Genomic DNA, 144,179 nt, shown 5'->3' with positions numbered 1-144,179 from the left:
TCTAATTGGAATCTAAAACCTCCTTTGAAGTTTAGTAATTGCAATCACCTCCAAAGTACCTACGCAATTACTATTGAGTAGTATTTAGAAAATTGGATCAGATTGACCGGTTGGAAGAACAGTAACCCAATCATATTTTTAAAAAATTGGCCAGTTTTTTTAATCTTTTTTAACACGTAAATGCAAATTTATAAAGGCCATAACTTTGCATTCAGATGTCCAATTGGGGTGATTTTTTTTCTATTTTGGGTAACTTTTTGATATCTACGTGTTCTCAATGTGCAAACGGTGCCTTGCCGCACTATGTTTGTAAAAAAATGCCTTTTTGTTTCAGATCTTAATATTAACATAAAAAAAAATTGAACTAAAATAGAAAAAAAATATATATTATAGAAGAATATAATTATATATTTTGAATATATAATTATAATATGCGATTTATAATGTATTATACATTATATATATAAATTATACAGACACACATACACAAATATATTTTCCCTAACGCAGCTCCTAATTCTTTAAACACTTTAACCCGCCACACCCGGTACCTCTCAGTCACCTCCACCCTTACGAAACTAGCTGACTACCTACTAATAAGGACAAACCTCCCATTAAAACGATACTGCTTTAAGCCAGGACATGAACCACCTCCAACTCGGAACCCAGTAAGAAAAGGAAACGGCCTCCCAATAACTCTCTAATTAACCTCTGGATGAGTGCTACACTGCCATGCATTCTTCACCTAACAAGAAACCTCCTTAACCTTAACTTGGGGTCCGGCCATCTCTCCAACCACACACCGATTAAGAAAAACCAACCAATACTCCTCAACCCCCTGTCCCACGACAATGACCGTCATGGAACCATTTTTCACCTGAACTCTCGCCTCACCATTCTCTTGGACACCTAAAGCCGTTGCCAAAACTATTTTCCATCAATAAGTAGTACCTGTTAAAAAGACCAAGTAGACATCTCTACTTCGCTCATAGGGTTAATCAAGCATAGAAACAAATATGGATAGCTATTAAAACATGGAACAAAACAACCAACATTGTTCATAATAACAATGAATATAGTGCATGTATGCAAGTAAAAGCTTATATTAGCTACAAAGAATGCTTTATATGGCAAGGTATCAACCAGCTGGTTGGTAAGGTATATATAAGGAATATTTAGGGGGTATTCTTTTTTCGGATTTTGAGAGGGAGGAAAGTTGGTAAATAAGATTTTGGTTTCCATTGACAAAGAATCTCATGTTCATTTTTCAGATTTATGTGGGACCAGGGAAAGTTTATTTTCTTGGGCATCACTTACCTATCCATCTCCTAGGTGGATAAATAACTTTTCCACTTAGGGGAAAAGTTGCTAACACTTAAATGGGACAAAAATGCCCCTTTTAATAATGGATTTTTATGACTAAAATGATTATTACCTTATTTACTTAGGAAATAAAAGAAAATGGATAAATGAACTTACTTGGGTAAGTGTTTCCCATGAAAAAGTTACCCACGTAATTACATTTACCTGTATAAGTAACTTACTGAAAAGCAAACATGGCCTTAATTATAACACTTCCTCTACCACATGATAAAACAAATCTCCTTTCCAGAAAAATAAAAAACTTCAACCGCTGAAACATGAGAAAGTTGGATAGTGAATACACAAAAAAAAAAAAAAAAGCTATGAATTCTACTGAATGTGTTTGTGTTTGAGAGAGAGATGGAAATATATATCACCTTAGACAAAGAGCGGATTGACAAATTAACTCTAATTCTTAGTTGATTGACAAATGCTTGTTATATGAAATATAATATAATATATCATTATACTCATGCATATTTCTCTTAAATTTTCTTTCAGGGCTTTGTGAACTATGGGATTTACAAAGATTGTATCTTTCTGATAATCAAATTACAAGCAACATTGCTCCTTGGATTTTCAACAACCTAACTTCATTAGAGTTGCCTTATCTTTCAAATAACCAGTTTTCTGGAGAGCTCTCCTTCTCTATCTTTGCTAATCTCTCCCAATTAACCAAAATTGATCTTTCCAACAATTATAACTTGGATGTTGATACTGAGTCACCATCTTGGATTCCATCTTTTCAACTAAATTATTTAAATCTAGACAATTGCAACCTCAATAGGAAGAGTCATAATGTCTTTCCAAATTTCCTCTCCACTCAATACAAGTTAACAGCAGTGTCTAACAACTCCCTAACAGGAGAAGTATCCAATGGATTATCCCAAAACAAAACCTTCTTATCACAATTAATCTTATCAAACAATAAGTTGTGTGGTATGCCAATATTTTCCAAAATGGATAGATTAGTTGATTTACATCTTGGAGGAAATTGCTTCACAAAACCCATCATAATCAATGCATTAAGTGCCCTATCTCTTTGCATACTGATCTAAGTGGAAACAATCTACTTGACTATCTTCCAAATTTTCTTCCACATTTGGGTCTAGTATTAAGAGGAAACCATTTTTTTGGCCAAGTACCAAAGTCATTATGCCAAATGACAAAGTTGCATAACTTAGATTTTTCAAATAACTAATTGTCTGGGAGCATTCCTTCTTGTCTCAACAACATTACATCATGGAAAGAAAAATCTGCAGTTCAAAATTTTCCTTTTTATTTTGATCAAGGCTCCCACATCATGAGTGATGTCAAAATTAATTTTTTCACAAAGGGTAACATGCTCACTTACGAAGGTGGATCCTCTAAGATACATGACCAGAATTGATTTGTCAAAGAACCAATTAACAGGTCATATTCCAATTGAAATAGGAGACCTGAGAGAACTCCCCTCATTAAACCTTTCCAATAATTTTCTGATAGGCCATATCCCTGAATCCTTTCAAAATCTAGTACAGTTGGGAAGTTTAGACCTTTTTCATAATAAACTAGAAGGAAGGATCCCACATAGATTAGCCCAACTTAATTTTCTTTCTACTTTTAGAGTGGCCTTCAATAACCTCTCAGGTAGGATTCCATATGAACATCAATTCCGCACTTTTGATGAGAATAGTTATATTGGTAATGAACTCTGTGGACTGCCATTGCAAATCAATCGTTCAGCATTAGAGAACCAATCATCAGGACTGATGTCAACAGCGATGCAGGCAGGAAGAATTGGCGTCTGAAGTACTATGGAGTCATTGATGTGTACACTGACAGGTGTAGGGAATGGTTATTGGGATTTTAGTTTTATGCATAGAATTGTTTTTAATTTCCAATATAGACTGTGTGCTTTTAAATTTATATTTTTGAACATGATAGATATATGGTGGTTCTCATTTATTGTTGTCCATATTTTATTTGATAACTAGTAGAACTGTCAATTAGACGGTTTTGGGTAGGATTCAAACCGATTCAAATCTTATTAAATCGGTTTTGGACAATCCATTATATTTATTGGCTTGGACCAACTCAAAATAAAACCGTCCGTATTATTATTCGTTTGAGTCAGTCTAAAACCAAAACCCAACAGTTGAATCACCATCTCACCAAACCCTATAGATTTGATTCAAAGCGAAACCGTTAGTGGTATTTGAATATACTTTCGAGCTGTGCTTATCTTTGGAGTTCTGCAGCTTTACCGGGACTGGAAGCCCTAACGAAATTGCTGAGTAAGGATGACGAAGATGGGAGAACAGATTTGACTTAATGGAAAGGCTAAGGGGAAAGGAGAGAGAGAGAGAGAGAGAAAGAAACATGATTCAAGGTTAGGCCTAACGTTGAAACTACATCACAGCAAAGCAAAAGATGTGTGCTTTGGACCCACTGTATGACCCATAAAGGCAATAAGTAAATAAATAAAAACACTTTAAGAAATCGAATGAGCTGATAAACTGGAATTAAAGCAGAAGCAGCTCAGATTCATCCTTTGACTGATTCAACCGGGTTTGATTGTGGCATCAGCTTGGTTGATTCCATGGATAGAATGGTATACATAAATAAAGTTAATTTGAAAACTTCACCATTCAATAATGGTAATGGTACGTTTTGACTGAAGACAATAACCAAGCAATTCATATTTGTGAAGCAAAAAGGTCTCGGTCCAGTTGAACTGGTTAAACCAGAAAACCGAGTTCACTTTTCACTTTTCAAAACATTGGGTTGGATATGATTCCTATTATGGTCTGGAGTTCAATCCCTCCGAGATTAATTGGCCCTAACCAACAAGCATCAGAGGGTTTCGCAGAGAAAAGTGGGGAAGTCAGAATTGGAGCCTGAAATGGAAACTATTTCTCAAATTTAACAAGATCATAAACCCAAAGAGACCAAGTGAATACAAACAGTTTGGCTGGTTCTTCAGTTATTGGAAGAGTTCAGCTTTCTTATTGCTTGAAATGCTTCAAGTTTGATTTGTAGTATCATGTCGATTAGCTTGATTTTATGAACCGCAGTCCAGACTACAAAACCAGATTGTTTGGTGGGTTCCATTCCCATGGGCCCAAATTATTGTTGGTAGACATAGGCCCACAAGTGAAGTTTCATGGATGGTGATAGGACTGCAACTTGGGTTGGGTTAGTCTGAACCCGATCTGAAAAGGTCGATATGAGTTAGGGTTGAGGGCTTGAGCAACCTGATTTCATTTTTATATGTATAAATATTATGTAAACATTTTTTTTATATATGTAAGTACTTATCTATATATGTATATATGCATGTGGCATATATGCATATGTGAAACTATGCTTTTATTAATATATTTATTTATTTATATACGCATGTATGTATATATATATATCAATGAAAAGGTAAAATTCTCAAAAGCATAAATAACTATGTCTTTATACATATGATAATGCTAAAACTGAATTAACCTTCAATAAATGTAGAAAATAAGAACATTAGACAAAATGAAATAGAAAAATTAGACTAACATGAACCCAATCCTAAGGTTGGGTTAGAGTTGAGCTCAACCAGACCGAGTCCAGCCAACTTACACCCCTACACGTGGCGTTCATGTCTTTGGAATGATCAAAGTCATGGACTTGATATAGCTTACGAATACAAGGTGTTTCCAAAACATTTCAAAATTTCATCTACAGTAGATTCTTGGCCACAATGTTGAAAGTGATGTCGCCTGACATATTTAGCAATGGGTACCACACTAACTACCAAACAGGGCCCTTACAATCAATCAACAGTAGAAAAAGGTTCATAACAAAAGAAACAAATACATAATTGAGTGAAGAGGTGGCTGGTTAGTTTTATTAGCTTTATTAATCCGTGAATTATTTACATAAAACAAAGGACGTAACCTTCTAGATATGCAGATCTGAAGTTGAAGGATTCTTATCCTCAAGTTAATTGGTTTGCAGGCCCATTTACCTGTCCCTTGCAAACAATTCATGAGTGGAATGGGCCTTTACGTCAGTTCCAATTTCTGGGCCTAGTGCACCTCTTACATCCTTGTGCCAACTCTGTCCTGTGTCTTACCCAGCTTTTCAAATTAACACACCCTAGCTAAAAGCCAAGCAGTAAGAGTGCAAATCAGGCACTGGATCTAAATAATTTCCACTGCATCAAGCTATGCCCCTCCCAAAATTTAACAAATATTCAACCGGGGCATACAAGTCCAATTAAACCAAAATAAATCAAACAAGACTCAAACTGAACTTCCATTAAAAATTTTGATTCTATTATATAATCCATACATCCAAAATTGAAATCCCACCCTCTAATTGCAATGTTAACCACATATACCCTTGTTAATTTTTAAGTAGAGGTAAGTAAATTGGTGACTCTTACAAAAAAGAATAAACCCACATTTATTTTCTAGAATTAGTGGGTCTCATGGAAAAGAACGATTACCAGATGACTCATTTACTTGACGAAATAACACTTTCCTCAAACTTGGATAAATTATTTATTTATGACGTCGAAAATCGCTAATATGTGATGGAACAATATTACACCTACAGTAATGTTATTTTTTTTTGGATAAATCAATTATTATACACTTTTATCCGGAGAAAAAAGAACACATAAATGTTCTTATCCAATAAATATTTTCCGGAAAATACTTGCCCAAATAAATGAATTTATCCAAATAAGTACACAAATGAGGTCATAATATTTTTTTTTTCTCAATGGTTTGAGACCTCTCACCCACAACCCATTGACTATAATATAGGTCCAGTTCCAAGAAAAATTGAAATGCAAAATAACCATTATAAATTAGATCATTCATTGTCTCCCAAAAAACAAAAAAAACCATTCTCAGGAAATGAAACTAGAAGTGAACACAACTAGCGGGTGCAAACATGATTGTCATATTTTTGAGGTCATAAATGACCTGCATGTTCTGGTGGAAGAGGTTTCCGAACACCGATAATCCATTTATCGGAGATGGCACAAACGCTATACATTTTGTTCCTCCTTCTTCCGTGACGTAGTTTTGCTCCGGCACTGTAAAGTCCACTCCTCCTAAAAAGTGAAGCGTCAGGCTGGGTGGGTTGTCGCTCCACCGGGACCGGAGCTGTTTATCGGCACAGAATCCTTTACTTCCTAAGAACACATTTCGATCCCGTGGCAGTATTTTCATGTCTTCTGCGATGTATGTCCACACAATATCCAAAACCTTCCCGTCTAACATATTGAGCCTGTTGGTGCAAAACAAAATAAATGAGTTTTCGCCTTAATGCAACCAATTTTAGTTTTATTGAAAAATTGCAGTTAAAGTAAGAACCCGGATTTCGTCGTCACAAATTTGGTCCTAGGGGTGCAAATGATATCCGATTATCCGATTTCGAATTCAATATTCAACGTAATTGGATCGAATTCAAATGGTTCGATAAATTTAGGGGTGTTCTGTAGTATAGATGATAAATTGGTGAATATGGACCAATCCACATCACATCACACCCTGTGACAAGGGACTAATTTATACCACACCACAGTTCACAGTTGTTCTAAACTGTGGACAAACTGTGTGGATTAGACCAGTGCACATTCACAATGACATTCTGTAGGCATGGTGTGAAACAGTCCACACCACACTTTTTGATTCCATATATTTCATATACATTTTATGAATGACCTTATACAATTAATCATAAATATTTAATTTTTGCATTTAATATGATAAATATATTGAAAAATGCATCAATGAATTAATATTAACCAATAAATGTTAATTTTTTATAAAAACAATAGTAAAATAATTAAAAATTAATTTTTTTAAATATTAATTTATTGATAAAAACATTAAAATTTTATAAAAATTAAAAAAATAAGTAAAATAATTAATATTTTATTAATAAAATAATTAATATCAATAGATGGACAGGTGGTGGAGAGTTGCAATGGTGGAGAGCTTCAGCGAGCAGGCGGCAAAGACCTCTAATGGTAAAATGTGAAATAAACAATATAAGATTTCAGCCTTTCAAAGAATAAAAAAGGAGATAAAAAATAGACTATGAACAGGCCATATCCACAAGTTTTTCCCATTAACACTAAATTGGGGTGTATCCACAACCAGCCGAACGGGTATTCATCCCGTAGACGGTCGCATCCATGGGATGAACACGGTGTTTAACATGGTGGAATTCCATTTATATATCATACCCATTAATTTATTGAATTCGAATTTATATTCATACAATTTGAATAAAATTCAAAATTGATTATTATATAAATTTAATATATTTTAATAATAAATATGATATAATATATATTAATTTAAATTTAATAGTGGTCAGATGCCCATCATAAAGTGACATTTCAGCCAAAAAAGGCTGCAATGATGTCACCTACTCGAGTACTCCTCAATAACCCCCTTCTCTCTCTCTTTCCCCTCCCTCTTCCTTCAATTTCATTTCTCTTGCTCCTTCCCTCTTCCTCTCTCCCTTCGTCTTTTCTATTCTCAAGTTAGGGCACCAAGCAACCACTGTTCAATATCTTCTATTTCAGGCCTTTATTCAATATCTTCTATTTTAATGTCTTTTCTATTCTCAAGTTCCAAGCACCAAACATCAAGTAACAACAAATGATCCATCTTAGTGACTTTGTTAAACTTTAGTTTAGGTTTTTTAGTTTACTTGGTTTCTTTTTTTTTTTTTAATTCATGTCTTGGTGCTGAAGTTTATCTTGTTCTATGTCTTGTTGTAGATGTTGCATATCTCTTTTTAGTTTTATTTTTACAAGACACAGGGCATGAAGCCATGAACAAAATTAATGCTGGAGGGATCTTCTTCCTCTTCTCTCAATGCATCTGACTATGTTAAGGTTTCCAAAGAAAATGAAAGTAATTGGTCGAATTCGAATCAAATCAAATATTCGATATTCTAATCGATTTCGAATTCAGTTGTTGGTTTTGAATATCCAACGGATATTTAATTGAATTCGAAACACCTTCTTTATATTTGAATTGAATTCGAATATAAGCTAATTCAATTCGAACTTGCTCCATTTATAGGCCTATTTGGTCTTAACACCATCCCCATAACCTTTACTGTCGTGTATTAGAAATATCTTTGCATGAAGATAAATATACAAGTGTAGAGATGTTCCTAATGTAAGACTACAAGTGTTGTAAAGACAATGTGAACATTAATTTTGTGAGGACAAAATCCAATCTCTAGCACAAAGATCTGGTCTAGTAGGCACAATATGGTAAGCACGTTCAAAGAGCACTTGATAAATATTATGACAACTATTAAAAGTGGCTTTTAGTTGGAGGTATTTTTAAGGGACATGTGTCAAAATAATTTTTAAGTACTCATTGAACGTGTTTACAATGTTGTGCCTACCTGATCAAGACTATAATTAGACATCTCTTTATAGGGTGTAACTTGTCAAGTCACTTGGGTTGATCCAACCCAAATTGCATTCCTAGTTCTTACTACCTTGGATTGGTTTCCACTTTCCACCCATATAAAAAATTCCTAATTATGTGTCAACAAAAGTTATTTGTACATGAGAGTTAAGAGGGAATGTTATAAATGGTATTAAACCATAGGGAAAATTCCTGATTAGTATCTTGTACTTTGGGCGTAGTGCCATTTTGGTCCCCAAACTTTAAAACATGATAATTCAGTACTCAAACTTTCAAAATGTACCAATCCAATATCTATCGTTAACTAGCCCATTAACCAACCGTTAAATAGCATTTAAAAAGACAAATGTCATTTGAGTGTCATCTAATTCTCTTTATCAACCATTCAAATGTTGATAAAAAATTAACAGTCCCAAATCCTTTATATTCAAGAAAATTGGGGTCATTGGAATGTCCACTAAGACGTGACCCAACTTTCTTAAATAAAAGAGGCAAGGATTTGGAACTCTTCATTTTTTTTGTCAATATTTGAATGTTTGATAAAGAGAATCACTCAAAGTACATTTATGTCTTTTCAAATACCACTTAATAGCAGGTAATTAATGAATTAATTAATAACAGATAGAAAGGTACGAGCGTGGATTCAGTGGACCCTTAGGTTAACAGGGCGCGTGAACCCTCCAATAGGAGGCGTGCACGTCGACTCCTTTGAACCGATCTAACATAACAGACGCCATCGGTTATCTTTTATCCATTCGGTTGAACCGGACACTAAAAGACAAAAAAAGTAAAACTCATTCTAAAATTTAGAATTTCATTCGAACTTCCCTCCCATCAGCTCTCGCCTTTTGCCTTTCGCCTTTTGCTGGAAAACCTTCGGTATGGTTTCCAGCGGACTGGTGCACTCCATCGGTAGCCGGAAAATCTCTCATCCAAGGACCGGCGCACTCCATCGGTAGCCGGAAAATCTCTCATCCAAGGACTGGCGCAGTCCATCGGTCTCTGCAGAACCAGGTTAGTCTCCTTCCACCGCAAATTTACCACCTAATGAGGGCAGATTTGGCCCTCCAAGGACATTATGACACCTGGCACCTCATGACAACTAGGTGCAGCCTCCTGACAACCAGGCAACTCGGCACTGCATAGGCAACTCGCCACTAGGCAGCTCGCCACCAGGAAGCTTGCCACAGGCAGCTCACCACTTACGGGCAGCTCGCCTCCTAGTCAGACCGACCACCACATGACAACCCCAAGGAGCTCACTACCGTACCCTGCATTTCATGGGATTGTGAATTGTAATGACTATATTAGCTCACCCACTCCCCGATTTCGGCGGAAATGGGCAACCTTACCAGTTGGTGGCTTTATGCCCACCTAACACGAAAGCGGGTCCTATCACAGCGGGAATCCAGGAACTGCTCCACCAAACCCACGAGGACTCTAGTATACAAAGGCCTCACCCCCCAGGGGCGAGGAGGAGATGGTAACCCCTGCTCTCTAGCTCTCTCATTCTGTAATATCATTCTCAGCTCACGACTAAGTGCTGACTTAGCCATCGGAGTGACCTCGCCTGGTAAACACCCCCGGGTTCTCTGATTCAGTTCTTGCAGGAACCTCAGTTCTCGTCGTTGCTGGCAGCCAGATCGTCTCCAGCAGGGAGCAGTCGGATTACGTTACATCAACCTTGACCCAAGAGGACAAAGCCTTAGAAAGAAGATATTGTCGATACTCTGCTTCGGATGCAAAAGGATAAAACAAGCACAAATGACCTCACTCTAGACACTATCAAGGAAATTCTCATGGATATTTTGATGGCTGGAGCAGACACTACTACAGCAACCTTGGTCTGGGTGATGACACTACTTGCTAAGAATCCTATAGTGATGAAGAAAGCACAGAACGAAGTAAGAAGCCTCATAGGAAAGAAAGGAAAGATAACAGAGGACGATCTTCACCAATTCCATTACCTCAAGTGTGTCATAAAAGAGACGCTAAGATTACAACCTCCAGTTCCATTATTGGTTCCACGAGAAACTATGCAACACTATACAGTTGATGGGTACAACATTTTTTTCAAATACAGTAGTTGATGAGGGCGGATTTGGCCCTCCAATGACATTATGACACCTGGCACCTCATGACAATTAGGTGCAGCCTCTTGACAACCAGGCAGCTCGCCACAGGCAGATCGCCATATGTAGCTCACCACTTACAGGCAGCTCGCCACTTACAAGCAGTTCGTGAGATGAGAATGATATTAGAGAATAAGAGAGCTAGAGAGCAGGGGTTACCATCCCCTCCTCGCCCCTGGGGGGTGAGGCCTTTATATACTAGAGTCCTCGTGGGTTTGGTGGAGCAGTTCCTGGATTCCCGCTGTGATGGGACCTGCTTTCGTGTTAGGTGGGCATAAAGCCACCAACCGGTAAGGTTGCCCATTTCCGCCTAAATTGGGGAGTGGGTGAGCTAATATAGCCGTTACAAGTCACAATCCCATGAAATGCGGGGTACGGTGGTGAGCTCCTTGGGGTTGTCATGCGGTGGTCGGTCTGACTAGGAGGCGAGCTGCCCATAAGTGGCGAGCTTTCTGTGCAGTGCCGAGTTGTCTAAGTTGCCAGGCTACTTGATGGTGAGTTGCCTGTGGCGAGTTGCCCGTGGCGAGCTGCCTATGGCGAGCTGCCTGTAAGTGGCGAGCTGCCTGGTTGTCAAGAGGCTGCACCTATTTGTCATGAGGTGTCAGGTGTCATAATGTCATTGGAGGGCCAAATCCGCCCTCATCATTTGCCCCCTACTCCCGAGCTGAAAGTAACTCGACAACGGGAGTAGATTTCTCCTTTTGGCCCATAATTCGACGAGCTCGTAAGCACTGGTTCAGTTTCTTTGGCTCTAGGAGCTGCTTGGAAGCGAGTTGACCGTAAGGTGTTGAGGTCTCTACTAGTTCGGTATTGTAGCCCTTAGGCTCTGGGGTCAACTTATAGTCCACCTTTGTTGATTTTGTCCATGCCGAAGAGGCGATTGTGTCTCAAGTGCCCATGCCAAGGAAGCGACTAGGACTAGGTCGCCCATGCCGAAGAGGCGACTGGGTCTTAATTGTCCATGCCAAGGAGGCGACTGGGACTTGCTCGCCCATGCCGAAGAGGCGACTAGGTCTTAAGTGTCCATGCCAAGGAGGCGACTGGGACTTGCTTGCCCATGCCGAAGAGGCGACTGGGACTTGCTTGCCCATGCTGAAGAGGCGATTGGATCTTAAGTGCCCATGCCGAGGAGGCGACTGGGACTAGCTCACCCATGCCGAAGAGGCGACTGGATCTTAAGTGCCCATGCCAAGGAGGCGACTGGGACTAGCTCGCCCATGCCGAAGAGGCGACTGGGTCTTACGTGAAGAGGAAGTCTTTTATCAGTTCGTCAGTTCGCGCCTAGGCCAGGCCGCCAGATCAGTGCCCGTGCCAGGTCGCGCTAGGTCGGAAAATGTTCCAGGCTGCTAGGCCACCAGGTCGCGCGTAGGCCGCCGAGTGGGTGCCTTAGAGCAATGATTGCACTGCATTCGCCTCGTAATGCGAGAGCTTCAGTTTCTTTGAGTTCATAAAAAATGGAAACTATAAAGCGAGAGCTTCAGTTTCTAAAAAGTGAGGGATTAGCTTTCTAGGAGAAGAGGACTTAGCTTTTTGTAGGATGAGAACTTTGCTTTTTGTAGCGTATTCCCACAGACGACGCCAATTGATGTAACGTAATCCGGCTGCTCCCTGCTGAAGACGATCTGACTGCCAGCAACGACGAGAACTGAGGTTCCTACAAGAACCGAATCAGAGAACCCGGGGGTGTTTACCCGGCGATGTCACTTCGATGGCTAAGTTAACACTTAGTCGTGAGCTGAGAATGATATTAGAGAATGAGAGAGCTAGAGAGCAGGGGTTACCATCTCCTCCTCGCCCCTAGGGGGTGAGGCCTTTATATACTGGAGTCCTCGTGGGTTTGGTGGAGCAGTTCCTGGATTCCCGCTATGATGGGACCTACTTTCGTGTTAGGTGGGCATAAAGCCACCAACTGGTAAGGTTGCCCATTTCCACCTAAATCGGGGAGTGGGTGAGCTAATATAGTCGTTACAAGTCACAATCCCATGAAATGCAGGGTACGGTGGTGAGCTCCTCCGGGTTGTCATGCGGTGGTCGATCTGACTAGGAGGCGAGCTGCCCGTAAGTGGCGAGCTGCCTGGTGGCGAGCTCCCTAGTGGCGAGCTCCTTGTGCAATGCCGAATTGTCTAAGTTGCCAGGCTACATGATGGTGAGCTGCCTGTGGCAAACTGTCTGTAAGTGGCGAGCTGCCTGGTTATCAGGAGGCTGCACCTATTTGTCATGAGGTGCCAGGTGTCATAATGTCATTGGAGGGCCAAATCCGCCCTCATCACCACCCTTGCCCTTCTTCCTTCCCACCAGCAGGAGTCTAAGCGATGCGTTTCTATGACCAAACATCATAAATCCACCTCAACTGTCGCCACTGCTTCCGTCGCCTTCATCTACGGCGACATGAGCATTGCTTCTTAGCTCCGTGCCGACGGACGTTGATGAAACAGTAGTGAGAAGAGAATTGGAGGTGTTTGGTGAGGTGTCTGGCCATTCCACTGCCCGCTCCTCCAACGCCTTTTCGATCCTTCCCACATCACAATTTGTGGAGACCCAACTGGATCAACACCCATGGAGTAGTTCCCAATTCACGGATCGTCGGCGCTTTTCCATGAAACGAAGAGAAGAGTATTGCCGGTTCTGAGATTCAAGCTGGCTATCCGTTGGATCATCGAAACTCTGCCACAAGGTATTTCCAGTGTCGCCGGCGTCATTGCCAATACTCAGAATAAGATTTCCAGAATCCGTGAGATAGCAGTGGAATTACCCGATACAGCTGAAACATTCGTGGACTAGAGAGAATTTCCATTTCCATCTAAAACCAACAGATTGCCGCTGTCTCCAATAGTAAAAACTCAGTTGGTATCTAGAACAGGATTATCTCTGTTTGCGACCCATACGACTGTTTGTACAGAAACCTTGTAATACCATATGCCGACATAACGATTCGTCGAGTTTACCGGACTGAAGAACCCCAACTGAAAGTTGTTTCCCGGAGAGATAATGGTTCCTCATTCGTTGTTTATTTTATTTTCACCAAAATCTATCGTGGCGTAATTTTATGGTTTTCGATTGATTTCTTGATTTTTATTCCGAGTTAGTTGATTCTATTTGCTCCTCTCCTCTTTCCCTCATCTATTACTGTTGGAATAGACTTAGTTGAATATTTACGCTTGGGGCAATCACGCATTTAAAGAGGTGGTCTTCTCACTATCGTTTGCAGGAAAATCGCCGGTGGTCTTCTCGCTGGCAGGGTTAGGCTCGGATATGGGAGAATGAGAGGGAGAGTTCGAATCGTTCAAAATGAGGTTCACGCATTGACCACCTGTTCAAAACGATAGTGAGAAGAAGACAGACAGTAAACCAGCAATGCGAGACAGATTAATTCAGTGCACCGGCGACAACGGGGGTCAACCAGGCGGCACCAGCGGCAAGGACAGCAGAAGGAGTTGGTGCCGCTCCCCAGAGGCAGGAGTGATATTGTTTGCGCAGAAAAATTGCCGGTGGTCGGAGAATGGGAGGGAAGAGTTTTTCATTTTTTGTCTTTTAGCGTCCGGTTCAACCGGATGGATATAAATTAATGTTAAACGGCCGTTATGTAAAGGTTGATTTAAAAGAGTCAATGTGCACACCTCCTATTGGAGGGTTCACGGGGTCCATTGAATCCGACTTCAGAGGTACTGGATTGGCACATTTTCAAATACCACTTATAGCATTGTCAAAAGTACACTACAGGGTACTACTAATCGCTAATTTTCCCTAAACTAAACAAAGCGCTTAGGAGAAGTAAAAGAATGGTACTTACTGGCTTCCCATATCAAAAATAACCCCTGCAGTCCGATTCGGCAATATTTGGAAAGCATCGGGAGGGAGAATCACTCGCCTGTTGCCAATGCTGAACCCTTCCAAGGCTACATAATAGTGTTGGGGGTCCGACGGGTTATCCACAATCGGGATTCTCACCGCCATGTTCCTTAATTTTGGTTTGAGCAGGGCGGCGTCCCCTAAAATAAGCGGTGTGACCCTTTCTTCATCCTTGCTGGTGGTCAAGCACACCGAGAATCTGCTGGCGCCAACTTGTCTGATCAAAGACGTATTCCCACGGCCCATCCCCAGCACGCCCTGGACGCTTCTCCAGTAGCGCTTCGACTTGGTGGTGTAGCCAAACACCAGATTGTATGAAGTATCCCCCATATGAAAGATGTCGGAAGCCATTTTACCACTCACACTTGTTCCATCTTCGTATCGTTGGCTGAACGTAGATGTGTTCCGGCACCCAAACTTGAGCTTATAGAAGCTCTTGCACAGAGAATGATTGCAAGGAAGCTTGTTGAGGGTAGACGACTCTCGTGGGTTGAAGGGGAACAAGTTGCGAGCTTGGAGCCATATGACACTGCTGCTGCTGCTCAAGAGAGCAGAGATGCGCTGTGGAGGAGTGCCGACGTATATATCCACAACGTGCCCCTTTGGGCCATACCGAACTACTGGTGTTACTGAACCAGAGTTGGTATCCAGCCACCGAAGTACGCCGAACCCAACTATGTTGTCCACTCTAGTCACGCTGAATGCTATGATTATTAGAAATGCCATCAAAAGCGTGCACCGACTTTGGGTTGCCATGCTGATTGACGATTCTACAACACCATCAACGGTTATATTTACAAGAATTAATTAACTGGTTGAGACAGAAGAGTTTAAAGATATAGACAAAAAGGAACATGATGGGTAGAAATAGTAGAAATGATTTAAGTATTAACAATTTAGCGGTGGATATGAGTTTTAATAGAAAGGAATGGTGAGATGGGATTCATGTAACCGACCTTATGTAATTGGGAGGAGGGATGATAGAAATATATATTACCTAATTCTTATCTAATGAAAGAGAAGGCAAATTGTCATGGGTTGGTTAATCATACGTATATTTCAGGTAGATAGGCATACCTGACAATCTGTAATCCCAATTAAATTAATAGACTCCATTTAGGAAACGAAATCAGTGTGGATGGGATATTATCAACTACCTAGATGAACATAGATATCAATTATTTTTAACTAATTCTAGTGTTTGTTATTGATGGTTATCATTCCATGTGTGGAATTTATGAATGCACAAGAACTGGAGAAAATGTCGGTCGTTTAAATTTGAAAGCACATAAGGGGCTTTCTCAATTTCTCCATATCACATTTAGTTCATGCAGACTTCTTATATAATAGTATTCATTGGTGCTGGATGCATTGCGGTTTGCGGGGAAGCCTAGTGGACGGCCTAGCTTTTGGCTGATGGCCTAAGGCTGTTGAATGTGGATAGCAATTATTATTCTTTTTAATTGGAGTCTAGGCCATGCCACCTGGATTGCTGTCCTAATTACTTTCCTTTAACACCTCTTTCCTTTTTATTTTCTATCCTTTGTTTATGCGGGCGAGTTGGGATTAACTGCATGCATTAGATGGCTGTGTTAGGCCGAGGATCTCTTTAACCCAAACCAAAGGAATTTTCCATTCAAAAGCAACACTATATTCATAAACTCTTACTGTAGGCAGCCTATTCAAATGGATCAGAAAACCAAGCAAATTCAAACTGTAGATATATTATGGCTGCTTCGGGTTAGAAGCTAAAAAAACAATCAAATATGATAGCAAAGTTGCAATGGGAGATCTTACCGAAGAAAACCCATTACAGTCCTTCTTACATTCTGCAAAACTTGCTGTCAAAGAAGACATCTTAAGGTCGTTCTGAGTCGTCCTATTTTCTCCCAACCCAAGTACACCCCTTTGAAGAAGGCAGACCCTGTTGAACCGCTGTTGTGTTTGAACAGCGAAAACCCCATTTAATATAATATAGTTATTCTTTTTTTGGTCAAAATATACCGATTCACATGATACGATCGAAGTCTCCACTCACCACCACTAATTCTCTTCTTTGCTTTAAAAGTTTTCTGATTTTAGGATGGAAGAGAACTGGCAAGAATTGCATATTGAGATGGTTGAATTATATGAAACCATATGTCAAACGAGAAAACCTTACTCCTGAAAAATAGCTTTGATTCTTGAACCTCATTCGTCAAGATATGGGGTATCAAGTGGTCATTCAATCATGGTGAAGTTTTATGTTCTATTCCGATATTCTGTTTGGGAGTACGACTATGAAACCATTCGAACCGCCACCCAGTTAGGATTTTGAGTCTGATTTTGTCAAGACCTGTCAAACTGTCAAAAATTGTTGACTTGGTCAAAAATCGTTTGATTCGGCCGGTTCAACCGCTGATCCATTCAATTGGGTCACAGGTTGTACACTCAATGTATGCAAATTTTCAGAGGTCATAACTTTGCACTCTGATGTCTGATTGGGGTGATTTTTTTATTTTATTTTGTGTAGTTTTTTCAAGTTCTATGCGTTAGGCTCTTTGTCCTACTATTTTCACAAAAAAAAAAACATTTTTTTGTCCTAAAATTGCAATTTTTAATATTTTTATAAATAAAAAGAATTAAAAACTGAATTAAAAAAATATAAATTAAATATAAAAAATATATATAACATACCTAAAATATATTTATATATTATTTTTTGATAAAATATATATTTTTGCACATATACATACATACACACATGCGCGCACACACACATACATAATACATATATATGATGACATGGCACGGTCTGAACCGTTCGACTGGCTGGTCGAACCAATGACCCGCGATCAAAGGCAAAAGCAGTTCGGCCTCCGGGTCAATTTTTAACATGGTTTTCAAAACCGGAGCGGACCAGAAAAATCGGTAACCGTTCAGCCCCCGAGTTCAATCCGGTTTTGATAAAATCCCTTTTTTTTGTATTTTCTGCAAACATATGACTGAATACATATCACTAAAACATTCTACTTTCTTATTTTTATGTTCTTCTGTATTTTTTTAGTATTTTTCTGTATTTGTTTGCAATTTTCTGTGTTTTTTTTTATTTTTTCACAAATTTCGGTGTTTTTCTGTAGTTTTTTGGATTTGTTTGTATTTCCTGCACATGTACGAGTATGACTCAACACATTCTAATTTATGTTTATTTTCTGTATTTTTTATTTTTTGTATTTTCTATGTTTTATGTACTTTATTACTTTTTTATTTAGATAGTTTTATTTTTCTGTTTTTTTGTGTTTTTCTTGTACTATTTTTGTATTTTCTATGTGTTCTGTATTTTATTATTTTTGTATTAAGATAGTTTTATTTTCTGTATTTCTCTGTATTTTATTTAATTTTATATTGTTTTATAAATATTTTTTTAATTGATTTATGACATCATGGGTTGAACCGTTCGACCCGGCAAAACCAGAAAAAGATCCCCTGACTGGTTCTGTTTATGGATCGTTTTTAAAAACCTTGATTTTTAAAATATTGTATTCGACCCATTCAACCTAAACTAACTAGGTGGTCTGATTCAGTTTGTCGACAAACTGGCTTACTTAATGTCGTGCATAAGGAATTACTAAATATTCAGTTAATTAAGTACTAAAATATTTTCTGCTAAGAAATTAAGGAACTTCTGTTGTTTTATTATTAAGGAATTTTATTAATTGATAACTACTTTTTGCTTTTATTCCTGTGCATCGGATGGGCTATCGGAACCCATGTGATGCACAGGCTTTTTATTATGTGAAAGTAATTTTAAATTTCTGGGTAAAGCAAAAGTGTCTTGCTATTTTAGTTATGAACCCATGAAATAGCAATGGATCCCCCACCAATAAACATAAACGATAAGCTTTCCTCTTTGCTTCAATTTTCTTTTCAAGGACCTAGAATTAAAGAAACAAAGACGGAGGAGGGAAAGCCAATGAATGAAGAAACATCCATTTTATATGACTAATATTTTATTTATTTTAATATTTTTAAGTAATACTAATTTTATTTATTTAATTTTTTTAAATGCAATTATTAATAAACTTTTAATTTGTACTAATTTTTACTAACTTTTAAATGCAATGTTATCCATTTATCTCAAACTCGTATGTTGTTGTATGGCGTTTTCAGTACCAGGTCCAGACAACCCACTATCTCATATTTCCAATTGCCTAAAACCTCCCCCAAAACTAGGGGTGTAACCGTGCAACTTGGGCAGGTTGGGCTGGGTTTAAGGTCAACCAGCCCAGGCCCAACCCCAATTATTTGGCTTAAGGCCTTGGCCTAGGCTTAGCCCGACGTCAAGATCTATCTTTCCAACCCAAGCCCAGACCAAATTGAAAATTGACATTCTTGGGTTGGGCCTAAGCCAGGATTGGGTTGGTTAAGTAGTCTCAGGTGGGCTTATTAGGCTCAGTGTACAAAGATGTTGCATGAACGTTTTTAGCATCATTAATTTAATTTAAACGTTTAAATAAGAATTTTGTAAACTTTCTATATAAGTATGCATAAATTTATGTATATATACTTATGTATGTATATATGTATGCATTTGAGTAATTGAATTGGGTTATGCTTGAGATACTTAGGAGCTAGGTCCAGGGTTTTGGGCCCAAACATAGCCCGAGGATTGAAAGTTCAAACCCTTGGTCGTCGATCCAGGCTTTGGTTTTACTAATTTAAGTTGCACCCTTTACCTAAAACATCTCAACTTCCTAAAGCCTCTCTCAAACTATCTGGCATTTTCAATCAGCTAAAACTTTTTCCTAAAACATCATCCTCTCTTTATCTAGTCATGTATCAATCCACCTTCCAAACACATGCATTTAGCTGTCCATCAACTTAAATCAAATAGGGGACCCATTTAAATTCCACCTACAAAGATTCAGCTTACAGCACATATAGTTGGGACAAGGACTGCAAGATGATGATGTTAATTATAATCTCTTTATCAAAATCACTGTTTTCAAAACCGGATTGGACCAGACGGTCGGACCGGAAAAACCAGGAACCGGTCATCTGATCGGTTCCGTTTTCCTCCAAAACCACTTTTTCCCCCCAAAATCATTGATTTGGTCAGCAAACTGCTGAACCGGTCGGTTAATCGTTCGAACGGTTTTGACCATTTTCCAAATTTTTTAATTTTTTTGAAGTTTTTTTATTTTTTTGTCAAAACAGGCCAGTCATTTGGGTCAAACAGTTGGGCCATTCGAACCAGTAACTGGACCCCTGACCGGTTCGGTCATTGGTTCAATTTTAAAAACCATGATAAAAATAATAAAACAATTATAAACTATTGGTTTCATAGTTATTTTTATTGATCTAATATCAATGTAAAAATAGTTAAAGTTAATAAAATTGAACAAAAATAATATGTAATTTTACTAATAAACATAATAAGATTGATCAGCTTCAAAATTATTTTCTATCAATTCAAAAAATTGATAAAATGTAATGCTTGGGTTTAAAATCTTTTTCAATAAAGATTTATTAGTTTTAAATCTACTAATAAACACAATAAGATTTATTAGTTTAAATTCTATTTCACCTCCATTTAAAATTAAAACAAAATATGGCCACTCTCACTAGGGGTGCAACTTGGATTGCAAGACTAGCTAGATATAACCCAAAATGTAATGATTTGGTTGGACTTGGACCAGCTCAGCTCAATTGAGAATGTCATAGGGTTCCTTCCTCAATTTCACTTAACAATGCCTATAGATGTTCATGGGTTAGTTCGGTTTGATTTCAAAGAGTTTGGACAATTAAACCGACCTAGTTGGGTTGGGGCACTGGTCACTTGAAACCAACTAACTAAATCAGTCAACTCAAGTTGCATTGATCTGAGTTTATTAGTTTGGTCTATTGCTTCAAAATATCTAAATTTATAAAATTAAAATTAAACTTAAAAAATTATAGTAGTATTATTAAAAAAATCATAATTTAAAATATTAGGAAATATGAAAATTTTTCCATTTTCCCATATTAAAAATTAAATTTAATATATATATATATATATATATATATATATATATATATATGGTCAGGTTGGTTTTGTTCGATTTACACATGGCCAAACCAAAACCAACCTGACTACCTAGGTTAGCTTAATAACTGAATCAAAGTCAACCGAAATACTAGAAAATCAACCACCTCGGATCAAGTTGGGTTAAGTTGGTTGGTTTCATTGGTTTGACGTAACAAAGTCCATGCATTACACAAGTCCCAACTATTAATAAATATAAAAATATCCATTTATCAATAGGAATGTCAATGGACCAATTTTGGTTTGCCCCATCCAAATTGGATGGATTGGATAAACTAATAAGACATAGTAAATTTGATCAGTCCAGACTTAATACATCCAAAGTATTTATTGGATTGGATTGGACCTGGTCCATCCATAATGGATTTATATTGGATTGGGTAAGATGGAATCAATATTTGGTCCATTGATAAAAGATAAGAATACAGGTGTCAATGGACCAGGTTTGGGTTGGAACCAATCTAAATTAAAACCAATTTGAACATATTGAACCATCCAAACATTGAATTGGACTGATCCAAAATGGTCTAAAGTATTCATCAGATTGGATTGTACCTGGTCCATTTATAATGGACTCATATTGGACCGGATCGAATTGGACCAAATCTGATCCAATTGGCACCCCTATTTATCACAATGTTTGAATATTCTATGCTTTATGAAACTTAATAAATGGGCGCCCCACAGGCACATTCTAATTATACAGCCTATTTTCTTTAAGAACACAATCCTAACATCATTAAAAAGAATGAATTATTACAGCTTCATGATTAATAATTAATATAAGAAATTAGAATGGGTACAATATAAAAGAGGTGAATAGTGTTAACAGGGTCAATCTTAAACCCAGGGGCTCAACCATATGCGATTGAACTAGGGGTACAAGTTAGAAACGGGATCTGCTCCTCTGCACATCCCACCATGCATCGGAAACATCTCCCATACTTATACATTATTATTCACAGGAGATGTTCTCAATGCATGGTGAGATATGTTTGTAAGGTCGGTGTGAGGCACCCTATGTGAGGAGTAGATCCCAAATCTACAAATTGGATCTGGTTAGGTCGGGTTGAGATCAACCCTAGCCCAAGAGGTTCTGAACCCCTAAACCCTAGCTCTACATGAATAACCCAACCTAGATTCCTTAACCCTAACCCAATCAAAGTTGATTTCGAATTGGCCTAAACCAACCTTTCCATCCTCTTTAAATTTTAGAAATTCATTTAATTTTTTACTAAGAGACCTAAATTGAATTTTTATGATCACAATTTTTTATCTGCATTTACTTGTTTGGTTTTTTAATACAAAAGTGAAAAAGAAATGTTTCTAGTCTATAATGAATTATGATGGATCTCTTATTGAAAATATAAGATAATGATAAAAGATAAAACTGTAGAATCAAAATCACTATTGACAACATTTTTTGGGCAAATTTTTTGCACTGTCGACTAACTCTACCTTTACTATCTATATATTGTCTTAGTACCCTTTAAGTTTTTTTGACAATTATCTCACTGTTAACAAAAGGACCAAAAAGACTATTTTACTCCTTATTCTCCTTCAAATTAGTGGTGGGGATGGGGGAGAGAGAGGTCGAGAGAAAGAGTCTACCAGCGACGCAATCACCACTGATGGACGGTGGAACAGGGGAGGAAGGAGGTCGGCCATCCATTTTCTACTGCTTAAAGCTCTACACAGGAAAAAACTAAAGGAGAAAGAAGAAGAAAAGGCATCTACTCAAATTCCTACATTAGAATCTTTGCAATGGATATGCAGCACTCGCGATGGCACTGGGTTTACTTTCTTATTGGCACGCACGATGTGCAAGATGGCACCAGGTTTCCTACGGAGCCCTTCTTGTTTGGATCCACCATGTTCAAATGTTTGATGGAGAAAACGAGTGCATAGAGCATGGTGTATCGTCAAAATGCAAGAGAGAGAGAGGGCGCCATAACGAAATCAAGCTGTATTTGGATAAAACCCCATAACAAAATCTCTCCATCACCGTCCTTCCACCATTACCATCCCAGACGGAGGAGCTCCACATGAATACTGATATTCAAAGAAAGACGATTTCTAGAAGTGGGATGAGGTTACTTTTCAACCGATTGAATCTATCTTGAATGATCCCCTTCTTGTAATCTTATAGCTATTCGGATGAGATTCATTGCCATCTCTTCCTCCTGTATTTTTTTACTGAGAAAGTACAAACAACAATCAAGACACTATATCTTATGGCTTTAATCGGTTGTGGAAATACCTCTTCCACTTTGAATTGGCAAAAGAGAAGAAGCAAACTTGTGAATCTGCACAAACAAATCCGATACCCTTACTAGGGTATATTTTGGCACCGCTGAAGCGGCAAAGTTCAATCTTCACAACCATGACTATTGCTGCTGTAGCCACTCTACCTTCCACTCGTCTCAGCAACCCTTACCAAGATAGTATATCAAGACAGAGCCAATAAGTTACGAAAAAACATAAACCAGAGCTTTATAAATTCAAATCCATCTTTTTTCCATGTGAATCTGCAGCACCCCTGTTCTCGGTTAAGCCGTTCATCAACACCTCCAATCAAGCTGGAGCTGAATCGCCATCTTCCCTTCTTCCAACACAACTCCCTCAACCGCAGTATGCAGTTGCACACACTAACCAACTCAACTATGAAGGGTAATATTGGTTTTTCAAAAAAATTATAGATTAAGTAGTGTCACATGCCCACAAATTGTAGGGAACATTAATAAATGCTAATAATAGAGATAGAGCTACTTAAGAGTATTCTAAGAAAATATATAAACAGTAAAATTAGTGTTAGTTAATTAACTAAAGCATAAGAATAATTTAAGAAATTTGCCTTTTATGGTGATTAAGGTGGGGGTTACAACTTAAGAGTTAAGAGAAATTAATATGGTGGTATGTAGTGAGACTACACATATATAATAGCAATAGTGGAGTCGGGTTCGATTGGATCGGATTGCCCAAGAGGTCAATCCTAACCTAACCAAAAGTAAAATTGAATTGGCAAAAAGTCAACCCTAATCCTAACCCAATCTTAATCCAACCCAAGCCAGAAAGTTGCAGCCCTAGGTTTTATCAAAAGTGAACTATAGAGATTGCAATATCGAATCATTGAATCCATCAACATGTTAAGTCCTACCAAATGTCTAGCTTTCAGTTCTGCTTGGACAAGGCATTGATTCTTGATGGCAAAGGTAAAGGTAAAATCTGGGCCAAGGCCCAAAAGAAAGTTGCAACTAAAAGAATGTTAAAAGGCTTTTTCTTTCTTAACCACATTTCAACAAAAAAAAAAAAGTATTAAGATAAAATTGAGAACGATATAATGTTATGATATGTTTTTGTAAGTAGTGTGGTTTGTGTCGTGTTCTTTTAATACAAGAATCATTTTATAACACAAAAAGATAATTATATTAATAGAAGAACAATTTTTGGTACCAACAATGCAAACCACATTTTGAGCTGTAAATGTGGCACATTTTGCTGTAATGTTGCAACATCGATATTCAAAGAAATTAATAATATTATTCCGACATTTACAGATCTAGATGTGCTTTTAGTACCTCTATCCTAAAACAGGTTTCTTAATGTAAAGAAAGTAATGTTTTTTTTCTTTTTTTTTTAAAAAAAAAAAGATAAGAGGAATATAGCATCAAGGATATTGTCTTTATGGAGTATGTTGGATCTCAAATCCACCATTTGTTATTAATAATTCATAATTTAGAGTTTAATTTAGAATTCAGATTTGCTCCCCATAGAGAGAAAATTAATATTAAATATTAAATATTAAAATGCCAAAGATGATAAACTAAATAAAGAACTACAAAAATATGAAGAAAATTATAGAAATTTTGAAAATCAAAAGAAATAGCGAAACAATTTAGGAATAGGCTAATGATGTGAAAATGATGAAAAAGTAAACCTTAGGAGGCACAAACCTAAAACAATATCAAGATGAATATTTATTTTTTTATTTTTTTTTTTGGAATTTTGGTAATACACCAGAATCCCCCATAGGGGCCGTTTGAATAGCCCAATAGTGTATTAAACCCCTTCCCCAAAATTGGTGGTTGTAGGAATCGAATCCCATCTCTACTAGGACAAACCAGTTAATGTATCCAAGATTCAAAGTATCAATACGTATTGTGCCGGTGGCTTCCTAATATGCCCCTATAGGGGGTGTATCGGGGTTCTGACCAGTTCAAAGAGTGGAGGAGCCCTAAATCGGCCCCCCAAACTGATTTTGAATAAAAATAAGAAAAGCATAAAATGAACTATCTACCGATATACCAAGTGTATCGATATTTTGAACTTTAAATGTACCAACCGAGCCTCAGCTAGTAAATCAAGATGAATAACGAAAAAAAAAAGAGCTTATATAGAAAGTAAAAGCCAAGATCGAGACGAATAGAGAGTGCTTTTTAATTTAAACAATTATTTTTTTTTTGAAAAGTGCTACTTAAAAAACGTTTTCTAGTGTTTGGACGGATGCCGTTTGCTTTAGCTTTTTGTTTCAAAATATAACTTTCTATAATAGAAAAAGTGAAACCTTTTTGTTATGTTTTCCTGTCAGGATTTTAAATACAGAAAGCCCATTTTAAACTTTTCCACCAAGTGGATTTTGTTTTTTGGACCGGCTGTTGGCTTCTCTAATATAAAAAGCTACCTACATAAACCTGTTGTCAAAACCCCAGCCGGTTGGCAGTTACCGCTCTAATTGCATCTAATATTGATAAATTGATTAAAAAATATTCTTGCTTTTGTCGTTTCTCAGGTGCATTCACCAAACTCTGAACTGCAGCTGAGGAGTCAATCTACGCGAGTTTCCTCGTCAGTCGTCATTCCGCTTTTGCAAATTGCAATTGGCCCCCCTCTGCAGTTTCACTTTCACCAAACAAATTGCACTAATTATTAAATTCAGGAATGTTAGCACGCAGCTCAACTGCCCTTTCAATCGCTAGCTAGAGCTTGGCCGGGTTTAAGTTCAACCTGGACCCAAGTCCCGCCCAAGCCTGAGATTTAACCGTCAATTGTTCAAGCAAGGTATGGAAATTTCCTTGTTCATATAGAGTCCAATTGCGACTCAGATGCATCATAGAAATATTATTGACAGCCCTACCTTTTCTCTATGCAATCTAGAACCAGAGGGCAGAGGATATAAATCATCTGTACCAATTGCTCGGCTACAAATACCGTTTGGACATTATTTCCTTTGACTCTTCCAGAACTATAGAACTTCAACAATTTAGAAATTTTAATAAAATCTCTTAACAAGAGAACGCTTTCGATGTTTTTTTTCCTAGAAAAATGAAACACTAAAAACATCAAGGATACGGGATCATCCCCTATTACAAGAGTTCAAAAAATAAAAGAGAACTTGGGGTGATTAGGAAAAATATATGAATGAGAGAGCCTAGACTTACGAACAATGTTCTGCCATGCATTATGGGTCATGTTAAGCCGGCGGTCTAAAGGTTTAACCGGTTTAAACTTTTTTCTTGTAGTGCTACCACCCCAAAGTCTTTGTGGGCATCCACTATTAATTATACAAATTTGTTCTTGTGAAATAATGTTAGGTACTAGAGCTGTGTTAAATGGCTTCCTCCACTAGCACATAGTTTCAAGCTTAACACAGATGGAGCTGTTAAGGTTGGCTCAGGTCCCGTCAACAATGCAAATATTGCAACAATGTCCAAAATCCAAATGTTACCTTGGTCCATTGTGTCCGAAAAGCAAACTGTGTAAATTGATCAATTAACCTTGCTTTCTTGCAGTCTTTTTGTTGTAGATATATTTTAGGCCTGTTGGGATGCACATGTGAGTAGGTGTAGAGAATGAGGAATAAAAGAGAGTCTCACATTGGAAAAGTACAAGAAGTGTAAGGGATTTAAATACAAGAGTGGCCCATAACTCAATAGCTTAGGCTTTTGGGTTGTAAGTGGTGTCCATTTCTTGTGTGCAAGTCTAACACATGTATATGTGTGCAAGCCCCCTATCTTGGCGACTCGTCATGATCCGTGACCCCCCCTCGAGGTCCAACACTCCCCATGGAGGTAGCAAACTTGGCAAATTCAATTCATTCATTGAGTGTCAATGTGAGAATATATACATGAGTATGTACAACTGTACTTAGAAGATAAATACAAGAGAGAGAAGTTGTTGCTTCTTAGAGGACCAAGAGATGAGATTGTCCCCTAGGTAGATGCAAAATCCACTATGAGACTTCCTATCATTTGGGCAATCAGCCCAGTACGACGATATAGTTCTCCATCAAAGAACAGTTCCCCCCATGATTTTTGGAAAGACTAGTGCCGACTTGAGCCGGGGTGGAAACCGATTTGATGCCATCGAGCTATGTTTTGGTAAGAAGATGGTAATGCATTTTCTCAGCGAAAGAAATAAACCAGAGGATGTACAGATAGCAAAATGATGACTCACATCATGGATGTGAGAGGAAGAGGAGCCGATAATTATATAACGAAGATAGTATACACAGTCGTGCACTTAATGAAGAGAGAAGTGTTAGATCAAGAACCAATTAATGAACCCAATGGAGAGAAGATACGAGCTCAGCTTAGAAAACCATGAGTGGGGGGCCTGGCGCAAACCATATAGAGATTTTTTGATGAGACAAACATAATCAGGATGTGTAGAGTCAACGAAGCCAGAGGGTTGTTGGATGTAAACAAGTTCATCCAAGTCTCCATGTGAGAAAGCGTTCTAAACGTCAAGCTGGTGCAATGGCCAATTTTGAGCAACAACAATAGCAAGAATGGTGCAAATTGTGGTTGGTTTTACAACAGGACTGAAGGTTCCAATGAAATCTTCTCCAGGAAGTTGATCATATATTTATATCCTTTAGCAAATAGGCAGGCTTGGAACCGATCAATGGTGCTGTCAAGCTTGCGTTTGATGTGAAACACCCACTTACACCCAATAACACATTTGTCGGGTGGACGGGGAGTGAGAACCCAAGTGCCATTACACATTAATGCATTGATTTCATAAAAAATGGCAAAATGCCAATGAGGATCAGCATTGGCTTGAGTGAAGGAGGAGAGTTCATATGGAAAAACTGAGAGTGAATGCTGGGAGCTAGCACGTGCATAGTGACTATCGAGTCGCTTCTAACTAGGCTTGGAGATGCTAGAATTTGATCGAGTGATCATGGGATGGTGGGAAACCGGTATCGACGGTACATCAAAGACAGTAGTAACCAATGATGCCAGTGCAAGTGGAGGAGAAGGTGGCGTAGCGACAATGGGAGAATGAGAGCACAATGGTGGTTGTGAAGTGATCAGAATAATCGGTGGCACGTGGTGTGGTAGATGTAGCAACAAACGGAAAGACAACTTCGTTGAAGAGACCATCACAAGAGATATAGGCACGTATAGAGGTGAGATCAAGGCAGCGATATCCCTTATGGGTGGAACAGTAGCCAAGAAATACACATGGTGTAGATCAATAATAGAGCTTGTGCTTTGCATATGGACAAAGGTGAGGGAAGCATTTGCAGCCAAAGACTTTGAGCATGGTGTAATATGGGTGCTTAGCATAGAGAACTTCAAGAGGACAACGCTAGTTGAGAGCTTTAGTGGGAGTTCTGTTAGTAAGAAACACCACTGTAGTGAAGGCTTCCTACCAATAAGGCTTCCTACCAATAGCAAGGCCGTGTTTGACTATATGACAATGGCGGCACTCAATAAGGCCATTTTGGGTTTGCGTGTGAGAGCAGCTAAACTATTGACGAATGCCAATTTGTTTGAGATAAGGAGAAAAACATTTCAGTTCAGCAACATAGTCCGATTGTAATGTGACAATTCTAGAGTTAAGTTGGCGTTCAACACATTTTTGAAATTCAATGAAAATGGACAAAGCATCAAACTTGTGATGAAGGGGAAAGATCCATAAATATCAACTAAAAAATCAATTAAAGAAATAAAATAATGAAAACCATGAATAGAAGCTACAGGGGAAGGTTCCCAAATATCCACAGCAATTAATTCTAACAACGGAGAGCAAGTAGGAAAATGAGAAATAAATGGAAGGCGATGACTCTTCCCAAGGGGGTAAGATGAACAAAACCTTGGGGATTTATTGGTGCTAATGGGGAGGTGATAGGATGAAATGGTGCGCTGAACTATAGAGTAAGAGGGATTCTCGAGCCTTTGATGCCATGTGTCTAGACTAGCACAAATGCCGAGGAATGCCGTAGAACAAGATAAGGATGGTGAGAACTTGTAGAGGCCATTGCTATTCTCCCCTTGCAGTAGAATTGTTCCCATCTGTTGATCCTTCACAAGAAAGTGAGAGGGGTGAAACTCAATAACAACATCATTATCTCTGATATATCGAGACAAAAGACTCAACTTAATCTCTGGAACATGCAAAGCATTGTTCAAAGAAAGAGTTTTCGAAGAGGTACGAATAGTGGAGGAACCAATATGATGAATTCCCAAACCTTGATCATTATCGACTTTGATCTAGTCATTATCGGTGTAGTTTGAGTGAATATGAAGATTGCAAAGATCATTAGTTAGGTGATCAGTTGCTCCAGAGTCAAGGAACAAAGAATCTAAGGAGTGATCAGCCGAACTAGATGCAACATAAGTTGAGGGAGACCTCTTTTGAGTGCATAGATATTCGATGGCAGACTGGAGTTTATGGCAATACTTGACGGAATGGTTTTTACCACTGCAGGAGTTGCATGGATTTTTGCTATATTTAGATGGCTTCTTATCAGTGGATGATGATCAATGTGAGTTAGATCGATCTGAACCGCGATTGGTGACGTTGGCAGTAAGAGACAAATCAACCGAAGGTTTGGTTTTGGACAATTGAAGTTCATGTGTAAACAACATACCTCGAAGATCATTGAAGGAGATGTCATCCGACCTGGCCATAACTGTTGTTGCAAGAGAATCATAGTCATTGTTATGACCATTCAATGTATAGGAGATCAACTAAGAGCTCGAAGGGGGTTCTCCAATAGCTGTTAGTTCATTAGCAAGTGTCTTGATTTGTTGGAGATAGAGAGACATGGTGTTGTTGTTTTTCGGAGAGATCCGAGTTGATTGAACAATGGCTCGAGCTTGACTATGAGGAGCGTATAACTTCTCTAGTGTAACCCAGGCTTGACAGGTTGTCTTACTTTCGACATGTGCTAATGCTGATGGAGCTAAGGAGGAGAGTAACCAGCTGAGAAGAAGTTGATCTTGTTTCTCCCATGAGATGCATGCTGGGTTTACGACATGTCTGGTTGTTGGAGATGAAGGGGTCGTTGGGGAGATCGACTCCAAGAAACGAGAAGGACAAGGAGAAGATCCATCGATGTAGCCCAGTAGATCATGGGCATCAAGGGATGTTTCTATTTGGTATCTCCAAATGATGTAATTAGTGTCATCCAACTTCACAGAGATCAAGTTTGAGAAGTTGTTGGACCCCCCCCCCCCCCCAAAAAAAAAAAGAAGAGCATATATGCTCTCAAAAGAGTTTGAAGTTTCAATAGATGAGGTAGACATGATGACAAACTGAATAGTGGCAATAGAGAGGTTTTAGAAAGGCTCTAATACCATATCAAACTTGGCAAATTCAATTCATTCATTGGGTGTCAAAGTGAGAATATATACATGAGTATGTACAGTCATAGTTAGGAGATAAATACAAGAGAGAGAAGTTAGGATAAGAAGAGAAGTGGCGTGCATGGGCACGTCACATCATCAGCTAACAAGAGGTTTTGTAAGTATGCCGTTTAGTTTAATACTATCTTATTGAAAAAAATCTATACATATAAAAGTGTGAATGCAATGTGAAACTTCTTTCGGACTAAAATTACCCTCTACTTCTTTGTTTGAGAAAGGGTATAAAATCCATTTTATTATAGCTTTAATGCCAACTTTAATGGCTACTAAAATGCCCATAATTGTGTATTTAGTCCATCTCTAATGGAAATGGTTAAATGTGTAACTTCAATTATTACTTCCCACTTCATATAATCCCCTCTCATTAAGTGTTATACTTAAATTATTAATTTCCATTTTCTCTTATTAATTAGATCTGTGTCAATATTTTTAACAATATAAACCTATATATTTTAAAATTAATTCAAAAACAAAACCATTTTTAATCCAAGTGGTGGCTAAGCAATTCAACCATCCAAATCAAATTGATCAACCTACGAAGCCATAGTTAGGTAATAAAATTTTTAAAATAAAAATAAATATAGAAACTTACAAAAAATGTAGAAAAAATTAGACACATTTATGATTTGTATTAATCAAATTAAAAAGATAATTGAAATAAACAAGAATTATTTTTATTGGTAATGAAAATAAAATACATAATTTAGAACTAACCAAAAATGAAATTATTTTACTATTTGGAAAAGATCAATAGTTCAAATTTTGGTCAAACATGTTAACATTTAATGTCATAAATAAATAATAAAAGTTAATAAAATATAAAAATACAAAAATAAATAAATTTTGCAAAAAAAAAACATTTAGGCACATGTATAATCATATATTTATCATATTAAACAAAAAGTAAGTTTAACATTAGAATTATTTTTACTCACAAAAATACAAAAAAAAAAGTTATAGAATTGTGAAACTACTATTAAAAATATAAATAAGATTGTAAAACTTTCTTTTAACTAAAATACTCAATTTTGAATTTAGTCACTATTTAATTATGAGGTTTAGATTGTAAATTGAACTACTACTTCTCACCCCATTCAATTCTCTCTATTTAAATCTTACATTTTTTTAATAAATGAACAAAAAAAAGATGCACAAAAAAGATTAAATATTATAAAAAGAAGAATCTAGCTAAGCAAATAGGCCTATTAATAATACTTGAAACTTCACAACTCAATCCAATTATCACATATTTGGATAAGATGTTTATGTAGTCATATTTGGATTTGCAATATGCATCTGATTAATAATAAAAAAAAAACAAAAAATATAAAATACATAAAGTTTATAGAAAATTTTGGATATATTATTATTATTATTATTGATGAGGGCAGATTTGGCCCTCCAGTGAAATTGCGACACGTGGCACCTCGTGACAACTAGGCAAGCACCTAGGCAACAACTTACCAAGTTGGTGTCCCCCCCGGGCACCGGTCTGGCTGGCCTGGCACGGCCCGCGCGGCCTGCTCGTGACCTGCGCGCGGCCTGGCGCGACCTGCGCGCGGCCTGGCGCGACCTACGCACGGCCTGCGCGACTTGGCCGGATCAGCCTGCCACAGGCGCCGACCTGGCAACCTGGCCCGGACACAGGCGCCAACCTGGCAATCTGGCCCGGACACAGGCGCCAACCTGGCAATCTGGCCCGGACACAGGCGCCGACCTGACAACCTGACCCGGACACAGGCGCCGACCCGGCAACCTGGCTTGGACACAAGCGCCGACCTGGCAACCTGGCGCGGACACCGACCCGCCGACTAACACAGGCGCCGACCTGACAACCTGGCCCGGACATAGGCGCCGACCTGGCAACCTGGCCCAGACACTGACCCCCGACAGACACAGGCGCCGGCTTGGCAACCTGGCCCAGACACCGTCCCGCCGACTGACATAGGCACCGACCTGACAACCTGGCCCAGGCGCCGACCTGGCCACCTAGCACAAGCGCCAGCCTGACAACCTCGAGGAGTTCATCACCGTACCCCGGTTCTGACGGGATATGACATCTTACCATTTGAAGGCTTTTCACCCACCTAACCTGCGAGGGCACCACTATATAAGGACTCCGACCCCCAAAGCCAGGGGAGAGAAAAAAGGATGGTAACCCCCGCTCTCTAGCTCTCTCATTTTCTCTCCAAGCCCTCTGTAATCAGAATGCTAACTTAGGCATCGGAGAGTCCCCGCCGGGAAAATACCCTCGGGTCCTCTGATTCAGTTCTCGCAGGTCCCTCAGCTCCCGCCGTCTACAAAGGAGAGAAAATCACCTCACGCGGAGGGTAGTCGGGTTGCGCTGCACCAGGGAGCTCCACCATCCTCTGAGTTGCAGACCACCTAGGAGCAAGTCAAGTGACGAGTTCGCCATCAGGCAGTTCGCCATCAGGCAATTCGCCACTAGGCAGTTCGCCACCAGACAGTTCGCCACCAGGGAGAACTACCAGGCAGTTCGCCACCAGGCAGCTCGCCACCGGGCAGTTCGCCACCAGGGAGTTCACCACTAGGCAGTTCACCACCAGGCAGTTCACCCTCAGGCAGTTCGCCCCCAGGCAGTTCGCCACCAGGGAGCACCACCAGGCAGTTCGTCACCAAGTAGTTCTCCCCTAGGGAGTTCGCCACCAAGTAGCTCATCACCAAGGCACGTCACCATCGGGTCAAACAACGAGGTACTTAGCCAAAAAATTTATACATCACAAAAAATGGTACGTGACCAAAAATGGTTACATCAATTGGCGCCATCTGTGGGATACGCTACGAAAAGCTAAGTTCTCATCCTACAAAAGCTAAGTCCTCACTTTTTTGAAGCTATCACTTTATAGTTTACATTTTTTATGAACTCAAAAACTATGCAGGGGGCTAACAGACTAAGTAGCTCTACCAACCTTACTTTCAATTCAGATAATGCCTCATCAGTCCTCTCCGCAAGGTCCCCCTACAAAGATGAGCTCTTCGTGGCTTCCGCGGGAGTTGACGGCCAACAGACTACATAGGCGCCCTTACCGGTCGAGCCTTCCAAGGCTCCCGTGTGAGCTGGCAACCTAAAGTTAGTAGTGCTGCCCCCGAAGGTCGAGCTCCTAGTAGCTTCTTGTAGGAGTGGGTGACCGGCATTACGAAGCTGATGCAGCACAATCATAGCTCGACACTTCACAGGCAAAGCCTACGGGCCACATTACTGCTTAAGACCCGGTCGCCTCTCCAGCACGGGCAAAGTCAAAAAAGAGTAGACTACGAGTCACTCCCAAAAGCCTACGGGCCACATTACTGCTTAAGACCCGGTCGCCTCTCCGGCACGGGCAAAAGTCAAAAAAGAGTAGACTACAAGTCACTCCCAAAAGCCCACGGGCCACATTATTGCTTAAGACCCGGTCGCCTCTCCGACACGGGCAAAAGTCAGAAAAGAGTAGACTACGAGTCACTCCCAAAAAGCCTATGGGCCACATTACTGCTTAAGACCCGGTCGCCTCTCCGGCACAGAAAAGTCAAAAAAGAGTAGACTACGAGTTACTCCCAAAGCCTACGGGCCACATTACTGCTTAAGGCCCGGTCACCTCTCCGGCACGAGCAAAAGTCAAAACAGAGTAGACTACGAGTCACTCCCAAAGCCTGCGGGCCACACTATTGCTAAATATCCAGTCGCTTTCTCAACAGGAACAAAATCAGCAAAAGTGAACTATAAGTTGCCCCAGAGCCTAAGGGCTACACTACTGAACTAGCGGAGACCCCCTCGTCTTACAGGCAGCTCGCCACATACAGGCAGCTCCCAAAGCCTAAGGAATTGGATCAAAACTTACTAGCTCGCCGACTTACGGGCCAAAAGAAATCTACTCCCTTTGCTGAGTTACTCTCAGCTCGGGAGTGGGGGGCAATTGATGAGGGCAGATTTGACCCTCCAGTGAAATTGTGACACGTGGCACCTCGTGACAACTAGGCAAGCACCCAGGCAACAACTTACCAAGTTGGTGTTCCCCCGGGCACTGGTCTGGCTGGCCTGGCGCAACCTGCACGCGGCCCATGGGCGGCCTGCATGCGGCCTGGCGCGGCCCGCGCGGCCTGCGCGCGACCTGGCGTGGACACTGACCCGCCGACTGACACAGGCACCGACCTGACAACCTGGCCCGGACACAGGCGCCGACTTGGCAACCTGGCCCGGACACCGACCCGCCGACAGACACAGGCGCCGGCCTGATAACCTGGCCCGGACACTGACCCGCCGACCTGACAACCTGGCCCAGGCGCCGACCTGGCCGCCTGGCACAAGCGCCAGCCTGACAACCTCGAGGAGTTCATCACCGTACCCCGGTTCTGACGGGATATGACGTCTTACCATTTGAAGGCTTTTCACCCACCTAACCCGCGAGGGCACCACTATATAAGGACTCCGACCCCCAAAGCCAGGGGAGAGAAAAAAGGATGGTAACCCCCGCTCTCTAGCTCTCTCATTTTCTCTCCAAGCCCTCTGTAATCAGAATGCTAACTTAGGCATCGGAGAGTCCCCGCCGGGAAAATACCCCCGGGTCCTCTGATTCAGTTCTCGCAGGTCCCTCAGCTCCCGTCGTCTACAATGGAGAGAAAATCACCTCACGCGGAGGGTAGTCGGGTTACGCTGCACCAGGGAGCTCCACCATCCTCTGAGTTGCAGACCGCCTAGGAGCAAGTCAAGTGACGAGTTCGCCATCAGGCAGTTCGCCACCAAGCAGTTCTCCATCAGGCAGTTCGCCACTAGGGAGAACTACCAGGCAGTTCACCACCAGGCAGTTCGCCACCAGGCAGCTCGCCACCTGGCAGTTCGCCACCAGGCAGCTCGCCACCTGGCAGTTCGCCATCAAGCAGTTCGCCACCAGGCAGTTCACCACTAGGCAGTTCGCCCCCAGGCAGTTCGCCCCCAGGCAGTTTGCCACCAAGGAGCACCACCAGGCAGTTCGTCACCAAGTAGTTCTCCCCTAGGGAGTTCGCCACCAAGTAGCTCATCACCATGGCATGTCACCACCGGGTCAAACAACGAGGTACTTAGCCAAAAAATTTATACATCACAAAAAATGGTACGTGACCAAAAACGGTTACATCAATTATCATTATCATCATCATTATCATCTAAAATTATCATGTGCAAACTTACTAGTATGTATATATGTGTGTATACAGACTAATATGTGTCCATATGCAATGTACATAATTGATCTCAAGTTGGGTTTGGACCACCTAAGATCTAGGCACAGGTCGAGACCGAAAAATAAAAAGCTCAAATTTTTTGGCCCAAGCCTAGCCTGTGTAAAATTGCAAGCTAGTGTTTGGGCTTGGGTTGGGTCCACCCAAGTTGCACCCTACCCCTAACCATAGGGCCCCTACAAAGTTGTCTACTAGTGTGTCTCAAAATGTGTGTATGTGGCAAGGGTGAAAATTGAAATGACTTAGCTATGTTAAACTATGAATTTGTTTGTTTGCACTAAAGTCTAACATCTAAATGCTTCTAAAACTATTATAATTATTTTTAGAGGTGTATTGGAGTTGTGGAGTTGGTGAACTATTCTTAGTCCTCAAGTCTAAATGTAAAGAATATTGGTCTAAAATTTGAATGTTGAGTTTTGAAAACTGACAATTGGCCATTTTAACCTTGAAATGAGATGGTTTGTTTAACTACTCTAAATATAAAATTATTAATAAATAGTGCGATTAATAAAAAATATAAATTATTAAATATTTTTAAGAAAATGAACATTAATTAAATGTATATAAAATAAATATTTACATAATTATTAGTTAAGTATTAATTTAATTATTATTATTATTAATCAATAATTAAAATAATATTTAATTTTTATAAATAGTTAACTTAAAGTACCTCTAAGTTTTAGTAAGTTAAATTGACTTACTCTACCCCTACTATTTAAAAATGACCATAAATTACCCCCAAGTTTTCTAACTATTGACAAAAGGGGTACTTTAAGGAAATTTCTAATAGTAGGTGTAGAGTAAATCAATTTCCTAAAACTTAGAGGTACTTTAATAGATTTGCCCAAAATTAAAATCATAATTAATAATAATAATAATAATAAAGATTATTATTATTGTTGTTGTTGTTGTTGTTGTTATTGTTGTTGCATAGAGTCATCAACTCATTATAGCATATGTGAAAGGAGTGACAAAAGTGAGCATTACATGATGTAATGTACATAAAATGGGAATGAAACGCATTTAATGCCTCTTAAAAGTATTAAGGCCCCGTTCGCTTTTTGATAAGTTACTTACCCGGGTAATTGCATTTACTCATGTTCTTTTATTTTTCAGGTAAGTAAAATAATGACCATTTTAGCTATAAAAATTTCATTATCAAAAGGGGTATTTTTGTCCCATCTAAGTGTTGGCAACTTAGGGGGCATTCTTTTTTTTTAGATTTTGAGGGGGGGGGGGGGGGGGAAGTTGCTCAATGGGATTTTAGTTCCTATTGACCAAGAATCCCATGTTTTTTTTTCAGAATAACATGTGAACTGGGGAAAGTTTATTATCCATCTCCTAGGTGGGTAAATAACTTTCCCATCAAGGGGAAAGTTTTCAACACTTGAATGAGACAAAAATACCCCTTTTAATAATGATTTTTTATGGTTAAAATGATCATTTCCTTTTTTACTTGAGAAATAAAAGAACATGGGTAAATACACTTATTTATATAAGTGTTTTCCAAGAAAAACTTACCTAGATAATTACATTTATCTGGGTAAGTAACTTACCGAAAAGCGAACATGGCTTTAAAGTTGATTTACCCACCTAAAAGATGGGTACCACTTACACCAAAAAATCTAAACTTTCCTTGATTCAGAAAAAAGAAATGGGTTTCTTGGTTAATGGAATCATAATCCGATTGACCAACTTTCCCCCTCTCAAATCCTAAAAACTAACAACCCCTAAAAGATAAGAGATAAGAGTCATTAAGAACAAACTAATAGAGCCTACCTACTCCTATTTTGCTCTTTTGCCAATTGCGTAGATCAGTTAGCTTTAGCCCTGAGATAATTGCATCAAAGAACCCAAATTTTCTACCCACGCTCTATACAGCTGCACATCTCACAATACAAGATGATGATGTGCGGCTACAATTCGAGACAAGTAAAGTGTGGGTAGAGCGTTGTGGGGAGAAATCCACAATGCACGTCAACACTCAACACCCACAGACGTTACAACCTTTTGTGCGTTGCGAGTCTTTGCAATGCATATCTGCATATGTCCACCACCAGTAGAGACTCGGGCCAGATATGAAGTGCGGACCGGACTGCGTCCTTCTCCAGGAGTAGAGAGTCCAGAGACTTATTGGGGAAGTCGACAGTGACGACAATACATATTTTTGTTTTTGTTCACCTACTCATTGAAAAAAAAAACAACAGATGAGGATAAAGAATGTTTTCTTTCTTTGATGTTATGTCCCGAAGACATCTTTTTCCATTGCAAAAAGCCAAAGATGACTTGAAATCTTAGAAACTCTACTAAAAAATCGTTTGATTAGAATCTTTTACCTTGATTATGCATCACTCAGAGTTTTTGATCTACATGTTGTATCAATCCCATAAAAAACAAAAAGAATTAAACCATATGGTGCAAGTGCAACTAGGTTCGCGTTCAACCTGTTTTAGTCTATATAAATTATAGTTAAATTATTTTGCTTTATACCTACCAAGAAAGAAAAAAAAAAAAAAAGGTAATTTGCTTTGCAAATTTGAATCTGTTACTTCACAAAGAAGTTTTGCAATTCGAAGTCTAGGGACTCCATTACAAAAAAAAAGAAAAAAAGGAAAAGAAGTGTAGGGACTACCTAAAATAATAATCAAGGTATAATCGGTACCAAAAAGAGAAAAGTGTTTGAGCATATATTGCATTTTGCTTTATTTAAATGCTAATAATAATAGTCAAAGGATTCGACCGATTCCATTTGTCAAAGATATGGCACTAAAAATTTCGAGGCCAGATCTCGTATGAGAGTCGAACTATACATTGTACACTGGCTTTATCCAAACCGCAATTTTGGATGGGTTGAGAGTTATGACCATGGTTCAATGTATCATTCTGAGGGTCATCAAAAACACGGAGAGTTAGTGCGCCTTTTAATAGGTTTAAATTAAACATTAGTGCATAAATAAGTGATTACAAGTGTTTGGTGAAAAAATACTTCTTTCAAATGGAGTAATATATAGGTATTTTGAAAATTATGGGCCAAGACAAGCTGGAAATGCAATAAATACTTTATTTTAAAAATTAAAAAAAGGCAAAGTTTTGATTTTATTCAAAACAGGATTATTTCATAAAAAAAAAAAAAACACTTATTGGGATTTACATGTAAGTTTTTATTGGTGTGGTTCCGATCTAAAATAAGCAATTTTTCCGATAATTGCTTAAATATAAGCACTCTCAAACGGGGGCTAACAGCCATCCTGTGAATTTGTCAAACTCAATAAAAAAAATATCAATTGTTAAATAGAAAGAGTATGGATGCTTCGAACCAGAACAGTTGGACTTCCAAGTCCAACCGGGGGACATATGATGTAGTGAACCGGGTTCATCAAAACTGGACTGCTATGGTTCACATTTGAACGAATTGATCCACCTGCATGCCTGCAACTTGCTAAAAGACACGGAGGGTGTGATTCGTGTGAACAATCGTGCTACGATTCCTTAATTTCTGTGCGAACCCCGCTTGCATTTAATAACGAAAGGGGATCTTTATCTTTACAAAAAACCATAATAATAACGAAAGGAGAAGGAAATTAAATATGACAAATGAAATTAACATAGATGCTTAAAGCTGTTAAACACCACCATGTCTGTAGCGCGTTGTCTCTAAAGAAATTGCTTTCTAGAATCGGGACGTTTTTTGCCTTGAACGAGTTTGGTATTTTTACGTCATTTTTACTCAACGGCATATTCGTAGTTTTGGTGACAAAAACGAGATTCTGGGGCCAAATGGTGAAAAAACTGAAAATCCAGACACAAGCAGTCAAGCACACTGGTTTGGCGGTTTTTTCTTTCTGGTAAGAAGTCTAGAATAGAAGAGAGTTTGGGTTTGATTGGGACTTCGTTTTGGCAACGTCAGTCGCTCTTCTACTTGCAGGCCTTCGCTGCCTTTCCCGCTTTTCGTTTCTTCTTCTGCTTCTGCAATCTGCATCTGCTCTTGATTTTATTTCTCCCCATGCAATCCTTTCTGTTTGGGTGTTTAAGAAATGGGATTTCTTAGTAGTTTATTGGGTATTCTCGGTTTCGGAATCGGGATTCCGGTTGGGCTTTTGGTGGGTTACTTTCTGTTCATCTACTTCGAGCCCAGAGATGTGAAGGTGATTTCTGTTCATACTCAAAAATGTCTTGATCACCTGTTGCAATATTTGATGAGACATTGTAAAGTGGTCTGGATGAATGATTGCATTGGGTTTCCCATTAAGGTTTAGAGCACATCTCAGGATTTCAAGCACTGGGCTCCTTTCCATTCATTCTTAACAATCTGAAATAAAGATGTCCACTTGTCATCCGAACACAACATCAATGAACAAGTGCTTTCTTTACTGTATTGTTTATATGCAACGGTTGAATTTTCAGTTTGCTTCTATTGGTTTGTCTATAATAGTTTCGGGAGTACTTCATTTTTCTTTTTCTGCTTGGTTTTCTGTTTCTGTTTTTTCTTTTTCTATGTAGATTGCAGGGAATTTCGTTTATTATATTTTGAGTCCCCTGATATTTGCAACTTGTCACCTTATTATGTTATTGTTCAAGAAGGATTATATCTGAAATTTCGTGATCTTTCATTAACTTTTGAGTTGTAAGCCTTCTTTTGGTGCTCACTTTTGCAGGATCCAATTATTAGGACACTTAGTGAATTAGATTCAAATGCTTTGGATGATGTGCTATCCGAGATTCCACTATGGGTGAAGAGTCCTGACTATGATCGAGTGAGTATAACAGAACAAGTTAAGTTGGTTTCAAGCTAGATTTTCCCCCTCTTTCCTGTAAGGAGGGCCTCCTTCTTCCTCATCTTTTGGTGAGATAGTATTCTTCTTTGGAATTTTCAGGTCGATTGGATGAACAGGTTCATTTTTTATATGTGGCCCTACCTGAATAAGGTGATTCTAATTTCTAAGTTTGTCAGAATCTCATGTTGAAAAAATACTATTACCCATCTGAGTGCCTTATCAGAGTCTTTTGATTGTCTCTACATTTCTGTCAATTCTGTTGTCCTGCTCAGGCAATATGTAGAACAATAAGATGCATGGCAGCGCCAATATTTGCAGAGTACATTGGGAAATTTCAGATACAATCAATTGAATTTGAAACTCTAACTCTGGGAACTCTTCCTCCTATTATTCATGGTAAGGTCCAAGCTTCACCTAATCACAAAAATTGAGTAGGTCTCCTTTGTTCACTTCCGTGAACACTTCTATTTAAAACCAAACTTCTGGCCATGTTCTATCCAGACTATCCTCTGTTTTTGGGTTATACCTTATTGTCTCTTAAGATGCATCATGCAACTGATTATGCAGGCAGGTACACAGATTGGTAAAAATGCCATCACCAAAGTTGGCTAAAGTTTACGCCATAGGGAGGCTATCAGTTTATTTAAAGCCTGCATTTCTTACATTTATTTTTTGTTAACTTTCCTTAAGCCCTTGATCAAGCCTTTTGTGATGAACACATAATCATCATAGCCTTGTCCTAACTATATGGGCTCAGCTACATGAATCTTGTTTCACCATTCGGTTCTGTTTAGTGCCATGTCCATTGTTAAATTGTGAGCCCTTCATTTCTTACTATTCAACCTATTTCCTTTTTGGTCTAGCCCTAGCTCTTCTAGCCTCTTTAATTTGTAACAGATTTTCTCTTCTTACAGGTGATGTTTTGAAATTAACACATTTTTAAATAATACTCCTATTGAGTTAAATTTCATCTAGGGACAAGAGAAAATTTTGAGCACATAATCTACAAGGATAATATAAATTACAATTTAACTACACAAGATGATCTCATTAACTACCTGTGAACTGTAGGTTTCCAACAATGGAGTTGTATGTTAGAAAATTCATGTCTGTGGAACCTTCTATTCATGGTTCCTAGTCCTAGGTGCATATATACAAAGAGTTTGAGCCTTTAAGAGTAAATAGTAATAGGGAGTACCCATATGCACACACATTCTGCATTGCATTCCACATGCATCACATTGGTTAGCTGCTTTTATGTGTTAATTTCATTTTTTGTTAATAACAAGATTATATTAAATTGAATATTAATTTTTTATCTTGCAGGGATTAAAGTATATGAAACCAATGAGAATGCACTTGTCATTGAACCTGCAGTTAGATGGGCTGGCAATTGCAACATAACTCTGGTGCTAAAATTGTTGTCTTTACAAATCACTGTGCAGGTTAGAAAAGCTGGCAATTGTGTGTTTTCAGTTTCAGTACAAGGATGATTTACCTAAAATATTGGTTAAGCTTGTTGTTACTTGTCAGTTGGTGGATATACAAATATTTGCTACACCACGCATAACTTTGAAGCCTCTCGTGCCAACCTTTCCATGCTTTTCAAGCATAATTTTGTCTTTGATGGAGAAGGTAAGTGATGAACAATAACCATAAATTCGAAAAGTAGACTCAGCACTTGCTCTTTTGATCTACTTTGAAGTTCTATCACAAGCGTGCTAATAACCTTCCCAACTCTTCAGAGTAGATACTCACTGCACCCCTCACCCAACAATCCATCTAATATATTTTTTATCCTTTTCTGACTTACATCGAATTGCAATTTTTATTTTCAAAGGCAGATAAACTTATGATGATCTTCTCTTATATAACTGCAGCCCCATGTGGACTTCGGAATGAAAGTGCTAGGAGGTGATATCATGGCCATCCCTGGCTTTTATCATTTTGTTCAGGTAATGCAGAAATGTTTTGTTAGGTTTAGGTTGGGATTGTAACCAGTCTTGACATATTTGGCTGGTGACTGAAAACAATTCTAGATGTTCGGTTGAAGGAACTTTTTTTGAAAAGCAGCAGCACTACTTAACAAGTAATGCAATAAAAATTGTAAAAGTTTTAATGCTAATAATATTAATTTACGTGTCCAGAGACCTTTAACTAAATACTATAATCATATGTTGAAAATTCTTAATTGCGTATCTGTAGATTCTGTACAAGATCATTTTTCTTCAAAACCATTCCATTAGGATTTTGAAATCTATGTAATTCATAATTTATTTTGGTGATAAATATCAAATATATCTATACCATATAAAGCGGATACTTGCTTTGGTTTTGGTGCAGGTCATAAAAGTTAAATTCAAATACAATGTATTGTATATAATTAATGTTAACTAGCAAACGTGCTCTTACACTAGTCAAATATAAACTCGTCTCCCTGTCTGTGTTTTATAGATGAACTAATTATGTTCAAGCATTTATTGTTTCTTGCAGGAAATTATTAAAAAACAAATTGCAATCCTCTATCTGTGGCCCCAAATCCTTGAAATCTCCATTCTTGATGGTTCAATGTAAGCTTTGAGTATTCAGTTGATATAGTCTGGGTGATTCATATGTTGAATAAGTTGATATTAAAAGTATACAACAACTTCGTTGATTGAGCTTTTTTCATTCATGAAGAAATGGAATTCCAAACTAAATTCATCTAATCAATGCTTTAGAAAGAATGTAAGGCTTAAGAGTAAATTGCGCATGCATTGGACCACTCATCTCTGACTTTTAGGGATGAGCCTCAAGAGCATGTATTTCATACATTGGTTTAAGTAGGATTCTCTGCACAAGAACTACCTAAAATCCAATTGTTTATATGATGATTAATTCTTATATACATTCTTCTTATATAAAGATATAATCCTTTTTGCATAGTTCTAGGCTTCTCATTTTAGTTCACATATTTTTGAAATAATGAGATCTCATGAAGCTTAACCCTTGCACCTTCAGGCTTGTGCCTCTCACATCAGAAGATCCTAGTGCTTTACCTCATGCATCCATGTTTTAGAAACATTACTTATGATCATATAGAAAGGTTGAGAATTTTGTATTAAGACCAAATTTTTAAACTCAGGAAAATAAAACCATTTTTGTGAGCCAAATCGATAATTTTGAACATCATCTAGAGAAGAGTTATGTACTGTCAATCTGGATCTGAAGCTATGTGATGGCACTGGTTCCACTGATTTTTATCTCTATGAGAAACTAATGATAAAACCTTTTGTTTTAGAACTTCCTTTCTTATTATTAAGATTATTCTTTTTTTGATAGAGGGGCAGCAAATAAGCCTGTTGGCATATTACATGTGAGGGTTGTACGGGCTCTCAAGCTCATGAAGATGGATTTCTTGGGAACATCTGATCCATATGTTAAACTCAGATTGAGTGGTGAAAGGCTTCCAGCAAAGAAAACCACAGTCAAGATGAGGAACTTAAATCCTGAGTGGAACGAGGCTTTTAAACTTATTGTGAAAGATCCTGAGTCTCAAGTCCTTCAATTACATGTCTATGACTGGGACAAGGTTATCACATCTGTTTCCTGAACTTCTATGTTGTTTTGCTTCTTTATTATAATGATGTTAGAAAAAAACAAAACGCTTGTTGATTAACTTAATTCAAAAGCTATCTTCAGTTTTCACCTTAAAATTGCTGAAGGTGATCCTGCTTTGTGAAGGAACTTAAAGTCTAGATTTGGATCAGGACCCAAACAGACAGGATTCAATCAGCTAATTTTGGAGAGGATTGAATTTCATATTCTGGTTCAACAGGTTGGGACACATGACAAATTAGGGATGCAAGTAGTTCCCCTGAGATCATTGGTTCCACATGAGGCAAAAGAATTTACTCTTGATCTTCTCAAGAACACAAATCCAAATGATCCTCAAAACAAGAAGCAAAGAGGGAAAATTATGGTTGTGCTGACGTTCAATCCTTTCAAAGAAGACAATAACAGATTTAGTGGGCATCTGGATATATATAGCAGGAAGGAAAGTGATACCAGTATGTTATATGAAGACGTTCACTTCAGTGAGGCAGGGTTGCTTTTAGTTATAGTCCATGGTGCCAACGATGTTGAGGGAAAGCATCACAATAACCCTTATGCTATGGTCCTTTATAAAGGAGAGAAGAAGAAAACTAAGGTGAAATTTCATGCTCAAACTTGGACTTGGTTTTATGAGTCTTGTTTGCAGTTCAATAGTTAATCATGGCTAAGTCATTGATAATATTTGTTGACTTGAGGATTGTTAGCTTAGTTTATCAAATGATTCAACCATTGTATAACAGTAATTTCAGCCAATCTAGTCAACTAAGCATTGTTGCAATGCAACTTTGGAGGAATTTGGCTTTTGTGTGTGAAGATTTCAGCCAGTTGGTTCTTGGCATTTCAAATGTTATTTAGGTGTATCAAAGCCAATGTTGATTTTTAATTCCATGTTCCATGCACATATTTACATTGCATGTATGCATGCATTTAGCTCTACCTCTTTCTTCTTGCAATTATTTATAGATTTTTTTTTCTTATTAAGTATTTATACAGTTTTCAAGTGATCTTTTCTTCTGTCATTTCTTAACAACCTCTATTTATCATGTTTTCTCCAGCTGAAGAAGAAAACTCGAGACCCATATTGGAATGAAGAATTCCAGTTCATGCTAGATGAGGCTCCATTAAATGAAAAGATTTATATTGAAGTTATTAGTAAGCAGACAGGCATTGGCTTCAGAAGAAAGGTAAGATCACCATCTATTTACATTTAGGCTGTGATTTGAATCAGAGAGCATAGAATAGGCATCAATTCTGTTTCTTCCCCAATTTTTAGGAATTCAAATAATTGAAGTACCCCCCCCCCCAAAAAAAAAAAAAAAAAAAGAAAAAAACACAACGAACTAAAGATTTTAAATCAGCTATTCTCCAAAATCTTCTCTGCTGCAGAATTGGACTGGTATAGTGAATCTGGAAACTCAAGGGAGAGAGAGAGAGAGAGAGAGATTTCTATGTTTGTTTGTGCACAAAGTAAAGAACAGCTACAATGTTCTAGCTTACCTCCATATGTTACCATCTTCTGGGATTAAATAATCTTTGCTATTATTGGGAGAGTTAAAATCCTCTAGTTTTGAAATTCTGCTCTACTGCAGAATTGAATCCAAGTAGTAGAATCCAGAAACTTGCAGATACCACCCTACGCCCACCCCACCCCTAAAGCAGCAACAATTTCTTTTTTTTTTTTTTTTACTTGATAAATTTCAATGCAGCAACAACTCAAACTGAACTTTGATGGAAGTTGTGTGGGAAATCCGTGGCCTTCAGGTATTGGTGATGATGTTGTAATTTGGAAGAGCAGTGGGTTGATCTTAGCACATTACTCACCAACGACTGGAAATGGGGAAGTTACTGAATCTTAGTGACATGTTAGTGGAAGGTGGCTGCCGTGTTGTTCTGGGATGGCTAAGAAGTATATGTAGGGTCCACGGCAGTTTAGACATATTTTAAGAGAGCCCAAGATATATAAGTTCATAGATCTGCCAAAAGCTTGGCAGATGCCTTAGCCAAGCAAGGGATAACTAGAATGTATAACTTGAAAAGTAATACAGGGTAAGCCAGCAAGGCAGCTTAAAGGATTGTTTGGGATTTATGGTTTTTTATCATTAATTAATAAAATATGACAAGCTACCAATAAAAAAAATATCCATTCTTCTCTTTGCACTGATCCACAAGAAGAGTGCTTTAGTTTCTCTCCATCCTTCACAATATTTTAGGCTTAAAATATTTTTATGTGTAATGCAGGAATCTTTGGGACATGTGCACATCAATCTTACTGATGTTGTGAACAATGGACGCACCAATGAGAAATACCATCTAATCAATTCAAAGAATGGAGTGATACACATAGAGATGCGTTGGAATAAAATCTGAAGTTGGTTCAAAGCTGCACTGTAAATTCCTCATTTTTTAGTGGTTTGTCTATAGACATTTTCAAATTATTTCTATTATAAATGGGCTAATTTTTTCAGGTTTTCTTAATGGTATGTACGGTCTAAATCAGTGAGAAAATATTCAAGTTCAAAAGGTGGGTGAGAAAAAAGAAAATGGGAAACCAAGTTGATTTGCCAAGGTGAGGCTTTGGGACGGGTAGTTTGCTCCATACATATAGACAAGGTTCAAAGTATCAGTATCACAAAGAATATCAGAAAGGTAATTCTAAGATAGGAGTAGGACAAATTACTTAAATATACCCCTGTGGTTTCACTAAACCACTTTAGTGAGACAAGGAAGAAGATTCAAATAGATAATCAAAATTCAGAATTCCATACATCTGCAGTCAACCTCTGCAACAAGGAAGCCTCTGCTCTAGCATTTACAAACCATTACTGCAAGTGGCAGTTATATAGAAGCCTCAACAGATGTGCATCAACAATCTGGTTCTCCCGCATCATCCATTTCCAAACATCAACAGAAAAACTAAGCATTTAGGTTATGTTTGGTTTGAAAGAAAAGGTAGGGAAAGGAAGCGAAAGGCAGGGAAACCTATACAAGATTTGTTAAGGTTTCCCTGCCTTTCCCTACCTTCTCTTTCAAACCAAATACAACCTAATTAGTGGACTGCTGCTGCATTCCTTATTAGTGGACTGGGCATATTCCCCTAGACGGAGAAGTTGAAGTTGTCGTATGCTTACTAGGAAATGCAGGTCTAATGACCCCCAAAGAGGTGATGACAACATCTCACTGCCAGTAGTGGTTATGGACTTATGGTCCGCGGAGGTGTTATGGGGACTATCACTTCATGCCTCTTGTTAGAGGATTTTAAGAGAAGGGGTCTACTTGCAACTGCATCAAAAAGTTTAGGAAATTTCAGGAGAGGTTTTAGTAATGGTTAGAAACTTTAGGGGAGGTTTCAGCAATTTACCCTATATATAAAGCAAAGCAATCACCAAGGGTTTCAGCAATTTACCAAACATCAGCATCTCTTTTTTCCAAAGGCGCTCTCTTGCTTTCTTCCTAACTTTTTCTCCTTTCCCCTTTCCACCCCTCTCATTAAGTCAAATTATCAAGGGTTTAGCCTATCTTATTACCTCATGTCATCCTTCCTCTCAACAATTTAAATCAAATCTTAAAAATATTCCTAAAATCTCTCTCTCTCTCTCTCTCTCTCTCTCTCTCTCTCTTTATATATATATCCACCTTCCAATACATATATTTTATTTTTCATCAATGTATTAAAACATTATTGTTTAAGTTAAAACTTTTTTTGAAAATAATATAAGTTATAACTTAAATATTGAAGCAAGATGAGTAAAAAAATATCTAAAATACTAATAAGAGAAAAAAAATAGATAATATAACAAGGCAAATAATAAAAGTAAAGTAATGAAATTTAATAATTAATTAAAAATATCATTATAATTATAAATAATATTTTAATATTGTCATTATAAAATCTATCTATCTCCATGGGACGTTTTTGGCTCCATATATCACTATTTTGTGTTGATGCTGAAATTTGGCAAATACTATAGAAAGAAAGGTCAAGAAAATATAAATTTTCAGTTACCAATTTGAAAAGAGTTTTGATTGATGAATGGCAACAGGGCGGGTTTGGGGTGGGACACCCCCTTCCCATCCCGCCCCATCCCTAATGGCAGGCTGAGTTCGGAGTGGGGCACCAGTGGGGAATTCTAAATTTTCCTCACCCCAAGGCAACCACCTAAAAATACATCAAAATTTAGGGGTATTTTAGTAATGGGATCATGGGAAATTTGGGGTATTTTAATATGAAATTATGGGAATTTAGGGGTCTTTTAGAAATGAGATTATGGAATCCTAAGCTTTTGGGAATTTGTGGTAAGCTTGGGGACATTTTAGAAATTAATAATAAACCTAGGGGTATTTAATAATTTACCACTAGATTCAAATGGGCTTGAAGAGTTATATGCCAACACCATCCCCAATTCAGGGCAAAAATGTCTTCCCATACCTGCCTTGTCCTTGTTTAAGATCAAGGAAATCTAGGGATGACAACTTTCCCCATAAAACTAGGGCCTTACCCCGCCCCACTCCACCCCAAATTGGGCGAGTTTCCCTAATCTTAATAGGGACGAGGAAAATTTCTTTACCTCAAATCAAGAACAATGTGGGACAAGCTTTACATATAATTCCTCAAATCCGATGGTAAATTATTAAAATATCCTTAATTTTAATATTAATTTCTAAATTACCCTTGAATTCCCTGAAATTTCCAAAAACCAAGGATCCAATAATCTCATTTCTAAAGTATCCCCAAATTTCTATAAACTCGTTTTTAAAATACTCCCAAAATTTGATGCATTTTTATGTGGTTGCCTCCGGTTAAGAAAAATTCGAGGATTCCCTATCCCCAATGGGAAGGGGTGCCCCACCTTTAACCCGTCTTGCCACTAGGGGTAGGGTGGGATGGTGGTGGGGATGAGGTAGGGGATTTTAGCTACTAGACAAGGACGAGGATGGGGTGCCCCACCCTAAACCTATTCTATTGCCATTCCTAGGGAAAATCTATCCCATTTGGGGCAAGGGCGAGAACCTGGTTCAATGGGAATAAATTGTCATCTTTATGATTGGGTTTGGTCTGCCAAATCTGCTATATAAATTTTTAGAAAATATGTCTTGAAAATTAATATTAGAAACACTATTAATTAGCATGCTTTGTTAAAATATTAATTTCACTATTAATTATAGTTTTAATAAAATATTTTTCTACTATATATTTAAAAAAGATCTGTTAAAAATTCACTTTGTATATAAATTATGTGAAAATCTAACTACTATTTTTCTAAAATTATTTTTTGTGAACGTGAATTGTTTCCTATGTCTTATAACTTTGTTGTGGCAAACTTAAGTTTTAGAAGAGTTGAGTGGTAAATCAAATGGATTAGGTTGTTTTGCAAACTTTTCTTGTAATTTTCCAAGGGAAAAGGAAAGCAAAAGAACAAATGAACCAAGGGCCCAAAAATAGCTATGCATCAAGCAAACAAAGTTCAAGGGTTGGGTTATTTGAATACCTAAAAATCATTCGACCTGCTAGCTTCAATTACCCACTCATACTAAGCTGGACGAATTTGGTTTGATCCGTTCAACTAGAGGGCCCAAAAATCGCTATGCATCAAGTAGACAAAATTCATGGGTTTGGTTATTTCAATACCTAGAAATTGTTGAACCCGCTAGCTTCAATTACCAATTCATATTAAGCTAGATGGATTTGGTTTGATCCATTCAATTAGTTATGCAATTTTGAAAATAAAAAGAGTAAATAAGAGAATTTTCACTAAAAATAATGTATTAATTAGAAAATATAAAAAATAAAAAAAGTAAAGAAAGATAACAAAAAAATATCAACAATTTTGTTAATTAATAGGAAAAATCGATAAAATAAGGGAATTTTTTCTAAAATATTAAAAATAAAAAAGTAACAAAAAATATAAATAAGGGAGATTAAAAATCAACTTATTTTACATGGATAACTTATTAATTAAAATAAATTAAATAACTTAGTTTTACTATCTTACTCTAAAGATTAGTAAAATTAATTTTAGTGTTAAGTACTCAAAGTACCCCTATGGTTTAGAAAATGGACAAAAGCCTACCTTATTGTTTGAAAAATGACTTAAAAACCCTCAAATTTTCTGACAACGGACAAAATCCTCTCCTATCGTTAGTGTGCCATTACAATCCATTCACATGTAATATTCTTAATTCCAAAATTATTCTTTTGTGGTCAATTTTGCTCTTCATTGTTCTTTAAATTTTTAAAATAAAACCTAACTTACTAATAAAAGAACTCCAAAAAATTAGATTTTTTCTTTTCTTTCTACTATTGTTGGTTGATTTCAGGTGAGAACACAACAGGTGAAAAGAGTCTTAGAAACACAAAAAATTGTGATGACTTCAGATTTGGGGGATCTAAAGTAGAAGTAGCAGATTTGGGCGGAGATATAGAGTTCTGATCTTTGAAGACCCTGTAAGAATTATAACAAACGGGATGGCCTTGTCGCAAGCATGGATGTAAGCCACCACGCCTTCAAGCTCCTTAGACATCAAATCCTTGTCACAAATGTTCTACTCTTATCCCTAGGCTAAACATTTCTCCAACATGATGAGGGCGTCCAAGACCCTGAAATCCCTGGCTCGGAGAAACTTTAACAGAATCAAATCAGCCTTCTCGTCACAGATTTGTGATTCATCTTTTCTTTCCTTTTTATATACTTTTAACGTGGCCATGCAAGAAGTTGTCTTTTTTCCTCCCGTGAGATTGAAAACTGTATGAAAATCTAATGAGTTTCAGTCTTTCAGAGAATATTATGCCGCTTGTATATCTATTTTATGTAGTTTCAAATTGTATTTTCAGACTACCTAAAACAATTATTTATAGGATGAAATCAATATACCCCCATTCGTAATGCTTTGTGTCAACTGGGTCTTCACAGGATCTTACTCATGCTTTGTCCTTTTAAAATCCCGACTGCAACAGCGTTTTCATCAGAATTACTGCTCGGGTTTTATTCATTACATTAGTTGACTATTGAATTTTCTCTCTGTGTCCTGTTATATATAATTAACAGCTTTTCTTTGTATTGCTGACAATACGGTAATAACAACATTTTTACAGCGTTGTATAGAGGTACAAGCAAGTATTAATAAGAAATAGCCCTTCTGGACACAAAGCACTCTGGGAAGGTGTGTTATTGCCTTGTAATTGCCATTTTCTTCCCTTTTTTTTGTTAGTCCTTTCAAGAGACAAAACAGGGGGTCGGAGTGGAGGGGAGAAACCTTCAAAGATGGCGTGTTGGCCAATACAGGTTGAGTGGAGGGGAGAAACCTACAAGAGATCTCCTTTTTCATAACGTCCTAAGCCGGTGTGTTCCACCTAAAAGGCATTTGGTCAGTTTTCTCCACAATGTTACATTTTGAAAATTTGAAGAAAAATCAAAGGTAAAGTAATCTTTTCAATCTTTTTTTTACTGGTTATCCATTGTCAGAAATTATAGGGGTAGGGAAAGGAAGGGAAATATAGAAAAACTTTTACAAATAAAGGAAGGGAAATATAGGAAAACCTTGTATAGGTTTCTCTATGTTTCCCTTCCTTTCCCTACCTTTTCCTACAAACCAAACATAACCTAAGTGATTATGCAAATAGTAAGGTAAGTTCTTGTCTATTTACTAAACCATATGGGTAATTTAAATATTTAATACTTAATTTTATAAAAAAATTAAAATTCAAAAATTCAAAATTTTAACATAACTAAAAACAATAAAAAGTGTTAACATACTTGGCAGAAGGTATTTTATTAGTTAAAATTGATACAAATTAATAAAAATATAATTTAATTAAATCAATATTTTTTAATTTAACTTAATAAAGAAGCAACTCTCCTTCTCACTACTCCCTTCTAGATTTTTGTTTTTTTTTTAATTTATTAGATAATAGATAACCCGTCCAAGAATAATGCTAAGATGGATAGGGTTTAGCTTGGCCCAATTAGAAATGTCCTAACACTCTTGTCTAAATGTCATTTAACAAAGCCTTTGCATCGCATTTAAGAGTAAAGTTAGTTGTATGAGGGTCCTCTCACCACATAGCCCACACATGCCTCTTCATCATCTCCTTTCTCATACATGTGCACGTTTATTTTTAAATCAAATCATTAGAAACTTCATGGATTTTTATTGTCTCTCATAAAATTCATATTTACTTTCTAAGACCATTCTTAAATTAATCTCTCTCTCTCTCCATTAAATCTTTATTTGAGTTGGGTTAGGTTAGGGGTCAACCTAAATATGAACCTTAGTTTTGGACCCAAATTAATGTCAAAAAACCCAAATTTGTTCACTAGTACATGGGGTGAACCAGTCTAGCTAAACAAATCATTGCTCATTTCCTTGGGATATTAGGTTTTTTTCTTCTATTTTGCTCATTTCCTTGTGTTCAAGTTTTCCCTCTATTTTTATTAATTTAATTTAATGTAGGTGTAGATTTGTTTCATGGATTGTTCGTTCAAAAATAAAATGTAATAAGAAAGAAAGAACTTAATGCGAGTCTTTGACTTTATAGGGCTACACAATAGGAGGTACCCCATCACCTCAACTTAGGTCTCTGCTACAACTAGCTAGGTAAGGTATCAACTAAGCCAACTTAGGTATCAACAATAGGAGGTACCCCACCACCTCAACTTAGGTCTCTTGCTACAACTAGCTAGATAAGGTATCAACTAAGCCACCATCAGTTGGTTTATGTTCTTCTCATAATATATAAGCTATATAAAAAGGCAGTTTTGAAGCTCAACAACAAAAAAAGATAAAAGAAAGTTATTTTTTTACTATTCTAGATGTAAAAAAGTAGAAACATATAAAATACTTTGGTGAATCTCTATTACTTGATTTGTCTCCCTTAAAAAGTATATTTTTTAAACAGCATCTCGTGGATCACATGGGTCACCGCTAGTAGACCAATAAAGTGGAATGACACCAAATTTGTGGTATCCGGATCCCATCCACGGTTCAAATTATTGTCACGCACGGAATGATGTTTTGAAGGGGCAATGCTCATGGATGCAAATTTTTCCATGTGTCATGCTCTTTTTTTTTACTACACATATCGGGGGTAGTACATCTCCGGAAGACCTCCATCGAACAGGTGTCATGCTATGAATCTGAACATATCTAATATGGGTATTAATGATCAAATATAGTCGCATGCCCTAAATCCCAGAAATTAGCATTTTTGGGGCATTTTTTTTGGATTTTGAGACGGGGGAAAATTGGTCAATGGGATTTTGATTCCCATTGACTAAGAAATTCATGTTCTTTTTTTTTTTAGATTTATGTGGGGATCAGGGAAAGTTTATTATCTTGGGTAGTAAGTCGTACCCATCTCCTAAGTGGATAAATAACTTTCCCACCTGGGGGGAAGTTGCCAACACTTGAATGGAACAAAATGCCTCTTTTAATAATGGATTTTATGGCTAAAATGGTCATTGCCTTATTTACCTAGGAAATAAAAGAACATGGATAAATGCACTCTCGGATAAATAACTTACCGAAAAGTAAACGGGGCCTTTGGTGACCTGACAATATTAAACGTAGAGGATTAATTGTCCGTTATTGGATGGTTGTATTGATTTGTGGACGATGATCACAACAGATCTGCAAATGCTATCTCTATGATAAGGTTTTTTTGTTGAAACTATTTGATAAATATTTTTTATTGAAACTTGTGACAAAAGGTCTGTAGCAGGTTTTCTAGTTGAGCCATTGTTTGAAGAAATAAAACAACAAAGGAACCATCAAATCATATAGCAAGATGGTTGGGCCGAAAGCGCCTCACTTGTTCATCTATTCACAAGGTAAGCTTCAGCGCAAGAAAACTTATTAAATGTTCCAAAGTAAGCATGCTTTTGTTGTAATTTTGAACTAAAAGTAAATCTTTTAGAGGGTGTTTGGTATGGGCTCGGATCTGCTGCCCACAAGTTATTCTCACATCACTACCCATGTGACTAAGGGGGCATTCTTTTATTATATTTTGAGAGGGGGGAAAGTTGATTGACCAAGAAACCCATGTTATTTTTTCAGATTTATGTAGGGACCAGGGAAAGTTTATTTTTCCGGGTATCACTTACCATGCCCATCTCCTGGGTGGGTAAATAACTTTCCCACTTGGGGGGAAAGTTGACAACACTTAAATGGGACAAAAATATCCCTTTTAATATTGAATTTTTATGGCTAAAATGGTCATTGCCTTATTTACATGGGAAATAAAAGAACATGGGTAAATGCATGTAATTCTTTCATGGGAAACACTTACTTGGGTGAGTGCATTTACCTAGACAAGTAACTTATCAAAAAGAGAGCCTAAAAGTAAACCTTTTCATTCATAGGGAGATATTCCCAATGCACAACAATGGTGTTCCGTAGATATAGATGTGGGAACATTTTGTGGGTAGCAGATCTGGAGTGATTTGGTATCATGCATGCAGTGTTCAAAGTGTAATTTGGTCGAATCTGTGACACTGTTGTTAATGGATCCATTCTATTTTATAGTAGACAGGGCGGGTTGGGTCGGTTTGAGTCATATTTTTCAATCGAAACGACCTAATTGGTTTATTTATTGGCTAAACTGAAACCGATTGACCCTGAAGCAAAATGACCCAAACATGAAGGGTCAGTTTATCGGTTTAGTCGGTTATTATAATATTTTAAACTAAAATATCTATATCTAAATATCTATTTATATTTAAGTTTATTTCCTTTTAGTTTTTATGCAAAACCAAAATATATATTTAAATCAATTAGTTTTTTATGCAATACTGATTTTTTTTGTCAATATATATTTAAATTTATACAAAAATGAATTAAATATTGTACCATTGTATTATATTTGTATTGGTTTTACGCTTTTAGCTTTTATCATAAATAACCAATTTTTTTCAAAATTCAAACAAAACACAAATAAAATATATCAACATTTAACATATAGGGTAGGGACTAGTTAATAATTACTTAAAAATATAGGATCGGTTCGGTTTGATTTGACTTCGGTAAAACCAAAACTGAACCGAGTTATCGGTTTATCATTCATACAAACTGAAACCAACCAACTCGGGTTGGGTTGGGCTGGTTTGGTTGGTTTAGTCGGTTTGACATTTAATATGAATGATATTTTGTGGGTTTAAACTATTTATATATATGGTTTTGAACTACAACAAGCATTCAAATAAACATCTATTTGGTGTCGTATGTTTCAGAACCTGATAATCTACACAATTTCCATACAACAAATTAAAATACCCCCTTAAGTTGCATTTAGTTTGATAGAAAATAAGAGAGAAACAGAAAGTTGAGATAAAAATTTCAATAAATTTTACAAAATTCCATATGTTTTCCTATTATTTTTTATAAAACCAAACACTGCCTTAATACACAATATTATACCGAAAAATGCTAATGAAAATGAGCTATACGGTTGACCATGATGTGAGATAACTGGGTATACAAAAATTTACAATCTTTTGTATCACATGCACATTTACTAATAATAGTAACATAATATGTGTCACATATATGTATATATGTACAAGATAATTTTAAAATCTAAATTATGAAACAGTATGATTTTTAAACTATGGTGAGATCCATGTGGATCTCCATTTTCATTTTAAATTGGATTAATTTAGTCCTTTTCTATAGTAAGAAACTATATACAAATAAATATATAGATAGACAGATCTTATATATATATATATATATATATATATATATATATATATATATATTATAATCGGTAATGGCAGTAACTAAATTACTCCCATTTGGCGAAAGGGGAGACCACACCTTTCGTGTGTATGTGTGTATACAAATATATATATATATACTGTTATCTATTTATTTTAACCCGGTTTTAATAATTACTGATTATTACAGTAATTTAATAAATATAATTAGTGATTATAATTAATAATTACAATTATTATAAGCATTGTTAATAAATAGATTTTTACTTTAATTTTACTTTCAATTAAAATTATAAATACTGTTATTAAAAAATACTGTTAATAAATTTAGTAAGTATTGTGATTTTAAAAATAATTAAAAGTATTGTTACTGATTATTTAATAAAATATTATAACTAATGACTATCACTGATAAATACTTAATTTAATTTAATTTTGGTAATTATTAATTTAATGGATAATATTAATAAATCCTATTCATAAATTTAATAATTACTGTTATACTAAAAATAACTAAATAATATTATTAAAACTATCATTACTGATTATTTAATAAAATATTATAATTACTTACTATTATTGATAAATATTGTTAATAATTAAATATTTAATAAATAATGTTAACAAAAATCAGCAAAAATAATGTTTGTCTTTTTGCTTATTGAATTTCTTTGGTTTAAATTTTTGGGTTTTGTGCTTTTAAGATTGCTACATAATGTTACTTAAAAATACTATTTGCATTTAGTTTAATGAATTGCTTCAAGGATCTAAATAACAACATGAGTCGATATGCCCTATGTTGGTGCTTCTTTTTATGTTTTACTTTTTTTTTGAAATCGGTTTAGAGGGACCGATTTAAGGCCTGTCTATCCTCTGTACCAGTGGCTGACCTGATACAATCCCTGTAGGGGCGTATCGGGAAGCCCCGACATGATACATATCTGCCTATACGGGCCGGTATGTGTCAATACTTTGAACCTTGAATTGCTTTGGTTTACATTTATAGATTTTGTGCTTTGAAGATTGTTACATATTGTAAGTTAAAAATATTACTATTTGACTTTGTTTTTGAAATTTAATAACTGTTATACCTAAAATTGTCAAATAATGTAACAATAGCAATTGTCAAATAATTATAAAAATTATCAAATATAAATTAAAAGAAATTACCATTATTATACATAAATTACAATGTTTATAAAAAAAATTACTAAAAATAAATCAAAAGAAATTATCACAAATTAGTAGACTTTAGGATGATAATTACTTGAAATTATCAAATAATATAATCATAAATACATTAAAATAATTTGACAAAAATTATCATAAATTAGTAGAAATGTCCAAAAATAGCCACTATATTCCATAAAATCGATAAATTACTATAATTTACCAATAAACTATCATATAATAAATATAATACATTAGTACATATTTAGCAAGCAATTAGTATATAATATAAATTACCAGAAATTAGTAGAAATTATATAATATAACTAATTTCCACTAATTGACTAACAAACTATCATATAATAAGTATAAAAAATAAGTATATATTGACCAAGAATTCTCATAAATTAGTATAATAGAAATTACCAGAAATTAGAAGAACTTAGCCAAAAATAATCACTAATTTCCATAAAATATTATATTTACCAAGAATTATCATAAATTATTATATAATAGAAATGACCATAAATTAGTATAACTTAGGGATAAATAACCATTAATTTCCATAAAATATGATAAAATAGATGAAATTAGTATTACTTTATAAAAATAACCATTAAATTCCAAAAATTAGTAGAACTTAGGATGATAATTACTTCAAATTATCAAATAATATGAACCTAAATAAATTACAATAATTTGTCAAAAATTGTATTTCATTTTCCCGACATCGTATGGGTCCCTGCTAGTTGCTTATTAAATGGGTATTTTGATTTCAATTTTTAGGCATTTATTTTCAAAATGAGCAATATATTTATTTCACATGAAAACTATTTTGATCATGTACCTTTGATGTCTTATTTTTAGGCTAAGTTAGGGAGCGCTTAAAATTAAGTGCTTATTTGAGTAAACATGCTTATTTTGGGCAGGGACTACACTAATAATCACTTATTTGCGCTTGGGAAATAAACCCGAAATAAATGCTTATTCTAAAAATAAATACTTATTTGAGAAGCACAAATTTTGGGTTTATTTTTAAGTTCTTATTTCCTTCTAGCCTATCTTGGCCCACCAAGTCATTTTTAAGGTGCATGTGAATCACCCGCCATTTTAAAAATACCAATACTACCTCTGTTTAAAACAAGTGCTTTTCACTAAACACTCATAAGTGCTTATTAGAATAAGCACTTATTTTTATGCACTTACTTTTCAAATAATCATCCCAAACTTGGCCCATGCGATGCATTGGCTGGTGTTAAAAGATAACCATATAAATATTTTATAGGGGAGTAATTATAGGTTTTATAATAAAAGGGAAACTGAAACAGTTGTAAGTAGCCCATATTTTATTTTTTATTTTTTAAATAAAAACACAAAATTCTAAGGGGGTTAGTAGAGCTGTAAAGTGGGCTGTGCAAGGTACGGCCTGGTCACTATAGCAACCAAGCCATGTCAGGCTTCGGTTTTGAGGCTAGCATAGCACAACACGAAAAAGTGGGTCGTGCTATGCTGGGCCACAACGCATACATAATTTTTTAATTTATTTTATTATTTCATATATAAATAATTGTATATATCAAAATTCAAGGGAAGCAATTGTAATTACCAAATTTCAAGAGAAGTTTCAACGACAACAGTCAAAAACTTCAGGAAGGTGATTACAATTACTAAACTTTAGGGAAGGTTTTAACAACAGTCACAAACTTTAGTGAAAGTTTTAGCAATTTATCCTATCTTTTAATTGAGAAAATTAAGACAAAAGAATTTTTGTGAGGAAACATGTTTGTAGGGCAGCATTTGATCCCAAGTAGCTACTACAACCAGCTGGCTGGAGACCTTACCAGCCAACTGGCTGGCATCTTGCAATGTTACATCACGTTTTAATCTAAAACATTGTAGGTCCATGAACAATTGCTATTAATGTAGCAAAATACATTCTTTGATCATTTCTTAGTATTAAAACTCTTTTGGCTAAGTTCAGGAAGAGTATAAATATAAATATGTATACTGCAAAATCTTGTATATTCTATTTCTAAACTTTGTACAAAAATTTGTATTGTACATATTTGTAGCAAAATACATTCTTTGATCATTTCTTAGTATTAAAACTCTATTGACTAAGTTCAGAAAGAGTATAAATACAAATATGTATAATACAAAATCTTGTATTTTTTATTTCTAAACCTTGTTACTGTACATATTTGTATTTGTATCTTTCCAAACTAAGCCTTTAATTCAGAATTAAGTGGGATTTGGGATTTATATAAGCCTTTTTTATTATGGCATTTATTTCTCGTTTTATATTTAATTCTATAAATTTATGCTAAGATTTTTATTGATATTACTATGAAATTGGTATATCTGAATATGTAAACAAATGAATTCGAATCAAATTAACAAAAAAAAAAATCCAAATGTATATAGTACATATCCATTGGATATCAAGGCCATGTTTGGGAGTGCTTAAGTTAAAAATAAGTGCTTAAAAACAAGTGCTTATTTGAATAAGCATTTATTTGCATTTGCCCCACAACTTTTTCAAGTGCTTATTTTTTAAAATAGGTACTTATTTTATATTAGGCGTTTGTAGTTCTTTTCTCTAGTAAACACTTAAATAAACATTTGTAACAATTTAGTCCTTCATTTTCTTTCAAGTTTTCAAAATATACCATTTGAAAGCACTTTTATTAAACTAATTTTATAAAAATACTTTTATAAAACACTTTTATGAAAGTATTTTTATGAAAGTACTTTTATAAAAGCACTTTTATGAATGTACTTTTATGAAAATAGTAACTTTCACAAAAATACTTTTATAAAAATACTTTCATAAAAGTACTTATATAAAAATGCTTTCATAAAAGTACTTTTATAAAATTCAACTAGGGATAATTTTATAAGTGGTAATTTAAAATTCAACTAGAGATAGTTTTGAAAGAAAAAAATTAAATAAGTGCTTATACATAAAAAGATGGAAATTTGGGCTTAAAAAATAAGCCCTTAATTTTAAAATAAAAATTCATTTTAGACTTATTTCCCAGCTTAATGACTCAAATATACACTTCTTTTGAATAAACATATATTTTTAAGCACTCCCAAACATGGCCTAAATTGAATTCCGATCTTTCCGATTTTCATCGGCTTTGCTTTGAAGGTTACCCGTAACCAAATTTAACCCGACCCGTTTGTGCCACTAGCCACAAGCATCATGTAACAAACAGACATGAGACAACTAGCTGAAAAAATCGCATTTCCATACCAATGGATTATTTACTTTTTGGTAATTATATAAAAATTCCTAAAAAATAAATTATTTTTTCTGATAATATTTGCTTGATCGGGTAGTAACGTGTGCCGTGTGCGGAGCAGCTACAACTACCGTATAATTACGGTCCGGAGAGTGGAGACAAATGACAACGACCTTCCTCCGTCTCAGTCTTCTCCGCGAATTCTTTGCCGACTACCTCAGTAAAAGAGTGCCTAAACCGCAATGCCACGCGGCAAACGAGACTACCTGTAACAAATGTTCGGACAGGATTCTTCCATTCCCCTATTACCGCTGGGCCCCACAATCGCAACAGAAAACAGTTCTAATCTTTTACCACGAGTGCTCTCACTAGTCACTACTCGCGTGAGTACACCAACGCCATCGTACACACACACATACATCCCTCTCTCGCTATTTCCCACCTTTTCCATTTTTTGCTCCCGCGCCATCTCTCTCTCTTCCTCCTCCTTTCTTTCTCTTTTCTATCTCACTCCTGAGACCCGCCCGGAGCAGCCTCGCCTCACACTGGAAGGTCAACAGACAATGACGTTAAACAAGGATGAGTACACTTCTCACTCTCTCTCTCGGACTCTGCTCTCTCATCTATCAGATTCTTATTATTCGATTTTCCTTCTCTTGGTTTCTTGTCTGGACTTGCAGGCAAAGGTGCTCGAGCGGCTAGGTTTCAAGATCGAACGTGACTTTCTGACCAAAGTGAGTTTTGTGGAGAATTACTTTGATTGTTTCTGGAAACAAAAGTTATCTCAGGCTTCGATTTTTTCTTTCTTTTTCTCTTTTTAATTTTCTGTCCCGTCGTCCCGGCTTCTTATCTTGGTCGGATTTCGTAGAGTTTATGCTAGTATTCGACAAGTAATTTGTTGATGATTGATGGTGAATTTTCGCATTCCATAATGTGGAATGCTAGTATTCGACAAGCCGCTTTTAGCTTTTGTTTTGATCGAGCTATCTCATTCAGTCCGATCGTCTATCGGAGTTTTTAGCTTGTTCTCCATTTTCGTTTCATCGCAAGTGATCGATTTGCATTCGGCTTAAGTTCAACTAAGTTTTCTACTTTAACTGTATACATATTTGACTCTTCATCTTTCTGTTGATCATCAAGGAGTAAAGAAGATTGGTGAAGCTCTAGATCTCTGCAATGTCCGGCACCGAGTCAGGCCCTCAGGGGCTGACAAGGAAGTCGTCGCGAAGCGCGACAACGACGACCGTCACCATGGAGGTCTTTGACAATGAGGTTGTTCCTCCGAACCTTGCATCCATTGCTCCGATACTCCGTGTCGCGACCGAGATAGAAGCTGAGAGACCGAGAGTTGCATATCTCTGTAAGTTCATTTAACTTGTGACAGAAACTCTTGAAATTTGGAAAGAGAAAGACAGTTGCAATCCTTTCCATTTAAGCTGCGTTTGGTTGCACGTAAGAAGAAAAAACCATACGATCTTATTTCTTGGAAATCTTTCTATTTGAGAAGCATACGAATGCTGCAAGATAAGACATGTATATGAATAGGAGGACAAGCCTCTTATATCTTATGAGAAGGAATGCCATTTTCCTACCATTAGTGCTCATTTTTGGAACGTGTTCAGTTTTCAAAGCACCATAAATAGCAATTTTCAACAATTAATTTATCTTAGGTGCAACCAAACGGAACTTTCAGGTAAGAAATGAATCATTGAATCTGAAATCTTGAGCTAAAATGGCAAGCTTTTCGCTCGATCTCTTAACTTAAAGCAGGTGGCAGTATTGGACCAATCACATTATTGGTTCAACCTAATGGAATATTTAGGCCAAATTTTGATTTGATTTGATTTGGTGATTGATCTGAATGTTCAGCTGCATCATTTAGACGGTGATGTGAATTGTTTTTCGCCGTTATGAGTTATATCATTTGATTTGAAAATAAATTTGTTATTAAAACAAAAGCACATAAAACATTTTTTTTTCATTGTATATGTGTTTTTTTTTCAAAACTGAAAAAACAAATGAATTTCTGGGGTGAAAAACACGTTTTCATATGATGATACTCCAAAAATCAACTTTATTTTTACTTTTGTAATTATCAAAACAAAATAACAGTCACAAAACGTGTTTCAATTGATTTTTTTCTTGTATGTTAAATTGTTTTTTATAAGGCTACAAGCAAGCATTTAAACAGGGCCCAATTTATTGTTCCGCCATGCTCCTCTACTATCGTGTCTATGCAGAGTTGATTCGAGCTAAAAATCTGACATTTTAGCTCGGGTTTTTGATAGCATTACTCCTTAGAAACAGAGATCTCTTAATCTGGCGTGCTTTTGATTACTTTTTTTTAAGAATCGGATATTGGATTAATGTTGCATGCTTTTGAATGTGCATAGTATGTTATGCAGTCTTCTTTACATTTCTGCCTTTATTTAATTTTTCTTTATTTAATTTTTTTTCTGGAAAGGTCGATTTTACGCATTTGATAAAGCTCATAGATTGGATCCAAGCTCGAGCGGTCGTGGTGTTCGACAGTTCAAGACAGCTCTTCTGCAACGATTAGAGCGGGTGAGGTTTTTCAGTTCCTTCGCTTGAACGTCTCAGCTTGCGTGCTTTTAATTTCGCCTGGAACGGGGGTGGAAATTATTTAACAAATTACTAGTGGGGACTGGGGACCCGTGGAAAATAATTAATATTAAATTAATAATTAAAATTTATTGTTAATTAACTAAAAGTATTTAATATTTAAAATTTTAATAATTGTATTTTTATTTAATATTGATTTACAGAAAATAATTACTGTTAATTTAATATGAATAAATATTTTTAATAAATTTAATGTTATTAATAATTTATAATAATTGTTGTTATTTTTACTATTTTTAAATAAAATTTTGATTAACTTTAAATAAATAAAAATAATTACAAAATCTAACATTTTTATTAGTTTCACTAATAATTAACAACTATATAGGAATCACAACATGGTGGGTTCAGGGTGGGGCACCCCATCATTGTCCTTGCCCCATAGTCAAGACACTATCCCATCCACGCCTCGTCCCCAATGTCAAGCGGGTTCCAAGCAAGGCAACCACTCTTCAATGTCGGGCGAGTTCAGGGGCAAGGCACCTCCACTCCTCATCAAAAATGGGGAATCCTCGAATTTCCCTGTCTCGTCCCCAATATTGGGTGGGTTTCAAGTAGAAGTGTAAATCGGGTTTGGGTTGGCACGACACGACTCGCATGCAGCCCACACAAAGTGTGGGTCATGTCGTGCAGGCCCATGGGGTGTCCTGGGTCGTGCCTCCTTGCGGGATAATTTGGGGGGCCGGTTAAGCACGACCCACAGCTCAATCTTGCACGTGCCCGTGCAGTGTCTCGTGGGTCAGGCTGGTCCATGGCCTTGGGGCAGGCCAAACTATGAGAAGTCCATTTAAAAAAAATGAAAAAGATGTTTAAATTTTTATTTCATATCATTTTTTATGTAAACAGTCGTTTATATATACAATTAGACTTATTCATGGGCCGGGTAGCCCAATGGCCCTGCCCTGCCTGACCTATTATTTTTCAGGCTTAGACAAAATTTCATGCCCGTGGTCTCGAGCTCGGGCTTTCTCAAATAAGCCCAATCCAATACTATTACATATATAAAAAAAGTACTTTTGTTATATATATAATAAATATCTATATATATATATATATTTATATATATGCTTCTTAAATTATTAATAAATATCAATTTACTATTAAGAAATATAAATCAGCTTATTAATTTATTAAATTATTACGAAATTAATATAATATTAGTTTATAAAAGTATATTGAAATTGAGACATTTTGTGTACAGATTAGGCTTCAGGCTTGGGCTCGAGCTTCGGGATTTATGTAAGGGCTGGGCTCGGGCTTGGGTTTGCACATTTTATGTTGATAAAGAGGCCCATGTTAGTTATAAAACTATGATTTTTAGAAATTAAAAATTTTATTTAATTATAGTCTAGTATAAAAAATATATAACATTTCTATATATATATATTAATATAAAATTTGTTATTTAAATTTTATATAATAATATTTACCATATATGCATATAACTTCCAAGTTGAGCTTATTAGGGGTTGTTTAGCTTGAGCCATATCCGCTAAAGCCATCATTGGACTCCAAAAGTTTGATACACAATTAGACTTCGAATCTAATTATCCCTGATAATGTGTGGGCATGGTGCATATCTCAGCTAGACCTAACTCAAAAGAAAAAAAGTTTGAGCCTGTAAATTTATAGATCTAATTGGGTTAGGTTAAGTTATAAACAATTTGCTACTTTTTATTATTAATTATTAAAATATAGTAATTTCTAGAAATCATCTTATTTTTAGAAATATTGCTAATTCTAGTAATTAAATATAACTTTTTGGTAATTAAATATAATTTTCTACTATTTATAGCTTAATTTATAATTACTGTTAATTATGGTTTGAAAATAATTATTTTTAATTATATTACTATTAATAATTAAAATACATTATTTTTTATTATTATTCAGTCTTTTTTGCAATAAAATACAATTAATTTAATTTTTTAATTACTTTTAGTATTTCAATTAAGATTTAGGTTTTTCAAAATTTTTGGATTTTTAATTAATTTTTGGTGTTTTTTATTATTATTCCATAATTTTTGCATGAGTATTTTTCAATAATTTTCAGTATTTTCAGCATTTATTTTTGCATATTAATTACTACAAAATTAATTTGCATTTGCTTTCAGTAAAAATAAATTAAATAACTAAATAAATACAATAGTTAATAAAAAATACAGCTAATTTTCAATACTTTTCAATAATTTTTGGCTTGGGTATTTTTTAATAATAAAATACTATTAACTGTACATTTTAATTATTTTCAACAAATACCCTTATTAATATAAAATATCGTTAATTTTAATATTTTTAATTATTTCTAATTAATTATTTGTATCTTTTCATTATTATTCAGTAATTTTTGCAATAAAATACTGTTAATAAAATAGGTTCTACATTTGAAAATTTCATTAATTTTTATCATTTTTAATGAGTTCATTATGCACAATAAAGGTCTAAACTCATAAAAATTATTAATTAATTAAAAATGCATTCATACAAAATTATCTAATAATATTATTAAAATTATCAGTTAATATTTATTATATTTAATTAATTTTTGGTAGTTTTTCATTATTATTCAGTAATTTTTGCAATAAAATATTGTTAGTAAAATGGGTTCTACATTTTAAATTTTTATTAATTTTTTTCATTTTTAATGAGTTCATTGTGCACAATAAAGGTCTTAACTTATAAAGTTATCTAACAATATTATTAAAACTATCAATTAATATTTTTATATTTAAATTTCTTATTTTTATTGTCATTTATTAAGTTTGACTTTTAAGTGGAATTGAAACACATTTTTAATATTTATTAAGTTTTGTTAATATTTATGTTTAGTGAAAGTTTAGTGGATTTTTAAATTAATATTTTTTATTATTTAACCTCAACCTATTTATATTATTTGATTTATATTATTATTATTCTCTCTCTATCTTTTTTAAATGTAATAATAACATGCATTAAAATAAGTGGCCTTGAAAAACCCAGCAATCTCTCTCTTATATGTTTTTTCATATGTAATAATAACATTCATTAAAATAAGAGGCATTAGAAAACTCAAAGGTTTCTCTCTAAGGTGTAAAACTTTACTAATTTAATCAAGATAAGCAATGATTATTTATATTTTTAAAACAAAAAAACAGAAAAAAATAGATAAATAACTTCTTTCAAAAGAGACATGTTAATATGCAAGACCAATTTTAATATATAGATAGATAGATAGATAATGATAAGTTTTTAAGTTTTTACATACTTTCGTAGCCCTGTATTTGGAACATCTTTGTACTTGTATATTTTCATTCATGATGAGACATTCTCAATGCACGGCTGCTAGAGTTGTGCTGACGGTTTGAGTTCGAAATTAGTGAGCACCAAATCCGGATTCCTCCTATTGTACCGGATTACCGGATTAACGTAATCACCCATAAAAAAAGTACAACTGTCAACTGCCACATGCAAATCAATTTCGGAGCACGTGGTCGATACAATCCGGTGATGAACGAGTTATGCCCTGGTTTCACCAATTATGGCGACTCGGTTGCTAGGATGCCCCTGCCGCCAGAATTTCTGGGGGGTTGGGGGGTATGGCACTATGGCCCGTATGATGATGGGCTACCGCCGTTGTGTAGTGACTGTAGTCCCATGGAAAATGAAAAAAATAAAAAAATTCTCAGTCCCGATAAAAGATTTTCCTGTTTCTTGGTAAAATTTCGGTGTAATCCGAACATTTGCAAAGCAGAAATATTTCCTTTCCACACTCTGCGATAAGTGACGAGAAGAAGGTTTAAGAATTATTTCATTCAGTTTCTTGCCTTACTATAATTCCGTGTATTCTAAGATTCCGAGCACTTTCTTCATTTCAAGCTTTGACCTGGTTTCACTATCTTGGATAGTTAATTATTGTTCTGAATCATCGGTTATCACTTGGAATCATATTTGACTTCTGCTGACTTTTAGGATCATTTCCCATTTTGTATGCTGCTGCAGCATAAACTGATTTCAAATTTTGTAATAGGACAATGCATCAAGTCTTGCCTCCAGAGTTAAAAAGAGTGATGCACGTGAAATTGAGAGTTTTTATCAGCAATACTATGAACACTACGTCAGGGCCCTGGATAAAGGGGAGCAGGCAGATAGGTAATTATACAATGATCTTTCTCCCTGTGCTTATGCTCTTGCCTGCATGTTGCGATGGATGGCCGCCCTTTTATTTTGAAATGGATAACTTATGGATTACCGATTTCTTGATAGAGCCCAACTCGGGAAAGCCTACCAGACAGCTGGAGTGCTTTTTGAAGTGCTATGTGCCGTTAATAAGACTGAAAAAGTTGAAGAAGTTGCTCCTGAGGTTTGTCAGATTCTTTCTCCAATGCTTGTTAATTGTTTCAGGTTTTGTTGGCTTGTTTTTTCATTCTTAAGCTGCATTGAGATATATCTAGCGCTTGAGTGTATCTGAATTTTGTACTCTGAACAGATTATTGCAGCAGCAAAAGATGTCCAAGAAAAAACAGAAATATATACCCCCTATAATATTCTTCCACTTGACGCTGCCGGAGCTTCACAATCTATCATGCAGCTTGAGGAGGTATTAGATTTTTTGGATGTTTTTTCATCATTTTCCTTTATGCCACCATGTTTCTCTGAGGTTGCTCATAAAAAAGGTTTATTGCGTCCTGTTCATTCCAGGTTAAGGCAGCTGTGGCTGCTCTGTCAAACAGTCGTGGTTTGAACTGGCCAACTACATATGAGCAGCACAGACAGAAAACTGGAGACTTGGACCTTCTTGATTGGCTAAGGGCTATGTTTGGATTTCAGGTTCTTTAAAATCAACCAAATGATCAAGATCCTAATTTGTTTTAGTTTCTAAAAGCCCTTCAAGAGATTAATGCCCTTTAAACCGTTTGATACTTTATATATACAGAGAGACAATGTGAGAAACCAGAGGGAGCATTTGATTTTATTGCTTGCCAATGTTCATATAAGGCTTGTACCTAAGCCTGAGCCTCTCAATAAGGTATATACTGTTCTCTTATTTAAATTGTACTGATACATTCAACCAGTGAGGGCTAGTCCATTTTAATTTAATGCTCCAAACGATCTTGAAGTGTAAGATAACTGGACAATCCTCCACAGGTAATAAAGTATATACTACTCTCTCTCTCTTTCTCTCCCCCCCCCCTCTCGGAAGGTCATGATGTTGTAGAGCATCTCTTATGTAAAATGTACTATTGTACTGTCACTCAAATATGTCTTTGATCTATTTATTACTTTATATGACTTTATTTATTTATCCTTTTCAAGTTAAAATTCTATCCAACAGATTCTGAGCCACTTAACTTTGAGAATGGATTCCTTTTGTGTCATTGGTTAAAACTGATTCTCCTATGCAGCTTGATGAGCGAGCGGTTGATGCAGTTATGAACAAGGTTTTCAAGAACTATAAAACATGGTGTAAATTTTTGGGACGAAAACACAGTTTACGGTGAGTTGTAGAACATTGCACTTTTTGTTTGTGACCCTTGAAACATGCCTCTGTTGTAGCATAAATACCAGATTTTGGCTTCTTATTCTTAATTTGGTGGCTGCTGTGATAAAATATGTCTCTTACTTGTAGCCTTCCTCAAGGGCAACCTGAAGTCCAGCAGCGGAAGATACTCTACATGGGTCTATATCTTCTTATCTGGGGTGAAGCAGCTAATGTTCGTTTTATGCCAGAATGTATATGCTACATTTTTCATAATGTAAGTATCATTCATTCATCTGTAAATGTTCAATTTTTGGTCTGTTTCAGTTTGTTTACTCTCTTCAACCAAGTTTACATGTTCTGTTTCAAACCAGTAATACCATGTTCTCAATATGCTTTTAGATGGCATATGAACTCCATGGTCTATTAGCTGGAAATGTCAGCATTGTGACTGGTGAAAACATCAGACCTTCTTATGGTGGAGATGATGAGGCATTTCTCAGAAAGGTCATAACACCAATATATCGTGTGATAGAGATGGTATGTTTCAAAAAAAAAAACACTGAGCTAATTCAAAATTCCACTGTTCCCATTCTGGACATAAGGACATGGTAATGATGATTTCCAGGAAGCAAAAAAGAGCAAAAATGGAAAAGCCCCTCATTCAGCTTGGTGTAACTATGACGATCTAAATGAATATTTCTGGTTTGTAATGAGCTTGAATATGATATACCTAAAAATCAGAATCTCATTAGTTTCTTGAGTCTCTGCAGTTTTATTAACAGTTGCATATGCTGCATATCCTTCAGGTCAGCTGGCTGCTTCTCTCTGGGATGGCCTATGCGTGATGATGGTGATTTCTTTAAGTCAACGCGCAACACAACACAGGTGATCTTATCACAATTTTGATAGACCCTAGCACCTTATTCATAAATGTATTATCTAAAATAATTGCCTATTTCTTAACATATACACCATGACAGGGAAACCAAACATCTCATACAAAATCTGAAAGAACAGGCAAGTCAAATTTTATTGAGACCAGAACATTTTGGCACATCTTTCGAAGTTTTGATCGTATGTGGACCTTCTACATACTGGCTCTGCAGGTATTTGTTACAAGAGGGTAGACATGCTAAATCAGCAATATATTTTGCCATTTAAGTCATTTGATAATTATAAATTTCAAATGTTCTGTTTCAGGCAATGTTGATCGTTGCATGGCGTGGTCGTTCACCAATGGATATATTATTCCAAAGGAAGATCTTACATTCTGTTTCTAGTATTTTTATTACAGCAGCCTTTCTACGTTTCCTTCAGAGTATGAATATTCTAACTTATGATCAATTTTTGAATGATAATCATTATAGTTAGTCTTGTTTCCTTTGAACCTTATGTAGCTTAAAAATGAGAATGCCATAAACAATTGCTACTAGGGATATCAAATATGTAGATACTGGGTATTGTGATGATTCATCAAATTTTACTTAATTTTTTATTGAACTATATTTTCCATTTGTATTTTGGGTTCATTTTTGCCCCAAACTGGTCTATTGTTGGTTTTATTTTCAGTTTTATATTTTTACCCTTGTATATTCTTTTGTCCTGATATTATCTGGGTTTGTCAAAATACATGATCCATTTAGTCGTGCATAAGATAACATCAATGACTTCTAATAGATAATTGAAACTTATAATGGTCTAATTTCTACTTGTTTAACTCCTAGACAAAGTTTGCTATGCTCTGGATTTCTGCTCTGATTTCTCATCATATTCATGGTAGGTATTTTGGACCTTGTTTTGAACTTCCCTGGGTACCATAGGTGGAAATTTACTGATGTGATGAGAAACATTCTCAAGGTCGTAGTTAGTCTTGCATGGCTTATTATCCTTCCACTATGTTACTTACAATCCTTCAAAGTCACTCCTCAGCAAATTAAGAGCATGTTGACATGGGCACATCATGTAAAGGGAATACCACCTTTATATATCATTGCTGTGGTTATATACCTTCTTCCCAACTTACTAGCAGGGGCTTTATTTATTTTCCCTATGCTTCGACGGTGGATTGAAAACTCGGACTGGCATATCATAAGGTTTCTTTTATGGTGGTCACAGGTATCAATGCCTGTCTGCTTTATTTTCCTTATTTTCTTTGCACATTCCATTTATTTTCTCTTAATCTGAATTAATTTAATAATCCTATCATTAAAGAGAACTGATTCATGTGCATGAACTCTGAAGCAATTTTACCATTGCTGACATTGTTTATTGAATTTTGTGTTAGTGACTAGAATTATTCTTAGCTTCAATAAAAAAGTACACACTAATTTCCTTTTACATAACTATGGATAGTCAAAGAATTTTAATTAATGATTAAAATCTTCCCAAGTACTATAATAATTATGTTTATTCCTTGTAACAAAAATCTAGCTATGAATCTCTTTTATTTATGTTTGATATAGATGCAACAGCAAATCAATAGGATAATGGGCTTTTTAGATGTACTTTTTTGGGAGAATATAACTATCTATTCATATAATCATAAAGAAAATTAATTGTACATGAGAATATGTACAAAAGGATCAGAAATAACACCGATACCCATCCCTTGACAAGAAAAGGTTTACACTGTCACCATACAAAAACCTTCCAACTCCACCTCCAGCAAGTCCATCAGCAACCAAATTAAGCTCCCTTAGAAAGAACACCAAGCCCTCTTCCCTCTTGCTATAGTTTCTACTCAATCTAATAGCATTGGCTAAATCTCCCTCAATAGCTGAGGATGAAGTCCTCAATCCATGGCTCCCAAGCTCTGATGAGAAGGGAAAGACCTCAGCCTTATCAGAGGTGCATGTCCAATGGGACCACTATGGACCCATAAGCGGCTTCCATCAAGTTTAAATAGAATTATGACAGATCGCAGCCAGTCTCAGGTTTCTGGATGTGCTGCCATCAAATTACAGATTACAGTTTAATATCTTCCTCAACTTGGGAATGGGGGAATGGAGCTTCTCAAGGTGGTTGGACCCCTGGGAAGGATATGAGAATATCCACGAGGTTTCTATGCATGTCATTGTGAGAAACTTCTCTAAATTTCTTGATTCATTCATAATAGTCATCTTTCACTCTTAGAACCACTACTTGGTCATAGACTAAATTATTTTCAATCCTTTGTTATTCCTAATATGTGAAATATCTTTATGTATATTGAATATTTTTTTTGCTTATTTGCAGCCAAGGATTTATGTTGGAAGGGGAATGCATGAAAGTCAGTTTCAACTTATCAGGTGAGTTAGATGCAGAAGACAAGTTTTTACTACACTTTTGGTAATCATGGTTTTGCAATACCCGCAATATTTGGCAAAATTTCTCTGAATTTCCCAATTTTTCTAGGGGATGATAGTTGATACGAAATTATCCAAGAAAAATTTCCTAATATCTCCAATATATTGTCAATATGTTGGCAATATTTTAGATTTCATTGATAGGAAATGCATTTAAGGTTTAAAGTTTCATAATATTATTAGAAACCTCATGATATTTCATTAAATGATAATAGATTTTAAAATTTCTTTTTCTAAAACAAATGGGGATTTAGTGGTTGAATGATTGGTTCACTATTTTGATATAATTCACTAAGTATAATTCAAAAGATAAGAAGTAACACAACTACAAAAGGGAATTCTCAATCTAATAAAAATGTATAGTGACAAAAAAGACAAAAGTTGAAGCAGAAAGTAAATGGCATATCTAATAAAGAGAAGATAAATAACAGACTAAAAGAGAGATAGAGAGAAAGATGCCTATTGAATTCTCTTAATCTTCTTTGTTTGATTCATATGGTTGTTTGCTATGGTTTTTTTTTAGTCTTAAATATGCATTTATACTTCTTATAACGCTTCCTTTAAGATTTTATTAACAACTTTCATGTTTTTTTTTGAAAAACTTCTTGACTTTTTCTATTTTCTAAATATTTTAGTGAAATTAACAAAATATCCTCAAAATTTTCCCATCTCAAAATGGAAAAAATTTCCATTGATATCAAAATTGTGAACCATGCTGGTAATGTCATGATAGGACTTTACTAGGTAGATCCAAAATTTCCTTTCTAGTTAAGATTCATAAGAACCTTGTTCTTTTTTAGGTATACTCTATTTTGGGTGCTGCTTCTGTGTTGCAAATTATCATTCAGCTACTATGTCCAGGTAATTGTACTTTTACAGTTACTTTTGTTATCCTTATATAAATCAGATGCTGAGATATAATTGATTTCTCTTTTTGTTGTTTTTGTCTATCTGTTCTTCCTCAGATAAAACCTTTAGTGAAGCCAACAAGAGATATAATGAATGTTCATCATGTTAGATATGCTTGGCATGAATTTTTTCCTAATGGTATTCATCTACATTTTCTTACCTTGTTGTCCTTCATTTCGCCATTTTATTGTGCTGTCTTAAACTTTTTACTCTTGATGTAGCTCCATACAACTTTGGTGCTGTTGTCTCCCTCTGGGCTCCCGTAATTTTGGTATATCTTACTATTCTATTTTCATATTTAACTTGAATATGAAAATATTTATTGATGTGCGTGATGAGAATTTCATGCATTTTTTCTGGGTAAATATTTCATACAAGTTTGCAAGTTTTATGCAGGTTTATTTTATGGATACTCAAATCTGGTATGCTGTTTTCTCAACCTTGTATGGTGGCTTTACTGGAGCTTTTGATCGTCTTGGAGAGGTAGAAACTTCTTATATATATATATATATAATTTTAAATAGAACTTGTGTTTTTTCCCATGTCATGCATTTCTATAGTCTCTTTCAGAATGACATGTTTCAGTGCCTAAGTCATGTCTCTTCAGTCATATTTGTTCATTTTCTTATAAGACACATGAAACCTGCAGAGTGAAACTAAATTTAGTGAACTTTCTTGCCTCAATTTGCATATTTGCTGCTACCCTTCTTCTGAGAGATGCAAATAACCCTCAGATGCCACAAATAAGGACAATTGTCATAGAACTGATGGCAATTATTCAACATTCTAGTAACTTCCTCCTCTAAGGGAATGAGAAGATGATAGGTAGCTATACTGTTTTCAGCTTACACAGTAGACTTTTCTCCATACTCTGTATACCCCTCTTACAATCTTTGTGATATTGATGAAACCCCTTAAAAACTAACCAGTAAGTATCTCTATCACCACTGTAGATTCTGTTGTAGTTCTCAACATCATACAAAGTATGACACAACTTGCTACTCAATTATGAGTCTCAAGTGTTTCAGTATGAATCTATCTAGATTCATTATCATCATCATCCATGCCTTATCCCAACTATTTGGGGTTGGCTACATGAATCCTGTTTCACCAATCTGTTCTATTTAAAGCCATATCCACTATTAAATTATCAGTGCTTGAATCATTTCTTAATACTTCTACCCATGTCCTTTTTCGTCTATCCCTAGCTCTTCTAGCCCCTTCCACTTGTAACAAATCACTTCTTCTAACTGGAGCTGTTGGTTGTCTTCTATGCACGTGACCAAACCATCTTAGTCTACTCTCTCTCATTTTATCACTTATTGGAGCTACTCTTAGGTTTCTATGGATGGCTTCATTCCTGATCCTATCCTTTATAGTTTTTCCACTCATCCATCTTAGCATTTGCATTTCTGCTACACTCATTTTCTAAATAATATATCTGGATTCATTTGAATCCAGATAAAATATTTCTACTCTCTCTCATTTGAATCTATCTGGATTTATTTCTTAAAATGATTTATAATTACTGTTTTAATTCAACTCAGCATTTATCCCTACAATTTGCGGTCAGCATTCATCCCACCACCACTGTGATCTATGGAGAACCATGCTTATATGATTTATGTGATATGGATCATTTCAATTGAAATTTAGTTATCTACTTTGTCATTCCATTGTTTCTTTTAATTTTTTAAGGGAATTTGTTTTAAAATCCTTACTAGAATAAGATTTATTTGAGCTATTTAATACCTATTAAGAAGCCTTATCGAATTTATTTTCCTTCTAGTTCATTAATAAATATATATGGTAGATAAATCACTTCTTAATATGTTTTTAATTTTTTGATGAAATTCTAAAAGGCAAAAATAAATATTGGATGCTGCACCTTAATTATTCCCAAAATCAAACTGACCTTTTATATGAGCTATTTGCTAACACATAGAGAATTTTCCACATAAAGTGTTTGCGAACATCTGACTGACCTTTTTGGATGAATGTTCGATTTGCCGACATGTCACGTAAGCTTTGTGCATATCCCTGACTCTCTGTTTGCATTCTTCTGCATTGGAGATAGATCTCTTCTCACCTTGTTTCTTTTGAATCTTGTTAGATAGACCATTCAAATCCTGCTGTCTTTGTTTTTCATTAGCATGTATTAGTAGACTCCATGTTTATCAGATGCCTTAATACTTTTAAATGCTTAATGTAACTGTAAATGGCATATATTGCTAGAGATGTTAGATACTGAATTGGAACTTGTAAAATTCATTTTTCTTGTTTCCCACCATATAATTGGCTATTATTTGATCCCAAAAATTTCCATATATGGTTGCAAAAAATCATATAAATTATATTTTTTAAATTGTAAAGAGATCTTATTTAAATAGTTGAAATATTATAAGTTGCATTAAATTAGCTTGACACAGAAAAAAAATGGCCAAGAAAGCAAAAAAAAATCAGCATAATGGATTGGATCTTGGATTTATATCCATGTCTTGGATTTTGAGACATGAGAAATTATACTTCCGGAATCCGGATCAGTCTAATGTGCTTTCCCTTTAGGCATCTTTAATCTCCATTTACTACTATCCCTTCTAGTTTTGGTGACTAGAGGGTAGAGGTGTCCTACCATATCAGGGAGTTTGTTGTAGCTTTAGTAAGTGGGATTAAGAACTTGTAACATTTCCCAGACATTAAGACTAAGAGTTGCAACTGTGATGCAGGCTCATTGGCTAATACAATGCACATTAGATCTCTGCATGTAGGATTGCTCTCCCTTAGTCCTTTAGGTTCTCTTATAGAGCAATGCAGCTTTTCTTCTTTTGTTGTATAGTATACTATGCACACCTCACCTTGTTTATATGCATGTACTTGTGTTTTTTCAAGCATAAAATCTATGCATCAAAGACAAAGACCCTAAGGCTATGTTTGGTTTGAAGGAAAAGGTATGGAAAGGAAGGGAAAGGCAAGGAAACCTATACAAGGTTTGTAAAGGTTTCCCAACCTTTCCCTTCCTTTCCCTACTTTTTCCTTCAAACCAAAAACAACCTAAAAACTTCAAAATGTTGGCAAGTCCCAAGTTTATTTCATATATTACAAATTACTCAAATTATTTTGTTCATGCAAGTCTACAACACAAAAGGTATGAACAATATTGGCATTCAATAAGCTGATAAAAAATATATATTGACATTGGATAATTTAATAAGTTTAATTTTAAATTAAAATTAAAACAATGAACTTGTAGTTTGGGGAAAATGGAAGCAATTAAGATTTGGGGATAGGAAGGTTAGCATATTGACTGGTGAATCTAGTGTTTAGTGCAAGTGATAATTGAGAACAGAATGAGTTTAATAAATTGGTATCAGATAGCAACAATCAAGGTTCTTAGAATAGAAATAAAATAATATTCAAGAAATGATAAAAGTAAGTGTCAGAGTCAGATCTGAATCTGTAGAATAGAGAGAGAGAGAGCAGATTTCTGGGTGTGCCAAAAGTGTCACTCAACACCCAGGAAAATGGTGTTTATATTAAAAAGGTAAAAGGACCAATCTGTCCTTAATATACAAAAAGCAGTGTACAAAAGAATCTAATGTACAACAAAGAACAAAATTACAAAAATAGCCCTTGACTAACTCTCTTAATCTCTACACTCCCCCTCAAACCGATGCCTATGAATAAGCATGTTTGTCCATGAGAAATAGATGTTGTGCCCGAGTCATTGCCTTTGTCAATAGATCAGCAAGTCGGAGGCTAGAGGACTCATGGGGAAGAGAAATAGTGCCAGCACGAAGGAGATTGCAAATGAAGTGGTAATCAACTTCGATGTGCTTTGTGTGCTCATGGAAGACAGGATTGGATGTAATTTTGATTGCACTAACATTGTCTGCAAAGAGAGGAACAGAGGGTGGTGGCTCATGTAGTATGTCATGTACAAGAGATCGGAGCCATATAATTTCACTATGCACCAAGAACATAGCTTTGTATTCAGCTTTAGTGGAAGATTTTGATATTGTAGATTGTTTCTTGCACTTCTAGGAAATAAGAGAGTTACCCAGAAGAACACAGTAGCCCGTAGTGGATCGTCGAGTGTCTGTGCAACTAACCCAATTAACATCTGCACAGGTGATGAGGCTAATGAGATGAGGAGGAGAAGAATAGGTTGCAAGATAAAGTTCTCCACAGATACCTAATAATATGATGGACTACAAACAAATGTGATTGTTGCGGAGATGACACAAACTGGCTCACAACTTGGACTACATAATATATATCTGTTCGAGTCATAATGAGATAGATTAGACTGCCCACCAACTAGCAATAGAGAGTAAGATCTTCAAGAGGGGAACTGTCATCCTTACTAAGTTTCAGATTAATCTCCAAGGGAGTATCAATAGTCTTGGAATCACTGAGGTTAGCCATTCTGACAAGATCCACCGCATATTTATGTTGATTGACAAAATAACCATGAGAATTATGGCTGACCTCTAGTCCCAAAAAATAAGTCAAGGGACCCAAGTCCTTCACCTTAAAGGATTCACTAAGGAGTCATTTCAAGTCAGCAACTTCTTCTACATCATTCCTTGTAATGATTATATCATCAACATAGAGAAGAAGAATGGTCACGCCCTGATCCCGATGTAAAGTAAAAAGGGAGAGAGACTCACTGACATTCCTAAGTATACACAAAATCCAAGAAAGGAAAGAACGGTAGTAGGGTGATAAGGCATTGTAGGAGAGATGGTGTGAAATGCAATGGGCTGTACACTTTCTCTTTCCTTTGCAGAGTGCAATGGGAAGATCAAGATCACGCCATTTTTCTTCATGATAAATAACGAGAGGAAATGATTTACATGTTTCAAGAGTCAATTAGGAACTGAAGACTAAGGGTTTGTTCGTTTCCTCTTAACTCTTACCTCTTAAGAGGAATCTTGCAACTTTAAGAGGAAAATGGCTGTTTGTTTCCTCTTATCTCTTATCTCTTATCTCTTAAGGCTATGTTTGGTTTGAAGGAAAATGTAGGGAAAGGAAGGGAAAGGTAGGGAAACCTTTACAAACCGTGTATTGGTTTCCCTGTCTTTCCCATCCTTTCCCTACCTTTTCCTTTAAACCAAACATAGCCTAAACTGGAATCTTATGGTTTTTTTGTTTTCTAATGATACCCCCAAAGCACAAGGACCTCATATGCAATAATAATAATTAATAATTAATAATTATGATAATAATTATTATAATTTCAAGTTAATTAATAACTAATTAATAATTAATCAATACTTATTATTATAATCATTATTCACTATTCATTATACATTAATAATTAATAATTATTCATTTGTAATTTTTAATTTTTAACTAATTATTATAATAATTAATATTAATAGTAAATTAATTATTATTATTAAAGTAATTATTATTAACTATTAATTAATAACACTTAATATTTAATATTTAAATAATAATTTTTCATTAATTATTATAATAATTAGTATTAGTTATCAATAATTTTTTAATTAAATAATAATTAGTAATTATTAGTTGTTAGTAATTATTAACTATTAATTAGTATTAATTAATTTCAATTAATTATTATAATAATTAATTTGTAGTAAACAATAATTATTAATTATAATAATTGGTATTAGTAATAAATTAATTATTAATTAAATAATAATCGTTATTATTGTTATAATAATTATTACTAATTATTAATATTTAATTAGTAATAAATATTAATTATTAAATAACAATAATGATTATAATTAATTATTAATTAACACAAATTATTTATTAATAACTATTAATTTTTATTAATTATTAATCATTATAATATTTTTTAATATTATTTTTATTGAATTACATATAAAAACAAAAAATCTCATATATGAGGTTAAAATGGACATTTGACAATTTTCAGAATTCAGAACAGAAGAGAAACAACCTTTTGAAAAGAAGGGACTGTTTAAATGTTGTAGAAAATCAAAAAGAAAGTAGCAGAAATCAGGTTTCAAGAAGAGAGAAGAGGAAGAAGAAGGTGGCAGCAACTAGGGTTCAGAGAGAAATTTTTGAACATAACCTTCTCTATTACACCCTTAATTCCATTTCATTAAGTTAAACTTTAGTAATTTACAGAGAGGCCCCTAGTTGGGCAGAAAATTAAAAAACATAATATAAAAAAGAATAAAAGCCCAGATTAAGGCCCATTACAGCAAAGAACATAAAAGATAAAAAAGATAAACAGCCTATTGGCCATTTGGCCCATCTTCTCTACACTCCCCCTCAAGCTGAGCATAGATGTCAATCATGTCAAGCTTGCCAGTATCATGCTGAAGTTTAGCCTTGGGAATGCCCTTGGTGAGGAAATCAGCTAACTATCCTTCAGAAGTGATGAAAGGTAGACATACCTCTCCAGAAGCCACTCTTTCTCGAATGAAGTGTCTGTCAACTTCAATATGTTTTGTTTTGTCATGTTGCACTGGATTGTGAGCAATGTTGATGACAGCCTGATTGTCACAGTATAACATCATTGGCTTATCATGCTCAATACTCAGTTCCTCCATCAAGGATCTAAGCCACAGTAGTTCAGAAACTCCATGAGCCATGGCTTTGTATTCAGCTTCGGTTGAAGATCGGGCAACAACGGATTGTTTCTAGCTTCTCCAAGAGACAATATTACCTGCCACCAAGCTACAATACCCAGATGTAGATCTTCTGTCATCAATGTTTCCGGCTCAATCAACATCTGTGTAGGCTTCAAGTTTCATATGGCCATGCTTATCAAATAGAATTCCCTTTCCAGGGGAGCCCTTCAAATAACACAAAATCCGCTCTGTTTCTGCCATGTGAGTATCCCTGGGAGAATGTATGAACTGACTAATGCAACTGACAACATATGCAATGTCCGACCGAGTTATGCATAGATAGAGAAGTTTTCCAAGTAGCCTCTGGAAGACTCCCTTATCTTTCAACAATATTCCATCTGAAGCAGAGATTTATGACTCATATCAATAGGAGTAGCAACTGGTCTAGCACCTATCTTCCCTGTTTCAGAGAACAAGTCAAGTACATACTTTCTCTAAGAGATAAGGATCCCATCTTTGGATCTAACAACTTCTATGCCAAGAAAGTATCTCAATTCCCCCAGATCTTTGATCTCAAACTCTGTATGAAGGAAAGATTTGAGATCATTAATCCCTGATACATCATTACTAGTCACAACAATATCATCAACATACACAATCGGGTAAACTGCCAAGGATCCTCTCCTCTTCACAAAGAGGGTATGATCAGACTGAGTTTGTACATAGTCAAAGCTAACAAGGGCAGCCCTAAACTTTTCAAACCATGCCCTAGGGGACTGTTTAAGTCCATAAAGAGATTTCTTCAGCCTGCAGACCTTCTCTTTTATATCTGTTTCATACATCCCTGGAGGAAGAGACATATAGACCCCCTCATGTAACTCTCCATTCAGAAATGCATTCTTTACATCTAGCTAATAAAGTGGCCAGTTTGAGTGTGTAACCAAAGATGGCAGAGCTTTCACAGAAGTCATCTTGGCAACAGGAGAAAAGTTCTCCAGATAATCAATTCCATATGTTTGTGTATAACCTTTTGCAACCAGCCTAGCCTTGTACCTTTCAATGGTGCCATCAACATGATATTTGATGGTAAAAACCCACTTACAGCCTATTGGATCCTTCCCTTCAGGTAAATCAACCACCTCCCAAGTGTCATTCTTATGTAGGGCATCAATTTCTGTTCTCATAGCATCCCTCCATTCTGGAATAGTAAGAGCTTCTAACACAAACCTGGGAATTGAGTTAGAAGCAACAGAAGAAAGGTAGCCCAAATATGAAGGAGAGAACAAACTATAAGAAAGTTGTTTGGAAATGCAATGTGCAGTACACTTCCTTTTTCCTTTCCTAATAGCAATAGGATATCAAGGTTTGGAAAGGATGACTCCAAGGGGGTTGTATGAATACCTGTTGTCTCTTCTATGATTGGAAGTGTAAGAGGCTCATGTGGTGTAGGGGAAACAATCTGCTCACTTTTAGTTCTCTTCCGTTGGTACAACTTGGGATTAAAAAGAGGAGGTAAAGGAGGAGGGATAGGAACACTGGAATGAGAATGAAATGACTGATCCTCCCTTGACTCATTTGAAGGAGGAAGAGTCTCAATAGAAGACTCAACTAGGACAAGAAGGGGGAGAGCAAACAACTGTGATAAATTCTCCCCCTTTAGACAATGCCTCTCCTGAGAAGAATCATAAAAGGAAGAGAGCTCATCAAAGGTGACATCCATTGAGACATACCGAGTGCCAGTTTTCAGATCAAAACAACAATAACCCTTTTGTGTGGGGAATAACCAAGGAATATACACTTGTGGGCTTTTGGTTCAAATTTATGTTTCTGGACACTTGGGATATGTACATAACAAGTGCAGCCAAAGACACGGAGAGAAATAGGAAAAAGATCCTTGCTCAGATGAAGAATACTGAAGGGAGACTTAAACCCCAAAACCCTGGATGGAATACGGTTGATTAGGTAGGTTGCAGTGAGAACAACATCACCCCAAAATTTTGTAGGGACATGTGAGGCAAATAGGATACTTCTTGCAACTTCAACAATATGCTGATTTTTTCTTTCAGCAACTCCATTTTGTTCTGGGGTCCTGACATAGGAGCTTTGGTGAATAACCCCCAAATCAGTGAGATATCAAGATAGGTTTTTCTCAAAATATTCTTTTGCACTGTCGGATCTGAAAATTTGAATTCTGGTATCAAACTGGGTTAAAACAAATTCATGGAATTACCTTACAAGTCTGGGAACTTCATCACGGGACTTCATAAAAAATATCCAAGTGAACCGAGAAAAGTCATCAATGAACAAAATAAAATATTTGTAGCCACCCATAGAAGGTAAGTGGTAAGGCCCCCACACATCAGAGTGCACAATGTAGAATGGAGAAGATCTTTTATTACTCAAAGGATAACTGCTTCTACAATGTTTTGACAACTCACATGACTCACAATGAAGACTGAACAGACTAATTCCCTTAAATAGTTCTGGGAATAAATGACTTAAAGCAGAAAAAGAAAGATGACCCAAACGAAAATGACATAACATGACTCGACTGATGGACTCTGTAGATGTAGACCCAAAAGCAGTTTTTCCAGGGTTGTCCATGGCTCTGTCTAGGAGTGTCCAATAGATATATTCCATTCACCTCATGGCCACTCCCAATCACTTTCTAAGACTCCAGATTCTAAAAAACATAGTAGGAAGGAAAGAAGGTTTCATAGCAGTTCAATGACTTAGGCTGCTTACAGATAACAAATTTGTATTTAGTTTGGGTACATGAAGAGCAAAAGGAAGTACCAAAGAATCTGTAACCTTGATGGTTCCCTTGCCGGAGATAGGGGCAAGAGAGCCATCGGCTAGGGTGATTTTGTTACGGCCAAGAAGTAAATCATAAGAAACAAACAAAGTGGAAAGGCTAGTCATATGATCAAAAGCACCAAAATCAATAATCCAAGGGATCCTACGATTACCTGAAATAGTTGCATGATTGGCATTAGCCCGTATACCTGAATGAGAAAATGCAGAAGATGTTGAATTTTCTGGAGGGTTGGAAGAAGAGGCCACACCCTCTAGGTGACTGATCATCCTTCCAAACTTTTCATACTCTGCCTTCATAGCTGTTAACTGCTCATTAGCAGTCATCTCTTCAGTTAGGCATCTGTCACTATCTGAATCAGTAGCAATATTGGCTAGGGGTGAGCAAAAAAAACCGAAAAATCGGTTAACCGAACCGTTCGGTTTGGTTTCAGTTCGATATTCTTAAAAAACCAATAGTTTTGGTTCGGTTTCGGTTAACCATTTAAAAAAACTGGCAGTTAACCGAACCAACTGATATATATTTATATTATATATTATATATTATATATTCTCTTTTGAAAATCGAATAAGAGAATTCGGTAGAGACTTTGAAATTTTAACCTCTCAATTAAAAGTTCGGCAGTCTGCCAGCTGCCCAGTCCAGTCTCCAATCTCCATCATTTACTCTTTTGTCTTTTCCCCTGCCATAGTGTTAGTACTCAGCCTCACTCTTTTAACTATTTTCTTTTTTTTCTCTCTCAATGTTTCACTTTTCTCTCTCTCATCAGCAAGTAAGCACCAACGGTCCAATGCCATCTGATCTCTTCTCTCTCATCGGCCATTAAGCACAAACGGTCCAACGCCATTTGATCTCTTCTCTCTCTCTCTGTCATCTCTCCTCTTTGCATCTCTGCCCAGCGCAACCTCTCAATCTCTCACTTTAGGCGACAATGACACTGAGCAGTCTGGCACCGACAGCAACCACCAGCACCAACCAGTTCGACACTGACAGTTTTATTTTATTTTTATTTTAATTGCATAAAAAACCAAAAAACCGAACTGCAGTTAATCAGTTCATCGGTTCACCGATTAACCGGTTGCATCGGTTTGGTTTTGGTTTGGATATTTAAAAAACCGATCAGATCGGTTCGGTTTGAAAAAATATCCCATAGTTCGGTTTGGATATTTAACCGAACCGTGAGCACCCCTAATATTGGCACTCCCTGTCTTCATATTATCAGACTTCTTTTGAAACCGAAGAGGAAGAAGCTCAGGGTGCAATTTCCAACACTTGTCTTTAGTGTGTTTTGGCTTCTTACAGTACTCACAAATAATTTCTTTCTTCCCTGAGCTACTTGGAGTCCCTATAACTCCCTTGGGTTTCACTCCCATATTAGCAAAGTGATCATTTAGACCAGCCCCTTGAACCTGGACAAGTCTCCTGCTTTCTTCACTACTTACCAAGGCATAGGCTTGAGACAGTGAAACACTATCCTTGGATAAGATATTTTGCTTTGTGATGTCATACTCTGGATTCAGCCCTATCAAAAACTCAAACACCCTATTTCTCTCAACAAATTTCCTGTAGGTCTCAGCATCATTAGTGGTGTCCCAAGCTTCAGTTTCTATCAAATCAATTTCTTGCCATAGAGACTTCAGTATTGAGAAATAAACAGCTAAAGGTTTCTCCCCCTATCTCAAATTCTTCACATCACTCCTCAGCTTGTAAGCCCTGGCCACATTTAATTTCTGGGAATAGGTCAGCAACACTATCCCAAATTTCCTTTGCTGAATTCATCCACAAATAGTGTTGACTAATTTGCAGTTGCATTGAGTTCACAAGCCATCCAATAACAGTATAATTTTCTTGCATCCATTTTCATATGATCATCTTTTGAGGGAGCCTTTTTGCTCCCGAAGATAAAATTCTATTTGCCTCTACCGCAGATATGAATTTTTTCTGATTGTGACCAAGCCAGATAGTTAGTTCCATCTAGCTTGACTGTGGTCACAGCCAGTAGAGGTCTACAGAGGCTCCCAGAACTTGTCCGGATTCAGCAACATGCTCGTTTTCAACTTCTAAAGGGTTCATCTTCTTAAAATACTTCGAAAATAACTTCTAACAACTTCGAATAACAAAAAATGAAGACAGAAGAAAAACTGTATTGTGAGTCAACCTCTATGCGTCGTAGCTACTACCTGCGTCATACCCGAAACCCGAGAGAAACAAAGAACTCTCAGCCGTTCCTTGTAGACTTCACAGAACATCAATCCACTTGAATAGATCTTCAAGACAAAGGATGAGAAGACTTTTAGTCACTGAGCGCCTAGGTCAAGCTCCCTGTGGGGCCCACAATTAGATTTCTCTAGAAAATTAGGGTTTCGGGCAACGCACTTGAATCTGTCAGGAGGACGACAAAACCAGTCCCCTTCTCTCCAAAAACCACTAACAATTGGGCTGAAATAGGTTTCTTTAACTATTCATATGATTCAGTTCTCCATACACACTGTGTGTGGGAAAAAAGAGGTGAAAAAAGGAAAAAGTCGAGCCTACTCTGATACCAAGAAGAAAAACAGCCTTTTGAAAAGAAAGAACTGTTTAAATGTTGCAGAAAATCAAAAAGAAAGTAGCAGAAATCAGGTTTCAAGAAGAGAGAAGAGGAAGAAGAAGGTGGCGACAACTAGGGTTCAAAGAGAGAGATTTTCGAACATAACCTCCTCTCTTACACCCTAATTCCATTTCATTAAGTAAAACTTTAGTAATTTACAGAGAGGCCCCTAGTTGGGCAGAAAATTAAAAAACAAATATAAGAAAGAATAAAAGCCCAGATTAAGGCCCATTACAGCAAAGAACGTAAAAGATAAAAAAGATAAACAGCCTATGGGCCATTCGGCCCATCTTCTCTACAAGAACAATGCTTTGATTCAGAGTTAAGAGGAAAGAAAAGTTCACTAATACCAATATACCTCTTAATGTAATTATTGCACTTTTAGATGTCAGATATCAGAGCAAATGAACAGGCCCTAAAAATTGTTATTTTATGCTTGGACCAGTGAAGTTCCATTAACCTTACACTTTTTCTAAATAATGATTTCTTATTGAGTCTTTCACTTGTTTCTCATAGATACGAACTCTGGGCATGCTACGGTCAAGGTTCCAATCTTTACCTGGAGCTTTCAATGCATGTTTGGTGCCTTCTGATAAGGTCGAGAAAAGGGGATTTTCTTTATCAAGGCGTTTCGCTAAGGTTGTAACTTGTGTTGGAAAAAACAGACAATGTTCATCTAGAATGCTAACTTCATTAGGTTTACTTGAATGTATAATGTTTGAATTTTACTGCCTTCATAGGTTTCAGCAAGCAAGAGAACTGAAGCTGCAAAGTTTGCTCAACTATGGAATGAAGTGATATGTAGTTTTCGTGAGGAAGACCTTATAAATTATAGGAAAGGCCTCTGAATTCAGTTGTATTAGCTTTGTCTATTTTACTTTTAGGATTTATCACACATTTGGACATAAACTGGGTTTCTTTTTTTATCCAGGGAGATGGATCTGTTGCTAGTCCCTTATTCATCAGATCCTAGTTTGAAATTAATACAATGGCCACCCTTTTTACTTGCTAGCAAGGTCAGTATATTGTTCTTTTAGATCATTCCTTATCTTATTATATCTGAGGGAGGCCACTTTGTGCAAAAAGTGCCAAAGGTTAGGACGGCATCCAGTTTACCCCTTCCAAGACCCCAAATAGCAGGGACCAACATTGCATAATAGCTTTCTTATCATTTCTTATTGTCTACTTGAATTTATTTTTTGATTGTTCATGCATGTATGCAGATCCCAATAGCTTTGGATATGGCAGCTCAATTTCGATTCCGTGACTCTGACCTTTGGAAGCGTATATGTGCTGATGAATATATGAAATGTGCTGTTATTGAATGCTATGAATCTTTCAAGCATATCCTTGATGTTTTGGTTGTTGGGGAGAATGAGAAAAGGTGATTCTATTTTGAGTCTAACATGTTTAAAGAATGCAGGCTTCAGATGAACAACTTTTTTATCTGCATTTTAAAATTTAGATTTATACTATGCATGGCCATTTCTAGGAAGCCCTTCTTTGTATTGAGTTTTATTTTCCTGGATACAGTTGACAGTAGGAGGAACCTATGTTAAAATATCAAGAATCACGTATATGGAAAGGAAACATTTTTTATTACTGAAGAAGCATTAGAAAACTTCAATCTAATGATGCTACCTTTTATTTCAAATATTTGTCATATTCATGTCCAAACTTATCTGCAACCTTATCCATTTCTAACTCTAATTTTTCTATGTAACAGGATAATTGGTATTATCATAAAAGAGATTGAAGGTAACATTTCAAAGGGCACATTTCTTACTAATTTCAGAATGAGTTCTCTACCTACTCTTTGCAAGAAATTTGTGGAGCTTGTGGGGATCTTGGTAAGCAATCCATTTATCAGTACTGGCTGCTTCCTAGAGTAGTAGTTGTTGTATATGCTTAAGTTTCTTCTTTGTAATATGGTTTATGAGACTCATATTTTACCTTTTTCCTTGCTACAGAAAGATGGAGATCCATCTAAGCGAGATACAGTAGTATTATTGCTGCAGGACATGTTAGAAGTATTTACTCGTGATATGATGGTGAAAGAGATTCAGTGGGTGAACAGTGGATTTAACATTATTAAAGTAGCCTTAAATATACATTGTTTAACGTACAATGCTTTCTTTCTATAACATTGCCAAAATATTATTTTTCAGTGAGTTGGTAGAACTTGGTCATAGTAACAAGGATGCAGTCCCCAGAAGACAACTGTTTGCTGGCACTGATCCAAAACCTGCCATAATGTTCCCTCCTGTAGTTACTGCACAATGGGAAGAACAGGTACCTTATTAAAGGGTGATTTCTTTTGAACCATAATTCCATCTTAAACAATAGTATATAAATCTACTTGTATTGTGTAGATAAAACGTCTGTATCTCCTTCTGACGGTAAAAGAGTCAGCCATGGATGTCCCATCCAACCTTGAAGCACGCAGAAGGATTGCCTTTTTTTCAAATTCTTTATTCATGGATATGCCACGTGCACCACGTGTCCGTAAGATGCTCTCATTCAGGTATGTTTCTGTTTTTCTTTTAATTGGGTATAAGATGTGCATTCACTAAAAAGTATAGTCGATTGTCTTCTGCTATCATAACAGAAATCAAATCCCTTTTAAATCCAAAGATTTATATTATTTATAGCTTTTGCAAGTTTTAGGATCCAATTAGTTTATTAAAATAGGGTTCTTGGAAGCAGGGTATTGCTTGCTTCATTGTCATACATTACATAGAATCCCCAGCTGATTCGCTGGCAAAGGTCTCAAACTTTCAATAACTTCTACACATATAGAACTCCATGTCCTAATCTATCTTTTCCATTTATAATTCTTAACAATATCATTTTTTTTTAAATAATGCAGATGGGTAACAAGAAACTGGTTATTGCTTCCTATTATTTGAAAGAAATCTATATGAGGTGACACTATAATATATATTACAGAACATCTAATAATGTGTTCTGATCATGTTGCCTTTTCTCATGTGCCTTCCTCTCGAGCTACTTCTCCCTTTTCCAGAGCTATAGATATTTGGGATAGATTTTTACCCTTTGAGAAATTTTAACCTCTAAAGTAATCATTTTTCTCTTAGTAATAGAATCTCTATTGTCATGCATAAATTAATTTTTTTTCAAACTTTCCAAATTTACCTTTCTTGTACGAAAATGGCCTCTTCTACTGATGTAAATGTAATGTTGGAACTTAGAACCCATTAAATGGGGGGACCATTTTTTTCAGTCTATGTACCATTTTTATGATATTGTATGATTAAGAGAACAACAGAATAGACGGAGATAATTCTTGTAACTAGGACTTTTCTTCTGTCCTTGCTTTGTGAACAACTGAATCCATGTTATTCTACTTGCTCAATTCTATCTGATGCCATATATTCACGACCTACTCTCAAACTGTTTATGAATTGATAGGTAAAACTTCCTGAATATTGGTCTATTCTGTGACATGTTCTCTGTTTCTTCCAAGAATATATTCCTTACATCACATATCAGGACACACATGTTTTTCACGCATGAAGTTGCATATAAACTATAATATTCAATTTATTTTGGATACTTAAAACTGCTTTTTGTAAACAAAATAGTATTTTGTTGGATAAACATGTCTAGCTGTTGACAAGTGACAACCTGTCAGGAAAGAGAGTCGGTACCTTCCCTTTTCGCTGCCAAACATCATTAGCATCATTTCTCCAATGGATTGAAATGAAAGAGATGGATTAGCTTACATAAATATGCACACTAATATGAGAGAGAGAGAGAGAGAGAGTGAGAGAGAGACTGAGGAAATAAAAGAAATATATTGGACATATCTCCTTCAATTGCAGATGAGTCCTGAAAGAATTTCTAAGCACTTGACCTTGTGAACTTTGCATCATTTGAATCCTTCTCACCTGGATTATATGCAATCATTCTGGACCTGGAGTATATTTGATTTTCCATGGAAATTTGCATAAGATCTAACACTAGTACTTATTAAGTTCTTCAAATATGGAAGTAGTAAAGGGCAGCTGGAAGGCATATAAATAAAAATACGGAGCTTTGAAATTTTACATGAAGATTCAATTTAAGGTTATAATGAACATGAAAGCAGGCAAGTCTCTATATAACCATTTGGGATAGATTATAATGAACATGGAGAAGCCTCAGGTTTATTTTCTCCTAGATGACTCTTTGCATACAAATAAAAATGCTGTATCATTTCTGACTTCATCTATTGTATCAAATTCTAGTATCACTGCGTCATGTGTAAGAAGGATAGTACAGATTCTCATCATGAGTAATAATTCCACATAGCCAGAATAGTTTGGGTTCTATATTGTTTGGCTATTTGATATTTGATTGGATAAGAACAAGTGAGATGAAGACACCTCTATCTTGTTCAAGGGGATCTTTTCTGTGTTAACAGAGTATCCCTTTGGACGTTCTTATACTGCATGTTGAAGCATTTGCAAGGAACATAAAAGATATTTTCCAGACAGAGATCTACCTTGTTGAATTAAAGCTTCCTTTTTTTGTGCATTAGTGAAATATCCCCATAAACATGACTATACTGTATTTTCAAGCATTTGAAAATAACATAATAATAATATATTTCCAAGACAGAGAGTTGTATCTCTGTGGATGTCAGCTGTCTTTTTCTTTGGTGGTCAATTATTCTTTAAGAATTTGAAGATCTCTAATGGAGGATTTCAAACAAAAATTGTCAGGTTTGATTTTTAGGTTATTATCCATGTCATATTCATAGTGCTTCCTTTCTCTTTATTTTATTTTATTTGTTTATTCTGGGAAAGGATGTTGGTGGATACCACTTAGATTAAAAGGAAAATTCTATAAAAAAAAAATTGTCAGGCCAGCTATGTTGTATGAATCAGAGTTTCGGGTAGTCAAGAAACATTCCCAGAAAATGAGTGTGGCAGAAATATGCTAAGATGAATGAATGAAAAAACTAGAAAGGATAGGATTAGGAATGAAGTCATCCATAGGAACCTAGAAGTATCTCTAAAAGGTGATAAAATGAAAGAAAGTAGAATAAGATGGTGGTCATGTGCATAGAAGACCACCGACAGCTCTAGTTAAAAGAAGTAATTTATTACAAGTTGAAGGGGTAGACCAAAAAGGACATGGGTAGAAGTAGTAAGAAATGATTTAGGCACTAATTTAAGAGTGGATATGGCTTTAAATAGAATGGACTGGTGAAACAGGATTCATGTATCTGACCCCATAGTTGGGATAAGGCATGGATGTTGATGATGATTCTGAGAGAGGATATCGGTACTTTGTTTCCCTGTGTATGTGCTTGTATAATTTACTGCTCCTATAATCTTTCACTTCATCAGAAATTTCAAAATACTAGGGAATCTGGTTAGGATAGAATTTGAGTATTTGTTTTAGGGGGCCAGGAGGAAAAGTAGAGGATCTGTTAAGGGAAACACCATGAATGTGAACAAAGAGAAACTGAAGAACTAATAATCAAGAACAAGAAATCAAGGCAAGGTTCTGTTGAGTTGAGTTTAGTAAAAAATAAAGAAGGGTTCATTGGTGAGATCAAGGCAATAAAGAAGTCAATAGTTGTTTGGGCCTCCCCAATCAAAGCATCAACCAGTCATTACCTGATTATAGATATGTCAATTTCAAAATGATTTTCCTAATGATATTGTTGGTTAACTAACGGTGTTAATTTCATCTTAATGCTATATGTATATATATATATATATATATATCATTATAAATAATTTTGAACTTTTCATAAAATAATTATTTTCCTATGATACTGACAAAATATGGCATTATGGATTAATGCTCTCTATTTTCTAAAAGCATCCATCTTTAGCATCATGTTCATGTGTTGTATATATCTTACATTGACCACACTAATCTCATCTTCCAGATTATTAGTACAAATTTTTCTCTGAAGTTTTCTTCTACTTGATGGACATTCATCAGATTTGTCAGTTCTTTTAACTCAATCAGTTAGAGGTTTAAAGAGTTTGAATAGTGATGCCAAATGGGGTCACCTGGATTTCTAGACATTGGGTCATTCTCTTTAATGCCATGGGAATTGTGCAAATGGCATTATTTTATGTAAATGATCTTGTATTGAAGAAACTTCCTATGCAATTAAACAAAATTTCTTTTAACAATATTATTTCTTAAAGACATGTGATATCTTATTTTCATTTTCTTGTTTTATATATATAGATACATACCATGTATAAGTATTCTATTGGAATACATATTATATAATTTACAATTTAATTACTATGTAATTTGCACTGGCAATCAGGAAATCTGTTGGGGATTGAGGAGGTTGCCAAAGCTTGCCTAATGCCTATGCTTCTTTATAGACATGTCCAATGTGCAGTCCTACAAAAGATATGCATCCGTGAAGACTGAAGAGATAGAAAATCAAGCTTAAATCAAGCTTAGCAAAAAATGACCTATTTCTTTAGCATTTTAAACAGGAAATTAAATTACTTCTCTACTTCGAATACTTTTACAAGGGACCTAGAGTTCCATTATCATGTATGCTATAAGATTTTAAAACCATTACATGCCTTGAATTTGCAGCAAAGTAATGCTTTACACTGTTGCAAATTGCCATTCTTTCATTATAGTGTAACTGGATGTAATCACTTTCTACCTTTTCATGGATATTTATTTGTTTTTGTTTTCCATTTCCAGTGTTATGACTCCATACTATAGTGAGGAGACACTCTATTCTAAAAGTGACCTTGAACTGGAAAATGAAGATGGTATATCTATCATCTTCTACCTACAGAAAATCTTCCCAGGTTTTAAATACACTCCATATCTATCTTTATCAATAATAATTTTAATGTCAAATAACATCAATATGATCAATATCACTGTCACAAACATCACTTGACCATGTCAGATGAGTGGAATAACTTCATTGAGAGGCTCAATTGTAAAGGAGCAAGTGAGGTTTGGGAAAATGAAGAGAACATTTTGCAGCTTCGTCACTGGGTCTCATTGAGAGGACAAACACTCTGCAGAACAGGTAGTGAATGAATTATATGCTCATTATATGTTTTTGCATGTTTCACCAGTATTAATTGCATCAGTTCCTCTAAACTGTATTGGTGCTGCAGTTAGAGGGATGATGTACTACCGAAGGGCTTTGAAGCTTCAGGCTTTTCTTGACATGGCTTCTGAAAGTGGTAGAGAATGAGATTTCTTTAAAAGTTTTTCTGGTGAAGTAGGTAAAATTTTCATGTAAATTCTTTGTAAATCTTCTGACACTTTATATTTTGAACACTGCAGAGATTTTAGCAGGTTACAAGGCAGTTACAGTTCCATCAGAGGAAGAGAAGAAGAGCCAGAGATCCCTATATGCTCAGCTAGAAGCTGTAGCTGACATGAAATTCACATATGTTGCAACATGTCAGAACTATGGGAATCAGAAACAATGTGGAGATCGCCGTGCAACAGATATTTTAAACTTGATGGTTAAGTATGTTTTCTTTCCATGAAGCCAAAACTCAACTCAACTCAGCCTGAATCCCAACTATTATGGTTGGCTACACAGATCCTGTTCCACCATTGTGTTCTATCAAGAGCCATATTTTTTGTCAGATTTTAAGTCTTAAGGTCACTTATTACCATTTCAACCCATGTATTATTTGGTCTTCCCCTTGCTGTTTGGGGCCTTCTAGTTGAACCAAGTCATTCTCACTGGTACGGTCATTGATCATCAATGCACTTGACTGAACATCTCCGTCAATTTCCTTTCATCTTGTCACCGATTGGGGATGCTCCTAAGTCCTCTCTAATGACCTCATTTATAATTCTGTCCTGCTGGTCTTGTCACCCATCCATCTCAGCTACACTAAATTAATCACATAACACAGTAGATGCACCTCTCCATTTGAGCCAACCTGCCCTTATTCTTTGAGTAGCATCCTCTTCAATTTCTCCCTTTCTATGAGTTGTTGATCCAAGGTGTGTTAGTTTATGGTATCTCCTGTTCATCATTCTTATTTGCACTATTATTGTTACTACCATTTCACTAAATTGCAAAACTCCTTTGCAAGGCCTTTTATTGAAGTTTATTTTTGATATGTTAATCTACTCAAGAAGCTAATTCCCAGTGGTCCTACAGCAACCCATCTCTTCGTGTAGCATATATTGATGAAGTTGAAGAAAGCGAAGGTGGTAGGGTACATAAGGTCTATTATTCTGTGTTAGTCAAAGCTGTTGATAATCGTGACCAGGTATTCAGCCTTTTAAATTTGATCATATCATAATTATTGACTATATCCTGAACAAATATTTAATATTCTTCTCTTAATTTTCCTTAAAAAGGAGATCTACCGTATAAAGTTGCCGGGTTCAGCAAAGATAGGGGAAGGGAAGCCTGAAAATCAGAACCATGCTATAATTTTCACTCGAGGTGAAGCTCTTCAAACCATTGATATGAACCAGGTACATCCTAGGGACCATGGGATTTATAACTTTTAAAGTTGCAAGGTGGAGTATTTTAACTTTGCTTCAACTTGTCTGATATAGGACAATTACTTGGAAGAAGCTTTTAAAATGCGCAATCTTTTGGAAGAATTCAATGAGGATCATGGAGTGCGTCCAGCTACCATTCTAGGTGTTCGTGAACATATATTTACTGGAAGGTTGAGTGATCTTTTGATCTTTGGGAGCTATAAGATGCTTAACGCAACCATATATATGTCTTATACATGAGGTCCTCTGGTTTGCAGTGTGTCTTCTTTAGCTTGGTTTATGTCCAACCAGGAAACCAGTTTTGTTACCATTGGTCAAAGAGTTCTTGCAAGACCTTTGAGGTAAGTTGCTTTCCTTTCATCTTCATAATAGTTTATTTATAGAAGCACTCCTCATCATGTTTGATTTTTGGACAGAAATTACTATAACCTATATTATCTCATCTGAATAAGAAATAGTACTTTTCATGCATTAGATTACTGGAAATAATTTTATACAACTGTAATAGTGGTCGGAATTTATCTTGTTCAAAATTCTATTGGGTGGTTCCAGGGTTCGATTTCACTATGGTCATCCAGATGTGTTTGATAGAATCTTCCACATAACCCAAGGTGGCATAAGTAAGGCTTCTAGAGGCATTAACTTGAGTGAGGACATCTTTGCTGGTAATGGCTTCTTTCTTCTTAAAATATTTTAATTTCTATTGATGCATACCATTTACTCTAATTTTGGATATATATTTCCTCTCCAAAGGTTTTAATTCAACACTAAGACGTGGGAACATTACCCACCATGAGTACATCCAGGTTGGAAAGGGGCGAGATGTTGGGCTCAACCAAATCTCACTATTTGAAGCAAAAGTTGCCTGTGGCAATGGGGAGCAGATACTCAGCCGGGATATCTATCGGCTAGGCCACCGATTTGATTTCTTCCGTATGCTGTCATGTTATTTTACAACAGTCGGGTTTTATTTCAGCTCATTGGTAATGGCCCCTCTTAATTTCTATTTATATACCTTGCTACAATCAGACAGAAATCTGCATTGCAATTAGAGCCAAGATGAATTGGAAACCAAATCAACTTATTAAATTTCCTTTTCCTTTATGTATATAAATTAAAATATCCAAGAACTAAATTAAAATATAGGAGCTGAAAAACTATGAAAAGTCGCTCCAATTCCTTTTCCAAATAATATCATGTTCAACCCTCTTTTATACATGAATACACATATGATGAAATATGTTAATCTTACATCTCTTTCCAACTGTTACTACGCTTATTTCCAGAATCTCATACACATATCATGTACATGGTCAATCTCAACATACTGTTTCAATGTTTTCATCTTGTCTGGGATAACATTTATACCACAAGTTTACCACTTGTGTGCTAAAAGTGGCTTATGATATAATCAGGTTTAACTTCAAAGTCAATTAAACAAATCCATGAAGGTTTTTCAACCCACATGTTGATTGATAATAAACCCAAAAAGGTCAAGCCAATTAAATTTGAATTTAACGTGTTGGATAAATTCCTTTCCTTTCATAAAGGGACTAAATGGTAAGATTCAAAATTGGAGCCCTTGGAATTCACTAATCAAACCATAAGATTTTCACAATATAGGTTTGGCACCTTATGTGTATAACTGTGTATTACCCAGGTTTGGCACCTTAATATCTACAAATAACATGGAAGCTAAATAATCTACACTCTATGGAGTCGTGTGAATCATCAATTATGATCGACTTTCTGTATGAAAAATAGCTAATATGTACATAAATTGGATGGTATGAAATCCATAATTGTACAATGATTTACTTTTTTCTGCAGATTAAGGTATAAATTAGTATGATGCATAAGCTACTTTCAACCAACAAGGCATGACCTAGAAATGGATCAGAGTGAATTTTCATAAGGATTTATCTGAATCCAATCTGATAAGAATCCAATAGGTCAAATATGATTCAATATCTAACAGATATGCGAAACATAGATCCAAATTCAGTTGATTTTTATATTTGAACATCTGATTCAATTAGAAACTAAACAAATCTGTACAGCACTAGCATAAATCTACAAAATTGAAAATATAAAAGAAAATATGTATTGAGAAACATACCACAATAAGTTTATATAAACCCCAAGTCCCACTTGATCTGAAAGAACTTCAAATTTAAATGTTAAAAATGTTCCACCTTATGATTTAGCGGATATCCAAATACAACTTAAATAGATCTGGTTAAATCCAATCTATTTTCACCTCTAAAACTAGATTGATCCAGAATTTGATGTGCATAATATCAGAAAGTTCAGATCTCACAGAACCAAATTCTGGATATTCTGTTAAAAATACATAATCCTCTCCTAAAATGAAAGACCAGAAAGATCAATCATTTGGTGGCTGGTCTTTCCAATTTGGAGGCTCAGATATTTGTTAAGGTTCACCACTCTTGATATTGCTTTTACATTACTAAATTATTCATTTTTTTTCTCTGTGCAGATGGTTATACTTATAGTCTATGTTTTCTTATATGGTAAGCTTTACTTGTCGTTGAGTGGATTGGAGAAATCAATAATTAGGTATGCAAGGTCCAGGGGAGACGATCCTCTTAAGGCAGCAATGGCATCACAGTCCCTTGTTCAGATAGGTCTACTGATGACCTTGCCCATGGTCATGGAAATTGGACTAGAGAGAGGTTTCAGAACTGCACTAGGTGACATAATAATCATGCAGCTTCAGCTCTGTGCTGTATTCTTTACTTTCTCTCTTGGGACAAGAGGCCATTATTTTGGGCGTACAATCTTGCATGGGGGTGCCAAGTACAGAGCCACTGGGAGAGGCTTTGTGGTGCGTCATGAAAAGTTTGCAGAGAATTACAGGATGTATTCAAGGAGTCATTTTGTTAAAGGAATAGAGCTAACGATATTGCTGATAGCATATGAGATTTATGGAGCTGCAACTACTGATTCTGCTTCTTATATGCTTCTTACAAGTTCAATGTGGTTCTTGGTGGTTTCTTGGTTGTTTGCCCCATTCCTTTTTAATCCTTCAGGTTTTGAGTGGCAAAAGATAGTGGAGGATTGGGAAGATTGGACTAAGTGGATAAGCAGCAGAGGTGGTATTGGTGTGCCAGCAAACAAGAGCTGGGAGTCATGGTGGGATGAGGAACAGGAACACCTACAGTATACTGGGCTCAGTGGACGGTTCTGGGAGATTGTTCTTTCTCTACGTTTCTTTATCTACCAGTATGGAATTGTATACCAACTTCATGTGTCCGCCAACAATAAAAGCATCATTGTAAGTCAAAATTCCAATTTATGGCCTTTCATTTACATTTTTAATAAGCTCTCTAGCTATTTTGTTGCATTGACAAAATCTGCATGGTGCATGAATGAAGAGATCATGAAAACAGTGCATCATGGAAATCATCAAAATAAAAAGGAAAAAAAATGTGCCATCATGGAGATTATTTCCTCGACTGCACCATCCACCTGTTGCAAAAGTGCCAATGTGCCATCATGGTGCATGAATGAAAAAAGTACATGCATTATTTATTCAGGATGTGAAGGCCCTGATTTTGAAAGATTATTTAATACAGTAGCAGAATTATAAGAGCGATATCTAATTTGATATTGGTTTTTCAGGTCTATGCTTTGTCCTGGATAGTCATTTTGGCCGTGATGATCATCTTAAAGGTCAGTACTCAAAGTTTAATGACCAAAGCACATATCAGAAGTCTTTGAGCAATAGATAAATTCCAGCTTTTGGTTTTCTATCAGGAGTTCTAGTCTCCCTTGACTTTACATAATTCTTTTGGATTGCAGATTGTATCCATGGGTAGGAAGAAGTTTAGTGCAGATTACCAGTTGATGTTTAGACTTCTCAAGTTGTTCCTGTTTATTGGGTCTATAGTAACTCTGGTCATCCTGTTTACATTCCTTAGACTCACAGTAGGAGACATCATAGCCAGCCTATTGGCCTTCATGCCGACAGGATGGGCAATTTTGCAGGTATACTCTTAATCTTGAAAAAAACAATACTTGTATCATTATGAAATATAACTTCTTAATCTGCATACTGAAAGGTGTATGACTTCTTCCAATTGATATTTATCATACTTGTGAGGGTATTATTGTATTGTTAGGTTTTGATCCAAATCCGATATTTGAATGAACAGATATCGCAAGCATGTAAGCCAGTGATGAAGGCATTAGGGTTGTGGGGTTCTGTCAAAGCTCTAGCAAGGGGGTATGAGTACATGATGGGTGTCCTGATCTTTGCGCCAGTGGCCATTCTTGCATGGTTCCCATTCGTATCAGAGTTCCAGACAAGGTTGCTCTTCAACCAAGCATTTAGTCGAGGACTACAGATTTCACGCATTCTGGCTGGAGGAAAAAAGCAGAACTGAAATTTGTAGAGTGATATAAAGAGATAGGTAGATAGATAGCTAGAGAGAGAGAGAGAGAGAGCATGTTGGCATATGGCTACGGGATTTTGCGAATAGTGTCTATAAATCTGTATGTGGATAATTTCCTTACAGTCCATGCTCTAAAGCGAACTAACCTGTAGATTGTTTTGGATCTTGTTGATCAGTGCCAATTCATGGTTTCCCATAAAGCCTCAATTTTAAATCCTCCACTTTGTACTGACTATCCAGCATTTCCTGGCACAAAATGAATATTCACAAATCAATAAAATTCACATGTACGAGAGAGAGAGATTCGCTATCTGATAAATTCGGATCTACTCCTCACACCAATCTTATGTCTTAGCTACACATTGGGAACATCTTTTATATTTGTATTTCTTATTCATGGAATATGTTTCCAATACACGGTGGGATGTGACTGAGATGGGTGTGAGGAATTCTCTCTGAGGAAATGATCCCAATTCCCATCAAGGAACAGATATCAATTCCCATCTGACTGCGAAGTGAATGTATCGTATAACATACACTTTTTAGGGTGCAAGGAAAAACATATTGCATTTAATTTCCTTACCAATCAGCTAAATTGAAGTAGAAAGAGCTTTCATGACATTCATAATTGATTAAAGTCAATCCAAGTCCAACTTAAGTATTAAAGTTTATAATTAAATATTAATACTAAAATTAATTTTAAAATTTTTCTTAATTGATTATAATGATATATTAATTATATTTTCAATTTTATCAACTGCCTACCCATAAAATTTTAAAAGGAAATAAATTACGAAGATTAGAGTGGGAGCAAAAAAGAAAGAAACATGAGTAGTGGTATCACCTATCACAACCAAGTTTTAAAAAGGCTAAAGGTGGAGGCAAGGCGGTTGGATGCTAAAGAGGTGAGGCATAAGCCTCGAGGAGGACTTGTACCTCTGTACGCACAATTCGATGTCTTCCTCACTCCAATATTCTTGGTCTTGAATCTTGAATTCAGTCTGTGAGAACTGATAAGTCTTCTTGAAATCTTGAGTTTAGTTGAACAAAAAAGGGGGAATAGCAGTTTTGGTCGATGAAAACCCACATTTTTTGGGATTTTCACTTTTTCTTTTATTTTTTCCAAAATTACCCATCATGAATTCAAGTTTTCCCACCCAAAATCCTAACATGAGGCGGTAAATTGAGATGAAAAGCCAACTAAAACTGAGGCTTACGCCCCTTGAGCTGAGACTGAGGTTACCAAGGCCAGGCGAAATTTGGCCGCCTCGCCTCAGCCTTCTTTTAAAACCATGACCACAACTCTTTAATCTTAACGCTTCTACTTAGGAGATAAATCGTTGCTTTTAAGAAATGCACATGCATTGACCATCTACCAATGGAATCCTATCTTCCTTCGTGCTTTTGTTGTTGTTGTTCTCACTTGTGAGAGAGCATCCTGTAGCTTGCAAGCCATAACTGTGATATGGGCCGTTCATTTGTTCTGCACTGCGGATTCAGATTCCAATTATATGTCTCATTAATCTAATTGATCATAACCCACTACATGATTATGGCCTTGTTAATCTCTTGAGTGGGACCGAGAATCAATCAAGGTTTCCAATCCATTCACAAAGTCACATGTGCTCACCCCTTGTGCTAACACGCTTTGCTTAGTGGTTTTGGTTTTGATTGTACAAACTATACTTTATTTTAAGTTGGTAGCCAGTATGAGACCTGTTTACGGGCTGGGTTCAGATTGGGCTTTGCTTTTATATTAATAAAACATGTTTAGGCCTGAGCCCGAGTCCGGCCTGACCATTGGGTTAGATCTTGAGTCCAAGCCCAAATCTAATATAAAACCCGAAGCCCAACCAAGAAGTTGGACAAAAAGATTTTTTTTTTTTTATTCAACAATAAAACTGAGAGCTTAACCCAAACCCATGGACCTAACCCAACCATGAACAGACAAGGATGGCCCATGAACAGAGACACTATATTGGATAAGTTCACATTTATCAAAAATGGGTTCTTCCTTGTATTGAAAAACCACCCAGAAAACCCATCTTATTTCTTAAAAAACGGGAGGTTCTATTTCCTAAAAAAAATTGGAACAGTTAGAGAGAAACCATAAGCGTGGGTATCTTGGCTTGAAAAGCAAATAAATGTGGATATCTTAATGTTAGTTTTAATGTAATTTACTAATCACTTTAATCGGCTAAAGTATAAAAACCTCCTAAGATCTCACTTTAACAAAATCTTCCTCTGTCCCCAGTTTCGAAAAAACCTGCAGTTACCTTACCTTACCTCCGCGATTGTCCTACAGAGAAATGTTGGCCTAATATATATATATATTTTTTTCGCCTTATGGGGCTACACAACAGGGGTAAGCCCACACCTGGTGGCAGCGGGATTTGATCCCAGGTGTCTACTCCCATGAGTCGTCAGAGAACCTACCCATTGAGCCACCTGTTGGTTTAATGTATTTTTTTTTTTAAATATTCATTTTACTCTTATATCTATCATTTTCAGATGAAGATACTAAAATACTGCTGAAAGAACATTTAATTTTTATTTAACTAAAAAATGTCTAAATTAGATTAAAAGAGTAAAGTAATTTTACTTTGTAAACTCATCGAATGAAATCTGAAAGGACAAATCTAGCATTTTGAATTATATTGGAAGATACCCTAATAAATAGTAAAGACAATTTTGTAACTTTTGAGTCTCTAATATTGGAACAATGATGGAAGGGACGTAACTGCAGTTTTTTCAAAACTAGGAGGAGATTTTTATTTTTACCTTCATTAATGTAAGTATTTTAGGTTAACTAAACCAGGTCGAAATTGTGAAAAATACTAAACTGGTTTTGAATGGGCCAAAATAGATAAAATACTAAACTAGCTTAAATAACTAAACCGGATAATTTTACTAACAAAAGGAAAACTAAACTGGATCAAAAATATTATATACCAATTGAACCGGTTCGAAATTACAATATAATAGGGATCGTGTTTTGTTATAGGGTATGGGCAACCCTTGTGCTTTGATAAAAATGGGTCATATCTTATTCACATGTATGCACTTAAACAGTGTAATTTACAGGGCATTCAAACACCACAATAATCTATATCTATAATATAAAGAGGAATGTGTGAGAGTTGAAACGTCTGTCACCACAAGTGTCGCACGTTTCTCACTCTTCACACATGTGAGCTGTTTCAGTTGAATGACTAAAAGAGCCTCTACATTTTGATATCAAAACTCTTATTTAAGCACATAAGCACCATTTTTTTTAAGTATGGTTTATTAACTAATATTGAGGTTATTTTCATCTTTTACTGTCTTTATTGTAGTGGAAGAGGATTTAGGTGGCCTGGCACGAAGGCTCACGGGCTATGCCAAGCCCGGCCCGGCATGGCACACCGCCCGTGGCCCACGAACCGACACGGCCCATATATATATTTATATAAAAATATATATTTTATATATAGTTATATAATAATATATAGTATATAATATATTAATAAAATAAATATTTTTTAATTTTATTATACTAATTTATTTAATTTCTACATATATAAGCAATTTTATACACAAAATTCATATAAAATTAAAATTTTAAGTTTTTTGTCAATTTTTTTTAGATAAATAGCTTTGGCCCGATGCACAACTCAACTTGGTCCAAGGCTTGGCCCACGAGCCAACCTAGCCCGCGGCACGGCATGGGCCTGGGCTGACCCCCAAATTTTTTATCGGGGAGGGCAGCATGGCCTGCGAGCCAATACGGTTTGTGTGGGCCGCCCACAGGTCGTGCCATGCCAGCCCAACACAGCCCACTTTACACCTCTAAGTGGACTAGTGGGTGCCGAAAATAGGATAAATTTCTCCACAAAATCTTCTCTTGGTGAAACCCACTCCATGAATTTATTAAAATTTTCCGTTATATTTTTAAATATAATGGACATATCCATAGATTAATTGCCTCTTAATTAATGCAGATTCAGTCATGTCCCTCTTATTGCCTTTTTAGTTTTACCATTTTCTTACTCTTAACACTTATAATATGCATCAAATGTGGTTGATTCTTATCTCCTCCTAGGAGTAAGCCACTGCTAGCAAAGGAGGAGCCCTTAGTTCTCAGTTCAATAGGTATATATAAATTAATTTTTTTTTTTCCTTTTCTTCTTCCTCAGGGCTTCACCCCTTATGCTTTCAGCATTTGTGTTTTTCATGTCCTTTGGTGCTCTATGTTTTGTTCTAATAAAATTGATAGTTTCTTCCATTAATATTCACTAGGTCATTTATTTTGAATTGAATTCTTTTACCACACCTTTCCTTTTAATCTTTTAATATATATTTTTTTTCCAATGGTTATGATAGCATTCTTGGTCTGATGGATATTTCCAAGTTCCAACAACTAATAGGAAAAGGCCTTTAGAAAAAGTTCCAATGGTTATGATAGCATTCTTTATAGTCAAAATTTGATCAAAGCCCTAATTTTCAATTCTAACTAACTAAAATGACATTTTGTCAGTATTTTTAATCTTATGGCTAATGGAAACAGTTAATGAGATTGGAATTTGACCGTATTTGACCATAATTTTACAAATAATTGAAGAGTCTGAAAAATCGTAAATGCTAAATGATATGCTGAATGAATAATTTCTAGGCATGTGAATGAAATGATAAAGATTGAACGTAAGAACGAACTTAGATGTGTGAGATGGGAGATGAATTGAACGAGATTTTTTGACTAAAACGAAAGGACAGTTGATTCCGGATCTCCTATCCATCAAACCTTGTTTACGTTTATACAGTATATCTCATTCTTTGCATAATATTATGCAGGGGAAGATGTTCCCAATTCACGGGAGTAGTGTGTTATGAGTAGACGTGAACAGAATTCTCATAAACAGAGGAGAGTTAATAAATGCAACTATTGTAAATGACAAATAGGTGAATGCGATAGATATGATTATGGGAGTCTACTAAACAGAGCCATGCTGCACATTTTTGAATTAAAATGATGAACTAAATCAAGGTAGGCTTATTAGAAAGCTAAAAACAGAAATTAAAAAAGAGAAAAAAACAACAGACATACCTCCAGGACGTTTACCAAAAGTTAAACCTTATTCCTTTAACCATCGATTTCAACCCAAAAATATCTTCGGAAAAGTATGGATAGGTTTGATGCAGATTTTTGAATTCTATTATGTATTTAAAATATCAAAAACCCCTATTTTATACATCAAATTAGGGGTGATCATTTCAGCATGGCCCCAGAAATTCCGGGCTTGAGCCTGGATTTTGTATTCAGGTCCGGCCTGGGCTCGGGCCCACAAATTTTAAGGCTGAGTTTAGGTTTAATATTTTAAGCCCAGCTCAAGCCCAGGCCCGATCCGCATGTTTAAATTTACAATTTTGTATATAATATATACATATTATTTTACATTATATTATATATTTTATATATAAATATTATAACATGACATGTAAAATTTATATTATATAATATATAAAATAAGTTTATATATTATGTCATTTAATATATAGATATATAATGTTTTATATATAAATGATATTGGTCCAGAATCAGACCCAACCCAACCCGAGCCCGAAGCTAAACTATAGCCCGGCCCGGCCCGGCCCATTATCCCCGTACACCAAACTCTAAAGTTTAATTCTGCTCAGACGGAAGCGGTTCCAGGATAAGCCTATTCTGGTCTCCTCGTCGTTGTCTCAAACTCCATGTCAGGGGTTTGGTGAGTTTTACACACGTGCCATTTAACTTCACACGATTCTTTAATCAATCCAGTCTAGTCTCAGCTCTCAAGTCTCACCTACCCACTCAAAGCTCCTTCTTTGTCCTTTCTGGCTTTAGAGCAAACAATGATAGGCCGTAGGCGGCAACAAACCAGAACCAGATTACCAGAGAGAGTCTCCTCAAACCAATCTTCCTCTCTCTACCCATCCCTGGTGCTAATTCATGGCTGCTTCTGCCACCCCTCCATCTCTTCACTTCTCTCTCAAGGCTTCTACGGACTCCTCTTCCACTCGGACCGGAGCGTGTGATTTGTTTCTTCGATGCCGGAACCGCGATCTCGTTCTTGTCTCGTCCCGCTCGGCCTTCGTTTCGTCCGGTTTGTCGGGACTGAGTAGAACCTGTGCGCCTGTTTTGAAGTCCGGTCGAATTCCAACGAAGATTGAGGCCAGTTCAGCTCCGGTCATGGATCAGTCGCAGCGTAAGGCGAGCTCTAGACTCTCGACGATTGTTGATGTTGATTTGGGGGACCGCAGCTATCCCATATATATTGGTTCGGGACTGCTTGAAGAACCCAATCTTCTTCAGCGGTAATTGATTTTATCGCTTTGTATCTTTGTTCATTGGAGTTGGGTTCATGTGAAAATTTGATATTTTCTGTTCAATCTTTCATTTCAGCATTCAATTGATCTCCAGTATGTTGTTTGTAACAAGTGTATGAATCATGGATGTTTTCTTCTTTTTAATAAGCTTGGAGTTTAAAGCTGTATTATTTTCGTTCCTTCTATTATAGGTTGCAGAGTAGTTAACACCATAACTAGAAATTGGTATTCATGGTGTGAAATTTTGTTAATACTGATTTTGGTTCATAATATAGAAGAACGAGGACTATGGTATATGGTTTGTGGTTCCGGATGAACTTCTGTAATTTAAATGAATGCGTATTATATTGTTGAAGGCTTTCTTATTTAGTATATTATTTATGCATTTTTTATTACTCTTGTTATTTTATCAGGCATGTTCACGGGAAAAGAGTTCTTGTAGTCACCAACACCACAATTGCACCATTATACCTTGATAAGGTTATTAATGCCTTAACATATGGGAGCTCAAATGTTTTGGTTGAGAGTGTAATCTTACCAGATGGTGAAAAGTATAAGGACATGGTAAGTACTCAAGGATTGCAGTTTCCATTTTTCTTTTAATATATGGTGTTTGCAGTTGACGTTTGTGATTGTTTTTGTCAATAGGATACTCTCATGAAGGTTTTTGACAAGGCTATTGAATCCCGCTTTGACCGGCGCTCTACATTTGTTGCCCTAGGAGGGGGTGTTATTGGTGACATGTGTGGATTTGCTGCTGCTTCCTTTCTTCGTGGTGTAAATTTCATTCAGATTCCAACTACTGTAATGGCACAGGTCTGTTGCAGGTCTATATCTTCTTCTCCCTCTAAGCCAACCATGTATGTCTTTAATGTTTCAAATGACTTCCTCTCTCCAGGTAGACTCTTCTGTTGGAGGCAAAACGGGAATAAACCACCCACTGGGGAAAAACTTGATTGGTGCTTTTTACCAGCCCCAGTGCGTCCTTGTAGATACAGATACCTTAAACACATTGCCTGATAGGGAATTAGCTTCAGGATTTGCAGAAGTTGTAAAATATGGGCTTATTAGGGATGCAGAGTTTTTTGAGTGGCAAGAGAAGAACATGCAGGCACTATTAGCAAGGTATAATAAAACAGATATTGCATTGTCTTTCAATATTTATCCACTTACAGGATCTCTAATTGTCATGTAGGAATATGTCTGTGTTGTCTCTCAAAATAACTAAGCTGTCTTTTGATAGAATTATTTCACAAGTTCCTAGAGAATATTATAATGGACTTTGTTTCTTCAGGTTATGATAGGCCAATTTTATGGTTTTCCTTCCTAAGATATTCTCATATACAAAATTGTTGATTGCTGGCAGGGATCCAAGTGCACTGGTTTATGCTATCAAGCGTTCATGTGAAAACAAGGCTCAGGTTGTAGCCTTAGATGAGAAGGAAAGTGGATTAAGAGCAACACTTAACTTAGGTCACACGTTTGGTCATGTAAGTGTTGAATTATTGTTATTTACTATAAACAAGTGCTGAGTTATTTTTATTTACTGTTTATTCCATTTTACCTTTAGAATCTATTGTTATTTCTATTTATTTACTGTTCTTCATTTTGTTTTATTTGCAAACCAAAATGTAGATTTGACAGTTCTTACTAATTTCTTTGGTAGAATGTTAGGTTGTACATTATGCTGAAGCAGTAGAAAAGGTTTTTTATTTTCCTATTATTTTTGCAACTAGACAACTAATTAGAGGTCCATCCTCACAGTTAGCAGTGCTCATCAAGTTAACTAAGTTTCCTAGTATAAATGCTGGGTAGAGCTGAATGACCTTAGATGCAACCTGAAATGACATGCAACCCAAGAATCCACAAGAAGCCTATCCTAATCCCACTAGAACAGTGCACCCCCACCCCCCACAAGTTGCCCTTCCCCACCTCTCTCTTGGAGAGGTTATTAGCCACTGAGTTATCTTATCTCAGGATTCATCTAAACAAGATGTTCACTATGGAATCCAACATCTTTTTAATGTTATATCTCAATCTCCAGAGCTTGCAGACTCATCTTTTATCCAACCAATCAATCAAGGATACTAGCAGAAGGCCATAATCTTCTCTCAAATAGAGTTGCCAACACTGATATGTGAGAGTGAACAAGGGTATTCTCACCCCTATGATTCTCTCTCTCTCTCTCTCTCTCTCTCTCTCTCTCTCTCTCTCTATATATATATATATATATATATATATATATATAAGGATTAAAATATTGATATGATATGCCCGATATTGGGCGCATCGTATCGGTATTGGACTGCACCAATACAGGATACGCTATGACTACAAGTGTATCCTACCAATTGTGCGTATCGGTCTGATACGCCACCATATCGGCGTGTATTGCATAGTATTGGCCGATACAAAAGCGTATCAACCAGCGTCTCACAATAAAAAAACGGGGGGAGTGTGACTCGAACCCAAGTTGGTGAATGCCCATTACCCAAGTGTGCATGTGCATTAACCACAGAGCCATTTGTTATTTCATGTTAATATGTGTAATAAAATAACATTTATTAAACTTAATGTTTACATGCAAATAAAAAACAACATAATTTATTTCAAAAACTTCAACTATAAATTAAAATGAATAATATTCAAAATTAGCATTTTATAAATCAATGGAATAAATAATTTATAAAATCCACATATATATTATCAAAAGTGAATTTTAATTTCAAAAATTTATACAAATAAAATATTTATAATAGAATAATTATTTTAATACTTAAATTTTATAAATTTGCATATGGTATATATCTTAAGTTTTTATAAATTATTAATTAGTATTTTAATTTGCATTAAATAACAAAGTATTGTTTACAAAGTATTTGAAAATAGAAATATAAATTGAATCTATCAAATCCATTAATCTACATTTTATATAAAAAATAATTTTTAACTTCGAAATTTTATAAAAATAAAATATTAATAATGGAATAATTATTTTAGTAATTAAAATTTATGAATTTTCATATGATATGCGTTTTCAAAATTTTAATAGATTCGATATATTTTAAGTTAAGATTATATAATTTTATAAATTATTAATTGATATTTTAATTTACATTTTATAATAACACATTTATTGTTTAAAAAATATAAATATTATTTATCGAACATGTAAGAATTAATTTTTTAGTTGAACTTTTTGTTAATGTTAAAAAATAAAAATAGAAAAATAGAAAAAACGATATAATAATTCAGATATAATAGTTGCATATGCTTTATGCCTTACACTTTAATAAATAATAAAATAATATTGGCTTTTTGCATGTATTAATTTGTAAAAATCTATATAATATTTGCCTTGGACTCTTGATTGAAGCATTATTAATAAAATTGTATAATATCTACATGTCCTGTTATATTAATTATAATATATTTCTTCATATGTGTATATGTATATCATTTAAATATACAATTCCTATATATTTATATATTATTTATAGTTGTTTTAACATTAAACTTAATGCTATTAATATATTTATGGAATTTGTGTGCATTTTCTTAGCGTATCCAAGCATTTCCATGTTTTTTCGTTCGTATCCATGTGTTTCCCAAGCGTATCCGTATCAAAATTGTCCGATACGATATCTGATACCGATACTTTAATCCTTGTATATATATATATACTTTATTCTGGTTCTGTTTAGAGAAAAAGGATCAATGTCCTATTTATACATTTATTTTTCAAAGTGAGGGCAAAATGGTCCCACGCTTTAGTTTCTTTACATTTGCAACTTTTAACTTACTTGTACCTGCTCATGTGTCAGGCATGGTTCAAAGTATTGGTATGATATGCTCCAATGCCTGGTTCAAAGTATTGATATGATATGCTCCATATTGGGCATATCATATCGATAATCGATACTTTGAACCTTGGTACCAGGAAAGTCAACCTTTATTTTAACTGTTGAAGAAGAGGAAAAAGAATCAAGGGCTGTAAATTTCAGGAAATGAAGGCAAGTTAGGTGTGATTGTGAAACTTGACCTTGAAAAGACATAAAATAAAGTTGATTGGAATTGCCTTCTGAAGTTTATGAGACTGATAAGTTATGGTAGAAGGTGGATGTGGTGGATAATTGGGTGAATAAACTTCTCATGGTAAAATGGGGCCAGTGAATTAGTTTGGGCGTTGGCAGAGATGTTCATATCTCTCATCTTCAATTTGTAGATGACATTTTAGTGTTTCTGGGGGCTAATGAGAACATATCTAATTCAAAAGGGGCTATCCATTGTTTTGAGTTGGTATTAAGGCTTCGTATTAACTTTTCCAGAAGCAGAAAGTTTCTGAGATCCGCTGTTGGAGAAATGTAAGAACAAATTGGCTACATCGAAAAAGGACTACCTCTCCAAAGGGGGGAGGCTTACACTCATTAAGGCTTACTTGGCCAATTTGCCTACCTATTATCTTTCTACTTTTTGCATCCCCTTCAAGTTCTCTACCCAGCTCAAAGAGCTTCGGCAGAACTTTTTGTGGGATGGTGATGGAGAGAAGAGAAACCATCTTGTGAGTTGGAGTATGCAAACATAAAGAAGTCGGTGGACTGGGTATTGGTCATATAAAAGAAAGGAATACAGCTCTTTCTGGCAAATCTTTGTGGAGGTTTCCTCTAGAATCAAATGCCCTCTGATCTTCTGTCATCACCAGAAAATATGGGAAGCATGCCAATGGCTAGGATAGACAAGTACACTTGAACCAGGTCAAAGACATCAACCCTTGGAAAGGTATAAATTCCACTTACAATAGTTTCATTTCCTTCATTAGATACAAAAGGGGGGATTGGAATATGATTGAATTTTGGATTGACCTTCGGTGGGGTGGCTCCACTTTGGCTAATTTCTTTCCTTGATTTTTTAGCCTTACCCTGAACCATGATGCCATTATATCTTTTTGCTTTTCTTCTGCTTCTTCTCAAAACAACTGGAAGCTGAACCTCAGAAGACCCCTAAGGGATGTGGAAATTAGTGAAATTGCTAATTTTTATCCACACTAGGGAGATTTACATCTCTTCCTGTGCACCTGACACCCATATTTGGACTCTACACCCTGCAGGCAAGTTCTCAATTAAGTCTTATTTTAAGGCTCTGTTTGCAATAGAGCAGGCCAATGCTCATTTTCCTTCTAAGAGAATATGATGCTCACACATTTCGTCCAGGGTCTGTTTCTTTGTGTGGGAAGCTTGTTTTAATTTTGAAAAGAATTTTGGAAGAATTTGTTTTTCTCTGTATGCTTGCTGTTTATGTTCAAGTGATGGGGAATCATCCGACCATCTCATGTTTCACTGCCAGGAAACTAGGAAAATATGGTACTACTTTCTCAATATGCTTGGCACCAGTTGGGTTTTCCTGAGCACATGCATCTTGGGTTTCATGAGGCAATGGAAAGGAAGAGGCCTTAGGAGAAGAGGAAAGATTCTGTGGAAATCCATCACTGACACTGTTATGTGGAGTTTATGGGAAGAGAGAAATGACCATATTTCTTATAACAAGGCTAGATCTCAGGAAGATCTTCTTTCTCACATCACTCATTAATGTTTCCTTTGGGCCACTAGCTCTGAATCTTTGTATGACCTCCACAGGATTATTGCTATCTTTGTTCTCCCATCCTAGGTCCTGCATTGCAGCATTGCCTCTTGTAGTATAAGAACCAGTGACAATGGGGAGATGACCCTGAATTTTCATGGAAATGCCTCTGGTAATGTGAGTGAAGCTGGTATTGGAGGTGTTTTCAGAGGGTGATAACATTTGTTGGGCATTTCGTGTATCAATTGGGGTTGCAACTTCAACTAAAGCAGAAATTATGGCTTTTCTTACTGGTCTCTGCATAGCCAGAGATTTGGGTTTCCTGAACCTAACCATCAAAGGAGATTCTGGAAACACTATTAAATGGTTAGGAGAAATTGAAAGTGGTCCCTGGGGTTTAGAACATTTCTTGGACAAAGCTAGAGATATTATCATTTCTATGATGTAAATCTGTGTTGGATCCTAGGGAGCTAAACCCTATAGCTGATGGCTTAGCTAAATCTAGAGCTCACAGGGATTGCTTATGTAGTAGTAATTCTCTACTGTGTAGTCCTGTGAGAGTCCTTTGCTCTTACTCTGATGTACTTGATCTCATGTACTCCTCTTTGTCTAATGAATGGATTCAGTTGCCTTTCCTCTCAAAAAATCTCAGGAAAATATGAAATTCTTGACGAGGGGGATGGCATGAAGGTATGGGTGCTCATTTATCACACGTGTGTTTGTGTGTGTGTTATTTTATATTATGATATATTATATCATCATCATCACCTTGTCCCAACTATATGGGGTCAGCTGCATGAATCCTGTTTTGCCATTCCATTCTGTTCAGTGCCATATCCATTATTCAATTATGGGCACTTATCATTTCTTATTACTTCCACAGTTTTCCCCAAGATCTTATTGCCCCTTCGATTTGTAACAGATCACTTTGCCTAACAAGTGCAGTAGATGGTCTTGTGTGCATGTCAACAAATCATCTCAATCTACTCTCTCATTTTATCACCTATTGGAGCTACTCCTAGATTTCTTTGTATGACTTCATTTCTATCTCTATCCTTTCTAGTTTTACCATTCATCCATCTAAGCTTTCATATTTTTACAACACTCATTTCTTGGACAAGCTGTTATTTATCTGTCCAGCACTCTGCTCCATAAAACATAGCTGGCCTTACACTTGTTTTATAGAATTTTCCTTTTAGCCAAAGTGGTATTTGCCTATTGCACAAGACTCCGGATGCACCCATCTATTTTGTCCATCATGCTCTAATTTTATGGGCAACATTCTCAGTTCTTTGTTAAGAATTATTGAACCAAGGTAACGGAAGACATTTTATATATATATATATATTATAAAATATTGTATATATTAAATATAATCTATTAATAACATAGGCAAAGCCTAGCCTGGCCTATGATGATCCCTTAGCGAAGATGGACAAGGGGTCAAGGGCACTATCCACATGGCTAACTGACAGGAACCCGTCAGATAGAATGCTTATTCATCTTGCAAGCCTACCACACGTCAGAAAATCCCTGTCACTGCATGCTTCAAAGACTACCATGTTTAAGCAGAATTGTTTTGCCTTCATTCACCTGTATGATTGTCTTCTATTCGAAACACAGGCTTGTAACTTGTCTTGAAAAGAATAGCATTATGAGCATAAGATTGCTGACTGGTACTTATTTTTTTTTTGATGAATCTGACTGGTACTTAATTATGATATTGGGTTTGAACACATACGTGCAGATGATTCTCCAACTAATATTTTCATCCCTTGCCATACACAGTCCTTTATCATGAGCAATTCTCTCTCAAGTTTCATCTCCAATTAATATTTTTATCCCTTGCCACTACACGGTCCTTTATCATGAGCAATTCTCTTCGTAACTTTACCATATTCTTTTTCAGGCAATAGAAACTGGGTTTGGTTATGGTCAATGGCTCCATGGAGAAGCTGTTGCAGCTGGCACGGTACTACATCCATTGCTATCTACTTTGACTTTAATAATTTCAAGTTCTTGTTTTATGCTGAATAAAACAACATTTGAATTTGCAGGTCATGGCCGTGGATATGTCATACCGCCTTGGGTGGATTGATGAATCTATTGTGAGGCGAGTTTACAATATTTTGCAGCAGGCAAAGCTACCTACTGCACCACCTGATATGATGACTGTGGAGATGTTCAAGTCTATCATGGCGGTAATAGATCATGAAAAAGTCTTTTTTTTTTTGTTCTGAATCTAATTTATGTGGTCCTACCTCTAATGAATCTGTTACTTTTGGAAATGTAGGTTGATAAGAAGGTGGCTGATGGTCTGCTAAGACTCATCCTTCTAAAGGGTCCTCTTGGTAACTGTGTTTTTACAGGGGACTATGATAGGAAGGCCCTTGATGAAACTCTACATGCATTTTGCAAGTCCTGATTCCAATCCAACCATGACTGGATGCATCCTCAGCCTTTGGCATTTTTTTCCTCCAAGCCGTTCTGTTATATAGAGTGATATTTACATGTATTTTAGATGGCGTGTTTCATTGTCTACAGTTAAAACATTAAAGGAAGCCTTGCCAAATTGTTTGACAGTGCCTTGCTAGGTATTGTATCTTGATTTATTAGATGGATTCTTTCATATGATTACGACTCTGTAATTCTGTATTTGAACGGTGACGTGGTTTCTAATAAAGCTCAAAAATTAATTCTGAATCAAATGGCTAAGAAACATCGTCGCAATGTTGATATTTTTTATTTATGTAGTTTTCTTTTTTTATGGCAATCCTTTAAGGGAGGGCCTGCTCAATGGTTGTTACTGATCTTTACATGGCAGGGATTTCAATTTTAGAAGAAATATCATAACTCTCTTGATGAGGACGCCGATTTATGAAAAAAGTAAAGTCATGCCATGCATTAGCATTAAGGACCATGCCAAACGTGCAGAGAATGTATGTCTGCCTGTCTATATCTATCTCTGGAGAGTATTTCTTGATAATTCATATTTCTATTCAAAATGATCTCAAACAAATTCTTATTCTTGCAATTCAATAGGATGCTCAAAAATGACGAAAAAAACCTGCTGGCACATTCGCCATATTTCTTAGCAGAAAAGAAAATGTTCATCGTATTCATATTCAATACTCCGATCTCCGTGGAAGAAAACTGCCCATTCCCCAGGTCTTGTCCAAAAAGTATCAAGTCTCCTCCTTGGATGAACTCAATCTACGTGCAACTTCTTGATGAACCAGTGAGAATACTGGTAAAGCATAGGAGTCAGGATTCATTTAGGGGCATTTCAATCATGAAAGTGGAAGAAACAAAAAGAAAAAAAGAAAAAAACGATAGTTTAGACACGTACAGATTCTCAGTGGATTTGTATATCAGTTTTTGAATCTTCCAAGTATTGTTATGAAACTTGAGAAGTGCCCACTTTTGGAATCCATTGTTTAACGCAGCGGGTTACATATAATCCAAACTTTAAAGTTATATCAAACTATTCACTTCTTAACAGTCCAAGTCTCCAAGATACAATGTAGACTGGAGAGTCAAAATCGACTGGCAAACCAGTATTCCACAAAAGCCTTGAAAGAATTACAACAATCGAAGTCTGGGAGACCACTTGAGAAATTCACAGGGAACTATATTTCCCTAGGATAGGACTATTTTCTATTGATCTTGAGCCATTTGAGTAGTTATATTTTTGTTGTAGCTTCTGTTTTCTCTAACTTACCAAGTATAAATGTAAAAACTGTTAATCTGATGGCGTGTTAGGACTTTCCTGAACTCTAAATTCTGATCCTGTGTACAAGAAGTGGGAAGGTTCTATATTTCCCAATTTTATTTAAATGGGTTGACCTTATTTTTCGTGTTCATAAATCATACTTGAAAGTTAGCAGCATATAATTTAATCCTTTCATTCACGAGTCACGGCATATCCATTCTATAAAGATTTTCACGAACCCCAAACTAGCCGCTTTGTATGTCACGGACGTTTCCATGGTCCCGAAAAAATGACAAAAACTAGTAAAACAAAGCCTCTTAAAAAGCTTAATAAAATCACTCACAAGTCACAACTTCAAAAGCATCCCAACCTCAACGTGAGAAATGCCACGAGGAAGAGGAACTAACCTATTGCATTTGCAAGTCAATATTTCAAAGTCTTAACTTTTTTGGTTTGCCTGTCCAGAACTTCAGATACCCTCAAATTTTGCAAGCATTTTGTGCTTCAGACATCCTACTGCATTTAGAAACATGCCTGTAGAAAAATGTCTATGTTCACATGTTAGTTGGCTATGTTAGGGTATTGAACTGCTAAAACAATGACTGCAGATAAATGGCTAAAATCATTCGAGAAAATTGAGTACAAAATCATGGAAAAAGCCTCCCCAAAAGAAAAGAGAGGAGACCCGATTGATAAAAGACAAAATGGTATTCCTTATATACACAACAAATTTTGTGGTAGCCTCCCTCAGTTACAGTGGTCATGATCAAGAAGAGGTTACAATATCAAGAAATTCAGCAGCCATGCTCCATACTTCCATACAAAAAGGACTGCTACCCATCCCTTCCTCCAAATTCATCCATTTGGACAATCTCAATGGTCTCACAACTTCATTTGTTTACATGGGGAAGCAAAACAAGAGATTCTCTCATTCTCATCCAATCTCAACCCCAGGAAATGTATCCATCAGTCTTTGAGAAAAGATAAGTATTACATCCTTTTTCAACAAATTGCACTTTTGATCCAGGAGGCATTAATCATGACCACGAAAATTTTGTTGTGTTGGTCCTTACGTGTCCTCAATAAGGTCTTGCTCTTGGGGACCCACCAGGAGTTGGGGTTCTTATTTGGGGGCTATCCCACCAAACATCAGCAGTGTAATTTGTATTTGGTCTTGTTGACAAGGCTGAATAATCAGTCATGCCATAACTACTCTGTGCTATAAAGGGATAAGATAGATGAGGAGGGGAAAGAAAATAACTCCTATTTGCTGTGCAATGTTGTCGTAATGGACTTGAACAGGGAGAAACCGGTAATGACATGTTCACTCTTGCACTATCCCTGCAACAAATTATGATTGTCAAATTATTACGAAGTGAAGAACGAAGGACCTGTTAAATGTACATTTAAGATGGGATTGGGATGCATACCTTGAGATTTTTAAAGCTCTTGAAGATGTAACCACTGGCTTCATCGCATAATCTCCATGGAGCGAGGTGGTATTTATCCCCTTAAAATGGAATTCAGAGGTTGGCTGCTTCAAAAGCAAGGAGTTCAAGTCAAAGACTGGCGGAGGTTATCATTCACCAACACAATAATTTTGGAAAATAAATGGAGAACACCTCAAATGAATAGCTATAAGGTACTTCCAAGCAAAATATGTCATCTTAGTTTATTTGGATTATATGAATTGTTGAATATTTTATCATTAACATGATTGAAAAGCCATATTGATATGATAGAAAAGATAACCTCAGCAATCCAGAAGGAATTCCTACTATCTTCGTTAATACAAATTACTGAAAATATTCACAATATTGGACTGGAGATGCTAACCCACTTTTGTCCAACTGCATTATATCCAAGCCACTACCTAGTTACTGTACTCCACTAAATGTTTTTACTGAGCACAAGTTTGGAGAATTCTTTCCCTCTTGCTCCCCATCAATACAACTCACATTGAGTATAAGCTTCCCTTCTAACTGTTTTATAGCAAAAGTAAATGTGATAAGTTTACTTTCCCTAGTGTGAGGCAGGTAATCTAGGGAAAAAACGAAAAGGATAAGGAAAAAGGTGTACAACATAAAAATTTTTAAGCAGCATTGTGATTTTGCTCTCACCCTTTGGTTAGTGACATGGGAAAGAGGAGATAACGATTTAAATTCATGGCCTAAAGACTTCCTTTCTAATATTATTATCTGAACATATTGAAGTGGCACTTTAGAGGTAGAAGTTGCAGAAACTTAAAACCAAATAATTGGTTCTTTCCATAAAAAATAACTATCCTTTTTTCATTGGTAATGGGAAACTTCATAAAAATAAAAAGAAGATTACATATATATACAAGAGGAGTAATAACCATATAAGATTGGTCATATCCTCACCCAAAAAGTTACAAAAGTGACCTAATACAAGTATAAACAGTGAGAGCTGCTCCTAATATAGCTTAATCTAGTCAACTCTCCTGCTTCCCCCCCACCCCCTCCCCAAGTCAACGAATAAGCAAGGTTCTTGCCAGATCTGCATCTCTATGGACCATGACATTTACACTGATAACAAGAGATCTAGCCTCCATGATGTGATATCTATTCTTACATCCAGTGTGAACTTCCTTTCTGAATATTTTCTCCTCCAGTGTAAAGACTATGGTCATATAACGCATATACACCAGATCATCAAGTTTGAATATGTAACACTACCATATCTATATGTATCTACATGGTGACTCAAAAGTTGTGCCTTTACAATATTACATCTCTGAATAATTATATAATAGACATGATACATTGTTATTGTGGCACAACCTATAATAGTTCAACATTTCTACCCTATACATGTTGCATATGCTTATAAATTAATATCATTTGGGAAATCAAACTCCTGTGGTTATTGTGGATTTCATGAAAATTCTTCCGGGCAAATATCACAAGTCAATGACCACACATTAAACAGTCAATGAAGTTGAGATATGGTCCAAAAAGAATTGTTCAACATCTAAAATCACATTGGTGAAACATTTGGAACAAAGCCCAATACATGAGATGGTGCATCAAATTGATGTCCAAATTGACAAGTATATTTGGCTTTACATGTTTTCTCTTTTATGTGTAGGGTTGAATTAAGTATCAAAATTTCGAACTTCAATTAGTACCCAGTAATTAAAGGCGGTCTGCATTCCAGGAGGCAAGTTCATTTTATAATATACTTCCTTTTCAAGATAGAATTAGATATCAATGGTTGAAAGGTTTTGATTTTATATCATATACAAATGTATAACAGCTTCAGTCAAATTCTTTTTTAGTTTAGTTGTCTGAGGCTCTGTTTCATTTTTATTCTTTATTTCCTTCTCAGTTTGGTTGTCTGAGGCTCTGCTTTTTTCCTCTTTGTATGTTGTTCTTCTCCTATCTTATTTTCGTCTCTTATGTTCTTTTTCTTGTACCCCTATTACATGCTTTTCTTCATAATAAATTACTCTTATCCATTGAAAAAATGAAAAAATGAGGATTCTAAAACTCATAATTTCAATATTTTGACACAGTACTTGACAATCTACAAAACCTTACCAGTGAATGATTGCCTTCGTAGGAAGAAGGATAAACATCATTAGTTGTATTGATATGTATGACTCTTGATGCAGCTTGGTCTCGAACAAAAGGATGCTCCAATAACTGTGCAGCAGTAGGACGTGCAGATGGATCTCTCTGCAGGCAGAGCTTCAAAAAGTTCTTTGCATCATTAGAAAGGTGATCTGGAATTTCAGGGGTATCTTTGCTGTTTCCAATTTTAAATATTGCAGCCACCTGTCAGTTCCAATGAAAGAACATAGTATTAAAGTATGGTCTCACAAGAAATTAACGTTGTCAAATAAACCAAGGAAATTCAGTACGGTACCCCTTCGTATTGGCTCCAAGGTGGTTTTGTTGTTGCCATTTCAAGAATTGTACACCCAAGGCTCCAAATATCAACAGCAAGACTGTATCCGTTACTACTATTCATTATAACCTGGATAGAGTACATTGGAAAGGGAGGTTAAGGTTGGTGAGTATTATAGACATGAAAAATGAAGAAAATGGTGCAAAAAAAAAAACGAAATTCTAAATTTAAATACCTCAGGTGCCATCCAGTAAGGACTTCCTTTAAAAGAAAGCACTGAAGAATATGATGTAATCTGCTTAGAAGGAAACAGAAATGATCATCCCATTGGTAAATGGATAAACTAGAAAACTGATTACCTTATTCTACACGAACATAATTATTTGGCATAACATATTCAAGCATTAGGCCTTTATTTAACTTCTCTATTATATATCTTCATTTTATCTACGAATATATTTCTAGTTTTCTACTAGCACCTCTGGACATAATATGGCAAACAAGAACAAAAGGACTTACGTGTTTGGCCATGCCAAAGTCTGCAAGCTTGATTTCACCATTAGGATCTACAAGTATGTTGGCTCCTTTAATATCTCTGACAGGTTAAACATTTTGTTTAAGCTTCTAAAGATGGAAAGTGGAAGAATTAATGACACAAAGGAATTCCTTAGCAACAGAACTAATGTAATAATCAAGTACCTGTGTACATGATTCCTTCCATGCAAGTAGGCAAGCCCTGAAAGAATTTGTCTAGTGTAATTCTGAATAACAGGTTCCCTGAACGGACCATATTCCTGAAGTAATTTGTGTATGGAGCCCCCGGATACATACTCCAAATAAACTGAGAGCGTTTCTTCTCCCTGTATACATTAACTCTTCAGGATCATTCCAATTTTCAGGGCTCATTAATTAGGATATACAGAGTGAAATTGGTCCCCTATTAAATATAAATATTGGGTTAATCCTACATTGAGACGGTTAAGGAGGCTTGACATATGATTTGAATGTATTCTTTTCATATAAATCCAGTTGTAAATACCTTTCAGTTAAAACAATGACAAGCACAATTCAAATGTGCAAAGGTTTGGCCAATCAACTTGTCCTAGCTGTGAGCAGGTCACTCTTCTAATCCTGTTCTTCATCATATGGTTTGTGCATGTGAGAACTGTACTATATAAGTCCATATTGAGACCTATTGTACAGTAGAAAAGTATGAAATATGAAACCTAAGATTTCCATCCAGTTCAATGCTGAAGCATAAATGATCATGGGGTGTGAATCAGAATGGGTAAAGCTAGAGCTTGTCAGAACATGGTGCTCTCTAATCCAGAGTTTCTGGTCTCATTAACGTATCACATACCTCAAACCTGACAAGGATTAGATGATTAAACACCTCCCCGAAAAGGAAAAAAAAATAGTATGGTTTATACAGTTATAGGTAAATGCATCATGCTACCAACATTTTAAAATAATCAATGAATGTTCTATGCTGGTAGGAGATTATATGTATGATAGCAACACAAGTCTTCTGAACACGGAGAGGTTTTCCAACTGAAGTCAGAAAAGAATAATTGTACTTACCAGTTCACTTCCATAGTACTGAACAATGTTTGGATGTGAGAGCTGACTAAGCAATGATATCTCCTGCTTCACACAAATAAAGCGAGTTAAATTACTGTAATAGCATTGAACCACATAAAAAGTTAAAACAAGGGTACTTTAGTTACATGGGCACATCCTGTTTCTGATATAATAATCATGCCCTAAGGGTACTTTTTTCTATGCAGAATAATACTTCTGACTAATCAGATATGTATGTGTGTGCACGAGGGAGAGAGAGACCTGATTCAGTTGCCTGAGACATTCTTTTGAGGTATGATCATCAGAAATGACTCTGACTTCCTTTATAGCACACATTTGTCCACTCTCACTGTTATAATACATGTAGAATATGAATGGAGATTAATAAATGATTTTTTTCTCTTCATGTACTAACATAAATTTCTTTTTGTTTCTCATTCCTACTACTGATTGTTTATCTCTTGCTAAAGAAAAGATGTAACCAGTTCAGAACTAATAAATAGTTACGTAGGAATTTTAGTGAAAATAGGCTCAATAAGAGGAATTACTGTACCTATTAAATCCAAGATAAACATGCCCAAATGTCCCCCTTCCTAGAAGTTTTCCTTTCTTCCAAGTTGATCTAAGACTATGTGCATGTTCAAAGGCTCCACTACTTCTTCTGGTGGGTGAGGCACAAGGGTTGGTAGGAGAACCTGGAGGAAGTGGCAATGGATGACATATACTCCTCCCATCTTCTGGCCTCCCTGTTGCAGAGTCTAGACTAATACCAAACAATCGTTGATGCAAAGGTGATGAAGGAGTGGTGGGGGTGGCTGCTCTTGATCCTGGACCTGGACTTCTTGATCTTTGGCTGACTTTAGTTTCACCATGTGCTCTGGGATTCCCATACAAAACACTTCTGTTAGTAAACATTAGAGAAGCATAAATGAAATCATTTGCGTGGAAGTTTTAAAGTTTTCAGTCTAAGAACAATGGATCCATCACCCATGTGCTTGACTTCTTAACAGAGAGAACGAAGTTAGAGAATTTTATCTGAAACTGCGGTAGATTTCATGCTTAGAACTGCGATATACAAACTGTTTCAATTGTTTCAAGGATTACTCAACGCAAGGTTCTAAAACTGGGAACCTATCAAGGTTTCAGTTCACAGTCTAGTTTCATTCTCTGATAATAAGTCAAGCACATAGATCCATCACTCTTTAAGATTGGAATGTTTACAACTACGAAATTCATAATCAGAAAACCCAAATTGAACAAAAAGAGAAACCGTCGAAATGAGCAAAAAACTCTTTAGCAAACATAAGATTTGGCAGCTGAAATTCATATAACAAAAGTATTGTAGTGAAAATTAGGAAATAAGACCAGCTTGATTGGTAGGAAAAGTCTACTAGTGTTAATATCACATATAAATGCCGGGTTGGTTTAATAGAAAACATGAGAGAAACAGAAAATTAAGGGAAATTTCTCAAGGAATTTTCTGATCCATGAGGCTGAAGCCCCCAACCGGCTTACAGATCTAAAAGAGAAAAAAGAAGAGGAAAAAGGAACATGTAGATAAAAGAAAACAGGAAATTCCCTATTCCCTTCCGGAAAATGAGAACAAAACGAAAACAAAACAAAAAAAAAAATATGAAGAGATCAAAAACAGGACACAGATGAAAGTCAGATAATATGAACAAAAAACGATGAAAGCAAGATAAAGAGCATGAAAAAAGGAAATCAAACGCCATATCCACATCTTCAGAGAAAAGAAGGGGGAAAACAGACACTAATCAACCATGACTTTGCAGGAACCAAATTGATATATACTAAACTTTGAGAAATTTTCAGGAAACAAAGTCCAATACTATGTCTTCATACCAGTTCATTATCATAACAAGTGATCATCTTCTCCAACAGAAATAACCCACCAATCAACTAATCAGCTAAAATTCGAATCACAACCTACGCCTCTTGACACAGACAACAAACCCACATGAACATCCTCAACAAAAACCAATCTTTCAAACCTTTTCATGACAAACAACCCCCTGAAACCACAAATTCCAATCCAGACAGCAAAGCAAAAGGAAGAAGGTCGAGACACCCACCTGTAACCACCAAATAACCCAAGATCAGGAGCCGGATCATCGGAAGACCCAGATGAGCTGATACTCGAGACCGACCCAGACCCAGACCCACCTCCATGATCAATCCCTAGAAACGGCGGCGAAGACGACACCGACGGCCGAGGCAAAGGATGGCCCCTCCTCTCCGCTACACCAACATGGCCATCTGAATCCGAACCAAAAGAAGACCCACCAAAGCCACCGGCGGCAACCACAAAATCCTTACTAGTCCTGGCCGAATCACGAGCTATGAAGACGGTCGCCGCCTCATCCAAACTCTTGGATTTCTCCTTCCCCTTCTTATCGTTCTTGATTTCCAAACCTTTGCTATAATTCTGCTTGCTCTCTTGTTCCTTCAGTTGCTGCTGTTGTTCTACCTTGCTGCTTTTCTGAGACTTTCTTCCCCACCAAGCAGGCATTTTTTTGTCATCCAGACACAGATACAGAGATAATAGATAGAGATGCAGAGAAAGTTTTTATTTGCTTTGTCCTTCCCTTTCCTTTTCCGCAATTCCGCCTCCAAATTATATATTGTGTATATATTTCTTGTAGAGAACAACAGATTGAGATAGAAAGTGAGTGAGACACAGACTTGAGAGAGATATCAAGAGGGTAGGCTTAGCTACAGTCGGTTACAGCTCAGCCAGATGGACCGGCGGGCAGTGGTTTGATGAGTAACCAGTGATGACGTGGCGCCGTAGAGAGAGAAAGTGTGTAGAGAGAGAGACAGACAGACAGAAAGTGGGTATGCAGTGTATGGATTGTAGGGAATGCTTGGTGGGAAGAAGAGAGAATCCAAATGGGGGTGTGTGCTTAAAGAGAGAGAGAGAGAGACCGCGTCGGCGCGTGCAGAGTAAGGAATGCTTCCTCTGGACCGGGCCGACCTCTGTTGTGTTGTTTGTGTTATTTCTGAAAACCTTCTGAGCCTGAGATGGAATCATTGAAGGAAGGAGGCGTGTGTGTTGGGCCGCTGGATTTGGTGTCATCATCCGGTGTACTACGTCCTTTCTTTTTTAGTTATTTCTTTTGACGTGGCAGCTTTTTATAGGTTAGATCCATAGACCCTTGCGCACGTGCAGATGAATGAGCCTGTTGTAGAGTTCGTTTTGTGGGTCCTACTAATTAGCTTTCTTCATGACCGTTCGATCTGATGATTTGATCTTATCTCAATACGGCCCATTATCTAAGTTCATTCTTATCTTCTTTTCCTATGGACAGTGATCACAAACGGGGCACATTCCTGGTATGGTGGGAGAGCATACACCGAAAAGGACAAAAGTCAATTTATTTTTACAGGGGTGTTTTTGTCTTTTCATAGCATCCAAATTCTTTTCCATGTTTATTCTCATTCTTATCCGGTTCATACTACTGTAGTGAAATGGTGCACGAATCGGGTCAACCCGTTTAGCATGGGTGTCATGGGTACATTTTCTAATATTTGGTATTTTTAGATATTATTCATATTAAATTATGAAATTTAATTATTCACTTCACAAAATTAATTAAATGTGATTAAAACTAATGTTAAATACTTATTTTGTTTTTGTTTGAAGAGAATTATTTGCATATGCAATTTAATTGGAGCATAAATCTAAAAATATTACCAAAAACATGAAATAACCAATAAGGATTTTAGTTTGTATTAGTGAAAATTTGACTCTTTGAATTTTATAGACAAATAATAATCTCAATATATAACTCCTGATTAGTTTATGGAAATTCCACATATAATTGCTTTCAGAGTTATATGATTCTTTGAAGAAGTCTGAATTGAGACAATTTTAGTTTAACTCAAAAGCTGAAGTTGGTTAGTAGTTTTTCCTTTTTAACTTTTGTGGAAAGCATAAACAAGAATCTTGTCTAAGATATAAGTTTCACTGATTTCTTTAAGGGCAAATTTCTTAAACTACCTCTATAATTTAGGAAATTAACTAATTAAATCTCTATTGTTTTAGTATTGTCTTAAAGTATTTTTACTGTTTTTAACAATTGACTAAATCTTTCTTATCGTAAGTGTCTATTAGCAGAAGGCTTAAAAAGATTATTTTGCCCTTCATTCAAAAGCTCAAACTCCTTATTCAGAAAGACATTATTGACGATCTTCAAGCTCTTTGGTTCCAATAAATACTGAGGATGACCGGCCTTAAAATCTCAAGGGTTGTGATCAGAGACGAAGAATAGGTTGAGGTGGAGGGGGCCGAGCAACAATTGTGGTGCTCAAGAATGGAGACTAGGTCTTGGGAGCAGCTAGGCATTTGAAGGACTTGGGTGAAGGGGGATGAAACAGATCGGCAAGGGAGATGAAAACAGAAATTGCCCTTGTCCCCTTCCTCCTTCAACCTCTCTCTCTCTCTTCCCTCCATCTTTCTCTTTCTTCCTGTTCTCCTTTTTCTTCTTCAAATTTGCCCTTGTTATTTCAGGTTTCTCTTCTTGAAAACCTAAAATTTTCATGAACTTGATTCTACCGTTCGGAGCAATGGTGCTTTAAGAGGAGGTGGAACTCAAAGTTCTTTCTGTTGGACACATTTGCTGCAACCTCTCCCCGATGTTTATTTGTAGACTCTTTTTGGGCATTAAAGAAACAGTTGCCACTGGAACCGGATACCCACGCTAACTTCAATCCAACCGCTCTTGCTTCGGGACGAGGCCGGCCAATTCTTCGAGGAGGCGGAACTCAGAGCATCTGATAATGAATGGACTCCGAGTTCCACCTGACAATGAAATGTGGGAGATCAAACTGATCAGTGGCTTTGCAAAATCATGAATGGATTTTGACGCGGCCTTGAGAGCATCTGACAATGAATTTGGGGAGAAGTTCCTACCTTCCTGAGCATTTTCTTCCTAGAAAGCTTTCTGCTTGAGCTTCTCACTCAGACCAGAGAGTGATGGGGGAAAGAGTGGCCAAAAACCGTCAAGATGTATGCTGGAGATAGGTGAGAACACTGAGAAAGTACCGCTGCTGTGTGTTTACTGTTCTCATCAAGAAGACGATGAACATTGACTGAACAAAGGGGAAAAGAAGAATGGGTGGTAAATGGAAGAGAAAGAATGGAGGAAAGGACGATAAAATGGAGAGAAAACAGATGGAGGGGAAGAGAGTACTTCTAGTTGCCACCGCCATGCTTTCATTTTGATATTGAAGATGATGAACAATAACTTCAGCGCATTAGATGTGACCGCCAGAATGAACGTTGACGCCGAAGAAGAATGTGGATTCCGAACTCGTTCTAGACTCTTGGGCAAGAGATGGAGACAGAAGGATAGAGAACAAGGATTGAGGTCAGAGAGGGTCGAAGCGGAAATGGGATTTGGGTGATTGCCAATATCCTCCTCCCACCAGAGAACTCTACGGCCATTGAAGAAGATAAAACAAAAAATTAAAAAGATAAATGTCTTCTATGGAGTTGAATGTTCTAGTTGCAGTAGGGAAGAGATGAGCTTCGCAAAATCATGTACAGGAACCTCATGACCGGAGAATAGATGTTCAGATTGTTGGCTTCTCATTCTCCGGTGTTGCCTTTTCAATCGTTCAAAATCGTCGACGCTGATAGGCAGGGAAAGCCAGAAAGGGCATTTTGGGTATAATTTAAAATTGACGTAAATTGTCAAAAATATTAGAGATACTAAGACAATATTAAAATAGTAAAGATATAATTAATCAATTTCTTAAACCTTAGGATAGTTTAATAAATTTTCCCTTTCTTTAAATACCAAAATGCCTACCATTATTCTAAGAGAAGAATCTTGGGATTAATTTTAAGGACAAGGGCTCTTTTCCAATAATAAAAATACAACTGTCATGTTTTTTAAAAGCAATTTTGTTGATGGGACAGTTGTTTTTGTTTTAAAAAACAAAGCCATTTATGCATGTTAGCAACCCCATTTGCATAGAGACCGGATCTTCTCCTCATCTAGGGAGTTTCACACGCAAATCCTACCATTAATTGGGAACATCTTCCATACTTATAACTTATTATTCATGTGACATGTTCCAAATGCAGGGTGGATGTGCATGTAAGGTGCCCAAATGTAAGGAGCAGATCATGTTCCATTGGCATATCCCATTTTTCATTTTGATAGAGAACGGGGTGGGGTTGGGGCACCCTTCACCTTACCCAAAATCCCTTGCCCCATCCCTGTCTCATCTTTGATGATAGGGTAGGTTCGGAGAAGGGGAATCCTCAATTTTTTTTTTTTTAATGTCGAAACAATCACTTAAAAATACATAATATTTGAAGGCATTTAAAAATTTGAGGTATTTTAAAAAATTTAGGATATTTAAAAAATTAAATATTAAATCTAAGCATATTTTGAGACCAAGGGAAACGGTCTAATTTGGGGCGGGACTCGGGAGTGGTGGTGCGGCTCCAGTTTTATGGGGGGGAATTGCCCGTCCAGTGTTACTTTCTCAAATATTAGAGTGGTTGGGATAGTTTTCTGGGTCCTACGTGGCTAAAAATGGCTGTAACCAATGGCAATATTCCAAATCAACTGGTGGAGAATTGGAGATGCATGCATGGATGTGTGCATTAATTATGTGTAGCACAAGCACACTCATCATTTATTTGTACGATGTAGAAAGCTTCAACCAGTCTGTTTCAGGTTTCAACGCAAAAAAAAGCACCGAGGCAATTTTGATTTCAGCTGATGAATGATGAATCACTGTATTTTATACCCAAAATTGCTCCGTCTTTTACCGTGAAAACTTTGTCCACTTTCTCCTCTTTTACGGTGAATACTTTATTTTACGCCCCTCTTACGTTCCAAACAAACAGAAACAGTCTGTCTCTGTCAGTAGTTGAAAAACACGGCAAATTACCAGCCTTCTGCCACCTCCAATCATCCAATACGGTCTCTTGCTTTACAATTCTTCCATGAGATGAGAAACCTCATGGAAGCTGCAACAAAATGAGCCCTCAGCGTCCCATTTTTGTCCCAGTTTTTTCTGGGGCGACCGTCTTACCCAGAATGGGGAATTTTGTGGCGCTTTCTGGTACCCAAAAAGAAAAAAACGAAAAACGATATGGGTCAATGGATGAATAGCTAGCTTTGGAAAATGAAAACGAAGTTGTTTTTTTCTTTCTTTTTTAATCGGGTCAAATTTTGTCCCCTTGTTGCGCCCATCTCTGCTTCACGTGATGAAAGTATAAAACCCTCTATTGACCTCTAATGTTTTTGCATCACGGCAGCCGTCACCTTCGCAGGATTTACATTATCAGGGTTGAGTACTTTGAGTTTTGTTTTTTATTTATTCCGGTAACGCAGTGAAGAAGTTTTGGTTGATTGGGAAGGCTAATTGATCTGGTAAACTTAGTGAAGTGGGGTTAGGGTTAATTTAGTTTTGTAAACTTAGTGCTTTTTTTACCAATTGTAGAAGTCAGATTTGGGTTAGACTTCCAGTATTATTTAATACAGAAATGTCCAAAGTCAACCAAGCACTGAAACTACAACCACAGCCTTTCTCCCAAGAAATCAAGTTGTCTTTCTCTCTCAAAATCTCAAAGGGAAAAGATCCATTGCTTGTTGATCAAGTATAATTAATAGATGCCACACAACTCTCTATTAATTAACAGAATGATCTTGATCATCATGGGATTGAGGAGATGGATGGATGTTTGTTACTTACCCCTAATCTACAACCACATTAGTCTTTTGATACAAACGGGCAAAAAGCAAATTTGTCAATGCCCATTTAGCAACGGTACTTTCAAGTACGGTATGGTGTTTGTATTTAGGGCTAAATTTGGAAGTAGAATAAATAGAAATATGTAATGTATAAATAGATACAAAATATAAGGTTTTGTACTTTATTTGCACTCCTTGCAAGTTAAGCTTAATAGTATTTTAAATCAGGCAGACAGGAAAGTAAGATATTTTAGCATATGACACTATGAAAATTATTTATTGTAGTTTGTTTAAATGGAAGCCATTAGGCAGCAGATTAGACAAATGAAATGGAAATATTTCCTTCATTGCATAACCCAAAGTGGTATAAATTAAATGTTTAAACTTTAAAAATTTAACCAATCATGATTTTGGTAAAGTCAAAATGCCTGTATGGCGCTTACGTTCGAGCTAACATTGGCTTTTGGGGACCAACAACCTATGCTATGCTATGCTATGCTATGCTATTGAAAACGTTTATGATCTGGACACGTTCACGCATTCACGCCTCCATGTCTATCTTTTTCGTTAAAAGTGAATAGGAGTAATTATAATTACTATTTTACCCATTCTTATCCTAACGTGGCATTGAACATAGGTTATTAGTCCCCAACAGCCAAAGTTTTTTCCCATCCTTCTAGTCTCCATGATTCCATGGAGAGGACCTAATTTGCTACAACACTATGATGTGGCATATTGGAAATTAGAAAATAAATCATTTTTCTAAGTTTGACATATCCTTGTTGCCAAAAAATATCTTTTAATTAGTCAGTGTGTCCTTATCAAATATATTTAATGCAAAACATCCAAAAATCAAAATCAGACATGTTAACACACATAGAAATCTTATTTCTTTAGAATTGTTAAGTGGTCCTTCAATAATCTTTTATTTCTTTAGAATTGTTATTCTCATGTTAACACACATAGAAATTAATAAAGATGCCAGCTACAATTGTTTGTGATGTCTTTTGTTGGAGATGGGTTGAGCTTGAGGATCTCTTGCCATATATCAAATCTTAATCTGCGCACCATTTCAACCATTGACCGTTAGGGTTGTAAATGGATTGGATCCAATCGGATATAGGCAGTATGTTTAGATTCGAATCAGATTTTATCCATCACGTTCATGTTGGATTCGAAACGAATTTGGATTTTTATTGAATATTGAATAGTATTAATATATTAATACTATATATTGTCGATAAAATGAAATAAATTTGACATTTTGACATTAATATTATATTTCAATATTAACAAAACGAATTGAAAATAATATGCACTTATGAAATATAACATTTAAGTCATAGTTTGCTAACAGATAAAATATAATTTTTAAGTATTTATAAACATATATACTTAAATCCAATTGACGACTGAGATATTATCAAATCAGATAAAGGGTGGATCCATATTCTATCCAATTATAAACAGGTCGAATAAGAATTTGAATTGGGATAAACAGACGTCTATTGACAGCCATAAATGCAACAAGATTTATATAACCGACCCCATATAGTTGGAATAAAGCTTGGATCGTCGAGGTGAAGATGATGATGATGGGTTGAGGAAACCATATTCCAAACTGCAGTCTCCATGGACCTTTCACCGTAGTCCGTAGAGGATCTGTGGAAAATGGCTAACAAACGGTGCCAATATTGCGGAAGAAACATCAAGCTAGTGCTGTGGGGTCGGGAGACTCGCGGACATTATGGTGCAATATTTGCGGGGATGAAGCAACGTCGTCATCTGTCGTCGTGGGTCCTTTCTCTTTTATTAGGATTTTTTTCTTTTTCTTTTTCTGGATCTTATTATTAATTTTTTAAGATGGTTTGAACAATTCAACGTTAAGATATATGGGTTGTGTTTTCGTTTTACTCGGTCTTCTCAGGCTTGGTATAGGGACGAAGCATGTAATCATTTACTCGGGAGGACCGGTGCTGACCTTCGGGGGACTTTATCCGGTCTTCGTATGTGACAGGGTCGCAGGGCTACAAGAGTCAACAAATTCTAATATTACAGAATTTTGGTGGACCAGATCTGGTTGGGCTTAAACTACACCATGTTTCTCATACCAACTATCTTGGGATTATCTATAAAATAAGCCAAGGAATTGATAGCTAGGTTTAACGCGTTTCTGAGGTCAATACTATCATCATTAATCATATTATTATTATTATTATTATTTTGATGAATTTTATAAATGCCACTTTTAATTAAATTAAGGGGTTATAGTTGATAAAGGTAACTTTTGGGCCTAATATCAATAAAAATAATTTTTTTAATATATTTTTTAAAATATGTTAACTATTTTAAAAATATATCAAATAAAGGAAAAAACACCGTTTATCTTCTTCCTCTTCAAACCATCGAATAAACATGTTTTAGGACACTTGAATCGAGACCCGTCCACTTCAATCCTCTCGTTTCCCCTGTACATCCACTTCAATTGCTTAATCTGCAATACCCTTTTCTGATCGACACTAAAACAAAGCTTGGGTTCCTCTCCACTCATGCTGCAATCACCGACAACACCTGGTTGGGCTTCCTTGTTTTGGTTCTGTTGTATACTTCCCTTTGAGAATCAACGACAAGAAGGATCATCACACCGTCAATGATAACGTTGACGTAGAACCCAGATTGGGGTTCAGGGCTGGAGGTGACGAACTTGGCTTTGGTGAGATCCCAATAGATCTCAACCTTCTTCATTAGATTGGGGCTGCCAGAGGTGGGTGGGACGGCGGTGGCGACACTGGTGGATGGTGGTCATTGAGGTTCATGGGGCTGAGGCGGAAGCAAGATGAGAAAGAGCCAAAGGAAGAAGATGAACAATGTTTTTGCCCTTATTTAATATATTTTAAAAAAAGTTAACCTATTTTATAAATTATATTAAAATGATTATTTTTATTGATATTAGGGCCCAAAAATTGCCCTTATTAGCTATAATGCCTTTTAAAAATATAAAATGGACTAACTTTAGATGAATTTTTTAAATTTTCTCTAATTTAGGCCTCTGGTTTTGCCTTGAATTAAGCGATAGCTATTTGGAACCAATGTTTTAAAAAATGACCAGAACTTGAACTTCTGGCCACTGGTTTCTAACTGTTTGGTAATGACTTATTATTCTAACAAAAAATTAAAATAAATAATTAAAATAAAAACAACCAAAAACCATTGAATAAGTCGAATAGGTTGATGATTCAATCACCCGGTTCAATAGGTCATTGACTGATTCAATGATTTTTAATCAGGGACCAGATTTGGAGTAAAATGAAACCAATTACTTAGATGGTTTTCCGACCAAATGCTCTAATCGTCCAAGTCATATTTGGAATTAATTAATAAGTATTGTATTCAGCTAATCTGATTTGTATCCCCTAGTGGCATTAGGATTTGATCCTAGGTCTCCTACAACCAGCCAAAACATGAATTCACATCTGCCCCACATAAGGGGGCACCCCACAACGTCCCACAGCACATCCTCTTGGTGTATTGAGAACATCTCCCGATGATAACATCATCATTTCTGATATCATCATTGGAATACACGATGGAGATGTGTTGTGGAACATTATGGGGCGCCCCCTTGTGGGGGTGCATATGTGAACTCCCAAAACACCTAAGCCACCATTAGTTACATGGTAGTGAATAGTTTTTCCTTTCGGCAATATCCAAAGGGGAAAAATTGATCAATGAAATTTTGATTCTCATTAACAAAAGAAGTCATATTCTTTTTTTAGATTTATATGGGGATCGGGGAAAAATTATTTTCCTTGATATCTCAAGTGGGTAAATAACTTTTACACTTGGAGAGGAAAGTCACTAACATTTGAATGGAACAAAAATGTCCATTCTAATAATAAATTTTATAACTAAAATAATCATTACCTTATTTATCTGTAAAATAAAAGAAAATGAATAAACACACTTATACGAATAAATAATATACGGAAAAACAAACAATGCCTAAATGGATATAGCAACGGATCACGCCAATAGATAATCAATCAGCAGATCCCAACCCATCTTTCATAAGAAAATCCATCTTCAGCCTCTAACAATTTCGGGTTCAGCAGAAACCCGAATGCGTTTTATTTCCCGTGGAGCAACCCGAATAAGATTCAAACGAGACATTTTTTTCAATCCTGACACATTTAAAACCTATTTTTGGATAAAACAAGGTAAATGATGTTGCCAAAAAGCATAGTCCATATCACGGAATTTGTGCAAGGGACATTTTTTTTCTCTCTCTAACAAGTCTTTTCTTTTTGAACCACAAAAAAAGGTCTTTTCTTATTGTTTAAGAAAGTTAGAGTGAAAAAACAGATCCATGCTTTGACATCCGGTTCACCTAAAAATAATTCTTTTTATTTTAAGTTTTAACCCTAGCTTGGTAGCTGTAGGGACGAAGGGGGATTGTACCAAGTTGACAAGTGAAATCCGGGTCCGGCCGGGTTTCATCAAACCCAATGCTGGATAAAAGTACTCTCCTTCTTTTGCTCTTCTTGGGTCTGGATGAAAGCCACCAGTGAAATTCCTGCTTCTTCACTTTTTGCCATTCTTAGTCTATGATTTGTACTGCAACTTTTGTCAATTGTGTCACCCTTTCAGACTCACTAGGATTTTCTCCTAAAAACACTTCACCTTTTGCACTCCGACAACTTATTTTCACGGGCTCTTTTCACGATTGCAATGTATATGCACTGTTCATGTGACCTCATGCTTGTCTCTTAATAAGCCATAGCCTCCTCCACCACCAAACCAATAGGGCAATACCTTTGCTTGATTCTCCTCCCTTGTCAGGGTGAACCCTCGCCCCAAAAAACATGTTCGTTCCTTTTAAGGTGGTATTTGGCATCGGTGCTGATTCTTCTTTATCGATTTTTTCAAAAATCGGTAAATTTTATTATCTGGTATTATTTCTGTTATATAAGCCCATTTTTGAGAAATTGGCTTGAATCTGCTTGGTACTTATTCTTAAGGGCCGATTATTTTTGTATTAGAGTTATCATTCAATGTCATGTTGAATGCTATGTCATCCTTAAAAAATTAAAATAAGCTAGAAATAAGGAAATCACCAAAAAAAAATATGATCCTTAAAAATGGCTGATTTCAAGAATCAATTTTTGGCCAATTTCTTGAAAATCACCAAAATCAGCCAACAAAACAGAAATTTCAATACCGATTCCTCTAATGCTGATATGGCTCTGACATGGCAGTGATTTTCAAAAAAATCACCATCGATGCCAAAACACCACCTAAATTGTAGGTACAATCCCTTTTTTTGAGTTGTGAAAAAATCTAAATGTTGGATACAACAATTTGTGTGTATATATTCTAAGGTACATTCCTATTGAGAATCCAGCAATGAATCTGGCCCGTTTATAGGTGGTAATATGGCTTTTAAAAACGAACTGGTGATTGAACCGGTCAGGGGTCCGGTTACCGGTTCGAACGGTCCGACCATTCGATCCGAACGACCAATATGTTCTGACAAAAAAAAAATAAAAAAAAAATTAAAATTTAAAAAAATTAGGAAACGATCAAAACTATTCGAACGATTCAAACGGTTAACCGGCCGGTTCAGCGATTGATTGACAAAAATCAACGGTTTTAAAGAAAAAAGCGGTTTTGAAGAAAAACGGAATGACAAAAATCAGCGATTGAAATTTCATGCTTTTCAGCCCAAGATTTTACCATTTTACCTGCTAGCAATTGCCCCCAGTATGCTCTCACCTTGTGCAATGCCCATTGGTCGGACATATTCCTCTAGGTCCTTCTGAATATAGGAGGATATAATAGAGCTAGATTCACCTCAAATGGCCTCCTCCTCGAGGTCGAGGCTTGCCTCATGCCCTAGTATCAAACTATTATTCGAGCCAATAACTAGGCTCATCAGCAGAGCAGCCTCTTAGATGAGTAAGGCTAAGGCAGCCCTACTTGGTGCCTTGGCGCACTTGACTAACTTATTAGGATATGGCGTCTACATGTCTGCCAAGCCATATCCTACCAAATCACCGGTCACTTTATTCATTGGAAGGGCAAGATGGATTCCTTTCCAATGCTTTGAAGCTAGACTGATCACTTCAGATTATAGGATGTGGATCATTTGTAGTTTTGTACTTGATTCAAGCTAAATAGACAAAATTAATTTGTAACCATCTTTGCATCTCTCTCTCTCTCTCTCTGTTCAAAACATGGTGCAGTTGGTGGGATGAAAGTGATCTACCTGTCATATTATGTGAGAGAGAAGAGAAGGGGTCCATGTAAAAGCTGGCTCATCAGTTAGGGGGTCCCCTCTCTTAAAGAGTCTTGGCAGCAATACTGAAGAAATAGACAGAAGGGTGTTCTAGTTCCGTCCCCCTTGTTGCTAATGACAAACCTTGAATTTATTGTCAAGCGAGATAGATGAGCAACTGACTCGGAACTCATCATATAGCTCATGATAGGAATGCATCTCTACGTTTCATTCAGATGGTGATTTAATAAATAGAAAGATAAGACTCCATGAAATCAAGTAAAGGTAGGTCTCTTCAATGTAGGAACTGAGTAAGTTAGCAATGATGATTGGCTGCTGGTTGGTGGGATTTATTAAATAACATTAAGTAAGGCTAGCTGCTTCCTTATGGAGAAAGTAAAAAAGTTCATTGGCATGCATCACAATTTGCAATCCCACACTTCATTTGAGAATTAAAAATATTGCCTTCATTGAGAGAAGAACAAAGTTGAAAACGTCATCCATGCGCTAGCTATTAGATACTAATCAATTACTGTGTTATGTTTTAGTGTTGCTGGTGGTTGTAGACGTGAGACAGTTTGAAGGGTGTTTTTTATTTGGATCGGAGGCTGTGTTTGGATAAGTTTTTTAGTGTGTTTTCATTTTATAAACTTAGAGGGGGAGGTAGGTTTGTTTGTTGCATGTAGTATTAACCAATGTCAGACAGAAAGTTAAAAAGTACTTTGTGTGGTATTTCTGCCTCTATTGAGAAGCCTTAGGTAGAAGTGGGGAGTGGGGGTATGTAATAGGGAAATGACATTGATGACCTTCATTCTTTACAAATATATAAGAGCCAAAATACAAATAAAGAATGTTTATGATGCTTGAAAATGAAGCACCTTAAACCCCTTTACAAGATTCAATTTACATGTACCGAGTCCCTTGAGAATTAGTCATTATAAATCCACCCATCAAGCCCTTGGAAACAAAGAGAAGAAATTATTTGTCTTCCTGTTTAGGGAAAATGATTTATTTGATTTTTTGCCTTCTTAATTTTAACAGACAAGAAATATATATTTTATTTTTCCAGAAATATTTAAATTTAATTAACATGGGGTTTTCATCAAATTAAGAAACAATATTTTTGAATATAAAGTGGATGTTTGCCTTGGGTTTCAAGCAGGTTATGAAAGTTAAATTTAATAATAAAATGTTAACTTATATCTTTATCATTTACTTTATATAGCATTTTCCCTTATACTAGTAAATATTAAATTGAATTCCCATTCATAACTTTGTCTAGTTAATACTTGTAATTATAAAATCAACATATCATATCATATCATCATCATCATCTAAGCCTTCTCCTAACTATATGGGATCTGCTACGTGAACACAACCTTGATGGGTTTATTGCCATATCCATTGTTAAATTATGTTCATTTAAGTTTTGCATATGATATTAAATAAAAATATTTTTTTTTTCTTTTTCTTATTCTTTCTTTTTATTTGGAAAGACAACAGTTTTCTTTTGGATGAACAACCCAAATTCCAACTTATCAAAAAAAAAAAAAGAAAAGCAATTTATTATAGCTTCCTTTGAAGAAAGAACAAAATTGTTGGCCTGTTGCTAGAGCCTTAATGCATGCCTTATACAAGAGAACTATGAACTTGCGTTGATTCAGTCCAGATCCTAATTAAATGAGAGCACATCAAATTCTTCGTAGTCAATAGAAAAGTGTGTTACGCAAACCATATATTTACATGTTATATCGATCAAAATATTTATTGAAAACAATTATTTTAGCATAAAAGATTGTACTGCTGGTTCAGATACAAGACAATCAATAGCAGTCTTGCTCAATGAATAGTGGGGTCTCGCCCCTTTACAGCCCAGTTACAAAATTATATACGAACCCAAGCAATACATTGAATAGAGCACGTCGATGGACCCTAACCTAAATTGCTCATCCCTCTAATGAGCCAAGACGTCAAGTGTTTGTCCTTATATGGAGGCTGAATAAATATAATAAAAAGTGACTGATGAATTGTTCTATCTCTTTCTTAATTATATGTATATCACCACATAATCCACAAGAGATGCCTAGGCCTTATCTGAGGAAAGTTATATTCCCGATCATTAGATACTTCTGTCAATAGATGTTCTTGTTCACATCAGCCCCATAATTCACCACCGTTTCATTTCCTTTTACTTTTACTTGCTCCATTCAAATGCTAGGCCACTCTCCAATTTGTTTAGTAAACAAGAATGGGAAAATGGCTTTGATCTGATTGATGCCTTGTGCCAAAGTCATTGGTCGAGATAGTGAGAATTACCAAAGGGAAAGAAGGATGATATGGGTGGATTTATGAACCTATTTAGAACTGACATCTAAATGCATTGTCTAAGCAGAAAAATGGGTCTTGGGTCATCTAGAATTTTACATCTCTCTCTCTCTCTCTCTTGGTATTAATCACAAAGATGCATGATAATAGCGGATTTGAAATCGCACCACTAGAACAATTCATCCAACGCAACACCTGGACCCCTCAGCTGGTAACTATCACCTTAACTCTGATAAATACTAAATGCTTATTCGACTTCTCCTTCTCAGATAGTAAGTCACCATTCTGTGGAGTTAATTAATGGTTATTTCCTTTTTATGTAATTGGGTAAGGTGGAGTTAGTCGGAAAGAGCTTTTATAGTTTCGGGTTCGGGGCAAGGCGGGCTAATTAAATCCTCCCCTCTATTTTTCATATTTTCTCTGATAACAGCTTATAAAATTTCAAGATGGCCGCCCCTCCACCTAGAGTAAAATTTTTGGAATTCGAAAAAGAAAACCGAAAAAACAACTTTGATAACTACTAACTAGAAGTGATGATGTATGTACCACTTCTCAAGTTCATACTTAATTAGTTATTTTGGGTAGTTCTGTTGCATATGACATCAAGCTTAGGAACCCACTGAAACCAACTATAGGCAAGTGGGGAGGTGATCGAAATCTCTAGTCCCTAATGATGATAACTCAGGTGTAGCAGTTCAGGCTTGTTGCTCATGTTTGGTATGGGCGTGCATGTTGTTGGTGGCGTACATTGAGACTCAAAAACCAAATCTTATCCATGACTTCAATCGTTTTGGCACAAATTGGAGTGGGTTTCATAAAGAGAATCGTAATATGTAAGAAGCAGTCTCTTGAGCATCATGTTTCATCAATTTGTTTATTTAGGTTCTTGTTTGCTAGTTGGTAATAAGAATCTTCCACATGGCAACATGGATGGGGCTGGGGCCAAAGGGGCTCCATTTCTTTATTTCACAAGTCTTACTATATTCCAGCCCAAAACGAACTCTTTCCATGTGCTTAGAAAGAGTCCTTATAGGCTCTGAAATTTAAGCCAAAAAAAAGAGCAGAAGCCATCTGATATGGACTGCAAATTGAACAGATAATCAATCTAGAAGATGTTCCATCCGAAAGACCATTTGGTTTGAGCAAATGATTCATCCACGTGGTGGCCTGACCGGGCCAGCTAGACTTCTTTCCCATTCAGACCATACATCAAATAGGTGAGCATATGCCTGTTTCATCCTCATCGTCATCTAACCCTTATCCCAACAATATGGGTCGGCTGCATGAGTACGGTTTAGTTCCGTATCCATTTATCTGCTGCATTTGCCATATATATGTAATAACATCAATCAGTAGAACTTTATAAAAGACCCAGAAAAGCAAGAAATTGGTGGATCACAACAATCCTCTTATCATGATATACTTGTGGTGAGGTGGGACCCCCTACAAAAGATGCCTGGCTCATCAGTTAGGGGTCCCCTCCAAAGAGTGTTTGCACCGATACTAATAACACAGAACTGGAATGTTCTAGTTGTCCATCATCCCTCTTGTGGCTAAAGATATCCCATGTATTTATTGCTTAGAGTGATTGATATGGGAAACTGGGGAGCTCATCCCTTGTGGTAGACTGAATCTCCTTTTCATATTGATTTAAAGCTAATTAAGAAATAGATAAGCCTGCCCAACGGAACTCAATTTGTGTGTTAAGATGATTGGTCTAGGAATAATTCCAAGTAGATAATATAAACTGACATGATAAAATATTCTTGAAAAGTGAGGAATAATAAATCAATTCTATATCGTCATTTCCTACTTGAAAAGGTAAACAACAAGTAAATTGAAAGGGTTGTATATGTGATGGGTTTTGGGTTTTTAGTGTTTTATAATATTACATTTATGCTTATATGGTGCTTTTCCTTACAAACATGAAGACGGTTTTTGTGTTTTTTGTTTGTTCGTTGAATAAATACTTGTTTGTGATGCTTGGAAATGAAGCACTATAAGTATCTTCCAACAAAATAATACGTCAAACCCACACTAACCCGATCCTACAGGGTCAGCCTTATTCAGGTTTCAGGTTGGATTCAGGTTGATGTGAATCCATGCTGAACTCAGTCCATTGGCATTGCAGCATTAAAACGATCGTATGTATACTTTATATGGGATGGGTCGGGTCAAATCGGATATGAGTTGGAGCTGTTTTGAATCGGGTTTGGGTTGGATAAAAACAGACCCGTTAACATCTCTAACTGCAACTTTGAAGATTCCTGCCTTTTTTATTTATAATCTACTAGAACTAGAATTCTTGTATATTGTCTTTGCTAGGCAAATTATACAAGTAGGCAAATTATTTTCAGTTTGGCAACCGACCTATGTTTAGTTATTCAATTCTAAATAAATCTTTGAAATTGAAAAGTGGTGTCAGCCTAAAGAATCAACATCTCTAATAAATAAAAATAATAAGCATTAATTTTAATGGCTCAAGTTTCTCAGTTGTTAGGCATGGGCTGATGAGCATGTTGATGGCATGCAATTGATTCGCAGCATCTAAATCTTATCCATGACATCAGTTGTTTCGGTTCACATGACATCAGTTTTATAAAGAAAATCCCTATGGGCCTTCATTGAGTGGACCAATCAAGAAACAGTCTCCTGGGCATCTTCATCATATCTACTACTTTATTAGAGATCTGGTTTGCTGATTAATTTCATTGTTTGTTTAAACTTTAAAGTAGGAACAACTCAGGAATCTACACCAGGGCAATTGGCAACATGGTTGGGGGCCCACTTGATATAGGGCTGACATGGAACATTGGATCAGTCTAGAGGATTCTATTCTCTCTCATGGACTATTCATAGATATTGCCCAAATGAATTCTAGCCGTGGAACACATGGCAAAATGGCTCCCCAATTGAGCCAAATATGTTTCTTTTCTGGAGGAGCCCAGCTAGACCATCCATTAAGTAGGAGACTTTCTGACACTAAATTAGCCACGTGTCCACTCACTTTAGTCTTGCGGCAATGAGAATTCTCGGCTCAACCCACCCAAATCTCTTGGACCTACACTGTGTAATCTCAATTCCTTTTAAACTGGGTCTTTGATGGATGAGCAGTTTCCATTCCAAAACCTAGTGGCCGTCAGTAGTCAGGCCTCTGGACCGGCCTAGTCTTAATTAATTAATACTGAAAAAGGGTTTGGTAAAATTAAAAGACGAGAATACCCATATACTAGATATTTTCTGCAACATTTTATATTTTTGGATAAGTACTACGAGCCCTTGACATACGGTAATGAATAAATAAAATATCCATAATTTTGTGACCAACAATGTACTCTTTGGCTCCAAGGATTATTTTTAATGGGCAATTCCTAAGTGGAGGCCCCGGTTTCATCAAACCAGTGGCCCAGTGGATTGTTGTATTGTAGCTATAGGATGAGATGATGCTCTCTTTTCTTGTTCCTTCCCAGTTTCCATTCTTCTAAGGCTTGAGGCTGGCGCACTTTGTCCTGCGTCGGTTTCTCTCTCTCCTTATGAATCAAGGGCCTTTTCTAGTCTCCAGATGGGCCAAAGATGGGACCCATTAGGAATTTCTCAAAACCTGTCTGGCTGCTGGCAGGGAATACAAGTTGACTTGTTTTACCTAAGATATATTAGACAAATGAGGTTTAATGGTTTTTTGGGCCTGTCTTTTATCTTGGTGAAATGGTAAAAGGCAGAGAACCATTTAGTTTCATTTGAAACACTGGAACAATTAAAAAATAAAAAAAAAGCAAATAAAATTCTTGTCTCCGTTTTTTGGAAATGTAATTTTAGTTGTACAAGTACAAATTATGAAAGTACAATTCAGAGGTGTAAATTCAAGCTTAATTTTACTTTGGGTTTTAATTTATTTAGATTTATTTTACTCTACACTTCGAGGTGCAAGTTGGGTACCTGATTTGAATATTTTACACTGCATTATGTTTGGGCTTACAGGCAGACTGGGCCCATTCAAATTCTAACAAAATTCCAACCCTTGCCCACCCAAATTGCACCCCTATTTACACTAATAAACAAAATTAAGTAAAATTTAAAACAAAAATAAGTCAGAATTGGCATTTAACTACTTGTATTTTCATATTTTTGCACCAGTGCAAACGAAATAACATTGCAATCAAACTAGGCCTTAGGGTTTTGTCCCCTCTATGAGATATCTAGATTTCAGCATGAAAAGAAATAACAAATAGCAACTAGTGGGCTCAAATAGGTATGCCACCCCACTATGAATGGGTCCTAGGTTAGGGTTGGTTGGAAGATAGGATGGATTTTGGCTTGCCTTGGGTTTTGTGTTGTGTTGGTGGGTAGCATCAACAGTCCCAAAATCGTTCATAATTGGGTTTGGTGCTAACAAGACTCAATTCATCAGCGATGGTGTCTTGAGATCTGGGGTCCCATAAGTTGTCTACCTTCCCATGCTTCAAGAACTGGGATTCATCATTAGGGGCGTTAATAGACCGGTTTTGGATTGGAGCCCTCCAAATCAAAATCAATTTGAACCGATTAGATGGACCAATAAGATATATTGAATTGGACCAATCTAGATTTAATGATTCAAAGTATTTATTGGATTGAATTGAACATGGTCCATACATAATAGATTTATATTAGATTGGTTCAGATTGAACCAATATCTGATTCATTGATAGACGATAAGAAGAATATAGGTGTCAATGGATTAAATTTATATTTGCACAAATCTAATCAAAACCAATTTGAAACAGATTGGACGGTTCAAACATTAAATTGGACCAGTTCAAAATGGTCCAAAGTATTCATTGGATTGAATTAGACCTGCTCCATTTGTAATGGATCCATATTGGATTGGACCAAATCCGATCCAATTGACACCCCTAAATCATCATCGAATGGGGGCAACTAAAATATTGGTTGTGCCAAATATAACTACAAATCAACACTTGATTTTTGACAAGCCACAGGCCTACTATCAAATTAAATTTAATAGTTTTGGTCCAACTCATGCACAAGATAAGACCCATCAAATGGTGGATCTTGATGCTAAACAAGGAATAGTTGGCAACTTTAGAGGTTGTACCTAGAACACAAGATTGGGAGTTGGGACCTACCAAATCACCGATGAATGAGTTTTCTGCGCAGGGAAGTTGCTTGTGCCGAGATCAGATTGCAGAGAACATTACAACTACGACGTTTTCTCCATATTAGCACGCCAGGTGGAGAAAGCTTCTATTAAAGCCCAGTCCAAGAAGGGATAGGAACTCGTTTTACTAATACCACAGAGGGTGTCAATCAAATAGTACCTAAAATATATGTACAACCAGTTGTTCAGCAATATAGAAGGAGCATCAAACCATGTATCAGGTAGTAGCAGCAACTGTTTACCAAATTGGGCCAACTTATGTGCAGGTTCATCAAGCTTGTATGGTCATTAAGATGATCATTCCTAGCTTGGCCAATCCATCTTGCAAATTTTTGTTCCTGGGCCTAGGTTTTCTGTCCAGGCCCAGATCAGGTCCACACATATAAGATGGCTTCGGCCAGAAAACTTTTCACTAGGCAAAGTTGAAAGTTTTTTTGTTTTTTTGTTTTTTGTTTTTAAAATTGGCCAATCCATCTTGCAAATTTTTGTTCCTGGGCCTAGGTTTTCTGTCCAGGCCCAGATCAGGTCCACACATATAAGATGGCTTCGGCCAGAACTTTTCACTAGGCAAAGTTGAAAGTTTTTTTGTTTTTTTGTTTTTTGTTTTTACCATGTCTATAGGGTGAGAAAATCAAAGGCACAAATCTATTGTTTACTGGCATTCATTAACCCTTCATACCTTATAACATCGACTTCAGTCTCACATAGAGCTTTAAGAGTCTCCATGTTGGCCAAGGTTTAGACCTGAAGTTGAGATTTTAAGCCAAGGTGCCAACAAGCTAATTGGTAAGGTCTCCTGCCGGTCTAGGTGCGGTTTAAACCAAAGGAAAGGCACACTCTCTGATCACTAACTCCGATTATGTTTGCTTGGAGGAATATGATTTGCTGATACAAGTTGCCACACCATCTGATTACCAGAAATTTTGTGAAAATTTTCATTTGATAGACCAATTTCTGAAAAACCAATATAGGAATCAATTAGTAATTTTGTACCAATTTTCATCATCTGTGGTAGTGCCTAAAGCTTGATGAGATGCTTCACAAATCAGCTGTGATTTTCAAATTGATTTTTTGACATGTCAATGCCAATAATATGCAAACCAACAATGTTGTTACTGTTTTTGTGTAAATAATGTTGTGTGAGTTGCATAATTTTTGGAGAAATTGTCCCCCAGTATTATTTCTATCAATGATTTTAGTGCCCATTTGGGACAGCTGAAAAGCATAGGCTTTTGCTTTTCAAGGTCGACACCTACAAGGATAGGTAAACAATCCGAAGAGTTCAAATTGGCTGTCATTCAGTCATTTGAAGGGCTATCCACTTCAGCCTCTTGAGGTCTAGTTTATAAGAGCTAGCTTAACACTCAGCTAAAGAAGCTATAGAGAGAGTCCAAAAAAATGATCGACTTCGTAGCCCATTTAGATTATCCTGAGTTTTCACGAAGCATAGCTTAAAGGCTGTTCATGTAAGGCCCATTTTAGAAAACCAAAAGCCGCTGTGCTTTCGCCTCCCAATGGGAGGGCTTCAAATAGAAATGGCAACGGAGAAGGGTAGGGTTGGTTATTGCAATAATGCATACTCCACCCCCGACTCTAAACACAGGTATGGCACCCCATTCCTGCTCGGTACTCCCAATGGGGTTGAAAATCCCCGAATTTGTCCCATCGTTCCTTGGCCATTCCTATTAGGGGTGTAAATGATATTTGAAAATCCAATTTTGAATTCGATATTTGACATAATCGAATCGAACTCAGATAATTCAAATATTTAATCGGTTGAATTTGGATATTCTATTCATACCGAGTAGTTTATTGGATTCGAATTTGGATATGACCTGATTTGATAAATATCTAAATTTGATTGTTTATTTAATTCTTATTTATAATATATAAAATATTTTATATAATTTATATATAATAATGAAGTTATATAAATAATTTATATATTTATATACTTTATATTAATAAAATATTTATTTGATATATTTATTAATTATCTAAAATAATTAATTAATCGAATTCAAATCGAATATTCGAATATTTAATCCGATTCAAATTCGATCCGTTTACACCCCTAATTCCTACGTGCAAACCTATTTTCTTGAGAAAAAAACATATTATACATGTTATAATATATTATATAATATGTGTATAAAATTTATTTTATACATTATATAATATAGAATATTATATATAATGTGTATTATAGGTGTCATATTATAATATTTATATATAATAATATATAAACATAATATAAAATAACATATTATAACACATTATCTATCAAAACGGGTTTGAAGTTGGGTGTAGGGGTGGATTCAAGCTAAATATCTAGTTATTTGAGCTTGACTCAACAAAAAAAGAAAAAAATGTGAGGCTTAACTTTGACTTCAAGGCTTCAAGCTTTAACCTATAAACATGCACTCAAATTTGACTCAACTCAGAAGCTCATATGTTCAAGCTTGATTTGGCTCAAGTTTGATAGTAAGCCAAACTTCATAAAAAATAAAGAATTAAACATATATATATATATATATAAATTAAAGATATTATATATAACATGAACTCGATTAAGTTTGTAAACTTCATGAGCCAAGCTTTATTTGGCTGGAGCTTGACTCGATTAATAAATGATCCTTTATATTGAGCTTAAGCTTAGCTTTAGACTGAACGGATCGAGCTTTTTGAATTAAAAAACTTGTTAAAAGTTCAGTTTGTATCCACCCCTAATGGGGTGGACAAATACCACCCCACTTCATCCCCTGCCATGGGATGGGTCGTAGCACCAATGAGAGCAAATGCAAACCAATTTAGTATATGTTTGGCATCGATGCTGCAGTTGCAGCACCGTTTTCTCAGAAAAGGGTGCTGATGATGTGTGGCTTGGAGTACCATTTTCTCAAAAAATGGTGCCATTTTTTTGTTTGGAATCATTGCTGCCAGATAGGACATTTCTTGGAGCAATAACAACTTTTTCTTGTTTGGTACCAATGCTCAAAAAAATGTTTTCTGCACTTCTACCCATTATCCACTGCCACATCACTACTCCGCTGGTAGCAACAAGCTGCAACCCCAAGAAAAGCCAAATTTGGTGTTGCTCCAAGCCATGCCATCCCGATTTTTAAGGTGTGACTTGAAACACCGTTTTTTATGGAAAAACAGTTCCAAACATGAGACTGTTTTCTAAAACACCATTTTTTCTTATATGGCGTTGATGTGATGCCGTTTTTTGGAACAACAGCAATAATTCCAAACAGACGCTTAATCGAATCATCTCAACCCTCCTATAAGGGCATTTAGAAAACTTGATAATTCTCCGAAATCCAAAAACTCTCAAAATCATTATAATCAAAAAGCCAATATTGATTATTAAATTAGGAAACACCCTACCCCATTAGTATTATAATACCGCCCTTGGATCTCCCGACAACAAAACATATAGTATAAGAAATTGGGCTGGATACGAGTTCACAAGCCATTCCACCTAAATTCATAAAAAACTCAATTGGGCTCCATCCAAATCAAGCTTGAAGTCAAATTCAAAGTTTAATTATTCATCGAACCGAACTGAATTCAAATGATATTAAGCTAAACTCATGAAGTTTGCAAGTCTAATTAAACTTAACAAGTAATATACATGAAGTTTATAAAGGATAAATTTCTTAAATTATCATTATGATTTAGTTAATTGATTAAGTGTATTTTTAATGTTTGAAATTTGACTAACACTAGTTCGACAATTGATTAATTCTACCCTTATCATTAATTAAGATCCGATATTATTTTATCAAAACTCATTCACATGTGATATATATATTTTTTAAAACTCAATTTTACCCTTTATCTCCCTCCCCTTCTTTCTCCTGATGAGTTCAGGCACAGATAACAGGACATGAAAATCAGCCCATGCTAAAAGGATGAAGGGTTTCATTCACTTTCACCGTGCTCTTAGTAAGCTATCCGAAGTTCCTCTCAAACCTCAAAAATAAACAAAGTCATCAAGGCATGCGGAACGGCCACTTCAAGCCCAACTCCCTATAATCACTACCATTGGATGTTGTCAAGGAAACATCTTACACTACAAAAATTTGTTATAGGAGAGAACAAATTGGGTATCAATCGTGGAATTGATA

At 36.1% G+C, this 144,179-nt stretch overlaps 5 protein-coding genes across 8 annotated transcripts; 3 read left to right on the top strand and 2 right to left on the bottom strand.

Annotated features, from left to right (window-relative positions):
• Positions 1 to 6,189: 6,189 nt before the first annotated feature.
• On the bottom strand, positions 6,190 to 16,719 carry LOC104606792 (aspartic proteinase nepenthesin-2-like). The gene is made up of 3 exons (XM_088887239.1): positions 16,577 to 16,719; positions 14,721 to 15,549; positions 6,190 to 6,624 (listed from the first exon to the last, which is right to left on the bottom strand). Exons 2-3 carry the CDS (start codon positions 15,533 to 15,535, stop codon positions 6,255 to 6,257), a joined length of 1,185 nt encoding a protein of 394 aa, XP_088743365.1. The 5' UTR covers positions 15,536 to 15,549; positions 16,577 to 16,719; the 3' UTR covers positions 6,190 to 6,254.
• A 22,840-nt stretch (positions 16,720 to 39,559) lies between these two features.
• Positions 39,560 to 46,560, top strand: LOC104606746 (synaptotagmin-3-like). Of its 2 annotated transcripts, none has more exons than XM_010272098.2 (12): positions 39,560 to 39,861; positions 40,372 to 40,470; positions 40,591 to 40,641; positions 40,764 to 40,887; positions 41,818 to 41,936; positions 42,025 to 42,126; positions 42,372 to 42,446; positions 42,985 to 43,061; positions 43,813 to 44,062; positions 44,309 to 44,680; positions 45,141 to 45,269; positions 46,324 to 46,560. In XM_010272098.2, exons 1-12 carry the CDS (start codon positions 39,751 to 39,753, stop codon positions 46,450 to 46,452), a joined length of 1,638 nt encoding a protein of 545 aa, XP_010270400.1. In that variant the 5' UTR covers positions 39,560 to 39,750; the 3' UTR covers positions 46,453 to 46,560. The 2 variants fall into 2 exon arrangements, with proteins under 2 accessions (XP_010270400.1, XP_088743135.1); XM_088887009.1 differs by lacking the exon at positions 39,560 to 39,861 and adding an exon at positions 40,052 to 40,156.
• Positions 46,561 to 60,582: 14,022 nt separating this feature from the next.
• Positions 60,583 to 97,686, top strand: CALS5 (callose synthase 5). Of its 2 annotated transcripts, XM_088888482.1 has the most exons (44): positions 60,583 to 60,794; positions 60,892 to 60,945; positions 61,352 to 61,571; positions 62,676 to 62,776; positions 66,861 to 66,982; positions 67,097 to 67,193; positions 67,320 to 67,430; positions 67,532 to 67,660; positions 67,767 to 67,859; positions 68,236 to 68,327; positions 68,460 to 68,586; positions 68,712 to 68,849; positions 68,938 to 69,014; positions 69,119 to 69,197; positions 69,293 to 69,418; positions 69,513 to 69,630; positions 70,093 to 70,427; positions 71,547 to 71,599; positions 72,457 to 72,517; positions 72,622 to 72,703; positions 72,787 to 72,836; positions 72,962 to 73,048; positions 85,068 to 85,190; positions 85,292 to 85,387; positions 85,484 to 85,567; positions 85,775 to 85,935; positions 86,278 to 86,401; positions 86,522 to 86,616; positions 86,720 to 86,843; positions 86,924 to 87,075; positions 91,254 to 91,363; positions 91,468 to 91,593; positions 91,685 to 91,753; positions 91,857 to 92,046; positions 92,695 to 92,806; positions 92,898 to 93,017; positions 93,102 to 93,217; positions 93,305 to 93,388; positions 93,600 to 93,712; positions 93,801 to 94,030; positions 95,548 to 96,345; positions 96,693 to 96,743; positions 96,873 to 97,058; positions 97,226 to 97,686. In XM_088888482.1, exons 3-44 carry the CDS (start codon positions 61,388 to 61,390, stop codon positions 97,454 to 97,456), a joined length of 5,757 nt encoding a protein of 1,918 aa, XP_088744608.1. In that variant the 5' UTR covers positions 60,583 to 60,794; positions 60,892 to 60,945; positions 61,352 to 61,387; the 3' UTR covers positions 97,457 to 97,686. The 2 variants fall into 2 exon arrangements, with proteins under 2 accessions (XP_088744608.1, XP_088744607.1); XM_088888481.1 differs by lacking the exon at positions 60,583 to 60,794 and having other exon boundaries at positions 60,814 to 60,945.
• Positions 97,687 to 103,278: 5,592 nt separating this feature from the next.
• Positions 103,279 to 112,095, top strand: LOC104606748 (3-dehydroquinate synthase, chloroplastic-like). The gene is made up of 8 exons (XM_010272100.3): positions 103,279 to 103,798; positions 104,224 to 104,374; positions 104,459 to 104,626; positions 104,709 to 104,935; positions 105,177 to 105,300; positions 111,297 to 111,359; positions 111,445 to 111,588; positions 111,681 to 112,095. Exons 1-8 carry the CDS (start codon positions 103,434 to 103,436, stop codon positions 111,810 to 111,812), a joined length of 1,374 nt encoding a protein of 457 aa, XP_010270402.1. The 5' UTR covers positions 103,279 to 103,433; the 3' UTR covers positions 111,813 to 112,095.
• A 1,607-nt stretch (positions 112,096 to 113,702) lies between these two features.
• Positions 113,703 to 121,420, bottom strand: MAP3KA (mitogen-activated protein kinase kinase kinase 3). 2 transcript variants are annotated; one of them, XM_010272101.3, is made up of 11 exons: positions 120,647 to 121,420; positions 119,107 to 119,430; positions 118,815 to 118,902; positions 118,554 to 118,616; positions 117,672 to 117,832; positions 117,492 to 117,567; positions 117,208 to 117,267; positions 116,991 to 117,101; positions 116,663 to 116,899; positions 114,530 to 114,636; positions 113,703 to 114,440 (listed from the first exon to the last, which is right to left on the bottom strand). In XM_010272101.3, exons 1-11 carry the CDS (start codon positions 121,081 to 121,083, stop codon positions 114,179 to 114,181), a joined length of 1,926 nt encoding a protein of 641 aa, XP_010270403.1. In that variant the 5' UTR covers positions 121,084 to 121,420; the 3' UTR covers positions 113,703 to 114,178. The 2 variants fall into 2 exon arrangements, with proteins under 2 accessions (XP_010270403.1, XP_010270404.1); XM_010272102.3 differs by having other exon boundaries at positions 114,530 to 114,633.
• Between the last annotated feature and the right edge of the window lie 22,759 nt (positions 121,421 to 144,179).

Source organism: Nelumbo nucifera, chromosome 5 (assembly GCF_055504915.1).
Source record: "Nelumbo nucifera cultivar China Antique chromosome 5, China Antique-T2T, whole genome shotgun sequence".
In the NCBI taxonomy this organism is placed as follows: Eukaryota; Viridiplantae; Streptophyta; class Magnoliopsida; order Proteales; family Nelumbonaceae; genus Nelumbo; species Nelumbo nucifera.
The sequence above is the reverse complement of the archived record's forward strand: the minus strand, read 5'-3'. Positions and strand labels throughout refer to the sequence as shown.

Excerpts from the sequence above, each read along its gene's own strand:
- LOC104606792 (XM_088887239.1), bottom strand. The coding sequence starts at position 15,535 with ATGGCAACCCAAAGTCGGTGCACGCTTTTGATGGCATTTCTAATAATC. Across the intron at positions 6,625-14,720 it reads ATTTTTGATATGGGAAGCCA|GCTCAATATGTTAGACGGGA; the intron begins GTAAGTACCATT and ends TTGCACCAACAG.
- LOC104606746 (XM_010272098.2), top strand. The coding sequence starts at position 39,751 with ATGGGATTTCTTAGTAGTTTATTGGGTATTCTCGGTTTCGGAATCGGG. Across the intron at positions 40,888-41,817 it reads TCTTCCTCCTATTATTCATG|GGATTAAAGTATATGAAACC; the intron begins GTAAGGTCCAAG and ends TTTATCTTGCAG. Across the intron at positions 41,937-42,024 it reads CTTTACAAATCACTGTGCAG|TTGGTGGATATACAAATATT; the intron begins GTTAGAAAAGCT and ends GTTACTTGTCAG.
- CALS5 (XM_088888482.1), top strand. The coding sequence starts at position 61,388 with ATGTCCGGCACCGAGTCAGGCCCTCAGGGGCTGACAAGGAAGTCGTCG. Across the intron at positions 71,600-72,456 it reads AGTCAGTTTCAACTTATCAG|GTATACTCTATTTTGGGTGC; the intron begins GTGAGTTAGATG and ends GTTCTTTTTTAG. Across the intron at positions 93,018-93,101 it reads AAACCATTGATATGAACCAG|GACAATTACTTGGAAGAAGC; the intron begins GTACATCCTAGG and ends TGTCTGATATAG.
- LOC104606748 (XM_010272100.3), top strand. The coding sequence starts at position 103,434 with ATGGCTGCTTCTGCCACCCCTCCATCTCTTCACTTCTCTCTCAAGGCT. Across the intron at positions 111,360-111,444 it reads AAGCTGTTGCAGCTGGCACG|GTCATGGCCGTGGATATGTC; the intron begins GTACTACATCCA and ends TTGAATTTGCAG. Across the intron at positions 111,589-111,680 it reads TGTTCAAGTCTATCATGGCG|GTTGATAAGAAGGTGGCTGA; the intron begins GTAATAGATCAT and ends TTGGAAATGTAG.
- MAP3KA (XM_010272101.3), bottom strand. The coding sequence starts at position 121,083 with ATGCCTGCTTGGTGGGGAAGAAAGTCTCAGAAAAGCAGCAAGGTAGAA. Across the intron at positions 118,903-119,106 it reads GTTTATCTTGGATTTAATAG|TGAGAGTGGACAAATGTGTG; the intron begins GTACAGTAATTC and ends GTATTATAACAG. Across the intron at positions 114,637-116,662 it reads ACGAAGGCAATCATTCACTG|CAGCCAACCTCTGAATTCCA; the intron begins GTAAGGTTTTGT and ends TTGCTTTTGAAG.